This window comes from Callorhinchus milii, unplaced genomic scaffold (assembly GCF_018977255.1).
Source record: "Callorhinchus milii isolate IMCB2004 unplaced genomic scaffold, IMCB_Cmil_1.0 Scaffold26, whole genome shotgun sequence".
NCBI classification, from domain to species: Eukaryota; Metazoa; Chordata; class Chondrichthyes; order Chimaeriformes; family Callorhinchidae; genus Callorhinchus; species Callorhinchus milii.
Genome location: NW_024704767.1, coordinates 3,496,142 through 3,640,320, shown reverse-complemented (window position 1 = coordinate 3,640,320; position 144,179 = coordinate 3,496,142). Strand labels below are relative to the sequence as shown.

At 38.0% G+C, this 144,179-nt stretch overlaps 1 protein-coding gene and 2 long non-coding RNA genes across 8 annotated transcripts; 1 reads left to right on the top strand and 2 right to left on the bottom strand.

The window, feature by feature from the left end:
- Positions 1–53,674: 53,674 nt before the first annotated feature.
- On the bottom strand, positions 53,675–76,632 carry LOC103187384. The gene is made up of 2 exons (XR_488892.2): positions 76,502–76,632; positions 53,675–54,118 (listed from the first exon to the last, which is right to left on the bottom strand). It is a non-coding gene; the product is annotated as an uncharacterized LOC103187384 (long non-coding RNA).
- Positions 76,633–83,056: 6,424 nt separating this feature from the next.
- Positions 83,057–94,735, bottom strand: LOC103187361 (COUP transcription factor 2). Of its 6 annotated transcripts, none has more exons than XM_042344043.1 (4): positions 94,633–94,650; positions 88,727–88,812; positions 87,247–87,795; positions 83,057–85,810 (listed from the first exon to the last, which is right to left on the bottom strand). In XM_042344043.1, exons 2-4 carry the CDS (start codon positions 88,737–88,739, stop codon positions 85,536–85,538), a joined length of 837 nt encoding a protein of 278 aa, XP_042199977.1. In that variant the 5' UTR covers positions 88,740–88,812; positions 94,633–94,650; the 3' UTR covers positions 83,057–85,535. The 6 variants fall into 6 exon arrangements, with proteins under 6 accessions (XP_042199977.1, XP_042199976.1, XP_007905031.1 ...); XM_042344042.1 differs by lacking the exon at positions 94,633–94,650 and adding an exon at positions 88,895–88,956; XM_007906840.2 differs by lacking the exon at positions 88,727–88,812 and having other exon boundaries at positions 87,247–87,774; positions 94,633–94,735.
- Positions 93,764–105,910, top strand: LOC121850851. Its single transcript, XR_006085791.1, has 4 exons — positions 93,764–93,820; positions 102,991–103,334; positions 104,276–104,420; positions 105,069–105,910. It is a non-coding gene; the product is annotated as an uncharacterized LOC121850851 (long non-coding RNA).
- The last annotated feature ends 38,269 nt before the right edge of the window (positions 105,911–144,179 follow it).

Genomic DNA, 144,179 nt, shown 5'->3' with positions numbered 1-144,179 from the left:
TTTTTATAGCATTCATGATGATAATTATACCTATTATAATTTGTGAAGTTATTATGTGTGCAGCATGGATGGTGTGGTGCTATGCTGCAATATGCTGTATTAATACTTAAAACAGGTACGTTTCGTTCAGCAAAACAAAGACATAAAACAATATCTGAATTCTTAGGAGGAAAAGGCATTTTAAAAAATTATGCTTACTGATTATAAAGAAGTCAATAGATTATACTTCTGTGCATTTCTTGCTATGATTGGATATCTTGAAGTTCTATAACTCCTGCAGTAATATGTTTAGTATGTATTCACTTCACGTACACATTTGCATATTCTAGGGTGATCCTTTAATCGTCGGTAAAATTACCAACCTTGGCAGCCGATGCAAGTTTTTTTGGGTGGCCAGTAAATTAGTCAACTCTCAGAGAATTAACCCTCTGATTTCCCCCTTAGAACCATCCTAGCACATCAGAGCTCAGTGCATTTGTTGTTTCTGCCTTACATTGTCCCATAATAAATAGGATCAGATCAATACAGGTTACAGGTCATTGGATCTTAAGCAATCAAATGATCATTCGAGAATAAAAATCTCAATTGACATCTTGAGCAAATTTCACAGATTTATTTTCTTCAAAAGGAGTGCTCCATTCTTTTGGTGTTGGTGGGTTCTGTGCAACCTTTACATTGGCACAGGTTACAGGTTGCTTTCATATCTGACACAAACCTTTCTGACATCAGGTCACAGGGCACTACATTTGCAGCTTAATTGGTGCAGTAACAGTAACAACCGGGTGTGTTATTCATTTGGCTTATCCTTTTGGGAAGTTAAGAGGAAAAAATGAAGCACAAGCATAAGAAATAAAGATAATATTTTTAGAACTAACCTAAGGTAATACCGATTTAGCTATCTTTCAGTAAATCATATTGATTTTGGGAAGGGAATCACAAAAGCTCTACAAGCATGTATCAGACCCAACAAATTCTGGACAATCTACATGTGTCAATCAAATAAATTGTAGGTATGTGGAATTTCTCAGCACATATTGGTAAAAGTATGTCAATGGGGAATGGATGCCACAGGATAGATGAACAATTATTGTACACTCTGTAATACACTTAGTATTGGCAGTGAGATCTGGGAGATCAACACAGCAGATATTAATGTTTGCATTATTTTTAATACATAATACCAATCTTCTATGATGTGTGTGTATGTATGTGTGTGTGTGTGCATATGTTATCTATAAGCCCTTTTAGTCCTGGAAGGTTTAGACACAGTCTTATCGCTGTGGTTCTCACAAACAAGAGTAAGTGAGTGCCTTTGATATAAGATAATGTCTCCATTGATTAGGTTCCTGTAATATTGTTGAAGTGACAGCATCCGGCAAATAACTAGCAGTCTTAAGAGCTCTCTCAGGGTAAAATTGACATCCAGCCTTCCATCATGGTTCTCTTTGACATGCTATATTCTCTTTTCTTCATCCCTTTATTTCATCTTTTATTTTGTGGAGTCCTGTAGCTCAGTGGTTAGAGCATTCGCTTTGCAAGTGAGAGACCTGAGTTCAATTCCAGGCAGGGCGAAACCTTGGGCAAGTTTCCTTACTCCACACAGAGCCTAATAATAATCCCTCCAAAACAAAAACAATAACAAAATTGGTCATTTTCAATCTCCGACTGCTTGTGGGACATTGCTGTGCGCAATTGGCTGCCGCGTTCGCCCACAAATATACAGTCAATTCATTTTATAGTGTGTTCTGTGAAGCGCTTTGGGACGTCCTCCTGACGTGAAAAGCGCTATATCAAATGCAAGGATTATTATTATTATTATCCTTACTTCTGAAAGGTAAATAGTTCCTATTATTCCTTTTTGTTTCATTGTTCATTTGCTGCAGCCAAAAAAAACATGCAACGTGTGCCACTGCGAGACAAATTGTTTCCTTATACCTGAGAGAGAGCTGTTTGATACTCTTAGGGAGTATAGGTGTACAGGTAAAGTTAATGTGTTACAGCCTTATAAAATTGTAGTCGTTAAAAGCTGTTTGAGGAATGTATATTAATAAGTAGACAGCTCGAGGGGAGGATTTTTAAGTGTTTCTGTGAAAAAAAATCAATCTGGACGGAGCATATTTTGATCTATTCAGATGTATCCGGTTTTAAACCATAGGCTGTTTGACTTGAAGCTGCATTAGCAACATGAAAGAAGTTTCGAGTCACCCTCACTTGACAATACTTAACCTTGATTTAGGAATGTTCCCTTTGATATTTTTTTGGACCATAGTACTTGAGCAATCCATACATGAATAACACCTTTTAGCCACTCACACAAGCTTAAGGGGAAGCCTGGGAATCTGTATCCCCTGTTGTACAATATACTCAGACTAAGTCAGTGTCCGAGAGACTTAAGTGCCATTTTGTGAAGATAAACGAGATATTCTTCCTGACACCTGTTATATTATGAGTGCTACATTTACAGCAGTGTCTTATGATTAATGGTTATGGGTCTCAAATGCTACTTTTGCAACGATTTCCATTTTCCCTTGGAAGATCCGCATTGGTTTCTGTATTCTCTTTCATACTTCCACCCTTATTGTTTCTCCTTCGTCTCCTGTGACAAGTCACAGCAGGTTTTTTCTCTTCCTTCTTGACACTAACTCCCAGTATGTCTTTGCTATTTCCCAGGACTGTTCTAGTGTTATTCTTGATGTTATCTCCCAGACCTCTGATTCCATTATTCCCTATGCTGCCTCAGTACTTATCCCTCGCCTTCTGCCACTTTGAATTCCTCTATACCAGTCTGTGCCAGCCCTGCTCATTTGGCTTGTATTTTTCACTTTTCTTATGCAAATGAAAATGTCAACGATATGTTTCCAAAACTGATGTCTTCCGGCTACAGAGCATCTAAACCTAGAATGAAGTATTGTACCAACATTGACTTTAAAAGCAGTTACATGGGGATGTCATTTCATAGTCCCTCTGTGTCTTAATATATCCAAAGTCTTTCAAAACCAAGTAACCATGAAATCAGTGATATTGTAAGACTGTTTCTTTTTGCAAATATAAGGAAAGGGCCAATCAGAATTAAACCACATGTACCACTGAGTAAATAGAATACAAGTCAAAACAGTTACTGGGTTACTCTAAATGACTTCCCATTTGGTCATGAACACATATATTGAGTGAAGATCAAGGTTTGTGCCAGTTCCTTGCCACTCATGACTTTGTTTAAGTTCCAGACTCACCAGCAGATTCTTGAATGGTAAACTGTTTAAACTTTTGTGCGGTTCAAGTGCTGGACCACAAACAAACAGTGTTACATTTCATTTCAATTCTTTTCAACTTCTATCTACTAACTAAAGTGAGGAATAAAGTGTATTCCTGTACAGGGAGTTAATTTGCAGGAAGTGCTAACTATGTGTAAATACATGAGTAAAGAGAGTATTGCAGGTGCTTGGAATTAACAAGCAATAATTTTTGAATATTTAATTTAATTTTAAATGACATAATTAAGGGTATCTGTAAATTCATTATTATATACATTTTACACATGGGTGTACACGTAGTCTGCACAACATAAATATTAGATCTGATTGGTATTGCAGAATGGCAGGTAGTTACATACAATTTACAGTCTCAGCTGGGTCATCACGGAAAATTATGAACAGATTATGAGAAAGCCAACCATCAACAGTGCCTTGGGTTAGTGCAAACCTCAGAGTCAATTCAACTGCAGGTAGACACCCACTTGCCTCTTCTCTTTCCCCACCTCAGGCATATTGTCTTTAAGACATTATACCCAGCAACCTCAAAAGCATGAAGAGTTGAATGAACTATTGGGGTAAAAACCCAAAACTTCTTCATCCCATATTCATTGTTTCAATTTAGCCGTTGTGTTAATTTAAGGCATTGAAGCAACTGCACATAGCTGACAGTAGGTTGGACGGTGCCAAAAAAAGTCTTATTGTTCAGTTGTCTGGTCCCAAAGTAAAGAAATAAATATTGTGAATTGTAAGATTCCGGGAAGTTTTATCTTTTGAGATGTGTTGAGTGATTAACAATTACTATGCTTGCCAATTTCTGTAAAATAAACTTCAGAGGAACAACATTGGCAACCAATATGGAATAAAGTAATTTACACATTTTGTTGTTTTTCCAACATCATTGTTAAGGGAATCGTTCCAACACATATGAATTACCACTTAATGGTTTGTGCCTCATGTTATATGGTTGAGAGTTGAGCCATTCTGGCTTGTGAAGAACCGTGCTGCTTATTACTGGTCCAGTTAGTTTGGCCTGCTGAGTTTAGGACATCTCTGTCTTCAATCACTGCACACCTGCATGCTTCCTCAAATATGGTTCAGCACCGAATAAATCTGCATACCTTTACCTCCTTTAGGAGAATTGTCCTTAGTTGAGAATTGTTATTGTCCTGGAAAGGATGGAGGGTTGAGTGGAGCTACAAGGATTTCAAACCATTATATTTTCTCCCAAATTCAACAAACTAACAATGCAGGAATCTCTGAGAATGGGGAAATAACTTTCCCCAGCAAGTGCATTCCACAGACAAATACAAAAAAAACAACTGTAACAGTAAGTGACCTATCAATTGACCTATGGATTTCATTGAAGCTGAAGTTCTCTTTAAATCATAATTATGAGTCTGCCTATGAGTATCAGCATCGGGTTATGCCCCATGTATTCATAACAACCAGTGTCCAGTGGGAGACAGAAGTTACCCCACTGCATTAATCTGCACAGAAAAACTTCCATTTGCTAAATGTTGCCTTTCTATTAAGCATTGCTACACTGACTAGCACAAGACTATAAGAAGGCCTGGGTAGCATTGCCCCAGCCAGTTTAAACTGCAGACTGTATGTAGATTCTTTGCACTGGTTTGCATAATTAAAATGCAGTCTGCATCACATAGAATTACATAGAATGTTACAACACAGAAAACAGGCCATTCAACTCCATTATTCTGAGTCTCCATCCCTCTTAATCCCCTCTCCTATACCCATTTATTCCCTTCTGCCTCATGTATGCAGCAAGTTTCGTATTAATTACTTTTTGAAGCTTTTCACTTCAACCACAGCGTCTGGCGGAGTGTTCCACGTTCTCACCACCTTCTGCAAAAAGTAGTTCCTTCTAAATTCCCTTTAAGATCCCATCAAAGTGATGTTTTTAAACTATCTCAAGGAGAAATGAATCCATCCTTTAACCATGGTCATTCACACATAGCTGTGCACAAATTGGCTGTTGCAATGGGCCCAGAATAAACAGTCTCTACATTTTAGAATAAATGATGTAAAGCACTTGGAGATATAAAAGGCGTTATATCAAATAGAAGGATTATTGTTATTATACGCTTTTTAATTGGCACAAACATCAGCGACAATATTTAAGGATGCCTGGAAGAAGGAGCCTCTCTGTCTTACTAGTAAGCTTCAATTAAACCCTCTATATATTTATTGCAAAGAATAATGAGCACTGAGAGCCCAGGTACGTGTGAGACCAAATAAAATGCAAGGCCATTAACAAAACCAATCAAGAATATATTAGTAAAGCTGGTCAATGATTGTTTCAGTGATGAATCAGCCAGTAAATATTGGTCAGGAAAAAATTGATCAGAAAATGTAATGATCTCTGCAGGTTTAGTATAACCCCTAAGGAGCTTAGTTTGCACTAAGCAAGAGTTCGAACTCATGGATCCTGTGCACTGAGGTTTCTTGTTATTTCCACTGACACAGAATGTTAGTGTTCCACCGGGTTGAGCAAGAGAGGAGGAAGTGAGCACAAACACGACAACAAAAGAACAATAAATCCCACCTCAGCCGAAATCATTAATTATAAAGCTTTTGATATTAGTGCTGACCTTCCACTGCACACGTCTTGTGCTGGGAGGATTCTGCCAAAGAAAATCTGGACTTCCTGAAGGGGTGTCATTTTCACTAAAGAAAAATCAAGCAGAGTCGATGGGGGGGAGGGAGTGGAAAGTAGGAGTCATCAAAGGACAGGAAGAGCAACACTTGTCTTTCTCAAGTGCTGATTCATAAAATCAACAGGCGTTTGTTTTAATAACTGGAGGTTCAGACTTTGCTTTGCATGAAACTCTCCTCCAGATATCTGTGCACATTCTCACATTAATTTTCTATTTAAACTTTGCTTCCGATAGCAATCTCCCCCCAAAACTCACTTTGACTCCCAGGCACTGTATTTACCAGAATAGTGAATCAAAGAATGTCAATTTCATTGGAGCAAATCATTCTGGAAATTTTAGACTGATACAAATGGATGCTTGAGAGCTTGCGATTGTCAGTGAAATGTATTGTATTGAGATTGAAACGTGAATACACATGCTAGGTTTTTATTTTTTGTCGTTTGTTTGATTTTTTTTCCCCCCTTTTCTATTGTGACCTAATTTAAGGTGGTGTTGATTTTATCTTTACAGTGCTATATTCTTAAAGTCTGACAAACTGGTCAAAAGATTAGCAAAATTCAAGCTGAAATCAACTACATAGCAATCACATTGCCATATGTATTATAGCTGATTCTCCAAAACAATGCTGGGGGAATGCCATGTTGTCAGAGGTGTCATCCTTCAGATGAGATATTAAACCAAGGTCCTATTAAAGATCCTATTGGCACGATTAGAAAAGAAATGGGAGGTTTTCTGGTATCCTAGCCAACATTTTTTATCCCCCAGATAAAATAAAGGCACATGCTTCATGGCTGTTTGTTAGCCATTGTTTTGTGCAAATTTGCTGCTTATTTGCCAACAAATTCAGATACTACACTTCTCAAAAAAAAACTTTGAGACTTTCTATTGTAATGTCAAAATACAAGGATAATTATATTGCATTATGATATTATTACTAGCGTGAAATGTGCAATGTTTCACAACACATTTCTTGTGATAGTTATAAAAAATGGCAAATGTCACTGTGTTGTTCCTGTTCCTCCATATTTTACTAAGAACACCAACCCTAGCTTTGTGTCTTGTTATCAAGCCAAATGACCAAGCCAGATTTTTTTTCGCAACTTGTTGAAACAGCAGTGAGAGATGGTTGGACAAACAGATTCTCTTCCAGAGACCGAAGAAAACTGACTGCCGGGGTAACTGCTTTGTAATCCAAAAACATTAAACTAAAATCGATTAAACACAAAGGTGAAAATCAATCAGATTTCCACAACTTCTCACACTGTTCAGACTGGTTAATGTATATGAAATCATTGCATCTTATGTGTTGATTTTTCCAATCAATTTTTTTTAATATGTATTTTGGTCTTGGAAGGTTTATTTTTCCTTCTAAAGATGGCCGGGGCCTTGGGACCAATTTAGCTCCAGCTAACCTCAGCCAAAAAACACAAAGTGCAGTAAAGTATAAACACACAACCCTGTCCCTGACCCTCTGCTGTGTGTGTGCTGAGGTAGTGTTGTTGGTTTATCTGGGAGAAAATAGACCAGGCTTTTTTTAAAGTGAAATGGGATTACTGCTATTGTCTGCCATACAATGCTGAGGGGAATTAGCAATAGTTGTAGGCACTTAGTGAGGCTCTCAGGCAGAAGCTTATCCCAGATTTTGGACAATAAACATTTGAATATCAACAGTGTTTTGCAACTCCAACGCAAATGTATAAACTTCTTGCCTTTTAAACCAAAATCCCTTCAAATGGTTAGTACACCTCTACACAAACAATCCAGCATTCTTTTAGAAACTACAGAACCCAATACATCCAATGTTGTCGTATTGTTTGCTGCAGCAAAATAATGACAAGTTTTAAATCCTAAAACACCAAAAGAAAGACTTTAAAAGTTCCTGCGAAAGAACTGTGAACTGGCAACTGGCACAAATACATCACTTTCACTCCTGAACTTAACGCTTCAGATGAGGGTTAGTTTTTACTTGGAGTTAGACAGTTTTACCTTCATCTCGCCAAAGCTATGTAGCGGTGCACTACAGGCCTCAACCATTTACCCAAATTGAAACATAACCTTCATGTCCAATGTTTGGGTTATGCTAAAGAAACACTCATTGAATTTGATACAATGATCCAGGAGATGAAGTTATCTGTACTGGTGAATGGGATGGTGTCAGTGGGAGGGGAGAAACTGGGACAGAAAGAATGCTTTTTTCTGAAATCCTGAAGGTCACAGTCCAGCTGCTCCGTGAGGCAAAAGGGGACATCGCTGCACTGGACAGGCAGAAGAAAGAAAGCCAGCACTGTAAAAAGGGAGCATCTAGCTCATTCCACAGACCTCACCAGCAGCTATAGTACTTTAGTCATTTCAAAGCGTCACTAAAATACGGAATGGTACAAATGTGAGCATAAGAACTCCTTCAAAATGTCCTGAAAAGATTGAGAAATAAGATGCCTCCAAGCCACAAAGTGTCAAAGGTAGGAAAAAAAACAAGGATCGCCCTCCTGCTAATTGTTTATTTCAAAGGCGTTAGGCTTTCTTGTGATTTTGCAAAAAAAAATGTACTGAAGCTGAATACAATACATTATCATTTTTTTTTACCAGCAACTGAGTCATCCTTTAATGTTGTAGTCACCTCCCAGAGCTGAACTGGGGATGTGTGCAGCAGAGCACTCTGCCAACAGTATCACTGATTCCCTTCAATTGATAACGGCATCTCTCCTGATTTGACAGGCATCAGACACAAGGGCTTCAGACACACTGAGGGTTTAATATATTTTTTCATGTCAGTGCCTGTTTACATAGAGCAGGTCAACAAAAGGACTGCTCCTATCTCACAGAATATGTGATTAATGTTTGAACTGAGCCTGACAATATATTCCTTGGATGTCAGGGAAATGCTCCTCAAACTGATATTTAATCTGTCTCAAACTGCTGAGTCTTTTGTTTATTATTATTTTTAAAGTACTTTGATCAGATGATGTTGGCTGAAAATAAAGGCTATTGTGACACTTTTTAAGAGAAAACTTTTTTTTCCCCCTCGATACTTAAATGCAAAAAATCTAAATCCTCTTTCTTCAACTTCTTCAGACGCGTGCATACTGTTGTGCTACTTCAAGTCTTTTGGGTTGGTAATAGCTTTGTGATTATTATAAAACATTGTGACTTTTATATTTATTTTTAATAAAGCACTAAGTATTATCATGCCTGGTTACAGCGAAAACAACTGACTGACCTGCTGAGTGTTCCCAGCGACTTCTATATTCAGATATCTATTGCTTTTATCTGAACGAATCAATAGATTATTATAAATACAGAAATGGAAACAAAACGTCAAATTTACAAAATGAATGATTTCTATCTCCAGAAGAGCAAATTTAAGTACTATTTTAAACAAATCAGTGTTGGCATTTTGAGTCAATTTATATAAATAATTATCAGCATAAAGTGGCTTAATTTGTTAGAACAATAGTAAGGCTATGAAAGTACTGAAAATTAAACATTATACTGTCTCTTGAAAGAGTATGTTTAAATAATATTTTGAATTGCTGTTTAAATGTTACCTTTCTTTCACTTTTAAGTTTTATCTGAGCTAAGACGAATGTCAGTTTTATGCATAGAAATAATGAACTTATTTGCATATCACCTCATTAGTGTATTTGTACCAAATACCACTATTTGTGGTAGTTATTCAAACATGTAAAATGAATGAAATATTTGAAATGTATTTACTATTAATAAGAAAAATTACAAAATTGTGCTATCAGGGAATCATACAAACAGACTCCACTCTTCTATATAAAGTGAAATAAGTTGTAACCAGAAAATTGCCATTTGAAAGAGGTCAAATAAAACAAAGTAATACTTTACTTCCAACATAAGTAATTATAAAGACATCGACTAAATTGCATAAACATATTTCATTTGAATTGTTATTTAAAATATTCATGATTACCAAATCTCAGGTAACAAGGCTTGTGCTAATAGGAATGTATTATAATTATTATAAATGATAAATAAATCTTTGATCACTGCTTCCCTCTGAACACTATAGAAATATGTTTGGCTTTATTTTTAAAGGAAACAAATTGTAATATACTACAGAAATACTACAAATATGTGATTTTATCATCAAATAGAAACTCCTACTATATATTTAATAAATAAATGGCACTGAGTACATCATATAATATTTTGTGTAAAAAAAGTTAAACGTGTTCATTGGCTTCAATAGTTAATGCCATTTAATAAATGGCCGTGTTCAATTGGTGAAAATGTGAAAAATAATCAATTGCACAAACCTGATAATTCTACTTTGAACCACAGAATTTTGACACAAGATCAAATAAAAGTAATCATCATTTGCCTAAAGTGCAAATGAACCAACTGTCAGGTTTCTGCTTTGCCCACTTTTTTATACATTCAAGGAAATGAAGAAAATCTATTGTAGAATAAATGGTGAACGTGCATTGATAACTCAATAACATATTCCATCAGGACCCATTATTATTTAAACAATGTTTGCAGGTCTTTTTGAAAGGTCTTCTTTTGCATTCTAATGATAGCTATTGATACAGTTGTTTATATTAGGATTACCATAGTTATTGATTAATAGCGGCTTTTTAATCAAAAAACATTTATTGCAAAGATTTCAAACTCTGATCGGTGCAATTTCTGCTTATTATTTTCCATTGTTTAAAATACGGTAGCAGTCAACTATAGTTACCTTATTAACCATCAAAGAAGTATTTTCTTGACAGTTGTCATACAAGTTCTTAATTAGTTCAATACCTATGTTTCTATACAATGCAGAGGCAACAGTAATATTATAAAATAATTTATTAATAATGATATAGAAATATTATGTTTTAAATTTGCTTGTATGCTTTACTGTATAAAAATGCCCATCTGTAGTGATGGTAATGATGTACCCATGAGATGTGATCATGTTTCCACTCTATTCATTATATCTTGACAAGAGGGACATTGGCTGATTTGCACATATGCAGCAGCCTTGCTTTTTATATCCAGCCTTCTAATGACATGATAATTTAATATGAATTAAACTGTGGCTGCGAAATGATGTAAAAACATTACGACAACTAAACAAGATGAAATAAGTAACAATTGTGCTGCAAAATACCAACACACTATAAATTAATATGAAAGTAATGGGTCTCCAAAAAGCACAAATTTCTGCTTCATGTAGTACTTTTAAACTAAATTTTCCATGTGTTGATTCAATTATGTGGATACAGTACATAAATATTAAAGTTATAATAGGTTTTCATTTCAGAATTATTTCCAGTTTATTAATACAGTAACTGAATATGGGCAGGCATTAGATATATTACATGTGCATTTTAATAAAGTATAGCAATTCTATTTGTAAAAACATGCCTAGAAATCATTAGTTTCAATTTTGCAAAGGCATTCATATGCTTGGTAAAATCTTAACTTTTATGCACAGCATCTATATTGCTTCAAAAGTCTGTTTCAAAGAAAGGGTCATCCTTTCATTTGAAGCATATTGTTGTGAATGATTTAATCTAAGAAAAATTATAATTAAAACTATTTTATTATTCTCAGTATGAAACACAATTAAATACAGAAAAACACTTGTAATTTTGCATAATTTTACATTATCTTAGATCATATGAAGAGGTCAAAAGTTTCACACCATTCAGAGAATTCAGTAGCAATTATCAGGACTCTTTATTCTCATCTCTTCATAAGGTTCAGTGTAACTTGGTTCACTTTTATTCATACAGTTAGGTTCCAAAATACCTCCCTAATTGCAAATAACTCAGGATATTAAATATCCTAAATCATGAGTAGGTCTCCTTTAAGAATATCTTCACCAAATGAATACTCGAGTTGAACAAAGTTTCAGACGTACTGAAAATTTAAATCTCTTAAGAAATAATTAAACAAAATCAGCAGGTCTTTGGTCCACATCAGAGTTGTATTGCTCAATTCCCATCCAACAATGAATGGATACTCAGTACAAACTCAGCAACATTTGATAGTTATGAAGCCTTTACAAAAAAATGCTGCATTTTACATCGAAACAGCCAATATTTAAAATCAGTTTTATTCAACAAAAGTGCACTGTGTGCAATATCACCGCTCAATATGATCAATTGAGCAGCACCCTTTGTCACCAAAGCTTTTTTTTATGTAAAATGATTTTTGGGGTGTGGGCTGGGGAGGAATTAAATCCTCCAGCTCTGTTGAGGTTACAATGGACAGTGTTTATTAGTTTTCCCATAAATTAAACAATTAAAACTGTTATTTTTTTCCTCAGAATGGCATCATAATACAAATTATTCTATCAAAATTATTGAAAAACATCGTAGAACAGATTGCACAGAACAGAGTTTACATTTTTGATTAATACAATGTAACTAAAAGCAGCAAACCCTTTTTTACATCAATATTATAGAAACAACTTGCTTATCATTATTTTCTACACATCAATTCTAAAACAGTGATTAATGTGTGAATAAATCTAACATTAAACATTAACTATGCAGAATCTTTGATGTCATGTCACTGAAAGATTGTTTCAGCCAACTATCATTGAAGCATTTTATCAAGACTTCATCCAGTCCAATAGAGAGAGATTTTAAACTCTTTATGTAACATGTACAAAGAGGCAGTAAAACCATCATCAAAGAAAAGAAAATGGAATAATTTTGACAACTGCATTCTGAAATGATATTAAACTGAAATTAGGTGGTGTTTTGAAAGAAAATTGAATGCAAAATATGTAAGCCATTTACAGCTACTTTGGTGATTTCTGCGCTTGTTGCATTTGGCAGGGCTCAAGATAAAAGGGTTAAAATATAGTGATTGTAAATGGATTTGGTTTCAAGGCAAGGAGGAAAACAAATCCTTCTTCAGGTTCGCTCTTTGACTTGTGCTGTAGAGTATATACAAATGGGAATGAATTAATACATTTCCAAAGTGCAGAAGAAAAGAAATCTAATTGCTTTTCCCAAGGATTTTATAGATTTTAGTATTCAAAATTATGGAACTGAAGAAAATGCTAGTCAAAAATATTTATTTTAAAAATAATTCCCATGTTCAACAGATGAATTTGATAAACTGCAGCAAGACATGTTTTGAGGACACTTGTTTCTTGAACTGAAAGAGTTAATCATGCCAATAATCAAAACTTGCAGAAACTATAAGAGAGAAATTTCTCTTGGGTCTACATTTATTCTACATTTGTTCACACACCATTTTATTCCATGCAGAATTTGAAAAAATTGTTGAAATTCATTTTAACTTTGTTGGTTTCCTATCCTTTCTTGAAATAACTTCCACAAAACCGGCTTCAAAATGCAGAATTTGTTTAAGTGTTTAAAGTGTTTTCTTCAAGAATTTGAAGAATTTGCCAAATTCTGGAACCTCTGAACTGCCACATAGAGTGCACGTAGTGCCAGGTGACATTTCTTTCACTCCGAAATATTTCATTAATATTTCCAGTTTCTGGAATTGTAGTAATTGCGATTTAATTTTGCAAGGACGATGATTTCCCCCTCACCCCCGATGACCGTATATATATTTTTCTACCAGAAACAATAGCGTTTACAGACAAATTACGTGATGTCAGTTTGCCTGCACTGTGTCTGCCTTCTTCTGAGGCAATTGCATTGAGTTGTGGAGAGCAGTAAGCGGATAGAAGCTGAAGTCGAATATGATCTGATGAGCGGGTTAAGCTGCGTATCTCTCTTGCCTGACAAAATTAAAAGCCTTGCTGCAATTTTTGTCCTAATCACATACGTGATGCCATAATTGGTGATTGCCTTTTAAAAAAAATCTACAGCTGCTGTTCAGAGTTCTGTGTCTGTCAGTGAGCAGCAGGCCATTTTATTTGATTTTTTTGAAAGGGAGTTCATGTTGGACAGCTGCATTCTGTTCCCTTCAACCCCTGTCACAAATGTTCTGCATAAATGTAAGTGATATGATGACTGGACATGGTGTCTCTTATAATCATCGGTAATGATTATCTGGTTTTTGTGTAATGTGACACATGTGCAGTGAATGAGGCACAGACAACATCTGGCATGGACTCAGCAATCTGAGGGTTGGACTCATTTGAATATGCATAGGGATTTGTTATTCTGCCTGCCTAATGCCAGCTTGCCAGAGCCACAGCGCAGCCCTGTTTGCTAAAAGCAAATATGAAACAGGTTCACAAAGCTCCCATAAAGCTTCTTAAGCATTTTACCCGTCATTCCTTGCCTTAATGCCAAACATATTGCTTATTTTCTGTTTCTACGCTCAAAGTAATGTCTTTCATTGACCAATCGTCACCACAGACACCATGCCCTCTGACATTTGCCAAGCTGTTGCTCTGACCAGTAGAAGCAGACAGCAGGGTGTCCCCACTATCTGCTCTTCCAATGTCCAATGTGTTAGCTACCTACAGCAACTTTCCTTCGCAGTAGAAAGTTAACAGATGTTATTTTTTAATTCTGTTGCGCAATGATGTAAAGGCTACTTTAATCTTACTTATTACATTATCCATTGGATTTATAATAATTGGAACAAACCTCTGACCTTAAGGTGTTACAGTCATATATACCACAGGTCATATGGTATGCCCTTAGCATTACTACTGGCTAAGCTTGTCACTAGGCCCAGGTGGCTTTGCTGACTATAATGTGGCTTGGGTACAAAACTAAGCAGCTCTGAAAATACAAGGCTTAAAAAATAAGGCATATGTGCCAGTGACTTGTATATGTTATGAGGGGATGAAGGGGAGGGTGGTTAAGGGACGGAAGGGATAAAAGGTAAGTCAAATGTGAGGAAGGAGAAAGAGAAAGGAATACATTTCAGACAGAGTTAAGGAATAAGATAAAATAGTCCATGCGACGTGTATGATTTATTTATTTATTTTGGGCTGCTGCCGTGAACAATGTTGATCTGGTCTGACCTAAATTAAACTGAGATGGTGGAAAACTTCTAGAAAAGCAAGTTTACTCCAATTATGATCTAATGAATGTGAAGTTCAATTGATCTGTATCCCCTTATTTATTTGCCCCACATTTGTGACAAGAGATTTCTTATTGGTAACATCGTCGGAGTCACAGAATAAAACTGTTTGTTTGTATCTTAAAATTAAATGAAGGATTGGCGATGGGAAAAAGAGGAAGAAAACAGCTTTTAGCAATAAAAGCGAAACAAGGAGCAGAGGTAATCGGAAGGGAATAAAAATCAAAATTAAAACTGACACAGTGCATGGACAGATCCCTTTACTTTAAACTGTCAGTGACACCAACGCACAAATGTCACTCTGTGTAAGTGTAATGAGGTTTTCTGTGTTCTAGCACTGGAGTGCAGACATCACACCATTATACTGTTAGTGATTGGATTATTAGCAGGAGAGATGGGTATTGTCATATATATAATATATATAAAATATGTTTTAAATTCTTTGAAGGAAAATGGAAATTTCAGACCATTCATCGTTTACTGTTTGTGTGGCGGGTGGGGAGGGGTGGGGGAAAGGAGTGTGTCTCTGATTTGGTGAAGCTCAAGAGGGTTGCCTTATACATTAGCCCAATTCAGTGACTCTGCGATAGGGATGGAGGTGGTTGTCTCCAAAGCCTAGTGGCTTTTGCACTTGGTGCTCACTCATTGTGGCTGAATTGAACGGAATGCTGTACAACAACAACTTGCACTTATATAGCGCCCTCCACGCAGGGTAGCGTCTCAGAGCGCTTAACAGTGGCGGAGTCTGACTCCGAGCTGGGGGAGAGAGATGGGGGGTGAAGTGGCCGTAAGCATGGTCAAAGAGGAAGGTCTTCAGGCGCGAGTTCATCATTGCTGCACATCATCCTGACACTCAATCCTGTTATCCAACAGGAACCCACTCAAAATTTGCTAGGTAGGCAAAGATAAGAGGACTAGTCTGGCATAAGCAGTTGAGAAAGCACAGTACATTCGTCTGTGTTTCTGATAATTACTATCATTTTTAGTACCATGTTTGTGATTGTTCAGAGACACAGCCTCAAAAAAAGATATCTTTCATGCCTCGGTTCATAATTACTTGTTTAGTCAAAAAAAATCCTGCATTTACGTTGTATGGTATTTATACCTTTGCTTGTGAATTGACACAATTTTGGCAACTATTTGGCACCCAATGTGCAGCACAGCTGTGGATTAAGACGAGACAAGACAAATCATGCTGGACTGCTCCTCGGCCTGCTTCTTGGTGACGCTGAAAGCAGAAGGTGGAAATGCTTCCGTTCTCCAGCCTTGTGTCTGACCAAATATCAAATGCTAGCACATTTCTGATTAATTTGCGATTTCTCAACTGCTGGAAAGCAAACTGAAAACCTTGTCTTAGCTGCTTAAGCCAGACTAGTCCTCTTATCTTTGCCTACCTAGCAAGTTTTGAGCGGATTCCTGCTGGATAACAGAAGGATTGAGTATAAGGATGATGTGTAGTATTGATGATCATACCTTCAGGTAGATAATAAATAAGCTGCTGGTATAAGTGCCTTGTACCTACTATAAATCATCAGAACATCAACCAGCATTAACTGCACAAGCATAAAAGGTTGAGAGATTTTACTCTATTCTTTGTACCTGAGATTTATATAGCACAACAAGGAGAAATATTGTCCATCTGTATACAATATGCTATAAATTTAGCAAATTGTTTGTGTTTGTCATCTTAATGGATCCTCAATTTAAGCTGCAGAATTTTGTTGTTCACAGCTTCCTCACCATCTAATGTCTATGAAACGTGATATTCTGCAACACTAGAATGTGGAGTTTTTTTTGTATTGCAGTATTGTACAATAGAACAAAGGCTGTCCCTTTATTAATAGCATTCATTAGAAAAACTGAGATTCTCACTGTTGTATTTTAATCCTTCAGGCTTTCCTGACAAGATATTTCTTCTAGTAGTGAACAAGGGGTACACTTGTTTGTTGGAACTTGGAGTCTATAGAAAACGCACACAAACTGACTGTTATTTGCATTTCCAATCCAATCATCATCATCATCAAACGGTAAAGACTGGGGTCATCAGATAACTGGTAGACAGAGCGTTTTCTATCTTCGGAGACAACTCGGTTGTGGTAAAGAAGGAGTGCCATATTCAGGAGTCCCTACAAAGAAATGAGTTCCCATTTCATTTGATTCGTAGAATTATTCACATTTATCGAAACAAAGCTGCCACCCCCAAAACACACAAAAAATGTTTCAAGATACAGTCCTTTCCTTTCACACGGAGCGTTTCCTTTAAACCTATTAGACTTAAAGTAACACAAGATTAGTCTTCAATCCACCTGATTTTACTGGTGTCCCAAATTATATTCTGCTTTCCGTAAGACCAGAAAAAGAAGAAACTATCAACTGTAATTAAGGAGAACACAGAGAAACTTAAAAAAAGACACTAAAGCTGGAGTTAAATTAAGAGACATGTCTGATGAGGTTGCCAGCTGGAAGTGCATATAGGTCATGGGGACTGTGGGCTATTAACGGCTTCGTCAGGATTTAAGCTTGACCCTGCCTATGGGTCAAGTTAGGCCATGATGCTATTTTAGATTGAGGTTCGGGTGGACCACACAGCTTATCGGTACTGAATTCTTGTTTTCAATATGACTGATTTAAGTACAGTTTTTGGTTAACTAAACACATCTGTAGAAAGATTATTGTTCCAGCTAGTTTTTCTGGTTTCTTCCTTGATTCATTAATGCAACAGCTAAATATACTAGATAGGGGCACTGGTTCAATGCCGCATGTAGACTTCACCGATATAGAATTGCCAGACTGCAGTTGTACTCTGAGTTCCTGATTACTCTTACACCAGCACACATTCTAAGCAAGGAAGAGCTTTGTGCGTGCACACCTAAGCCCATGTCCAATGCATCAGTATGGATGCCAAATACTAGTTCATCTATAAAGTTGTTAAAGATCTGGGAGTGGGGCCAACTCTCTAATAGAGTTAAAACCTTTGGTGCTCAGCAGGAATGATTAAAATACAACAGTTAGAATCCCAGTTTTTCTAATGAATGCTGGAATAAAGGAACCAGTCTTTGTCCTATTGTTCTGTACAATATTGTGGTTCTTACAGAGAAATCCACATTCTAATGCTACAGAATATCAGATGTTTCATAAATGAAGGGAAGAGAAATAGTGGATTTTCAAACATGAAGCATTCCCCATTCTCAAAAGATATGTCATGGCTGCACATTGGAGGGAAATAATAATAATCCTTATATTTGATATATAGCCTTATCCACTGTCAAGACATCTTTAAGTGTTGCACATGATTTATTGTAAAATGTAGTGACTGTATATTTTGTAGGCGAACGCCACAGTCAATTTGTACACAGCAATTTCCCACAAAAAAGCCGTGAATAATTAGACTTATCATGTAGGGGGGGGTGACCAGGACACTGTAAAAAACTCCCTTCTCATTTTAAATAGTGCCATGAAATCTTTACATTCACCTGAGCAGGCAGATGGGACCGCACTTTAATGTTGATCTGAAGGAGGGCAGCTCAAACAATGGACCGCACCCACAGCACTGCACCGGAGTGCTAGAGTAGACCATAAGCTCAAAGTCCTGGCATGGGGCTTGAAGCTGCAACCTTGTAACTCAAGGGTGAGAGTGCTATAGGCAAACACCATGAAGTCTGCTTCTGAAACCAACATGAAAGCGAAGAGATCAAGGCAAGAGATTTGAAACAATATGATAAAATTATGTTTATTTGCCAATTTCAGTTTTACTAATGAGCTCTAACGACTATCAAAAGAAAACTTATATTTAAGTCCTGGGGCTTCTATAAATACAGTTAAGAGCTTACCAAACATGTAACGATAGTGAAGCTTTTAGTGGCATTTGGAATGCAAAGTTTTTTTGGTGGGAATATTTGTTCTGAGATCAATTATTCAAAAAGTTCTTGATAAGAGTTATTCATAGATAGCGACTGAGGATCTTTTATCTTGCCTTATATACTGCACATCTTTAGCCGGTAGCACACTCTGAAAATAATATTGCCGGAGGATACAGAAGATTAATTTACTGATTAATATTAATTTCACCAATGAGGCATTTTCTCCAGCACATTTAAAGGATAGTGAGTTCTCTGCTGGTGTAATGTCTTTACTGGCCTTGCTTCACTGAGGTATTTATTTGCTGTTACCAAGTGTGTTGGGTTTGCTAATGGTGCAGAGACAAAAAGGATTTGGATTTTTTTCCTGTTTAGGCACATGCATTGCATGCCAGAACGCAAAAGGTGCAGGTCTGATTAAGCATATTTTAGTGTCTGCCTTCTGGAATGTTGCAAATACTTATGCCAGAATCTTAATATTGACAGCAGGAAAGTGGTGACTGGATGTCCAGCCCAATGATTCATACTCATCATACGCTTCAGGTTGCACTCTAGTTTGTTGTACTTTTCATAACCTAGTCTGGAAAGCAGTCCTAAAATTGTTTCACATAGGTTTTATCGCTACCATATAAAATAGGCTGGCAAGCGTACAGTACAGCCATCTAAATAATCCAGCCCAGGATTTAACGTAACAAGTGTTACAGCTTTGTGTGATCCTGGGGCATTGTCCAGTGCAGTGTCTTTCAGTGAAGACTCTCTAAAAATGCTGTAGCTAAACTGACACTTTTGAGACAATTCAAGTTCATATCCATAAATACCACTTAGCACAGAAATACAGTCATTGGTTCAGGAAAGGTTGGCTAAAGAGATGTAAAAATTTGACATGCGGAAATAGACAAGAGTAAATTATTCAGCCATTATATTTTAACATTTTGCAAAGCAGAAGAAAATCGTCTGTATTATGATGCCCGAAAAAATTACAGTATGTCAACAGTGATTAAATGCACTTAAACTAATGCTTTTAACCCTTTTCTTTCACTGGGAGACTTCTGTCAAAAAAAAGGCATTTACTTCAATTGAAGCTTTTCCTGGGCAAGGGACGATGTTAACAGTGCTAGGAATGGATAAAAACTGAGAGAAACTGGCTGAATAATAAGCCAGTTTAATGCCAAATATATCAAATCACAATCAATTTTTTGTCCAAAAAATTACTTTAAAGCATGGGATTAAAGTTGAGAATGCCATTATTGAGGAATATTTCACATCAGAATTAGAGTGGGGCACTCACCCTGCTTGCATGTTCAGTTCATCGTTTCTTAATCTTTTCATTGGAAGATTAATCAACAGTGCAAAAGTGAAGGATAATTAAAGTGTTCGGATTGCTTGAAATCTTCTTACAAAGTTAGAGGCCTCTTCCAGATATGTAGATACACAGAGCTCACGAGATCACAAGAGAGGTTCAGTTGAAGAAGACCCTTTGCTCCATTTGATCTCATTCTTTCTGAATACCAACCCGACCATCTTCGCGTCCTACGGATGAGATGTCAAACCAAGGTCCCGTCTGCCTGTCCTGGTTGACATTAAAAACCCCATTGCACTATTTGAAAAGGGAAGGGGGTTTATTCCGGTGTTTTGGCTATCAAATCTGCTAATTAAAGTAAATTAATTACTCACTTCTTGATTGTAGTCCACAAATTGGATGCCATATTCGCCCCTCAAAATATTTGCCCCTGGTGCAATATCAAAAGCAATAATTATTTTTATTCAAGCAACAAGCTGTTTCTTAAACAAGTCCAACGATGTGACTTCAAACAACCTCATGGTAACCAATTCCATAAATTCTGGATATTCGGAGGTTTACTGTACTCTTAAGCATTGGATTTCCGCCTTTGTCAGTAAACTTGGCTAACCAAATGAAAAAAGTCTCTTATAAGTCAAGTAAAAACTTTCGGTAATGTAGTATGTTTTGCACCATGTGAGAAAATAACATTACATAGGATATACTACTTTTTAAATCTGTAGTTTGTTGGTATCAATATAATGTGGATCATACAAAAATAATTCAGTGGAGAGAACATTCCTTGTCTTTGAAGTTAAGGTTTGCGATATCTGCAGTAATCCCTCTCATCGATTTGATGTTTTAACTCTGCTCATTAATATAAGTGAATTTTCAACTTTGCTGTGAGAGAGTCAGGCTAGTGATGGGTGATGCAGATGCGGAGGCAATTGAAAGAGTGAGTGCTACCCTATCTATCTATCTATCTATCTATCTATCTATCTATCTATCTATCTATCTATCTATCTATCTATCTATCTATCTATCTATCTATCTATCTATCTATCTATCTATCTATCTATCTATCTATCTATCTATCTATCTATCTGTCTATCTGTCTATCTGTCTGTCTGTCTGTCTGTCTGTCTGTGTATGTGTGTGTGTCTCTCTCTCTCTCTCTCCTCTCACTCAACTTTGAGTTATTGATTTCTGACATCATGGGAGGTTGAGGGGGGAAAGGAAACAGAGCACTGGTTTGTGCTTGGATCAAAAGGAGCCTGAATGAAGAGAAGCACGAGTTAGAAAGTCTGACCTCCACTGGGTTTACATCCAAGAGCCTTTGGTTGGTGATTTGAAAGGAATATTATGCACAGGAACAAACTGGAACGGTTTCAATTGTAGAACATTATCTGTCTTCGACCTGAATCCCTCAGCAAGTGAAACGATCATGGAACTAACTTTCCTGTCTTTGCTAATTTTAGCTAAAATTTTAGATGTGCGTAAATAGGGCAAAACAATGGACCAACGAACAAATTATCTCTATTCAGCATTACCTTTAGCTATTAGGAAATCAGAGCAGAAATATTGGAAAGACAAACTGAGAAAGCTTCACACAAAATAAAGTATAACAGTTAGAAATATTGATATTCTATACATTTCTATAGGTGATGAAATCTATCTTGCAATATTATATTGAGTCTTACTGATTACAGAGGTTTGATCCTTTATCTGTCTGCAGAGCCTGCAGATTTCATTCAAAGGGTTAGGGTGAGTTTGCTATTAGTGTGAGTTTGCTTCAGTGAGCCTCTATGGTGATGGAAATTGCCACCTATTCCTATTTGTGATCATTGTCAAGTTACTCCTTCTGGAAGTGTGCATTGGTGGACATGAATGAAGACAGGACTCTGATATAATACTACTCACAGCTGAATAGCTCAGAGACACTGGTCGTTGCTTTGGTGCAATCCCGATGAGCCATTAGCAACTTTATTTTGTGTTGCAGCATGAGTCGCCAATTTCACGAGAGAGGCGAGGAGAGAAATGTGTGTGGGGAAAACAAAGGTTGCAACAACATAATGATGGCACATTGTAACCTTGTTTGACAGTCTACTAAGAAATATTATCTCTATTCCCAGATTCAGTGTCGTCCAAAGTCATTAAGTCTATTGTACTGGATGAGGAAGACCTACTTCATGACAGAGGATATCTTCAGCAATATTGCTGGATAATGACTGAAGAAAAACAGTTCTTTGGATTAAGACTGTAAAAGAAACAGAGGAGACGACAGTACTTAAACCTCAATGTTTAATCCACACAAGAATAATAGCTGCTAGAGTTGCACTTAAACATGCTATATTAAATCTTAAATGCCTCTACAGAATACCAGCAGAGAAGCTTTCTACTCCAATCCTCTTTTCTCTGGAACTCTTTTCAAGACAATGTCATTGTCTGTTCCTTGAAAACCGAAGTTCAGATGCAGACTTAACCATCACCTGCTGAAACAGGGCTGTTGGAGCATGCATTAGGCAATGGGAAGTCTCTGGGCTTGCCCTTGTCACCCCAGCATAAATTCTCCAGGCCTTTTTGTACTCTCAGAAACCACCAGAGTCAATTTCATAAGAAGCCTGTCCTCATTAGAGTTGCCCCCAGTTGCACCCTGTTGTCATGCCACCTAATATACAAAAACAAAAAATAACAGTGGTGGCAGCCTCATGGAAGAGAAATGGTGGCCCTGGGGACTGAAGCAGCAAGGAAATTGTAGCACTGACCTTCTGAAGAACAACATAACATATCAGCATATAAATAAAGAAGCAATTCAGGCAAGCAGTAAAGAGAAGCAAGAACTTGCTAGAAAATGAAGGGACTGGAACAGGAAAACATAGTTGCAAGAAATTAATTTAGGGATTGCATGTGCCAGCATGGTTCTGGGTGTGATCTTGTCACAACCCAATGAAATATTCTTCATTTCTCGCCACGATGCAATAACACCGATGTTTGCGTACCTTGTACGAACAGAGAATGGATATATTACTGAATCCATTATTTTGTATGGTGTAGTTAGAATTATGCACGTAATGAGTGTCGTTTAGGTCTATCACAGAGTTATTTTCATTGTACAGAGTGGTGTAGTGTGCACAGAACCATAGAATCTTTATCACTATACTGTTGATGACAGTGTCAGTTGGTGATCACTGTTCATTGAAAAGGGTCCAGTGAATGAGTATCTCTGTGTAAAGTTACTAAAAGTGTGCATGTGTATGTGTTTGGTGCGGGCGGGGGTGGTCTGTTGGTTTTATTTCCCTTTGTTGGGGAATGTAAAAGTTTGTTGTGGATATTTCTTTTGGAGTAGATCAGCAATCTACTGATACTGAAATAAAGATATTTCTTTTGGAGTAGATCAGCAATCATCAGTTGTTTATATTTTACTGATGCTGGGGAATATTTCGGCTTAGTCCTGTTATGATTGCAAATGAGAGGAGGAGGATTTCTTTTCCCCTAAATTACAAGCAATTCAAAAGAATGAAGTTCTGGTTGATTTACTACCTGATATATGTGGGAAAAGAGTGTATTCTTCATAAATGAGAGAACACACATCACATGCTTGGGTCATTTATACACTGTGAGACATAATAATAATCCTTACATTTGATACAGCAACTTTCACCGGAGGACATCTCAAAGCACCTTATAGGATAAACTGTAAAGTAGAGTGACTGTGTATTTTGTGGGCAAACACAGCTGCTAATTTGTGCATCGCAATACCCCACATATAACCATGAATTGAATGACCAATTTTATTTGGGAGATCATTGGCCAGGAAACTGGGAGAAACTCTCTTCTCTTTGTGACAAATGCAGGAAGGTCGTAGAAACAGAAGTCTTCAAGTCTTTTCTGGCTTCATTATATTGACACAAGTATAGTAGTAGCACATTTCTTATATTAGCACAAATACTCTTAAATAAAAATTGATGGTACACTGTCAACTAAAATAAAAAGATTTATGAACTAATATTCACCTGCGTAGGTTACTAAACCGAAAAATATACTTCCATAGCAACAGTACAGGAGGTACGTTCGATAGGGTTATCTTTCATTTAGTGTTCATTAAGGCAAATTATTCATAATGTAAAAATAAATACAGTCAAATAAGAAAGGAGCAATAGCAAAGATTCAAATATTCACTTTTTGCCAAGATCTGTTTTTTAAAAAAGTTTGGAAAGTATTATGATGGTATATTATGATGAACTGGTAGGAAACGTTAAGAAATATGGCTTCTTTCTGCTGAGGACAATGGACTGAAAATATCATTGCTACTTTCATAATTTTAGAGTTACAGCCTGAGAAATCCACATGAAAATGTGTCAGTGTGCGCAAAGTGAAAGCTCCTTCACTGTCTCACACATCATTTAACCCTTAAAATGCTGCGGACATGTTTGCACATCTGGCGCTGACGGACATCAGGATCCAAAGATGTGTTCACAGATCTTTGGCTCCCACCTCCTCTTTTATAAGGGAAAATTGCATCCCAGTCATTGATGTGACCCTGTCATTGATCAATTTTCTGCCTGCTCATTGGCAGAAAATCCAGCCTGTCAGTTAATGCAAATAAAAATCATTTTCAAACTGTCGCTTTCACCTTACCACATAGACAGATGGGTGGTTTGTAAGCAAGGTAATGAACAGATTTCAAAGTTAGAAATTATTCAAAAAGTAGTGGTTGAAATACGCACAAAGGAAATAAAATGGGTGGAATATAGCTTAGCGATTCAATTAAAAAAGGACAGAGGTAGAAAGGGGAAGGAGAGAGACTGGAAAGCCAAATGAGCATGGCATAGCCTTCAAAGGCAACTTCGGATTTACAATGTGTTATTGTTATTCAAATTGAGCTTTTGTGTTTATTTTATTGGGTTAAAATTAATATTATAGTAGTAAAGCAATCCAAATGTTTGAGTAGCTTCATTACTGTAACATTGTTGTTTCTTTTCAGCATTGCAGTTCAGTAGCTGAAAATGTACAAAACTGGCCGGCCCTGAGAGATGGACGTCTCTACAGATTTCTTAGGAGTCTGTGGGTTAAGGATACATAAAAGTTAATGAGAAAGGCACTGAAGATTGTAATCTGTGGGTCTGGTGCAGCAATATAAGCAATTTAATTTGCTTGGGTGATCATATGTGCTGATACCTGTATAGGCATATTAATGTAATTTGTGCATTAACGACAAGAATATTTGGTGCTATTTATTAGCACAAAAATAATCCCGTAATCAAAATTATAATTGGATTTTGCAAAAGAAATAAAATGATTATGGAAATTATTTAACTTTTAGAAATGCTTTCCACAAAAAAAAATTGGGTTTAGTCACAGAATCAAAGGAGTTCGAGACATGAAATGTAAAGACAGAAGCCACCTGATCCTAATGAGTCTTGTTAGTGGTAATAACCTATACAAATTTTATTAATTATAGGCGCCTATACATTATCTAGTCCATTTAGTAATAAGGCAATTAAAAACAATGCCATTCCCTACAGTTGTCTCAAACCAGAAGTGATCAAAGAGCTCAGAGAAGGAAAGAGGAAAGTCTCTCATCATGGGATGGGTCTTTTGCCTTGGGCTATGCTGCCTCATTAAAGACAGAAAGACGCTGTTGATCGCCAATTAACCTGATTTGTTGGAACTCTGATAGAGACCTCAGATGAAGCCAATTTTCCTCCCTAAATGAATGACAACATTTATTGACAAAAATGCAGCGTTCACTTAAAAGGAACATAAAGGAATCAGTGAATTACATGTATGTTTAGGAGAATTCACAACTAAAGCGTAAACAGTCTTTGATAAATGAATACGAGTACTACAAGGGTTTAATTAATGTGGATATCTGCTATGCAATTGTGAAGTACAAGGAAAGATATAATAATCTCATTTGTAAAAGTAATATGAAAACTTTTTCGTTCCTGCGGTTTTGTTCCTCCGCTCCCTCCTCGAGCCCTTCCAGTTTGGTTTCTGCCCTAATCATAGCATAGAGATGGCACTTGTCAAGGTCACAAATGACGTCCTCTCCCTCTGTGACCAGGGCTGCCTCTGCCTCCTTGTCCTCCTGGACCTCTCCATCGTATTCAACACGGTAGACCATACAATCCTCATCCACCACATCTCCTCTCTTATCCATATAATGCCTTTCAGACATAGGGATTTATATTTCCTTACTCAGGTATCATGGTGGATTTTCACTTTCTCTCTCTTTTGGGTAGAGTTTGAGATATTTTGAAAGACTCTCAAGCATTTATAGATTTCTTGACATCTTTTGCCATTACCCCCATTATGGTTGCTTCTCAGAAGCAAACATGCTAGGATTGACTTTCAGTGATCTCAAAGTGCCATAAATTTCTGGTTACAGTATACCTTTCTTGTAGAGCAGTGACCTTTAACATTAACCACCCTGTAAATTTTTAGACTGAATGGTGCTGGCAGTTTCTCTTTCGTTTGATAAACCAATAGCAAATCACTTTATTTCCCGTTGAATGACTTTACCCCTGAATTGGGGATCTGGATGTTATTGTGGGAGGTTGAAAAGTTTTGAGCAGCTTGATTCATTCATTTTTGAAGTGATAGGGGTTCTGCTGGAGATTTAACTGTCATGTAATGAGATGTTACTTGTCAGTTTCACAAGAATTTCTAGAGTTCTTCTTTCCAAGGCTTTCCTTTGATTGGTAGAAATAACTTTCTCTCCTGTTTCCATAAAGCTCTCTACATCAGTATTTGCTTTGAGCCAACTTGGTGTGTTTTCTTCATCTGAAACTAAAGTTATCAATACTTTTTAACAGTTCATTGCTGTAGAAAGTTAGATCTTCCAGAGCATCTTAAGGAACATAAATGCTGAGAATGCTTGGTTCAACTATGGTACTGTGGATTACCTGCACATGTTGACATGGTTTTGACAAGCTGTCCTACAGAGAATCAAGAGTATTCATCAGTTGTAATGAGAAGATAATCTCTAGATGGATAAGGTCTATGCCGTTGATGCTTATCATTTGCCATTGTCCTTCTGGCAACTATGACATATGTGGATGTTGAAAGTTATTGTCAGGAAGTGCAGCTTGGCATGCATTGCAGGCAGTAATCTGCTTTTCAAATGTTTGTTTGCTGCTGAAGTTGTGACATATGTTTCCCTGTTAGTTGATGGTTTGTATCATTCTTGCTTGGATGCTGTCTGATATCTCAGCAATGACTGCTTTCCCTTTTCAATCACATGGAACCTTGCGTATGCTATTTTTGCTTTGGATCCAACTGCAGCACTGCTTTGTCCCTTAATTAGGAGACATGCACTTTATCCATGTGGAGAAATCTTAACATTCATTTCTCATCTCATATGTGTTCTTTCAGTCTGTTGTACACATTCTGATTGAGTAGGTTTACACTTGCACCAGAGTTTCTCATTACTTTCAAAGGGGATTGTTCAGCATGGTTACTTGAACCATCAGTTGTTTGGGACAGGTTACTCAGCATGTGGCATAAACATATTCACCATCTGTGCTGCATGAATTGAGATCTGTATGGCTTGATTGATTAGTATTGTTCTCTGGCTGCACCTTATTCACTCCATGCTGTTGTGTGTGTCTTCTCATGAAGACTTGGGCTGTGTTCTTTGCTGTGCATCATCTAGTTGAGCAACACAATCTTGTAAAGTATTTTTGTTACATGCATATTTACAGTACAGTTGTCCTCTGGTAAAACAACATGCTTATTCCCCTGTGCATTTCCTACATGAATGTAATATTTATTTCTCATTTGTTGTTCCTGTTTGTCGCCTCCATTGGCGCTCAGTTTGTTATTTATGTTTTTTTTACAGGTGCTGTGTAATATTTATGCTGTGTTTGTTCTCCGCCAATATGCTTGGAATTTAGATGGTTTTGATGTTTGGCTTACATCTAGCGAATTTTTCAGAAAGAGGTACACCTCACAATACATTATGATTCTAATGGCTTTATCTACATCTGAGAATTCATGTGCGATCACTGGTTCTCAATGTTATAGATGATCTAGCTTTATCTATCTATCTTGCTTAAACATACAGTTTCATACACTATATAATAGTTTTTCTTTGGCATAAATTAATCCTGAGTTCTTTCAAAGCTTTATCTCAGTTTTACGCATCTGACTTGTTTCTGGTGGTATCTGACAAATATGACCAGTCCATTTGCAAGCCCAGGGTAAGAGCATAGCTGGCTTTATGGTGAGGTGAGGTCCAAATGCAATTGATGGTCAATGATTATCAATAATAAATTAGTGGGGTCTAAATAAGTGGAATCTGCTTCTTTTCATTTGTGCCTGAAGAAGAATTTCTGGGCCAATTAAGAGAGAACAGGATTGATTATATGTTATAAAAAATTCGCAGAGATTCTCTCAGATAAGAAACAGCTCGTCTACTGTATTTTACTAATCCGCTCTATAATATTCATTAGAAATCAATGTCTGTAAGTTGCATTAGATACTTTGAAAACTGAAAAAAGGCCTTTTTTCCTAACAGGATTAAGGTATATCTGCTTTTTTTTTGTACTGAAGTTGAAATGACTTTACGTCATCTATAGAGTCAAATTGGAGAAATCGTAAAAGTTCTTGTGCTGCCCTCTCCCTGATTATTTTAGTTTTATTTATTTCGACAATACTGATGAGAAAGTTTCTGGAATTGTTCTTTCAGTTGCTGATTTTTTTTTTGGGTCGCTCTCAGGATGTTGATGGCCTTCATAATCCTCATTATAATGCAGTGAATGCAGAACACAGGGAACGCTTCTCTTTAAAGCAGCTCTTTTTTTGTGCATGACGTTCATTATACCATTCCCTTCACTTAATGTAGCTAACTTTTACCTGCATATGATTACCTCTGGGCTTTGATCATTTAGCTGATGACACCTATTGCAGAAGATCAAATGGCTGTGTGAAAAAGCTCAGTGCAGGGTGTGTCAGCAAAGTGGGTGGAATCAGTGGGACTATTGCACAGAGGAACGATGTGAAGTGGATGGATTCAACCGTTGCAAATCATGCATTGTTCAAGGCAAAATTCTGCCTCACCTGTTATTGCCTCCTGGAAATCAATCACAGACTGTCATTGTGCAATCTTCAAACAATTTTCAATCATGGAAAATATTAAGCGGGAAGAGCATTGAACACTGAGAACATTAGTCATTGAAAAATATAATTAGCTGCAAAAGTTTGAAGCTGATGGCTACAGCTTTGTTGCAAATTTTGTTTTCCTAAATGATAGCATGTGGAACGAGCACATTGTAAAATCCAAAGTGCATCTTAATCCACATTCAGATACAGGGCAAACGACCCTCCTTTCGTTTTGCTTCAAAACCAGCGCATTTTAGTGGGGATTTGTCTAAGTCTAATTAAACGAGCAATTAACAACAAGTTTAATAGGCTGTTTCTACTCAGACTAATAAACCTTTTTAGCCACTTATTTTCAGATCTATGCATTTTAATTTTCTTTTGCTAAACATTTCTGAATGATAACAAACTATTGTATGTACCCTGATGAAGATTATCATTCTAATGTGTCACTACCTTTAGCATAGGTCGCATGTTGGAATGCACTGCATGTAGGTTTTGGTCATCGAGGTTGCCCTTTTGGAATATTGCAAGTGTCATTGCAGTTAGTTCCGGAACTTAAGTCAGAGCTAGAACTTATAATAATAATAATAATCCTTGCATTTGATATAGCGCTTTTCACGTTGGGAGGATGTCCCAAAGTGCTTCACAGAACACACTGTAAAGTGAATTGACTGTATATTTGTGGGCGAACGCGGCAGCCAATTGCACAATCTTTAATGCATTTGTCAGAATAGAGTGAGCACAGTGTTTACTATAATACCTTGATTTTTTTTTGCCACAGCTTCCTTCTTTATAAACATGAGCCCAGAACAGTAGACACTGTAAAGTTTTGGAGAATATTCAACCAGTTCCATTAAAAATACTTATCTATGGAAGGAACAACAGGATTATAGCAATTCAGAAGGTAGCAATGCTACCTTCGCTGGGCTGGTAAACATGAACCTGAAATAAGGGATAATCCACATACTCACAGCAGGCAAGTTGAAACATCATGTTTTCTGTAGATTTAAATTAATGGGTGCAAAGCTCTATTGCTTAAAAGACTGCACTGATTACAAGCACGTATTGCATCCAACTGTGAGGTGCATAAAATCGGACGGATCCAAAATGGAATGACATATATTGTGGATCAACACTCCTTAAGGAATATTTCAGGGACATTTTACAGAGCTAGAGTAGTTTGTACAACTTTATAGGCGATCAAAACTTAAAAGCAACTCGCAAAATATTTTAAAAAGCTTAATTGTATTAAGGTGAGAGAACACAATAATTTTGTCTACTGAAGTTATTTCTTTACAAGAATGTGCTGGTAATTTATCACAGTGAGCATGCCAACACTTTAGGGCTAATACTATACTGACACTTCTTTGGCTTAAATTAGGTTACACCCATGCTTGGACAGTTTATCCAAATTTCTAAGGGGAAAAATTATAGTTCCCTTAATGACCTGGGAATGAACCATGTTGGCAGGATATCTCACAAAAGTTTTATTATGTGAGTTTTTAATAAAAGAAAAAGCATAATAGTGGTCACAAATCATCCCACATGTAGGTGAGCCCCTTAAAACTATTCCAGCATATTTTAATTTATAAGATAAGAAGAAAATATTCGAGAAGCTCAGACTAATGCAATCTAGGCCTAGCCTTAGATTGATATCCAATTCATGCTTGTAACTTTGAGGCCAGTATTTCTGGTTCCAAATCCAATTCCCATTCTGGTAGATGTGTTCAGGTATTTCTAAGTGATTTTAAAACCAGTCTGAACGGCCCGCACCTCCACATCAATGTCACATCTGGTTGTTGCTGGTAGTGTTCTGGATGTAGTTTATCCATTAACCACTTAACTCATAGATTGATTGTCATAAAATCATTCAGAGAGAAGCTGAGAGTTCAAAGTAATTTCAGGAGTGTGGGAGAATAACGGTATTGCTTTCTTTTTAAGCATGTCTTGCAGTCCAGCTTGCTTCACTGCAAATATGGATGTTGCTTGGATATATCCAGACATATTATTGAGTGCCAGGCTACATCTGGTTCCAGTGCCATCTGGATTTTGTGATTGGGAGGTGGCACAAGTCTTTGGCTGTACTACTAGGATCAAAGTATAGATTCTTTGACCTTTTTGAATCACGGTTTTACACAATATAAAGAATCTGTCTCCGATCTTCTTCTTTAAATTTGTGACTTTATTTTATCCCCAAATTTGGAGCTCAATCTTAGAATAATTTTCCATTATGCAGAATCACTCGTGCCCTCAGAAGAATTTCAGTCTCAATTTTTAAATAAAAAAACTACAGGACTGATTATACTTTATTACAAAATACGCAGAGAATTTTCTCAGATTAGAAATTGCTAGTGTACTGCATTTTGCTAATATCCTCTATAATATTCAACATTAGAATTCAACGACAAAAGTTATGTCAGTTACTTTGAAAACTGAAAAAAGACCTTTTTTTCCTCCTAAAAGGATTAAGGTAAACGAAAGGTGCCACAATGACTCACAACATTTGAAGTTGTGTTCATGAAACCTGATAATCCACCCAAGCCACATTTTGAAAACCTAGCAACTGAAGCAATTTGGATCAATTAGGATCCTTTGTTTCTACAGTGACACCCAGTGAAAACTATCCGAGCATACTTAATGAAAGAGATATTGCACTGACCTAGGAGCCATCTGCTGAATCTGCCCGGTTGGAGGACTTCCTTTGAAGATGGCCACTCATCTGTGTGAGAGCACAGCGCTTCTCTGAAACTGGTGAATACCTCCAGCATTGTTGTCTCTCATTGGTCTCCGGCTGAGTTGAAGCAGTCCTCACTGTATTTTTATATTTAGTTTTAAAGGGGTCCATAGTCAGGGTTAGAGTATCCCCAATGCTTCAACTAAGACAGGGAACTCCAAGTTGTGCAAACTTTGAACAAACATTTGTCAGCTTTCCTTTGTGGTATCTGGTGTACTGGAACTGCTCTCTTGTTCTGTCCTCTTGTTCTGCTGCCCTGGCATATCTGAAAGTGTTGTTCTTGCTTTATTTCTCAATCCCATTTAAAATTTTATGAAATCTATAAGGTCCCCTCTGAGACATTGCTTTTCAAAGTTGAAGTGCCCAAGCTTGAATGTTGTTCAAAGCGCATTCTTCTAATATTGGGGATCAATCTCATTGCTCTGCTCTGCACTACCTCAAGGGCCTTCCTCGACAGTTCCTTATGTTGCGTCAATCAGAATTGTATGCAGTACTCAAGGTGCGGTCTAACCAATGCACTCTACAACTTGAGAATAGAAAGTTTCAATCATTCTGGATTCCATCACGTGCCATGCCGGATCATTGTTCTCTCCAATTAGCTGGTTCTCAACTCCTCCACAAATTTAGACCACTCACAGATGTGTTCTTCACAGTTTTACTGGACAGACATAGCAGGTGAGAATTGTCCCGGGCAAAAAAACACCTGCATTACTATCATCTGATGGTATTTCCATATTATCAACCTGTTAATGCCTATCAGCAAGTTCTAAAACCAGGAAATTAAGGACTCCTGAGCATTGGTTGCAACATAAAAGCTATCACCACAGCCTTGAATCGAACAGAGCTACTAACATAGATGAATTGCTGATGAGATCTTATTCTTGGACGTGTGCAAAATACTCACATGCCTGTTTTACTATTTTGCAATTATTTGTATTCATGGCATGCAAATGTTAGAAAATGATTGCTGTCAACATTTGAGAGACTGACTTAGCTTCTGTAGTAGTAAATCTTCCTCCTTCTTAAACTGATCTCTGGAGTAGCAGAGCTTCCACCAGAACTGAAATCTAAAAATGTTATTGAACTTGGTTCCTATTGTTCCCCATTTAATTAGCAATTGCAGGAATCATCTGGAATTCTTATGTATGTTTAGGTTAAAAGCTTCAGAATTTGTTACTCTTAAATAAATTATTTAAGGAGACAAAAAACCTTTAACAGTTGGTATTTCTGTCAATGAAAAATGCCACTGAAGAAAAGCTACAGATAAAGAAATACTAAAACAGTTTGTTTAATGATCCTGTGGAGAAAAGCCTTTGGCAATGACGAAAATCTTAAACTGTTTAATCTCTGTTAGATGTTTCTGTATCTGCTGGCAATACTAGCTTCAGAGCAGACTCATTGTATGAAATCTTGATATTAATAGCAGTGCTTCATAATACTAACCAGTAGGTTTATATGCAGTGCATATGTTGATGATTTGTCATGGTGTATCTTCACTGCACCAATATTCCATGTACTGTATAAGAACATTGACTGCATTGACTGCTCTTGGTGAGATTTTTACTGCTCCTGGTTGACATACTGTAAAATATTGGAGTAGTGCCTGTAGCTCATGTAAATGTTTTAACCTGCCACAGACACTTTAGCTTCCATAGTCACACAGGCATAGGAGAAGTTGCATTTTTATAGCACCTTACCACATAAAAATGTCTCAAAGCACATAGAGAATTACGGTCGGTGCAGTGACTGCTTTTGTAGGCAGACATGGCAGTTATTTACATCTACAAACAGCAACGAGGTGACTGAACAATTGATCCGGTGGATTGTAGGCCAGGACAATGAGAGTAACTCCCTTTTCCAATGTATCGCAGGATCTTTACAGTTCACCTGAACAAATGAAACCTCCCTCAGTTCATCATCTTATTTGAAGGACACAACGCTGTCAATGCGGCACTCCCCCAGTTCTGCACTAAGAGTCAGCCAAGAATGAACTCAAGTCCCGACGTGTGGCATGAACCCACAGCTTTCTGATGCAAAGCCAAAAGAGTCAAGCTGGCACTTAGAGAGCGAGTGCATTTTCCAATATGGTTGTTTTCAGCAGTTGATGAGAATTTAAAAAGAATCAACAGCTTTAAAATGAGATAATCAAAGGTCCATTGTAAGGTATAAAGCTCCAGAGTGTGTCTGCTTCAGAGGGACATAGACTGTTTGCAACAGTGTGCAGCCACATCAACTTTCCAACAGACATACTCGCGGATTATAATAAATGATAATGTTAGTGCTAAAAATGCAAATTTGGTGACATCATCCCTGTGAGATCAATAGTAAAGTCCTCCAGATAATAAAATTACATCAATCAATTCAGCTTGCGCAGATATTAATTTTGGTGAAAAAATAATCAAGCTCTATTTTAATTATTCTTTACAATTATGTGTGTAATTTCTTGAAAGCATTTTATCTTGGAATTATGGCAAACAAAGTCCAGTTTGTGTAATGGTTAATGATTCAATAGAAATTCTGGCAAGCCTTCATCACTCACAATTTTTTAAAAGGCTGCACTGTAACAACAGAGAACCATTCAGAACAATTCACCTAAAACTGAAATGTATTTTGTCGGTGCTGGAGTTTTTTTTGTCACAGAAAGTGAGTATTGTGTGAGTGGCAATGTCTGATAAAACCAGTGGAAAGCTTCTGCATAAATTATGTGAAAGGATTTATCAGAGAAAAAAAATGAAAGCTCTCCCAGAGATGAGAGGTTGAAGGGTCCATTGAAAATCAGAGAGATTACCAGCTCATCACATTATTTGTGGGTTATCAGAAGACAGTGGTAATGAAAGTGAAAGCTATCTTCTGATCAATAAGAGTTTGACTGTGTTTGGAGTTCATTTTCCCCTGCCGAGAGAGACTGCAAGGAACTATTGATCATTTTATCAATCCATAACTGGTCTCAGCCCTCCCTCGTGGACAAGGAGGAAAAATAACATAATAACCAGTAACACTTGATCTTTTATTTTGTTGTGAGAATGTGGTCTGATGAAACTCAATGCCAAAGGTGGAGTCCTGAATTTAAAGGTGGGGGTTTGACTGTTTGGCCTTCTCTGAAGTGCTTTTGTAGTCAGGGTTAGAATCTCTTCATCAGGATCTCTATAGTGGTGTTAGCGGATAACGCCATTATTAATTGTGCCTGCTTGTAGGATGTCAGCTGGCAACGGAGATTGAGACAGATGAGGTGTTAGGAGTCAGTGACTCAAGCTGGCTAGTGCAGGCTTCTAACCTCCCATCACTTAACAGTGCAGGTGCACTATTTCACATCCATCAGCATTTAATGTTTTAAGATTTAATCAGTGGTGCTTGAAGGAAAACACAGCATTAGAATAGCCTGATCTGTAAATCAAAATTGAGGGTTTTCATAAATTTTTCTGACTGGAAATGGAACATTTAGAGAACACTGCTTTTACGTAACCCATGTATATTTATTACCGAATAGTAAAACTGCCAATTTAAAAAAATACTGAACCATATAGTAAAACTCTAGTTTTAATCTACCTCTTCATAATTATGTATTTATTCAGCACTCTTTCCTTTCATCCTATTCATCAATTTGAATCATTTCCATTTATATATTGAATCATTTTGTGTTCTTTATTATTTTACTTTCCTTTCCTCTTGTCCTTTGAATTAATGTTGAGTTTTCAACTCCCAGAGTAAGTTGGGAATATTGTTCCATAAATCTAGAAAAGCCTGAAAAAGGCAAACACAAAAAAACCTTAAAAGTGGAAGAAGAATGATACATTATTTCTGTCCATAAAGGAAATATTTCAACACATATTATTATTAATAATAATAATAATCCTTGCATTTGATAATAATGCCTTAACACGTCCTTGAGTCGAATCAAAGTGATTCACAGAATATATTGTAAAATGAATTGTTGACAATTCCTGCTTTATCCTGGAAGTCAAACTTTGTTCAGTTGCCGTTGGTGCTTCACTATAGTCAGGCTGAAGGGTTTTAGAAAGAGCAGTATAGAAGTTGCAAATTGATGTTTTGAAATGGTGTTTAAAGGCTGAAGACGGACCTGTCTCTTATCACTGTGCATGTATGTTCTCACCCCGAAGCCTTTGATGATTATGATTTGTATCTACATTGGCTCAAGGGGGGTCATAAGATCTCCTTGTACAAGACAATGTTTTACACTTCACACCAATTGTTTGAAATATCCATCCGGCACATATTAAACAGAGAGGAAGAGTTCCGTCAATTGTTGGACCCTTTAAAATAAACTGGAAGCAAATCAGCAATCGTACATATGTCTTAGTGATGGTGTCCCTCTGGGTGTAGCTTCTTACCATACAATATGTCTGTAAAAAGTGAGTTATTTGAGAATGTTGATACTTCCAATCCTGAAAGAGTCAGTAAGAATAAAACCTATTCCTTTTTACTGAATAGATTGTAAGTGATGTGAAAAAAGGAATACTCTCTTTCCCGGCCTGGGTGTATGTTCTGAGAACAACTATCATGCCCACAATAAACAATTTGGTTTCAATGATTTCCTTGTAGCATTTCCTAGTTTATTACAGGCTTTACTTAAGCTTGGTAGTAAAAATAACATAGGTGCGTCCAAACATTCAAAATAAAAAGAATGGTTGGATGAATCAACCCAAAACTAATAACTACTTTATATCTTATCAAATGGGACCTTTTTTTATTGTATACTAACTGGCTGGAATTCAAATGGATTCTGCTAGGAAATATGGAATTGTATTTTCTAATATGGTCTAAATAGGCTCTGAAAGGGATAGATTAGGTAATCTGAAACATCACTCAGATTTTTGGTCCCTTCAATTTATTTCATTTCCACGTCATTGAAAAATGGTCAATTCAGGCCATTTCCATCATTTCTAACATTGCGAGGCAGGACCCCTGTAGGAAAGCAAAGATCAACCACATGCACTGAAGAAACAATATGGATACCCATTGGGCACAACTCCCCATGGTCTGTAGGGCAGATGTAGAAAAGGGCTTTATTATCGTCTACTATCTTCAACCAATGGAAATATTTATGGTCAAGTACTTATAAAGACCACAGTGAGCTCCATAGATTATGAATAATTCAAGTGTGCTATCTTCCAGTTTGAATATGCTGCACATTCCACAGAATTCTTGATTTAATATGGTCAGTAAAATGTTAACTAATGCCATGCTCAATAAACAGGCACTCCTTATGGTCAACTAGCATTGTGATGTCTCGGTTAAGGGTTAATTGGTGTAATTAGTGGCTTTCTTGAGATAAGCACACAATCAAGTTAGCTTTCAATAATGTTCCACAATCTTCCTTGTCTAGTTGTTTGGTCATTTTGGTTGCTTTTATTGATCAACATAGAGAACATTGAAATAAAAATTTGCCTTTTTATATGGGAGTAAAGTGTAGTGTATATGATGTGATAATTATGCCACGTTTTGACCTCCAATGCTAAAACCTGTATTGCAATACATATTTTTGCAAGTAGTGTGTTTAGAGGGTAGAATAACACAGGAGATATTATAAAACTATGACATAAATCAGTGTGTTGTTTTTTTNGAAGATTTTGAATAAATGGTTACAATTTCAATCCAAGCTCAGTATCCGTTCCATAAATATTTAACACGCTGTAGCTGAAAACATGTTTTTTATTCCAAATGCAACAATATCTCAAAACTGTAAAGCAAAATTAATTTCTCCCCATAATTGGTGTTGACATTATACCTAAATCAATGAGTAATGATACCCAAATTAAAGGAGTTTTGTCATTAGTACCCATTACAAAATTAAAAGTTAAAATATTATGATTCACTTTAACATTCCTTTATTCTATGAATTTATTGCACATGTTTTGTTTGAACAGAATGCTGATAACATGGCTGATACTCTGCCTGAACCTTGGGAGCAAACTGAATTAACGCACACAGTCAAGATGACATTTTCATTGAAGCACCCTGAATAATGGCAGCATCTATATTGATATATCAGGTGCCACACAATGTCAAATTCCTCCAGGATGTCATTGCCACCACTACCACTGAAGATGTCATAAAAGCTTACTGCTGAAACAAATGTACTCCACAAACTAACAAATGACTGAAGTATTGTATTAAAGTTAATAATAATTCTGTTAACTCTTTGAATGGGGCACAGATGGTCAATAAATCTCTCTGAGAGGCTGTAAGTTTATAAAGCTTGCTTTTACTCCATTTGGATATAAAGTATGATGAAAAATATTTTGAATGTTGCTCTTTATAACAACGACAACATTTATGTAGCATCCTTCACTCGGGGTAGTGTTCCAAAACACTTAGCAGTGGCGGAGACTGACCCTAAGCCGGGCGAAGGGGGCAGGTGACCGTAAGCATGGTCAAAGAGGAAGGTCTTCAGCCATGAACTGAAATTGAGCAAGGAGGAGGCGAGGCAGAGTGATCAAGATAGAGAGATCCAAAGTTTGTGGCTTAGTGGCTGAAAACATAGCCGCTGATGGTGAAGCGGAAGGGGATGAGGGACAAGCAGGAGAAGAGCCAAGTGCAGGCAGTGGGTAGTGGAGTAGGGTGTAAGCAGTTCAGAGAGGTAGGGTGGTGTCAGGGCATGAAGAGCTTTGTAGACAAGTACCTTGAAGTTGGTCCGTTTTATGATAGGGATCCAGTGAAGCCTGGGGAGGACTGGTGTAATACGGATACAAAATTTAGAGCAGGTGAGTACATGGGAAGTGGAATTTTGAATGAGTTGCATTTTGTGGATAGTGGAGCTGGGAAGGGCATTGGAATAATCAAGGCAGGAGGTGACAAACGCATCAGTGAGGGTTTTGGCCGCATTGTGTATGAGATGCAGTCAGTGGGGTGCAATGTGATGGAGGTGGAGGAAAGCAGTCCTGGTCAGGGAACTGGACATGGAGTAGGAAGGACAGCTGGAGATGAAACCTGATGCCAATATTATACCTATCTTACATAGAGATAGGTTGAGGAGGTCAGAGTCACAGGAGAGAAGACGTTGACAGTAGCCAAGGATGATAGCTTCCATCTTGTTGACATGCAGCTGCAGGAAGTTTGTGTTCATCCAGACCTTGATGTCTGACAAACAAGCTGACAGAACATCAGTATAGAATCAAGTTCTCGTCAAATCACACCAGCTGACATGACTTTCAGCCCCATTAATTTATTATAGATATCCCCCGTCAGTTCAGTAAATCCAAATTATTCTCCGCTAGACATAATCATGTTTCTTATTTGAAGTTCTGCATTTTTTTATTTCAATGATATTAACTGCATCTGAAATCTGACAACAAATGTGAAAATTTCAACTCACAAAAAACTCATGCGCAGACATTCACATATAGGAATACATGAGTGAAAAATTTCTTAGGAAAAAGGATGGAACTTGGCAAATGAAAACGAAAAATCTTGAATGATGTAAATTTAAAATAAAAACACCTTTGACATACAAAAAATGACTAATTTGTTTTTATTTCCGACATAAAATAGTAAAAGTTTGACAGTTTTAATTTACCCAGATAATAAGGTTGTAAACAATATTTCATATAGAATTACACAGAATGGTACAAAATGGAAATAAGCCTTTCAGAACAACCAGTCAGTGCCGGTGTTTATATTTCACACAAACCCCTAAACCTCCTTTCCCCCTCTCCTATACTGCTCTGTTTCCTTCTTTCTCATGTATGCATCATAATTTACTCTTAATTCTTTCGACCGCAGCTTCTGGCAGTAAGTTTCACATTTTCACCCCCTTCTGCATGAAGAAGTTCCTATCTTATTAAATCTACTATTAGCTACCTTTCATTTATGACACCCTATATTTATTTTGTTTGATGTCAGACTTTAACTATTCTATACAGGAAAATAAAACAAATTAGTCAGAAAAATAGCTAATATTAAAATATTACTTTTTTTAGAAATGCATTTTAAACAGTGCAAATGATTACAATTCAACACTATTATGCAAACTGAATGTATTTCTGAATCATAAATTATGCATGCTTTTTCTCTCTCTCAGAGCAATTTTCTCCCATTCTCTCCTCTATTGAAGGCATTAACTCCTTACCAGGTATCATTCTAACAGGACCCATTGCCCTCCTGTGGCTCACCCAAATGGCCATTCTTCATGTGTGAGCCTTGACAACAAATGTTGGCAGCTTTTTAGACCATGGCAGGGAGCACAGTTCAACTTGATCTCCTTTCCTCACCTGGCATTCGCACACACACTTCCAACAGAAGTCACTGGGTCACAGTCAGGAGCTTGCACCTCTCCAAACTCAGGGGGTCTGAGCTCAATTGCAAATCACCTGCCGCCTCAGTGGACGAGATCGGCTGAATAAGTGCAGACTAGCAAGAAGCTCAAACAATGGGATTTTCCCAATGTGCATAATTCAGCTTGCACAAGATGCATTTGAATCATTATGCAATTCTAATTTTTATACGTTTACCAAACATTTTGTTGACTGTACCTTAGAGTTCAATGTAAGATGTTTGGTCCTTCAGATGGAATGTTAGTCCATGATCCAACCTGTCTGTTTTAGGTGGACAATGAAGAGGATTCCTCATAACTGGTGTTATAAAACTCTGAGTGCTTTCTTTTGTATAGAATTGAATTGTGAAGACAAGATTACTGGCAAGATTCACCATATGTGCATATGGATTGAAATAAATTTTCATTTAATTTAGTAGAATACAGTGCCCTTAACATGCTAAATGTTATTTATTTATTATCCTAAAACAATAAGCAAACCTTTGAAAACAAATATTAGCACAACATAAATTGCTTTGCATGTGACTTTGAAAGGGCTCTTCCACAGTCATATCTGAAAGTTCATGGCATTTATTTTTTTTAAAAAAAGAACCTGTAGAACCCAGCTTAATTTCTTTGTATGTCTCCACATTTATGTTATCCTTCCTTGGCTCCATTGCCTGAGGCTCATTCAATGGTCTTACTGGTTTACTGACAAATCTGGCCTCATGCTACATTTTCTTTTAGAAATGTGCCTTCCTATATCTTAACTAAACTTTGTCTTTGAGGAAGATTTTACTGTCTTCCTGTTGGCAATCAGTAGGAATGAAACTCAATGATTTGGATGCTTTTAGCCACTTTAATTAATCTGCAATGGCAGTTGCTGGTATCGTAGCCGGGGACTTTTCAAGACTGAGTTACATTTTGGAAGCTGCAGATCAGTTCCTATTAGAAATCCTACTATCCAGATGCTCGTATTGCAGATGTAACTGTTTCAATCAGACACGGATGAACAAATGGTAAGGACACTCAACAGTTTTATCAAGTAATTTCACATTGAATTTAAACAACATGTAAGAGGTACAGTATATGCTTGGACCGCTTGCTGTCATTATATTCAGTGAAAAGATGGCACAGGTGATTAGTTTTAATACTGTGTTATTCCTCACAATTGCCAAAGCAGAGATTCTACTCATAAAAGTGAAAGATTCAACTTCTCCATGTATGAGATTAAAATCCTGCAATCTACACTTGCACTCGTCAAGGCTCCACAATTAATCTATATGCTTTTAAAGTGCCCAGAAAACTTTTACTTAAAAAGATCAGTATTTTCAATCGCTTTTCCATCTTGTCATACCTTGCTCCTTAGTCTCTCTTCCACTTCTTGCAAAAGACAATGATACCTTAATTTAACACCAGTAGCTTTGTTTCTTTCTAACTGCCTGTGATAGCTACAATTTATATTGCCCTAATTCATAATGTAAAATGGTGAACACACCAGTAGCCAACAAAGACTTTATTAGCAGGTTACACCTGTCTAAAACTGGTTAAAGTCCTAATTATCCTTATTTTGTCAGTTCTTCCTCCAATAAATTATTATCAACTTTATCAGTAGATAATCACTAAATTTATCAATATTTTTGGCCCCTTTGAGTGTGCCACATCTATGCCTGCTGTCTTTGTTCACCTTGGTATGACTTGCACCCTATCTACCGTGAGTCATGTGCAAATATTGTACATGTCACAACGACCTCTCTGAGCCGTGTGTACTTACCCTGATAGGAACGGTTTCTCAGTGGACCTCCTGGAGCCTTTCAAAAATTTGTCATAAACAAAACCTGAAACTCAAACATCAAATCTGTGTGTGAATTGCAGTACCCAGATTGCTGTACATGGCTTTATCACTCATAGAACGTGTTAAAGTGAGTGCTGGGTATACCAGAGGTGCATTGCTTACTGATAGCAACTGACCTGTAATGGACAAAGTGCCTTCCGTAAGAATGGTTATTGATTACTCTGAACTAAAGTGAATCGGCCATTGTATTTTCTATAAATAAGTTTCTTATATGCTAGTTTTCATGTTTTTTTTCTTACCCAGCCTTAAAATGTATTCCATTAATACCGTCCATTGCTAAACAGGTTTCTGTGTAAGTCCAAAGTAACTGGTTAGAACCGCAATACATTTGGAGAGAGCTCAGGTGTGCAATTCTCTTTACATTTAACAGAGTTGTAAGATAGTCATACATTCGGCCACAAAATACACACAATCACATCACTTTACAATACAGCCTGTGAAGTGCTTTGAGATGTCTCGACGATGTGATAAAGTGTTATATCAAATGTAAGGATTATATTGAGACATGGCCACATGTTGAAACCCTGTAGTAAGTAGCCCACTTAATTTCTGTAGCAATAGCTATATTCTTCAGGTAATCATTTTTGCTTGCTCCATGTAGTTAGAAAGAAGCTATATTTTTGTATCATTGACTACTATATTATTTGTTATCTAGGCACAATATAAAGTATTGCTGGAGTCCAGCAGAAAAGAGCATCTGTTGTCCTCTGATTTTTTTTCTTCTCTTTTATAACTAATGTGGCCACTCTACAGCTTGACAGAATCAGGTTTGATAGACTCATGTACCAGATGTCTAAATATGTAACAAAGATAATAGTCATGAGAACAGATGCGGAGAATGTTAAATATTTTTACTCATGGTTTGTAACACAAACCATTCTTTTAAGTCTTCCATTTTTAAAAGTCTAACCCACTTCAGGTCACTCTATTTATTATTATTATTATTATTATTAGAGCAGCTTTAAGATGTAATGGTTTCTTCTGTCGTTACAGTTAGTATAAAACAGAAATCTGAATGGAATGAAATTCAACTATATTTAACTGGTATTATTTATATAAAACCATAAAATTGTACGCTGCATTTATTCCTCTCCTTACTGAATGAAGTCACGACATTAACCTGATTTATGCTCCCATTCCAGATCTACATCCGAAATGACACTGGATATATTATTTTAACCTTCAGAGATTGCCTTTATTTCGTTTAATATTTATTCCAATGTCTATATGCTTTGCTGCACATTTGAAGTACAGAGAATTTTAGTTGTGCATTCCCTTGTGATGAAAACATAACTGCAGAATTGAAATACAGGTTGATTTACCATGGTGCCAATGTACATTATTTGTCTGGATTTACAAATGGTAAAGATGCTTCCCCATTTTTTAAAAAAAAACTCAATGCATCAGCACTGTCCGTGATGGCGGTTGAAAAATAATTTGATTATGCAAAATGAAAGGAAATTGTACAATTGCACAATGGATGTGGAATAATAGCGTTATCCGTTCATTGCAGCCTTCTCGCAGACTTTCCTGGCCTGAGCGTAGTACTACTGGAAGAAAATGGAAATCGTATAATTTAGAAGGAAGGTTCTTTTCCACGCTGAGCCGATGGGACAAGCATTGAATTTGATATGATGAAGTCAAAGCTGATGATCCAATGTTATCTTAACAACAGGTAGTGTCCAGGCAAATACAGGTTACCAATCAACAGTCCCCTGAGCCTTCGTGTGGGACTCCAGATGCTGAAGGAGTATTGTGACACATTTACGTTGGAAATGTACTTAATAATAGTTCAATCAGCGAATCTATGAGCAGCAGACAATAGTGCTTTGCATCCGTCTTTACATTCACGATTATGCGAAGATGCTTTATCTTATCAGCCGACGTTTAATTCTCTGCAAAAAAATAGAAATATAATTATGATGCTTTCAATGCATTGTGGAAACTAACAGAGGGGGGGAGGGGGGGAAGCAATTGAAATATACAAATCTGAGAAGGCTTTCCAATGACTTCCTTTTGTCCTATTATCACTGAGTCTCATAACAATGTTCAATATATTACACCGGTTTAACGAATCGTATTATTTTATATCGCTCAGTTCATGAACGTATGTAAAACGAATGTATATCTCTTACTGAGTACTTTAACTACAGGCATCGCATTTTGCCATCTTCAGAACTGAGCAGCGAAGTAGTTTCAGTAATAACAGCAGTTTAACAGCACCTGCTCTGAAATTGAAATATGTGAAAAGCTGCCCATTGTCCAAATCTCCTTTCCTTCCTCGTCGTTTCTCTTCCAGAAGTTATTTAATTTCCATTACACTGATCCATTTATCGACACTTGGCGTTTCTAAATTGCAGATCATTGCTTGGGCTGTTTATAAATTGATAACACTGACCTGAAATTGACAGGTAGATAGTTAGAAAGCGGATAAACTAACGATTGTTCTCTTTCAAGTTATTGTTCCAATCCATGCGGTTTAGGAACAACTTCGAGTTTAGGACACACTGGTTAATGTGACCTGGGATTAACTTCCAAAACCCTTGCTGAGTTAAATTATGGGACAAACTATCAGGGAGGAATCAATCGATGTGCATTCCAGGGGACAGCTGTAATGTGTCTGCCTTTGCCAGCATCAACACACTGCCCCTGACCACAGTCCTCCCAGCAGGTTAAATAAATATGATAGCAGAGTGGAGAGAAAGGACAGAAAGACAGCTTCGGTTCCATGATCTATGTTTTGAAGTGCTCTGATGAGGTCTACCTGTAAATGAGACCTTAAAGGACTCTCATGGGACTCGTTGAGCATATGTAATGGCAGGGCCAGAGGGGTGGTGGGGGGGGGGGGGGGGGGTGGAGAGAGAGAGGGTGGGGAGGTGGCTTATTTGGCTAGACACTGGGACATTTGTCATGGGTGACCCGTGAACTTTCTTTCCTGAACTAAACTATACTGAAGTGCTTGGAATAATGCAATGAAGTGAGAAAGACAAGAGCACAGACCATCTTGCCCCAGGGCCGCCACATGTTCAGTATGTATTACTGTCAGCTGTACATGTGCTGCTTTCAGAAACCGAGACATTTCAAATTCCATTAATATTTACACCATCTATTGAATTTCCCATTAAAATAAATACTCACGGAATATATATATATACATATATATATACGCTGCATATATTAAATATTCATCTTATTATACACATTATCAAAATTGCCGTTTGGAAATTTGTCTCACCGCAAATTCCAGTTGCATTTGCAAAGTAATATTCCTGCTGATTTCTTTTTACGGACTTTGGGGGAAAATTGAGTGGGACCTTTTCCAGACTTTGGTCCGCACATAGTCTACAACGCTGGAATGAATCATAATGGTTCTTTTTAACTCATGCAACCTGTACAGTACAATTTTCACACTCCACTTACCCCGAGCCTAACACTTGATTTTAACTCTCCAGTTCTGATCGTGGACGCAGAAAGCGAGTTATTTCCATCACAGGATTTCACGCGGTTAAAACTGAATGACTTTCACAGTAAAATTGCAAACTGGAACCAGCTTTCTTTTAAAAAAAAGCCACACAAACATTTTAATGGAAATCTATTGTCCAAAACAAAATGATGTAGAATATTGTGCAGATTGAATAATTCAACAAGATTTAGCTTGCAGCTCTCAAAACATAGATTTTAGTCAATTATGTAAACTTTTTCGTCCTTTCTATGATGCAAAGTCCATTATAAGTCGCTCATTGTACGTTTGTTATTAACGACAACTCTAAACTGTTACTTTTCAGCACAAATATTATGAGGCAAACAGTGTTATAGTCATTCAAGGGTTAACCTCTGACATAACATTCCACTAATTCTAGGTCTGAAATCAATGTGTGTGTATATTATATATATATATATATTCAAGAATAGTTTCTTTTTGACTGTTTGGTTATTACCCCGTAAACATTTCAAAGTTTAAGGTACATTTGTGTCAAAAAGGTGTCAAAACTAACTTAATGATCCGAATTCCAGGTTACAGGGTTTACAATCCAATGTAAATCTAGGAAATATGACTGTATTGATCTAATGTTTAAATGTTTCATTTTATTAAAGTTCGATCATTCTGTGAACAGGAATATGAAATCATTTGATATGAAAATATGTTTACTGGGAGAGATGTTGTCCGCCTATTTGACACAATTGGAACTTAAAGGACATGTTTTTTCATAAAATATTATTTCCGAACATTTTAGTTGAATTTTATTACGGGCATAAAATAGCTCTTCCAATAGTTTTCCTCGATTTTTCATTAAAGTACAATAATCCAGGAGTATTTATATGTGATTTGAGAAAGCGTTTAACACCATCATAAAACACTGCAGGTCTTACACAAAAATGTTCATCCACGTACTCCATGCAATCTAAATGATGTGAGATAAACATGATTTAAGTCTCCTCTTTCGATTAACACCGGGTATTCAAAAGGATAAATAAAAATCGTTAAAATATCCCCTACGTGCTCGATTTCTTATTTCATCTTTAATAAATTGAAGTAAGTGATCTGCCACATGCATAAATATTCTGAAAGTATTCACGATTACATATTTCTCCGAATTATTGAGTTTAATTCAAAATATTTTATATATAAGGCTTTTAGACTTGTACATGCATTTTTTGTGTAATAACTAATCAATCATTTATTTCTGGTATTATTGTTAAATAGCGTTAATTTGATTGTAAAATAATATCAATGTATTACTAAATCTACATGTTTGGCTACTTTCTGAATTTTAGTTTTTGAATTATTTTCCTTCTTTAATATCAATCATGCATCAATATGTATCGTCAGGTATAATAATACACAATATCTGAACGGATTAAACATATTTAAAACATCTATTTGTCTTATTAAAGGCACTCTCCTTCCTTTTCTCTCTTTTGCGTCTAGATATTTCAGAAGAAAATTGAAGTGATATGATCTAACGATTCCTCAAATTCCTCTCCTCTTCCTTTGGTGCTAGCAGATTGTTTAGTTACGTTAATGTGCCTTAATAGTCCTTTTAGAGATGTAAAGAGAAGCACTTTAGTATTTTGGACCGATCTTCTGAGAGGCTGCAGAGAAAAAATGACAGCTCCAGAGACTGGATTGATGACATTTTGGATGGTGAGCTTTTTCACTCCCCTGCTCTTCACAATGCTGAATGTGTCATGCTTTGTCACATCTTGTGTGTTTTTACTGAACATTTGAATAAAAGCTTCTGCCAGGTATTCCTGACACAGTGGGTGGAATTCGCTGCCATCCACAAAGAGTTAGAGTTCTATTTGCATAAGGTCGGAGCAGAGCTTCTGATGGAAGTTCAACAGCATCCCTGTCTCTTAGCAACAATATGCACTTTTGGTCCTTGTATTAAATTGACGGGTCCCTTTTTATTTCTTTCACATGGCGCTACACAATGAAATGTCACCCTCAAACCTGTGTCTGTCACTAGTAGGTCAACTTTTTTCTTCCTTTAAGTCCAATTAGAAGATGAGGCTATTCACTGAGCCCCCAAAATGGTTCATTTTATTTGTTAATTAATATTAATAACATCTCCAGTATTAATGGACGGTCCTGCATAAACATTTTCGAGATAAGGACCAAATTACTGGCACCTGCACAACAATGAATTTTGGAGACAGTAATAGGCTGCTGAGATTGGGGAGCAGGGTTCGGTCATATTCTCCCACCCATTTATGTGAGATAGGGTTGAGCGCTGCATCTAGGACTGAATGTGCTGAGAAAATTAGTGACAACCTCTGTATGTCGATGGGAATTTCTGACATAATACAGCTGCTGAGAACCGATGTTAATGGAGGGTCAAATTTGGACAATAGTATCCATCACTTGCCTCATAGCTCTCTCCTGTCACTGCAGCCACTTTTGACTGCTCTATCAACCAGATTTGGGTTTACTCAATTACTGGTCAGGATCTTTCTCTCTGTTGGGCGCCTACTTGCTAATTTTTTGTCTTCTCCTATCGATAAGATAATTAAACCGTCCCTTGTTATTTGCTAATAAGACTAAACAGTTTGTCGCACTCGCATACTCCGGAGCAAATAAAATGCTGATAGCACCGTGTTAGTAACCCCGAGAAGCAAAGAGTCCGATAATTCATCCACCTGTCCAACAAGTAGCTGATATATTGTACCACCCAACCCGTTTCTTTACAAAAAAACATGTTGGATCACATGTACTCCCGACATTAAATTAGGATGGATTCCTTGTGGAAATAGCAATGGACTGTACTTGGCAATGTCGATTATACTGTGAGTGCAAATTTATAAAGTGTAACGCTGTAAATGGCCAAATAGACAGATAGATACACACACTCAAATAATCCCAGGAATTAGCTATATAGGTGCGCGTTCTGTGATACTTAAACTATTTTGGTACAGAAAGTTGTCTGTGCGAAAATTAGGAAGCAGTATTTATCTCTATACGCTTTATTGGCGAGTTCAGGCATTTTAGTAATGATAAAAAACAGGTAATATTAGGAATGCGTTTTAACCGTATTTAGAGAAATATGAATTGTGACATTTGTCGGCAAATATAAAACAACATAATTTTCAACAAATACTTTAGATGAGAATCGTGAAGGCAAAATGTTCCAATTACTGCTTAACCATGTTGTTGTTGTTATTATATACAATTACTGCTTTCACAGATACCAGTGCTTTACTCAACTATGCTGAATTCGACCGCTTTAACCCCTGTGGTTAGAAACTACATTACCACTAAAGAGAAAGAGATAAAATAAAATTAGATTATCGAAGCACTGATGCACTTGAGCAAAGTCATTTTATTTCGTATCATCTGTGCAATACTCAGAGGTTGAATTATCACGTATCCGTGTTACACCTGTTAGGTGATGTACACACAAAAAAAGCTCATTGTTCCATCAAACACAGCTCTTCATTCCTGAAAGGGTTAGATGCCTGTTGCTCCAGTTTTACTCAGTCATAATCCACCAGCTATCTCCTGTCCCTCACATCCATTTGTGACTTTTTTTCTCTCTATCCTCCCATCTAATTTATTGATGTTTTCTGTGACAAATGACCCGTTTCTCATGCAAACTTTCACTCGAACCCTGGCACTTTCTGTCTCTGAGCGTTTGCTCGCAATAGCCCGCAGATACTGCGCCCACTTGTAATATGTATCAAGATAAATATACCGGAAATTTGGCTTCTTTGAAAACAGCAGGGTTAAAAGTCAAATGGGCTGTTTAATAATTCACATGCCATATTTCTTCCATTTTGTCAAGTTTGCTAAAGAAGATGGAAGCGCCTTGATGGGGCGGCAGTGGAGTTTGTCAATTTCTCAAGCCGACTTTGGTTGCATGGATTGCCTTTAAAGGGCATATCATTCTAATGACTAGTTTAAATTCATCTCTCTTTGATCCGCTAGTAGGGTCAGAAATGGGCTTTTGATTCATTCTCTGTACAGAAGTCGTTAGCTAGGCTATTCGAGAATTGCGTCAACAATTCGGCTTCAAAGGCATATTCGGATAAACATAACAATTAACTATCAAAGCTATTAATGTTCCAGAATAGATTCTGCTTTTGTTACCGTGTGAGGTAAATAAAAAAAAAGCGTAGTTCGTTCTGCTGCTTTTCCATATGGTAAATGAAAAAAAANCGTTTCAAATGCTTCAGAAGAATTTGAGTAGGCACATACAATTTGTGCATTTCCCCTTAATGTTTCAAAGGTGCAATTTCTGATCTAATTTCCTCCGAATGACTTTAATAACTTCAGTGAATGCAGAATCGGGATAACAATAAAACACTTCAGCCTCGAAATGTTTTCATTATCCCCTTGGGTTTGTGTCGGAAACATCCCATTCATTACATACGACTTTTATTATTAATCATCACAAGAAAGGGGGAAAGTTGGGTGTTTCTGTTCTGCATTGGGGTGTGTATTGGGTTTTCAATTGACCTTGCAATGGTAAAATAAGTACTAGAGTAAGTTAAGTGCTTAGATTTAAAAGGACAATTGGCTAATTCAACTTTTATCCTCGAGAACTTCCCTTGGGGCTTCCTGCAAAATTTTTAGCCTCTTTACTACGAACAAGTCGTCTCAATAAATCTCAGCCAGAATAAACATCGTCATCAATCAGCTTGGACTTGTTTCTTTTACACATCAGAAAAACAACAGTGCAATAAGTAGTCAATTTACCAAGAACTTTTCTTTCAATTCTTTAGTAAACGTGACCTGTTAAAACTTTGACACAACGCAAAAACCATGAAGTTAGAACACATGTACAACTGTATAAATTAAGTTCGTTAAACAGGCTTTCGGAGTGTGAGGGTCGAATAGGTTACCTGCGCTGTAGTCTTTTACGGTTCAATAGTAATACGCCCTACGTTTGACACTGCGCCTTTCACGTCAGGGGGACGTCTCAAAGCGCTTCTACTGATTTTACTACAAAATGTTGCGATTCTGCGCCTCTGTAGGTCAACCATCGCAAAGGAGTTTCGTGTTTGACACCAAAGTAACGTAAGAAAAATTGCAACAATTGAATTTGTTCCATTTTATGTTGTTTATTCAAATATTATATTTGACCTGGTTATTTATTAAATGTAACATTTTAGATCCATATTGCCTTATGGTGTTGGCTCCAGACGTAAAACTTAGATTTAATTCAATGTAGTATGGCACGTGTTCTGAAACATACAGGAATAGTACAATTTGTATCTGTTAATGGAATAGTAGCACATGAATAATAATTATAAACCATAGTAAAAGCTGAATATTACTAAATAGGGGAAACGTGTATAATAAATGGTGAGTCCCAATTCATTACTTGTCTGAAAAACTGTTAATGCAGCCAACAATTCCTGAAAATTAACTATTTTAAGCGAGTGGAGAAGAAACTTGTTGAACAACAAGGAATTCTGGAAACAACAAAGGGCGGAGATTGCATTATGGTAAGGTACCACAGCTCGTAAAAACAAGTTGTATTCTTCCAATTACTCACCCCTCCTCACCCCCTTCATGCTGTAATAGTAGTCTGAACAAATAGGCACAGTAGCGTTGAACTTCACATTTAACTCATTTTTATTATTGCAACTTATTTTAGTAACTCAGCAGGTGCTCCAATTAACAACAATAATGGCACCCCTGAACCATTAGTAAACATAACATCTAATGCAGAAGAAGTCGAGCGTTTTGTTACCCAAGAGAATTATCACCTTCGCGTTGACTGAGTAAACTTTTACTTCTCCAGCCACAAACTCAGAAGAACAGTATTACGATTTGCAGATCAAATATTAAAGTGCCCACTCAGAGGACTATTTTCATTCACCCATTTGTGCATTGTCCACCCTTCAGTCAAGCAAGTTGTAATTCAATTTGTATTTGCAATTGACCACCCCCCCCCCACCCCCCACCCCCAGAGAAATATTATAAGAATATAGGAAGAAGTATGAAACCCTATGTTATGAACCAACATCGAGTGTGCACAATGCATTACCAATTTAAAGCACAGCATCACTTAATTTCACTTCTTTTTTCTAAAAAAAATAAATGCTAGGCTTGAATCACACACTCGAACAGCAATAAAATAGCCCATAAGCCATTTTCTGTGGATTCTGCTCCTGACTTGGAGACAGATTAAAAACAAGGATAAAATAAATCTCCTGAGAATGGTATTCTACTTAACAACCCCCAGAATTCCTGTTTGTTGTAAGTTTTTTTTAAAAATCTATAGATGTACAGTATTGCATAATCCTCGCGGTTGTTAAATTATTTGCATTTCCTTTTCCCTTCTCTTTTTCTCCTATCACACCCGCAGGATTACACTTGATGCATAGTCTGCAGTTTGCCGCTTTTCAGGAAATGTAATTTACAGAAATGAATATAATCTGTCCATTTTAAATAAATCATTTTTTTNAAAAGAATAAACAGGGAGGATACGTATTAACTTCACAATTTAAATCATTATTTCTGCCCTGATGAAAATGTACAGTTAGAAAGAACATGGAACAACAGACAATGATATGCTATTCACCACATAAAATGTATCCCTTACTTGTCTCTCCATTATACAAAGAAAGGCTGATTGAAGACATACGACAATTTAAACATCATATTTGATTGTATTGAATGTTCAGTCTTTGAAGTATTCTCCTCTGCAGCTCACTATCACATATAAAAGTGCTTTGCCGTCTCATTTTGACGGGTTTTAGTTCGGAAGCAAATCATCTTAGCAGTTTGACGAAAGTATATGAAAACGAAGCGTCAGTCAAGCTCAAGCTTTTGCCTGTCATACGCTAAAAATAATATCCATATTAATTACAGGATTAACTGAAAGTAATCAGTTTGTCTAACATTGACCACTGACAAGAAACTTAAGAGAAGTAAACTAGGACACTTGAATTGCTTTGCCCAACTGAACATTCTGTGCAATATATATCTATCTATACAGGATAACACATATATGAATTTCACTCCAACACCAGATGATTTGGATTAAGGAGCAATGAGGGTGAATCATATGGATTCCTCTTGCCAAGACTGCCTTTTGATTTTGAAACCATGCCAGTTTGTGGCAAGGTGCTATCCCCTGGCCCATGCCATCAGATGCTTGTGTCTTATCTGAACAGCTATGGGACTCAGTTTACACCTGCGAGGTTCACTAATGTGAAATGCGCTGGAGAGGTATATTTAATGGCAGCCTGAGTTTGAGTGTGAGAGTCTCTTCCGTGACCACCCCACCCGCCACCCCCAACCCCCCCCCCCCCCCCCCCCCCACACCCACCCCCCTCAGCAGCATCCAGGATCACATCCAATTTGTATTTTTTTTATCAGCTACCTTGGAGATGTGCAGCGCTGAGTGACAGAGATGGAGAGGGGCAAAAAGTTGAACGTATTTTTTTTCCTTATCAAACTCCTTTCAAAAAGAAAGTCTGTCTCTTACCAATCTCTCCCCACCCCACCACCCACCCCAGCCCCCCTCCCACCACCACCACCACCCCCACCTCCCCCCAAAAAGTACACATCACGGTTTACTTGATAATGGTAAAGTATGACAAATACACAGGGTGGTACATATTCGGTTTAAACAGATCGAGGCAAGGGGATGCTCAGGAAATGGATAAAATGAAGAGGAATCACGCCAGGTGAGAGGAAAATGTCAGAAAAGAGTGAATGTCAAAATAGATGGGAGGAGGAGGAGGCAGACGAACCACAGGGGTACGGAGGTGAAGTTAGAGCGAGAAAGCAAAGCTATCTCCCATAATCAGTACTCATTAATTTGTTTTGAGGATATCGTATTAGTCATGGAGCGTGCTTCGAGTGTGTGAGCTGATTAGAGCAAGGCAGTATTTAGCGAGGGTTTCTAGATGGGAAAAAAAACTGCATGATGGAGTGGAGAAAAGCTGATTACATCAAGGAATTCTGTTTACCTATCATTTTAGGGAATCAGAAGGCTTTGGGCTGTTCCCCAACCAGCCAGGCCCTGTGATTCCCCTTTGCTATATATATTTTTTTGTCTGTGGGTGCTTCCTGACTCTCAATAGCCTGTCATAACCTGTAATAGAATGCTCCTTGACAGGAGTTAAACTCTATCGACCATCAGATTCATTTCCAACTGACAGACCAGAGAGAGAGAGAGAGAGAGAGAGAGAGAGAAATTCACATATTTTACATGCCCAGGGCTTTATTTTTAAATCAAAATGGGATATAAATAAAGCAGTGACGTATACAACAAAGAAACACTGGCAGAGCATTAGAGGCAGAGGTTCAAGTTGTGTGTATTGATCACTTTTACAACGTTCCTACAAGAAGCTAACGCATTAGCATTAGATTTGTGCTGTTTCCTCTGATGTCCTTTTTCTGTTGGTAGACGAGGCATCTCACTCGTGTATTTTCTTCTTGCAGATATCAAAGGTCTTCTGGTCAAGCCGATGGGAGGTCATTCTAATAATACCCAAGGTCACTTCTGGGAGCCAGTGAGTCTCACGGTCATTTTTCATTTGCTTGCAGCATTAAATGACAGTTGCAAGGGACTGGAAGTTGCAGGCAATGGACATGTGATGTCATCAGCACATGCCACTGGATTATAGGACAAGCAAGGGACAGGTCTGTGGGTTAAAAGGGAAAAAACACACAATCAAAAAGAGATATATGATGGCACCGAACGCATCGTTTGCAGATTGTCTGCGGTTGTGTACAGGTCTAGAAGACAAGAAGGTGTTTATTTTGGTTCGAGTCAAGTCTTTGTTTGGCGTTGCTCCAGAATTTCTAACTCTTGGCTATTGGTACCATGGTTAAAAGTCAACAGAGTTCAGTGGTTAGGTCTCAAGGGAAAAACAAACGCCGGGAGTGTTGCCTGAGCATTTATCTAATAAAGAGTTTCAGCAGACATCCTGCAGAACATCCCTGGGACTCCCTATTCCTTCCTGTCTTGCCCAAGCCGAAAAAGACAATGCGAGACTTCAGGCTTCATTGCCCTCTTCAATGTTTGATTTACATTTCGACTGTAATTAAACTGTTGAAAACAAAAATGCAGACAAATTCCAGCTGAACTTAGATCTGCTTCTCCCCTGCCTTCGTGGCCCTTCATTAGATACTTTCTTCCTAGAGCACGAGGTCAGGGAGTATAAATATAAATTGCATTTTGCATTACTTCTAGATGAGTGAAGCTGTCAAAGCAATAATACTAGCTTTCAGTCCCACTTTCTGCCACTTCTTTCCCATTTTTCGGCCAGCAGGTCATGCACAAATTAAAACTGACAGCCCAGCCGGCATGTCCAACAGACTTATATTGTTATAGTTCTCTGTCGTGGCACAGATCTCAGATCACAGCCTCAGCCTGTCTCCATGTCCCCAGTGCCTGCTGGAGATACTGCCAGCCTTAAGGAAGCGCTGAAGCAAAGAACCCAAACGTGCTTGAGCATGTGGCCATTAACGGTGATATGGAGAGCGAAAAGTTTTGTTGGACTAATAAGCGTAGCCCACTGGACGCCTTGTATTTCTAAACTACCTTAGGATCAATCAACCTACTGTCTAGTCCTACCCTGTCGAAATGGAATATTACTTCAAAAAGTGCCCTTTGAAAAATGTTACTGTAAGAAGATGGCATTGACACCCAGCATGCTTTCCATTTCACAACTTGTTCAATTTCACTTAACTCTTTTTTTAAAAAAAAGATGCCTACATAATCTTATTTTGGTCTGCAAATCTTTCTTCACCCCAGCTTCTTTGAAATGCTGCAATAGTATGATCCTAGAATTGTATTTACCATATATCAATTCCTATCAGGACAGAGTGAATGGGCCAACGAACATAACCTGTCTGCTTAATACAAAAGAAAGTCTCTTAAAGTTACAACTATTGGTATTTACGTGAGTTAACATGAAGGAAGATGCAACTTCCTTGATTTACTGCGTCTGCTCTTGACGTCAACGTTGTCACCCAATGCATTTCCAATTATATTATAAGGACATTAAGAGGGAACCTGGCTGATGGGGAACAATTTGCCTTTCGCTCCATTTCTGACCTGTTACTGACATAGTTGACCGATGTTCTTCCAAGTAACCTTAAGGACAACAGCAATTGAAAATGTAGTTGAATCTATCATTAAAGATTGCCTAAAAAGAATCTTTCACTGGCACGTTTATATATATATATCATTATTATTGTTATATTATAAATATCTTTGACTTTCTGTTTCATTCGTGTATGTATATTGTACTTTAAAAAAGACTCCTCGCACTTCTCAATGCCTCCTGTCATTCTAAATAGACATATACGCCAGATAAGTATATATTCCATACACTTTCTTTTGAAATGATTTATAGCCACCCTTTCCAAAGTTAGGATTTTACTGCAGAAGTATAATTATGGCAATCAGTGGGTAAACGTGCCCGAATATGAAATAATAGGACGTTGGATGACGAATTGATAAATTGTGCTTAGAATTAGCAAGCGTTGGAGGAAAAAGGTTGCCACAACATAACCGTTGAGAGGTGGATAATATCGCCACTATGTTTTAAAAGTATGACAAGTTTGCACACGACATAGTCACGGCGAAACATATAGTGTGAAAAAGTACATGTTTTAATTGAATGAGAGGTGAGTACTTCTAAAATGTCAGTCATCCTCTTGTCATATTTTTGCACACATTATCTTCCAGTTTCACATATCTGTTCAATGCCACAGTGCTCTCTATAACTGATTTTCAGATGTAAACGCTAATTGTTTCGGAGGAAAAGCACTGTTAAATTTGCAGTAATAACTCAGAATACATTAAAACAATTGTTTGTTTCCAAGTATGGTATTTACCTCAGCTTCATTATGGTACATATACGTGTGATCTATCGCTTTGTACTTGTAGTGAAAACAAGAAATATCCAACATTTAAAAGTGTACGTCCCTAATTATAATAAAAAGGTCTTCATCAAAATTATTTTATAAGTCCGTACAGGAATAGAGATAACGTTATAAATGTAACAGTTCTAAGCATAACGAGGTAGTATTACTGGTGATATGAATATCACTTCAACAGTATCAATAATTATGATTAGCTTTGATGCTGCTCTGTCCTGTTATTTCTATTGCAACATTTGTTTGGCTTGGAGTGCTCAACATATCACTGGAGAATACTCATGTATGATTTACTGAGCTTCAGGAGCTGAATTGGAGTTAAGAGTTACATTTCAAAATCAACCGAAAAACCTTGGGTTACGACGATAACGCCCAGCTCCAGTTACGGGGGTGAGTAACTAATGCTTGCAAGGGTTTCCTGTGATGGCATAACCACTCCAACTGTTTCAAGAAAAATGTTAACTCCTTTCATACATTAAAACTCGAAAATGTGTCAAAGGCAATTATAATGCTTTGTAACGGTTTGAAATGAGGCGTCATGGTGAGGTTATCACTTTCAGTAGAGCAGGCTGTTTATTTAGTTGCACTGGTGACGCCTTAAGATGTACTCCAACCTGAAGCTGGACTCGACATAGTACATCAGAGTTGGCTAACGTTTTTGGCAGCACAGAGTGAGGGAGGGAACCAACCGCGCAAACAATCACTCCAATAATGTAAACATGGATCATTAGATGTTTAGGCAAATGTTGTAAGTGACTTCCGCTCATGAAACTCTGGTTTCCTCTCAATATAAGCGTTTAGGCTGCCTCTTCAGGTCTTGGCAAATATAACTCCCGCAATCCAAAAACTTCAGAAGAACTCTACGTAAGATAAACAAATTTGATAAGTGACTGATGGCCTTTTTGTATCCTGCTGTGTGTCCGTAAAAAAACAATGTGTCGTCCAACACCGATAAGTTCCCTCAATGATGCATTCAGGTTTTGTTCGTTTTCACCAAAGCTGATGAATGGGTTTGGCTCAAGTGAATGGTTCATTTAAAATTAATGGTACAAAACAACTTTATACCCAGAAGTACATCATTATAACCTCGACGTTTTGATTACAAGAAACTGTAAACTCTTCTTATTTCCATCGAAGGAAATATATTTCTTTCATGAAACTTGTCATTCACGCAAAGGTGGGTCTGCATTAATTGCATAACGACATTGAAGTTTGTGGCACAGGAAAACCAGAGGAAATGGCTCTGGATAATCAACGGCAAGAGGTGCAGGAGGACCTACTGTTGAAACTCATGGGCGTTTATACAGCTGTGAAGTTGAAGCTTTAGCAAATGCACCAGTATAACATTTCCGGTTTAAAGACATTTAACTATATGGTTACAAAATAATAATGATCCTTGCATTTGGTACAACGCCTTTCACGTCGGGAGGACGTCCCAAAGGGCATCACCTGATTTACTATGGAGTGACAGTGTATTTGTGGGCGAAAGTATCATTGCAGAGGCACTTGCTTCTGGGTTGAATATCGTTCTGAGAAGTTACCTCAAACTCTTTGAAATTAAGAATTGAAGTTTTATTATGATGTCATGTTTTCGAATTAAAATATATTTTTTATTTTATCTATTTTGATATTCAGCGATTTGTTCTCTGCTCATTCTCTTCCTTTAATTTCCAGTGTGTGTGTGTGTGGGGGGGGGGGGGGGGGGGGGGTGGGGGGGGGGAGGGGGGGGGGGGTGGAGGGTCCTAGTAATTTAACTAAACTACGGTAAATATTGTAAAAAAAAATTAGAATTGAACCTTGTTTATGTGTGACAGTAAATGATGCAATAATCCACAGACTACATTGACATCTCACGCAAAAGTCTCGAACTGGTGAATGTTCATTACCCGAAATTTAGGCTGTTGATTTGCATAAATAGTCGCTGGTGCAATTACACCTATCGTCAGTTGAAACTTTCATCAAGAAATTATTGTTCATAACAATAGTGCAAAAGTAGTTAAACTCACGTCTGCCTGTTGCTCATATAATTAGAAACAGTTATTCCGGAATCACCTCTAATTCGATACAGTTGCACATAAGTCTGTGATGATTTTATTATTTGCCCCCCCCCCACCCACCCCCACACCCCCCATTTATATGGCCCTATCGTGCGTGAAGGGCGCAATATAAATGCAACTGGTTTTGTTGTTGTTGTTGTTGATTGTTGTTGCCTTTCACCCCCACCCCTCTCCCCTCATGCAAATTCACTAAATGTCATCACATCATCATGCGGTGTACAAAACAAGGAATGGAAGTCTTTAAGTGAAATTTCTCTTGCAAAAAAAAAAGCACACTGAGCCGAAACCTAAACTATAAACCAAAGCGATGACCTAACCAAAGGTCCAGAGGTAATCAGATTATCTCATGTCAGGGAAAGCATTTGGGGCTGAACCGCTACTGGTGAAGAGTTCTGCTTTCTTTCTTCAGGTGGTCTTTCCTGGAGAGGGAGGAGACAGGCGGACATTCATTGCACCTAACCCAGCCCTGAATGCAAATGAAAAAGAAATTGAGAGCAGATTTGATGGTCTGTCACTAATTCAGAGTGGAATATTAAGTTTCATTGATATATTTGATCACAGGTGTCGTTGCAGTAAATGCATTCGATTTGAAAATGTTTGCATAATCTTGTTTATTTAGCAAATAAAAACCCAGTGCATGATATCTTTACGTGCAAATAGCATTTTGAAACTCACAACTTCACGTTAATTGACGAAGTCCCCTCCCCTCCCCTCCACCCCAATCTTATTAAGTCATGTGTATCCTCCAGACGTATTTGAGTAAAATGTGTTAAACCAAATCAGACAAAGTAGTCAAGGTACATATTAATTTCTTCATTCAAACAGGTTCTTTTAACATCTCTGCTGGGTTGGTGTGAATTTTGATTTCCATTTATATTGCTGAAGGCGAAAAATATGTTTCAGATGTATTCACATCACTTTTCTTTTCCTTCCATCGTCCTTCATTTGCCGCTTTCTTTATGCTATACGTTTTATTGCAACTTTGTATTCTTTCACCTCCTTTCTTTAAAAGAATTGGCACTTGTACATCCTATTCTCTCTATCACCGTTCGCTCTATTTCTAATTATCTTTCTTTCAACATTTTGCATTAAACATTAACCCTATGAGCTCTGAAGTATTTCTATTTAGCTCCTATATGAAAGCTGCTGTCCATCACGCGTTGTCTTTTAACGCAGGTTTCTTGAAGCTGATTGCCCACTAGACCAATTGTAATACAACTGAAATAGGGACATATGGAACGTGCCTGGACCACAATTAAACATGAAGAATTATTTTTAGATATACTGTATGCCGAAATATGGTGCACAAGTGCTACTAGTTCAGTAGTTGTATTGCAATATTGAAAGTTGTATTCTTATTTTTTTTAACAAATGGAATATCAGCAAAATGCGACAATAGTAAATTCGTAAACCAAGTGTCTTCGTGGTTGGATTATTTGGTTTAACACATTAACGAAAATCAATATAAACGCAGAGTTCGATGCGTGATCCCCTGGGAAATACCAAGTTTATTGCTGTTGGAACAAATTCAAAAGCATCAGAATTATTCGCGTAAAGGATATTAATTAACAGCTCTGATATTTGTGTGATATGAAGGCCGTTTCAGAACTACAAACTTTTTTTTAGTGGCGGGCACCCTTTAAGAATATGGTTGAGTTTATAGGTAAAGGGAAAACTTATCTAATTCACCTGAAAATGGAATGTCAGTCCCCTTGGACCAATTCAGAGGTAATTCAATGGCACTAATCTGAGTACATAAGTACAAATAAAAGGCTATCTTTCAAAAGATGCACCACGTCTTCACTGGAGAACATTTAACATTGAACAGCTGGTACCCATGACAACGATGATATATATATATATATATATCCTTATGATATAAGTGCCGAAACACCTATGCTATTGTGTTATCAAAGTGTTAACCATACGAATAGTTCAATAGAAAATGAAAAGGGTTAAAGTATCAAACTGACCATTGTGAATAAAACTGCTGCGTGGAACCACACATTGTGCTTAATAATAGAAAACAATTTCCATGCGAAGTGAATTCAAGTGAACAAATATAATCGAGCTCATATTGAATGAATACGCCTGTTTACTTCATATTCAGATTTTGGATTAGCCACATATTTATAAAAGTAAACAGACTATCTGATGTTACTTTTTTTTCTGTAAACACATTTTTTGGCACTCCATAAGTACTCTTTTGTGCAAGGAGTTTCATTGAAATATAAAGTGCACCTGATAGGAATGATTTGCTGTGTAAATGGGTCTGTGTCGACTATCCTACACTGTCAAACACGTGCTGTGGAAATGCTTTCCTTGCTGAATGTGGAATCTCTTGCTGATTAATAGCGAACCGCTAAAGGCAGCCAGGCGTGAGACTATTAGAAAAAAATTAAACAGCTTGTGGTAGAGGTTTGCCACAGACAACAGAACTACGATACCGGGCAATAATTTAATGGTAATGTCAACTACAAAAACTGGTCATCAATCAAAGCTGGGCTTTATCTCTCTCTCCCTTCTAACTTACCTTACTCAGGTTTTCTCGTTCACTTCTCTGCCAATTCACTCTCTTCCTTCCGTTTCTGTTTATTATTCTATTTGTCATGTGTGTTGTTTTCTTTTTGTTCTTTATTATCTTGCACATTCTGATGTATTTTTCCCCCTTCAGTCATTTTAATTGCTCAATTCTTTGGTAGTGTTTCGCTCTCTTTTCCTTGGTCACATTAAAAGTATTACTTATTTCTTACATTCCTATCTCATGTTGATACCCTTGGGTGTACGTCTGCCTCTAACTTCTAATTTTCTTGCCTTTTTTTCCTTCAATATTTCATTTCACATTTTTACTTGCCTTTTTTTTCCCTCCGCACCCTCTTAAATCTCTATTTTCCGCTTTGCAGTTATTTTTCTAACAAACTTACTATCTTCCTCACTGACATTTCACGAGCATCAACAGGCCGCAGTGTGGGCCACGAGGTATATTGATTAACAAACAAATGCAACAAATACGTCGACCAAAATAAGGATTTGTATTTGACTCCACGCTCCTGAAATTCCATACTTCAAATGCATCAGTATCAAAATCGCACAGAAAGTCACCAACCGGGAATGTTGCGGGCAAAACAAACTTTTCCAACTTATTTAACTTTTGATTTAGTGCTAATTTAGAAACCAAAGATCAATTCTCTTTCACCACCACCCCCAAAAAATAATACCATCCATGTATTTGGCGACGAAGCTATCAAATGTACTGTATATTGCAGAACGTGTACAATTTCACATGACTGCAAACAAGAATCAAATCATTTTCATCTCATATATAATGATTTGGAAAACTGTTTTTTTTATTATTCCGGAAATATATGCAGTAAGAGAAATACATACAAAGAGAAAAATCGTATTCAGCGTGCAGAATATCTTTCTTTTGTGTAAATAATATCGAGTCCTTTAAATGTAAAGTCTGTCCCCTTTCCAGACAAACATTGCTAACGATTAGCATTATTGAAGCTTGACCTTGATACAGTTTGGTCTTGAGCTGATGTCTGCAAACGCATAATCAAGACAAATTCTGGAGATTTACAATGATCTGCACCCACATAACGTAAAGAAAGGACCATCAACTTTAATATTGTTGCCGAACACACAGGCTTACTGCAGTACCAAACTTTTGATTAAATTCCCTAAGTTGGCATCGTTGGTTTCTGTGCGTATATATATTTTGACAAAGTCATTCCGAAAAGGGCACCAGTGTAAACTCGTAAGTAAATGTATTTCCAAAACACTGTTACTGGCCATTGACTTCTTTCAATCATCATTTGGAGTTTTGAATTATGACTGCGTTCTACATCTAATGCTTTCGACAACACATCTTCGACCTGTATGCAAGTGGGAATTACTAAAACGAAAACGAAAGAGAGCACAAAAATGACGCGATGCGTCTCGAATGCAACACGTGTTCGGTTGGAGAGGGGAGGAGAGGAGGGACTGTTGTGTGCAGGAAAACTTTGCTTCGCCTTTTATTTTCGACTGCCATTTAACATGACTCCCAATTTCCGCTAACTCGAGCTTTGATTGAAGAAAGGCAACAAGCCGGGGAGCAATATCTATTTTTTCTCTCATAGAGTCCCGACATCCCAAACGATCAGAGATGTGTGCGCCAATAGAGCTTCCAAATTCACTCACCCTGTGCATCAAAATGCAGCCAGTTACAGAACTCATTTTTTTTTTGATTATGAATCCGTTGATCTTGTTTTGAAATGCGAATCAGTAACCCCATAAGCCTTCAAACGTGTGAAATTTGAAAGATCTCAAGAAGCAATCTCCGGCTGCCTGACCCCTGACAGCCTCTCTTCTCTCTCTCTCTCTTTCTTTCCTTCTCTCTTCCTCCTGCAAGTATTTCAGTCGCTACAATATCTTTCAAATTTGCGTTCATACTGAACAGGCAGAATACTGATTCTGTGTGGGCCAAATCTTTGGCGGATGGAGAACTGCGGAGTTTACTGAGAGCCACACAGACGTTAAACGCTTAAGCAGTGTTGCATTGCAACGATCCAATCGAGAATAAAGGAAAATAAAAAGTACCCATCGATGTTATTTGTGACTTACTTCCTTCCATTTCAATCACATTCGGCTAAATCTAACCAGGTTGGAATTTATTGATGTTAGCGAGGTTTGCAGCATTGGCTGAAAGTTTTTTGTCCCCATTCCAACCCAACAGCAAATAGTGTTGCGAGACTGTTCACCTGCTGGCGATCACACGTTGTGGGAAATCAATCTAATTCGATTATTTAAGACGGAAAAAAACCAAATTCCTTCGAAAATAAAAGCCTGCATTATTTATTAATGCACTTCTCCTTCGGCTAAAAAAAAAGTTTTGCAAACTTATTCTTTTCAGCTGTAAACTTCCCGATGATACTTAAGACACCTGTTTCAGAGTTTAATTCTGACTGAAATCCCAAACTTGTTTACCGATTTTTTTCCTTCCTAAATTCGTATCAATAAATCTTGCACTCAACTTATCTAACCACGCAATCCCCTTCCTGGTGTGTGTGTGTGTGTGTGTGTGTGGTGGGGGTGGGGGTGGGGGGGGGGGAGACGACAATGAAACAGTAGAATAGAAAATCGACTGCAATCATACTAAAAGCATTTTTTTACATTTTATATAATTGATGCGTTAACTTATTTTTTAAATATTATTGTAAAAGTAATAATAATGCATTGTTTTAATTCTGGATTTAACTCTTTACCTCCCCCCCCCCACCCCTCCTTCACACACACACACCACACGCACAATGGAAATAATTGCTTGTTTCTCTATATGTATCTGATATGTAACTGTATTTTCACTTTTACAGTTGCATGTTTTTCAAGTCCTATAATTCTTCAAGTGTTATTCAGATCAATGTCTTTATTTGATTCAAGTCGAAGTATGTTTGTGGTTATTTTTGTAAGGCAAAAATATATATTTCAAATCAGTGCAAGAACTTGCCCCCCCCCCCCCCCCCTTTCCGTTATGTTTCTAATGTTTGGCTGTCACTATCAAAAAGTGCCGGTGTGAGATGACCAATTGCGAGGAATAATAATTAAAAGAGCGAATAAGAAGCTATTATATTCCATACAGTACAGAGCATCTGTAAAATATATCCCCAAAGCATAAACTTCACTACATTAATTTCGCTGCAGTTTTTAACTTTTTCGGATCTAGTTGGTGGTTTACTACACTTGTGATTCCAACCGCCCCCCCCCCCCCCCCCCCCCCCCCCCCCCCACCCCCCCCACCACACACACATTTTTTGGACTGTAGACTATGTCATTAGATCGAATGGCAAGTCTTTATGGAAAGTGTTTTGCATAATTACATGCCATAGCCAGAATACTAACCCCGAAATGTTATGGGTCAGAAAACTTTAACAATTACCACATTATTGTCCAAGAAACGAAGTACGCCACTGTCGGCTTCAGGGGGGAAAGTAGATTTAGCTAAATCTAAGAATGTGAAACCGAATTTTTCTCAGAACCCAAAGAAGAGAGATTATTTCAATCTGACAACTTGTTTACTTATAGCTACTGAGTTCAGCGAACTTCAGGGTTCTGTGAGACATCTCTGATTAAGAACTTCTTCGTGATCCAATGTAGAAATCCATCAAAGAAATAATCAGAAAGACTCCCTTTTCAAATCTGATTTTTTTTTTACAAAATCGTCACCTTTAGGCCGCAGTAATTAAGATATTCTTATTTGGGGAGACAGTTTCTCTGGTAACTGAATAATGTTGTCTCTTTGATGTCAAAACTTTTGACAGTTATCGCACCAGCGTTGGACAATTTAGCACAAGCGCCCGCTTTTAAAATTCTTTGGAAATTATAGTAAGTGTGATTTCTATCGCAAAGTGATCCAAATCTCAATAAGCACAGATCTTTGATATCAATCACTTATTGATCGGTAGGTAGTTTGTGTGTGTGTGTGTGTGTGTGTGTGTGTGTGTGTGTGTCTGCGCTGTAACATTATGAACTGCATTCGTTGTTTGAATTTCAGACAATAATCCTATTTTTTTCCAATCCCGCGTTTTTCCCCAACAGGTTTTATCTGCGGAAGTTACAACTGAATATTGGGGAGTCGGCGCTGATGGGCAATTTAATCAGTAATGTATATTAGATCATCTATAAATTATAAATTATGCATATAATCTTCATTTGGGTTGACAATATAGTGATATAAACAATTTATATTAAAATTGCTCTCGTGTGCTACACTTTTTTTTCAATGCAACATTTCTATGTGTGGTTGGAATGTTCAAGTAACTTTGAATTACGGAAATTTCAGGATCGTATTTGCAAAGTTGAAAACAACACAAAACACACTTTGTCACTTGTAAAACCGCACAGCATGAAACGTTTTCTGTTTTTAAACCTCATCTGATAGTTATTAAACTTAATTGATGCTCCATTGAAATCACTGCGCAATTTTGGAAAAGCATATTATTGGATTTGTTACATTCTCCATGTTTTGTCTCAATTTATGTAGAAGTAAAACATTTCCATAACAAAATAACAAAGCTCACTCTCAAGAAATTGGTTGCATAACAATGCAGTACACCATTACTGTAACTCCACCAAATGATGCATTATATTATTATTATTAGTGTAAGTAAGATATGTATCTCTAACTAAATAATACTGTAGTGCCACGGCTTATACTTGTAATTTTCAGCTCCAAAAACCTCTCTCTTTTCTTTTGGGGGGGGGGGGGGGGGGGGGGACTCAAATCTTAAGTGTAAGTGTATCCTTCGCATCGCCACGTTTTAAAACGTCCCCCCTGCGAGTGTCATATGTCGATCTGTTGCTACCTGTAGCAGCAAAGTCTGCAGGTGGTTAATAAGACAACACGTTTAAGCTGATGACATTGTGAATTCAGCGAAAAGCTTAAGACTCAAATTTAGTTAAATTCAGCACATCATTTCCAAGTTGACAACTATTCTAACGAACTGACTTATAGAATACAACTGAATAGAATGTAATTCAATGGCATATATTTCGGACTTTTATTTTAAAAAGTGTTCATTAAATAACAGCAATTATATAAATAATATAACAGAAATATAAATGCACGGTAAGTTGTTTAACGTTGCAAGGCGATGTGATTTCCAGACTGGAGAGATGATTTGGTTGAATCAGTTATTTTCATCTTTGGGTGAATTTTTGTTTCACATTTTTATCTCGAGCTAATTCGGACATAACTGAATGTTTAACAGGCAGTACTTTAATAAACTACAACAAGACAAATTCGAAACGAGCGTCTCAAAAGATGCTTTAGATTGTGAAAGAAACCGTTAAAAAAATACTTTTTTTTAGTAATCCACCAGAGTGGTTGTGGAAGGATTTAAAAAATAAGTTGTTAGCGAAATCAGCGCAGGCATCTGTGTAACGCAATATTGAAACAAGTGCAACTTGTCTAACGGTATACTCAACAGGTGCCTTCAGTAAGTCGCTCTGTGGGAGCACCTTTGGAGGATGTCAGGAGCAAGCATACAACACACGTTTAATCTTTAACTTTGTGTTAAACGACGATTTTTTTATTTTTGCAGGCAACTGCATTCTTCCACAGAGAGAAAAAAATATATATATATGTTTATCCGTCTTAATGGAATCATTAAAACGTATACGTTCCGCATTTTAACGTGTCAGACTGCAAAACGTCAGTTGACAATAATATATTGTGTCGTCTAATTTGATGGCGATCACTTTTGCGGGTTATTCAGCTTTATCCCAGAATACTATATACGGAGCACTGAAGTAATAAGTTTAGATATAAGTTTGAAGACAACTCATTATTCCGCATTAAGTGAGTTGACGCATGAATTCAAAGAGATCAGAGCAATTCATTAAACTGCTCAAAGGATCTAACATACCATATCACAATAATATTTACCGTACTAAATATTCCGGCTAATATATTATATTTGCATTAAGCATTAAAACACGAAATCAATTAACCATTAAACAAAGTTTATGGGGGGTGGGGGACATTATCGCACAGTCTAAATAACTTTATTCCTTTCATTATCAGCGTGGAAATGTTTCCTCGTGCTGTCATCGGACAGACATTACGCTAGGAAACATTATTTGTGAAGTGCGAGATATTATTATGGGATGGACTAGTTCAAAATAACTTTTAAAAAACGTACAAATGTACCTTAAAGAATTAGCTTGTGTCGTGCGTTTTCTTCCAATGAAAGTAACACCAAACGTCTATCAATGATTTTACTCCCTTATTAAGTAGTGCATCCTTGGACACGAGAACAACTTGATCACAAATGTAACTACATAAAGTTTAGAACAATTCAATGTGGATATTAAAACCGTTTATTTTTTTCAATGAAACAATATTCTAAATGCATAAGGAAACAGTTGTCCTCGATGTAATTTCCTGAAATGAAGTGCCTAAATGTTTGAATTGTTTTGACATTCATTGGATTGTAAAGTACCTTTTTTATATATATAAAAAAAACGCCTGGCAGTGTTCGTATACAATACGATTTTAATGCGTGCTTCAGTGTGGAACAAAACTGAAAGTAATAAAAAAACATTTGTTTGTTTGGTTTGGATATTCATGCATTTATTTAGTGCCACATTATAAAAATATAGGAAATGATAAAATGCGGATATATAAAACCAGCTTCGATACAAAAAAGGTATGCTCAGAAAACAATCCTTAAAAGGAGCAGATGTACATTGATTCATTTGCTGCTAATTTATCATAACTGCAGCTTATTTTACCACATGGTGGATATGATGGTTTTGGGGGAAATAAAAAACGTTTTTTTTAGATGTTACCATTCAATTGTTCACAATAGCAAATAGTGCGTTGTGCAAAAAGATGTGAAATTGTCGCTTTTACAGTGCTACTGTTCTTTTTCGTGTTTTTTAAACTAATATATAATTTTGATGATCAAAGAACAAACCACGCTGTGATATCCAATTGCACCCCAAAACTGTTCATTTGACTTTCATAAAAATATAAAAGCGATTTGCCACGAATTAGCTGTGCACTTCACTTCTGATTTTCTTTCCAAATTTCTCGAATATTCTTTATATTATTCCAATGTGGAAATATCTGAACGTATATTAATCGTGAATATACCCAATGCTTAATGTCTGATATCCGTTGACCGTGACGTTAAGGGACTGTTTGGGTTAGTGGACACTCATATAGCAGCTCTTTTCAGTTACAATGTATAATTTTCTTAAATTCCGGGTAGAAAACATTTCAACCGATTGTCTTTTGCTATTTTCCTTTGAGCGCCCTGGACTCGAAATTGCCCTACGACTTTATTTATTACATTTAAGAGATTTTAATGCCAAAATGTCACTTTTAATTTCACAAAACCAACATTTCCGACATATAACAATAAACTAAACAGGTACACCGAGCAATATATTGTCTTATGTTTCTTTACTGGTAATTTTTACCTGCTCTAGTTATTATTATTTTCCTCGATTTTAATTTATAATGCGAAATAACTCTTGAAATAAAAAAAGGAAAGCAAGTACATTAAATTTGCGAAGTGCTGCTTGCTATTCAGCAAGGACGTGGAAAGGACTGTACATTTTAATTATATGTTGCTATCGATTTAGTTTTAAATGTGAAGCTCGCTGCTTTTCGCAGCAAACAATGTTATTTTGCAATTGAATATTACTTTCGGCAAATATCATCCAGACAAAGAGCTGAGCTTTACAGCCCACATTTTTTTTGTTCGGCGACCAGCGCCTCCTAGTACCTGCTTGGGTATTAACTGTAATAGATTTGCCCAGCGATTCCCTCAGTATATAATACAAATTAAGACAAACTAAATGCTAGAGAATCTCTAATTTTAAACGAAAAACGCAAAGTGCGATTTGCTCCGTTGCTGTGTTGAAATCCCCCTATCATTTCGATGTAAAGTACATATCGAAATGTGACTGTAAAGTAAAGCAAAGCGACGATTTGTGTGGTAACGAAATCAACAAGGCAACGATGAAGTTCACAACAATGACAACCACTTCTCCCAGCTCGAAAGTTATATAGATAACCCAGTGCTTTAAGTATGCACGTTGATGAGTTTTGAAAAACAAATTGAATAAAAACTATCAATAAAGGCGAAAATGTATCCCTAATAAACGCTCGTCGGTGTTTGAGAACACATATTCCACAGACATTTTAAACTCCAACTTAACGTATTGCAAGTATTTTAACAACATAATTGCATCCCTACAGTTAACAGTTACAGGTACCAATTATTTTACTGAAACTGGTAGTCTCCTAACTTTCACCTTCATTACTTTTTTTCCCATCCTGCCTGGTATACCGTATGTGCAAATGTTCTACAAACAAAATAAACACGGCAAAGAATATCGTTTCGAAGCAGAACGTTAATCGCAAGGTAAATAATTATAGTCCTACGAATGGATGTATCATGAGAAAGTATATTTCAGTCACATTTAGTTTAACTTTGGCAATCAAAGACATTTCGGGGTAGATCAATTGGAACCCTATTTTCGTACCTACCAATTTTATACTTTAATTTAGATGTTATAAAACGCACTGTGGCTGTCAAGGTGAGGTAATTTGATTCTCTTAAAAGAGGGACAGTGTAGAAGCATTCATTATAAATAAAGGAAGGGCATTTGTGTTATATACGGCAGCAGTTTTTAACCCACGGGAACTATTTAGACGGGAGTAAAGTTAAAATTATTATTTGAAAAGTACCATTCACAGGCGAGCAAACTGCAACCACACGAAACTTTGGATTCGCAAAACAGAATCATCAACATTTAGAAGTCACCCCCCACGACATACTGTTCTCTCGCTGAATCTTTTTTTTTCCCGTTTGCACGCCCAGCACAACATTTGTGATTCTCTTATTTGCAAAACACGTTCATTGAAATTATATCATCTGAACTTTGTTGCTACCGAATAGGCAAACGGTATTTGAATGAAAAGTATACATGTTGCAGCATTATTTTATAGCTCCCCACCCCCCCCCCCCCCCCCACCCCTCCACACCCACCCCCACCACCACTACCCCTTAAAAAACAAGCCCCAACAAATTCAGCTTATTTTGTGTTTGATTTTATTGCACCATCTTGAAAGTACAGCTGGAATATCACATATATTAGCGCCACCCCGCTGTCATACCTCGCATGTGCACTCCAAAAGCAGGGAGCTGATCAAACACACTCTCAAACGTGACACACACATCGTTACCCTCTGTAACTTTTCATCAAATTATTCAACCTTTTATTAGACACCAACGGCAGCATCTTTTCGACGCGCTGATCCCGAATGAGCAACATTGGAAATATTTCTTCACTCCGCGGTGTAGTAGTTTAATTGTTAATGTCAAAGCTGCGTGGTTTTAATTAATACCATTAACAAGCCAAATTAAACGATATAAAAGTGACGATTTTCACGTGTTTTTTTTTTAAAAAAATGCATCTCCCCCAATATGTAATTTCTATTGAGCAAACGTATCCCACTCAATCCTCAGTACAGGGGTTGAAAGATTTTAGGTCTAAAAAGATAATTGATAGGAATCCCACCATTTACATCTTCAGAAGTGATTATTCTCGTGTTTGGCGCTTCCTATTGCTACTTTTATACTCAGGGTGAATTCTACTGTTGTTAAACTTCCTGCCACAAGATGCAAAGCAAGACTAAGGAGTTTGTATTACAACTGTGTCATAGTGTTACACCGATGCAAAACATGTAGCCAGAGGGGGCTGCTAATGATTACAGTATAAAACCCGGCTCCAGCAGAACAGGCAGCCTAGAAACTGGCCATTATTAATTCAGTGGTCAGGCACTTATCCAACTCTCCCTGGACTATAAAACAAGAAACACACAGCACTCCAACATAAAGATTTTTTTAAAAAATATGATGCTTTATGTCTCAACGCTAATTATAAACTTTTTGTATCCTTTTCAACCCCGGTTCCACTCTTTATACAGCTGATTTCCTCTCCGGCACCACGCTACAAGACGATTAGCAGCAAATTATCCCAACGTTTTTGCTATTACATTACAAATTTATTTTATGTGACGCGCCGTCAGAGCTTTCCAGCCGCCTTTCACTGGATGAGTAATTGTGGAGATCCAGATGGAATAGATTTTCTACATTTGACAAGACATTTGTCATTTTTAAAATACCAGATACAAAATATAACTCAGGCCTTTTTTGTGCATCAAGTTACCTAACAATTCAGATGATACCTAATACAGCAGAATCAAGCGATTCCAAGCGAGCTGTTACTTTTTTTTGACAAATGCAAGAAAAGGAGGTGGAACTAAATTCACTTATTAAAGTTAAAGACTGAAAGTATGTCACAGAACGTTAGCGGTACAAGTTCTAATTCATCACACCATCTAATTTTATTTCTCATGATTATTTTAAATAATTATATGCAGCATCTTCTGCAACTGAAGTACATGAACCCAGTCAAAACTTGCTTTTTTAACTTATTATTCCTATCCCCCCCCCCCTTTTTTTTTTTTACCTGGCCCCGAGGGAATGCCAATTTTGCTGCAGTGCTCTAGTCTAATGAGGAAACTATTACTACCGGTTTTATATTAGTTTCTGAATCTTATTGTACTTAGTAGATAGGGAAACAGCAATCGAACCTAAATTTGTGTCTTTGGCAAATGCTTTGTACTAATACTCTACAAATGTATGGGTGGCTTTAAGCAATAGGGTGCAAGTTATACTGAAGTCGATTATTTCAGCGGAACAATTCAATATTATATATCATCCAAATAACCCAATGCTGCTTCGACAAACTGATAACGCGTAAGAAGTCGTTTCATTCATTTTTATAATGGACCAGGTCATTCACAGTTTTTTGATGATACAGTACCTCGTCAGATTCGAAGAGTGCAGCGTTTAAAACTTTAAAATTACACTTTGCTGACATTTTGGCGTTTGATTAAATATTCCAGATCAATGAAATGTCGTCTGCAGCTCATATGCTTCTGTTATTGTCACTGGCACGTCGTGCCTTAGGTAGTTATGGAAATGGCTCTCAAAACACATGTGCTACTTTATTAATAAACGTATTAATAACATAGGAAACAATATCAAATATTATTCATGTATTTCAGTGGAAGTCCCTATTTAGCGACTGCTTCTTTCTCGCATTCAAATGAATGCATTCGGGTTTTGATAATTCTTGCTTTGTGTTTGATTCTCCCGATATTGTAATAAATGCAGTTGTTCACAGTCACGTGCTAACCGGGACTCCAGCCTCAGATCTGATTTAATCTACTCACTCAGAGCTGCTTTAATCGTCGGATCTTCTGGGGGTGGGGGGGTGGGGGGAAGGGGGGTTGGGGGGTTGGGGAGAAATGGCCTTATTTAAATAAAACAAAGCAATGAGAGGTGTGTGTGTGTTGAGTGTCAGCTTCAAAAAGCGAAAGGAGAGTAGTCAATCCACAGAGCGATCTTCCATGTATATATATATATATATATAGTTTAACAATATGCAATTTCCCAAGAAAAACTATAATAAATGCAGTATCTTAGATCAATATTTTCTGGGATATTAAATATATCTACACTATCATTGATTATTGTTGCAACTATATAGGTCAGCCTTCGAAGCTAGCCTTGAAGCACATTCAATCCCTGAAAGCAAAGACTGATTCTGACTGCAGATATATATTTTTTCGAAAATATAATAGCCGTTAAGTGGAAGGATTTTATGATTTGTTTTTTTTTAAAAAATCACAGGAAATATATATATATATATACTGTATATACGCTCAGTTTTAAAAGGTCGATGACGATTCTTTTGTTATGGCTGCGTGTAAGTGATTGCTATAAGCGTGCAACTGAAGGATGTTTCAAATGCATGCTAGAATAATTTTGATATGTACAATAAACAGTCCCAGTTATCCATGTCTATAGCATGGCGGCATTTGATAAGCTGCCACGAAGCAGCCATTTTTAATCGCTTTGAAGTCCTGACTGCGTGAAGTATTGATACAATAAAATGAGCTGCCCAACAATTGAATCGGATTTTTTTATTGCTAAATAATTACTCCGAATAAACACCAAATTGCATTGTGCTCCAGCCTCACAACCAACCCGATACATGAGCACTGGGCGAACAACCTCCACGATTAATTATATTAATACTGTATTTAAATATTGCGTTGGAGCCTAAAATCCACCTCGCTTCTTAAACCCAAAGGGTTATGCTGCAAACTGCAATCGTTTCACGTGTGTTCGTTTGCTCTCGTGCGATACTTATTTAGAAATGATGGTAAAAAAAAATGCAATAAGTATCAGTTAAGTGTAGCAAATTAAGTGGATACTTCATTGTAACGTAACCCTGTTCTTATAATTCAAGGGAAAGGGAGATATCATTTCAGTCTCATTTAGCTGTTGTATTTAACGTACAATTTTCAATTAGTAAGCACATGTATGTAACTTATTTCAGTGTGATTCTTCCACCGTGAAAATAACAGACACACTTCCGCACTTGCAGCTCTTGTCAGTCTTTAAGCTAAATATTCTACATATGTTGGCATCCTTTTGATATTTTGTCTGTACGATCTCCTGCGAAGGCCTCGGTGCGACATTTGTTTTAGCAGATTATATGTGTTACAGGAAAGAAAAAAAACAGATGTGGTTGAAGAATATCTCATCTGTGTATCAAAAAAAATGTGTGACTCACTGGCTTGAAATAAATTATTGCTGGTCACCGATTTAATAAGCACATTTGAGGAGATGCTATAAGGATCAGACATTTGAAGATTAACTAATTGTAATATTGCCATATGACGCTTTATTCTGTCTCCCTGAATAATAGATTTTCTACTGAATCTCTTGTTGAGTTTCCTTGCACTTTGATTCTGAGCATATAGGATAAATGCAACACTTTTATATTAAACTGAATTTACTAGATTGGACAAACGAATCGTATTACTCATCCATTTCGCTTACTCAAAGCTGATTCGTGTATTTTTTTAATAATGGATATTGTTGCAGCAATAAGTAAATCAGTCTAAATATATATATGTATATATATATGTGTGTGTGTGTGTGTACCGGAGTGTGTGCTCTAATGCAACCAACTGTCCTTTGTAAATGTAAATTTATACAAGAAATACAGTAATGTGTCCAGTCACTAAATACGATTTTATGTCATGTTTGTTACAACCGTTTCCAGGTTGCATTTGCTCGCTGTTCAAGTGGATTTGAAACAATTTGTGTTTCTGACATGCTAAAATCCCCATTTCGCAAGTGAATGTATTGTGCGCCATTCGGATGGCGAAAATATGCCAAGTGTTTGTTTAAAAATCGAGCTCGTCAGATTGTATTAGAAGAGAAGAGAACGGGAACCCAAGTATTTAGCAGACCTCGCAATGTTCTTATTTCTTGAATATTTTTTTGCGTGTTGTACGTTATAGTATTAGGACAGTAAATTGCCAGTGACCCTGAACTATAGCTGGGTCTGCTTGCAAAGATTTGCTCCCGAATTCCAGACAAAGGTTTCATACACACAAATACAACCTATTTAAGAACGAGTCAAAATACTCAGCAGATTGAATTCCTCATATAAGGTCTCATAGGGGTTGCAAGTCCCATTTAAATTTAATTTCTATAGAAAGTTTGCTTCTCACAAACGTTCTTTATATGAATATCGTCAAAGTAAATAAAATATCTCTTGCTCTTTCCTGGTTTATATTGAAATATTTACTGAATTCACCCCAATCGAAAGTGGTTTTTTTTATTTGTTAAACTTGAAGCGAAAAAAGGAAACATGTGGGAATTTCTTTTTAAAATCTTCAGAGTGACAGAATTCAGAGAAGGGTGGAAATAAGAGGAAACAATAGATGGCCATTGGAATGGGGGAACTTTGGAAATCTATGTTACTGTTTTCCAATAGAAAAGTGTCAGAATGCGCCAGAGGGCTTAAAGGCTTAACGCTAGCAGTAAGTTCATCATCAGAGCGTGCTATTCTTTCAGGCTTTTTAACCATCCTTTGAGACGATTCAAACCACTCTCTCTCTGGCCTGATCCCAAAAGAAAAAACCAAAGCATCAGAGGTCGAAGTTTAACAGTATTCTCTTGACTTCCAGGTGTTCAACATGCCACATTCAAGCATCAGTATTATTACACTGCACCTAGATTCATATATCGTATGAATTGTATATACTGTATTTGTATAAATCGTATATAATTGCATTGCAACATTGCCTTGATGAAGATGTATGCTGTGCAAAAGCTTTATTTAACTGCCTACGTGAACATACATATGTTTAACTTTGTATGTACTGTACCACTCACTGTAATGGACAGTTGAGCAAAAGTACTGTATATACACTAGCGTTGCATATTGTGCTGGGATAAGAAGTCCACTCATGCAATAATTTCCTATCTGAAGCTTAGTAAAGAAACCACAAACAAAAGGACAGTTTATGTTATTAAGGTGTCCGCCTCCTCTACTCAATAGGAGAATTACCATTTCGCAATAATAGTCTCGCAGTAAACATAGTGGGTGCAAAATTATCTGTACGCGAGGAGTATTAACCAAATCAATCAATGTTGACAAATTAGAAATATTTGAAGGAACCGCGTTAATTTACAACTTTGTTATTAGTTAAAAATCACCAGCATTGTAGTGGCAATTAATAACACTCTGACTGGGACATTCAAAGACAAATTAGCACTCGCTGCACCGGTAGCGATAAGTACAGCTGTCCCTACAATGATGGCGAATGATAGAAAAGACTCTTTTTGGAAGGAGGGGGGGGGGTGAGGGAGAGGACGGCAGACTGGGGGAATACTTCAAGAAAAGGGATAATGTTCGCAGATAAGAGGATAAGAAAAGGAAGATGTAAAAAGGGGGGGGGTGGGGGGTATTGGGGGGGGGGGGGGGGCTTTGGGGGTAAAATCGTAACCACGCGACCTACCGAATGCTGCACACTTCATCTAAAAAGCCTCATTTACTGGTTGTACAACATAACACACCAAACGCCACAGAACGGACGGATAGTCACTTCCAGTAACTTCATCGCAAGCTTAGACGGAAAATAAAAATAAAACCAGAACGACTCACTTACAAATATAACACACATAAATCACAGAACGTAAATGGCCAGTATAACAGTCACTGTTTAATGGAGCCCTGATATTTCCTCTCTGGGTCTGAGACCCTTTAATTTTAAACTTTCTGTCTCTCGCCACTCATCCCTTGTCGCGCATGCACAGCATTTACAGACCCACCCCCCTTTTCCATCCGAATTACTTATAGTTCGGAATAAACTTCTGTTATTATATTGTTTTTTCGTGTGTGTCGCTGTTTTCCTCATTTACAAACATCCTTTCGAATTACCATTTTATTTATTTATTTTTCAGCTCTGACTCTCACTCTCACTCACTCTCACTCTCACTCTCTCTCATCCCATTTTCTACCCACTTGGCTCAAATCACAGCAGGTTCTAACTACTTGAAATTCACCAAAATAATGACCGTTTCAGAACGATAAATCATTCGGCTCTCTGTAAACCTTGAAGGAGCTTTTAGAAAATAGCTTGCTTACTGTGTGTGCAGAGCTCCGTTTCCATCCCGATCGCTTCCACGATGCCTCCTGTGGCAGTCAGCTCCGCATTTTATATTGAAATCTCTCTTTTTTTTTAAAGTTACACACATATATATATTTCTCTCTCTCTCTCTCTCTCTCGGTTGCAACTTTTTCCCACTTTTAATTTTTTTTTGCTGCTGTTGAGCGCACACTTTGGGTTTTTTTTTAGCTAAAGTCGTAGCGTACCGCACAAAAGGACCCACGGAATGAGATTTATGGGTTTCCAAATGAAAAGATTCATTCGACATAAGAGGTTAACACAAAGTTCGTATGACCGTGACTAGCATTGGCAAAAAGCAGCGCCGACTCAGCACAAAGGCAGTTCAAAGGAACCTTTAAAAACACACGCAGACACACACACACACACACAGACAGACAGACAGACACACACACACACAGAGATACACACACAGATACACACACACAGACACACACCACACACACACCATACACGCACCATCCTAAACTGTGATTTTCATATTCCGCCTACAGTTCCAAACCCAGGTTCTTCTTTTGTTAGTCGTTGAAGTTTCCCCCACACCCAACCCCCCCCCCCAGCCCCCCACCCCCACCCCCCCCCCCCGCAATCTGAACTTTGCCACTCTGGTGTCGACCAACCAAGCTCTTTTGCGCGGGGGGAGGCAATAGGAGACCGGGGAGGTAGTTGGGAGTGAGAGAGGGTGCGAGTGAGTGAGTGAGGGAGTGAGAAGAGGGGCAAAATACGGGCATGAAATAAACAAGGAGAAAGAACAAAAAAAAACGTAGAAAAGAAGATGGAGCCATCAATGAATAGAGGGATAGGAGGAAACAAGATAAGAGAAAGAAAAAATGAAGCGCAAGGGGGAGAGTGACTGGGTGCGTCAGCATGTTCAGGTTGCTATTAGGAATAAAACAGAATAATAAGGAAAGCCATGCGAATAAGTCTCATGTTTTGTGATGGGGTGGGGGGGGGGGGGGGGGGCAAGCTTTTAAAATAAGCATACAGCAGATGCATCTGCGTTAGTTGTCAATCTGTAGAGTCGTGCAATGGGAATGCTAATGAGAGAAAATTAACCCGTCCTTTCGTTACATTGGACAGGATCGATGGCTGACCCAGGGGCTAGCTGGACGTCTTATTTATGCTGCATGGCAATGATATAATCAGCCTCATCTTTAGCACTCCAATCCTCACAAACCAACAAACTTTTGTTGAGCAATTCCTTTCGAACATGAGCGCCAGTCGCTGCATCAATTGGAAGCGGGTTGAGTCATATAGGTTGTTTGAAAAGTCCTCTGAAATCCGCTTGTGTGTGTGTGTGTGTGTGTCCCAACACCGAACGTGTATTTAATGATTAATCCAGTGGCGTGTTTCTTTCTCTGAAATGTCATATCTCTGAAACGACTGGAACTTGGTTGCATGACTTGTTCCCTTATATTTGGTGATTGACGAGGATTTTTATTTCATTTGTTCAGCTAAAAGTTACCAGATGATGACGGTCGTTTAGAATTGAAACTGCCTAAAGTTACAATACTGACATGGATTCGTAATGCACCCGAGGTAGTGCACTTGCCTGTATGTTGACACCGGTTCCTGTAAAAAAAACTATTGCTGGTGTTTAACAGCAATCAATCCACAATAGAGTGATCCGCCGCGAGGAATGCGAGGGGAGGGGGTGGGGGGGGGGGGGGGGGGGTGGTGGTGGAGAGCGAGAGAAAAAAACACTGATTTTAATAATAAATATTGTTGTTTAAATTCATGTTTGCGTGAGATGTAGCGAATTGAATCAATTGATAACTCAAAAGATTTGCATTCCTGCTTCGGTGCCTGTATTGCACAGGTATGACTGTGCCTCATTCAGACTCTGACACATCTTGTTGAGCAAAACTTCAATGTTTGTGATTATTTGGACTCAAAGACTTGGAACAGTGAGGTGCCATTATAAAAGTGAGACGAAAAGTTATCTATTTCCGTAGATCTTCGTTGTCTGCCTTTCAGGCTCAAATACCAGCGTCGTTTTCGATTTGCATATTCCTAAACATTTGACAAATTCAGTGGTGAGAACGGTGCTGGAATGTTTGTTTTTCACCTTATCTGTTGTGCCTTGTGAGGTTTGACGTCATGTGTACGACTTTCGAGAAGATCTTGGCATTATATGTATATATATATACATATCACAAGTGGGTAGTGCAGTATATTGTGTTTAATGTTATTATATAGGTGAACAAAACTGAGAAACACAGCTTCTGTATTAAGGTTTTGTTCTTTTATATTTCACCCTCCCCAACCCCACCACTGAATTCCTCCTGTTCTCTGGTAGTTTAACTTTTGGTTGAAACACCAAGTAGATCCTTAAGTGACAATTCTGTGAATAACGGGTAGATGGCACAATTTTCTAACATTTAAGAGAGCACACGCTGAGCAGTAAGTCCATTTAGACGCACTTTCTTTGTGTGCACAGAGATAACTGACAGACAAGAGGAACATAGACATCTCAATGAAGCTTGTAAAACTTTTTTCACAAAGGGATTCACAAATCACATGTTTATGAAGGGAAAAAAGGGGGGAAAGTAAAGATTACAGATAGAGGAAATATGTTAAATTGATTCCCATCCGAAATGTCAAATCTAACTGAAAATAAATAAGCAGAGTATAATCTTGGGTATAGAGGAATATATTGCGTAGAAATAGCTGGCTGTACTAAAGGCAAATCCCTGATGGTAAATCCATCATTAACGTTTGTTTCCTGTAAGGCAGCAGTTACAGTAAATTTATCTCGTTTTTGTAGCGCTTTAATAGACATTTATTAAATGCGTTTTAGAGAGAGCGTGGGGCGCCTGATTACATAAAGTTAGAGATGAAACATTATGGCACATGCTCGTAATAATCTGGATAGCATGCTTACGAAAAATGCAGAGCCGCAACAAGGTTTAAATAAACTCCCAACAAATGGGAATGACACGCAAAATAGCATTTCAGATTTGACACCATCCAGTCTCTGCCCTCCCTTAGATTTCTAATGTCATGGGATCCCATGAAAAAAAATTGATCACACATAGATAGTTTAATTAAGTTCGCCCAGTGCATTTCGCTGTGGCATGTTGCATTTCTCAATAAAATATCCTCCTGGAAACGATCTGTCCAGAAAGCAAAATGTATGTGTCTGCGCGCGTGTGTGTTTTAACCACTAAAATCGGAACCAGTGTGTTGTTGACAAGACAAGTATGTGATCTTCTCATAAAAGGTAAACTTATCTGGACACTGCATCTCTTGAGGAGGGAGAGGGGGCGAAAAAAATATGTTAAATGCCCAAACCAAGCAAAGATTTGAGTCCATTTGGTGTAATTTTGATGTTCGCTGCAAACAAAAATGTGGGGTTTATGGAAAATTGCACTTTATTTCAAACCTAGTAATTTTTTTTCGGCGGCTACTGTTAAAATGCCAGCACTTTGCAAACACTTTGAACCTAACAGGTTTTGCAACTGTGTGTGAAACTTCATGATTACGCGACTCCTTTTATTGATTATCCTTCCAGTGTACAAGTGTAGGGTAAGTAGAAAAAATGCAACATCTTTCCAGTTGACAATTCCTATTTTTAAAACGTCGCTTGAGGAGTCCAGAGTGTTTTTTTTTTGCTGCTCGATGCGAGGCCATACTACGAAGGCGCTTGCTTTGGACTCTTAAACAAACCCTCCACAGCGCTCAAAACTTTTCTGCAGAAGAAAATAAATAAATGTGACATTCGGCTAAGCAAGGGCTCATTAGTTCGCTGTACACTCCTAATACAGGAACATAAGTGCAAATTATAGAGTTCAACCCCAACGCACGCTCTTGTCAAATGAAATCAACCCCATAGAACTATGATACACATTGCTGCAAAATCGCATCGCCAGTTCCTTGAAGATAGCAAGTGTCGTGACCATACTTTTGCGTTGATCTTTGCACGAGGTGTTAGCCCGGTTGGTTAATGTAAAGATAGATATATTTTTTTAAGATAAAACGAGACAAATCTCCTGTCCCTTTGTTTTCGAAAAGGCCACCAGCTTTGAACAGTCTGATTTGTGGACGATACGTTGGCGATGGCCGTAAAAAACACATTTATATTGAAATGACTGCTTTATAGAACATAAATACGATAAACTCTCCACACACTCCCCCCCCCCCCCCCCCCCCCTCCCCTCCAAACAGAACTCGAGTCCTGTTACAACCAACGCTCAATTTTAACGGCTTTAAAATTGCTGAGTAATTAGAATTAGTTGCGTTTCACCATTAATTAGGCAACAACACAGTGGGGAGGCTTTGAAATTCGAGTAAATGGGGAGGGGAGGGGGGTGGGGAGAGGAAGCAAGATTCATCTGAACCCAGTTTAAAGTAAATAAACGTTAGCGAGGACTTATGGCTGTGTGAGTGTATTTTGTGCCTCAACAAATTGTAAATATATTGCCCTTAAAAGTCGTGACTGTTGTTGTGTAACTCTTAAGAGACAAGTTTTGCAAATCAAAACTTTGTGCTAAATTATTGTGTTCACCGCTGCGCCTTGGCACGGGTTGGGTCGAACCAGTGCGAGACTGAACTTAACCCTTGACGGGGTTTGTGCTTCGGCCAGCCCAAAATAAAAAAAAATATGGAACCGGAGTGAGGTTACATACCTAGCAGGTTATACGTGAAGAAGAAAAAAAAAGAGTTATGTAAATCGACTATTAAAGGGACATCCATCTATGCAAATATACGCTGTTCCAGTGAAAGTAATACTGCGCGCTCCATAAAACACGACTGGATTGATGCGAGCGATTTGTTGTTTTGCCTTATGTAAATGTCACACTACAAAAGGGGATCGCGGTGAAAACGCCAGTGCCCCCTTTCCCCCCCTTTCCCCCCCGCCTATCCAACCCCCCCCCCCTTTACCCCCCACTTCTCTCTCCCCCCCCCCCCCCCCAAGATTTGCAAGGATATCTATATTAAAAAAAATCTGCCCGTCTCAGCAGAAAACAACTGCACTTCCAAAGCAATCGGCCCCGCGGTTTGTCTTTCCTCCTCTGGATTTGTTGTGTGTGTGTTTGGCGATTCCAAAATAATACGCACCACCACCAACCCCCCCCCCCACCCCCCACCCCGACACAACCCTCCCCCCCCCCACACGCCCCCCCCCCCCCCCCCCATACACACACGCACAGACACCCCACCACCACCCACCCGATTGCAAAAAAAATCCCCGCTGCTAATAGTTTGATTGGAGTCGGTTTCTGTACACACACGGGAGGGGGCTGCAAAATGTGTTTCCTATCACTACTCGCCTGGAGACGACAGAGTACTACATGCCGCCATGTTGGGTTGGTTGCAAACAGGACACCAAAGCCAGGCAGGGCGGCTGGAGGAATACTTTCACACGCTCCATCTCTCCCATTACAAACGCACCCCAAAACATTAACAGAGCACACACGCAAACACACGACACGCACACACGGAGAACCAGAAGACGCAAACTTTAGAGCACAGTGCAACGCCTCTGTTTTTTTTAAAAAGAAGCAGACTTGGGGTGGTGGTGGTGGGGGGGGGGGGGGGGGGGGGGGCGCAAAATGCATTGGGTTTCACGACAGTGCAAGTGCTGTAATATTGTCTTATATCCTTCTAATGGCTTTCACCCCCCCTCTCTCTCTCTCTCTCTCCTCTTCCCTCCCTCCTTTCCTCCTTTCCTCTCTCTCCCTCTCTTCCCTGCTCTTCTCGTTGTGTACAGATCGCCGAGCCGGGTTGGAAAACACGATCTGATATTTATTCCTGGATCGTCGAGGTTTTTTTTTGCGTGTGTGTGTGTGTGTGTGGGGTGGTGGGGTGGGGGGGGGGGGGGTTGGGGGTTAGAATTCAATGGTCATTAGTGGTTAAAGGCAAATTGCTTGGTTGCTCAGCGTGGCGAGGAGTGAAGTCAGTCACATTACAAGAGAGCAAAAAAAAGTGTGTGTGTGTGTGTGTATGGGGGAGTGGGGGTGTTGGGAGGAGTGGGGGGTATAGGAAGAGAGAGAGAGAGAGAGAGAGAGAGACGCCGAACCCTTTGCAAGCTTGCTGATCATGTTTGTCTGGTTTCTCTTAACCCCTACAGCACAGAAATGCGAATATAAGATCAGATCATAAAAAAAAAGCCGCAGGAAAAAAATGGACACTTCAGGGCGAGCGTCACCATATTTCAACGGCCTCAGATCTCGTCAGTTAAAGAACAAGCTTGTCGATTTCAATCCCTTTTGTCAGTTTCACCCGGGGTTAATTTTATTGTTCTAGTTCAGATAGAAAGGTGAAAACTTTTTTTTGTTGGTGGGGAGGGGGTGGGAGGGGGGGGGGGGCGTTATTATTTATCAACTAACCTTAACTAAATGTAGCACGTTTATATTTATATATATATATGCCTTCCATCTGCAGTAGGCAACTTCACTACAGATTCTCTTAATATGCATAGATAATATGCATAATAGTTGATTGTGATCAAGGCTTCACTTTATAAATATTTAAATTAAGAAAATAGGGAATAAAACAGGGAAAGCCTTTGATTCAAAGCCATAAATTATAATTTAATACCAAGAACAATTTACAACAAAAACGCTGTGTACAATAGCTAACACAAACAGGAGCCTGGCGTAGTAACTCCACACACATATTACTTGCAATAAAAAACATCTGAAAAGGCTCGATCTATAAGTTAGAACAGCGTAGCAATACCCTGAAGTAAAAAACGTGAGTCAGCTGCAAACGTGTTAATAATCACAATCATACATCATTTTCTGGTCCAGATCTGTCTCTCATAACAGGCAAAGATCACTGTTCCATCAACTGTACAAAATGATCCTTTTTGTGCAACCACAACATGATGTAGCATGTGGCTGGAGAGCCACAAAAAAGGCTTTTTTTTAAAAAAGACAAAAATGCAAGTTTACACATTGCAGATTGTAGGTAGCTGTATTACCATAAATGCATGGAACAAATGGCTTGGCCGATCCAAACCAGCTCTCTCTGTTTTTAATGATTTTTTTGTGTTTTGTTTTTAATACAAGGATATACGGGAGTACTGTAGGCAAATGTTCGCCCAAATGTATTTCCTCTATACAATCAAACATTTACATGTATGTAACAAATGTAAAATGTGTTAGCGACTTGTGGCCATGCTCTCACAGTCTAATCCCATATATAAAAAANTCAAATGGATTTATATTTATATACATAAAATCAGGCTCACTTTTTAGTGCTACACATCAAACGTCAGTCACTTCATCCTCAGCTTGAAGATCTTTCAATAACAAAAATTGGCAACCACATTTTTTTTCCAGACATACTCTTTGAATAAATCTCATTTAATATATTTTATTTACATTCAACACTGTTCCTAGTAGCAATTGCTTGTTTAAGTGTGTTCTGTGCGTGAACTTTAGCCACAATAAGCTTTTTTTTAAAAAAAATTCTGACCATTAAAACACGTACTGATCCATGCTTCCTAACACCTGTCTAATGTACATTGGTTGCACAGGCACTTAAGTTAGAACTAAATAAGGGTTGGTGATCAAAATCCCCTTGGTGGTTTGAATGAGAAAGGGGAGGGGGTTTCGGCGTGTCATATTGGGACTGCTTGACTGTATCGGTATAGGTGTCATTGTTAAACCCAAAAGACAAGGAGCAGCATGAGTCCACGGTTTATCCTTTCACTGAAAGAACATGTGGTTTGTCCACTACTACAGACAGTGGTAGTAAACTACACAGGTATATTGAGTAAATAAGACAAAGAATCCACGAATTGTAATGACTCCAGTAAACTGCAATGTTTGACCATTGTAATGAGATTTTTTTTTCCTTGGGTGAACATACAATTGTAACAGCAAAAAAGTTCCATATATCAAATAATATTATAATCTCCGAATACTTTCATTTTTTCTTGAATATAACACACAAGACTGACCAAACAATCCAATTATAACTCTTACAGTACAGAAATGTTGCACTTTAAAAAAAACCTTCAGCTTGTATACACGACTGTAAACTCTAGATACTTAATTAACCACATGTCAACTAGTAAGTGCCGACATAGAGTTCCATGCTTAATCCAAGAAAAGAAATTGTGGCATTGTTTTTTTTCCTTTAAAAGGGCAATGGATTGATAATTGTTACAGATGAATTGAAAATATACAAACAGGCGTTCTGAAGCCTCCTAGGACTCAATACTGCAACAGGAACTAAATGGAGCCACATTCAGATTACCAAAGTTTTCTTCAATTTAATGAAACAAAATTGTACTGTGTCTTGGACACATAAAAGATTTCTGGTTTCAGAAAGATATCCACAATGTATCCCCCCAAATGTCAATATTAACGAGTTTTCAACACTGGATTTTTAAATTACAAGTGTGTATCATTTAATATAGGTCTGCAGTCAATTCTGCCCAAACAAAACGTTTAATGTGTTAACACTATAAGTGCGTTTTCCAGCATTAGGTTTCAATCCTGTCAAATAACCCTTTTTTATCTAACATTTTAGTGAATTCAGTTTTAATTCTTGCAGAACATATTTACGTGATACACCGTATCTGATAAGAAGCAATGGTTATATCAAAATTATTAGTAGAGAATCACAGAGGAGACTGGTTTGGAACCAGGAAAAAATACAAAACAGCTATAGATACATAGACACAGGACAATTTATAATAATTTGGAAAATGTTACTTTTCTTTCCTCCTAATTTTGAAATTCTTGTTTAAATGCACTTATCCTTATATCGATATTTCTCAAAAGTTTACAAAATAAACCAAAATAAAAGACTAATTTCCCGTTGTTACAAAATGATAAGTAGCAAGTTGTTCTGAACGACACAGGAGAGTTTTTGAATGCGTTTTTAAGTTCATGTACAGTCATTGAAATCCACAGTTCTTTTTTGTCTTCCCTCTCTTCCTTTTTGTGTCACATAGGTAAACTTGTAACAGCCTTTTATTTCCTGCTTTACAGAAGGAATTTGCAACATAATGTCACTCGCCTTTTTTTTTCCTATTTATTGAATTGACATGTAAGGCCAGTTGAAGCTGCTCCCGGATAGTAACATATCACGGATCAGGGTTTCTATGGGGGTTTTACCTACCAAACGGACGAAGAATAATTGCTCGATGACAGAAGAAGATACGGTGCGAAGAGAAGGGAGACGGAGTAAAAGCTTCCCAAAGCGGGTCGGCTGATTTGGATACTGGCTGCGAACGTACTCTTCCAGAGCACATTGCGATTTCTCCTGCAAGCTCTCTACATGGGCCACATCAGACAAGCCACACGCATCTTCAGTGAGAAAGAGGCATAAAAGGAATGAGTGAAAAAAAAGAAATATATTAGAAAAAAAAGTGTGGGATTAAATAAATTACACCAATAGTTGCATAGGACCTTTAATTAGAGAGCATAGGTTATGACCTGACCTACCCGTTGCATTTTGCATTGCTGCAAACCCAGCCCAACAGACGCATATTATTACAGGCATCAAAGAAAACACAAAGCATAGATACAGCAACCATTCACAACCACGTTTTACGTTGGGACTTTGTGTGTGTGTGTGTGTGGAGGGGGGGTGGGGGGGGGGTGTTGTCAACTTAAATCATGTATGTGGGTTGTTGACAAGGAGTGTTTGCGTTTCTAAAAAATATTTTTTTCAGAAGCGTGTGACACAAAAGTGTTCACGAAACAGCGAGTTTGCATCGCTGCCTGCAAGGCCTCACATTTTACAAATAGCAATAAATTAACTGCTATGGTAATGTCATCGATTGCTCTTGGTTGAGTAGGATCAAGTAGACTGAACAAACAAAATAAACCGCATAACATTTAAAAGTGTTTCCAAGTCGGTTAGTAATTCAAGTATAAAAAAACAAGAAAAATACTACTTCATATATATATGTATATAAACTAGCATGTGATAACTTAAAGCAAACACACAAAACGCCATCTCCACTTACACCGAATCGACAGGATTTTTTCCCCCTAACTAAATGTTCACTTCTGATTTGATTAGTTTGGTTAAAAGACGTTTGGAAAAGCATGTTTTTTTATGTGTGAAGTAATAATATAAAAAAGGAAGTTTAGGTCACGACCCAAACACTGGACCTGGTCCAGAAAATCCTCTGGATACCCAAATCACCCTAACACAACAAGGAAAGGATTGTGAATCGCTTTCCCACATAAACTGAAATTTTCTGTTTCCTGATATCAATCCTTTGAAACCTTTATTCCAACCCAAGATGAGTGATTGCGCTGCTAATCTAACTTAAATAAAAAACATTTTTGCAATTTAGCACACCAGACGGTTGGCGTGAAGGAAGTGCAACAGTAGAATTAAAATAATGCTCCAATCTGTATTTTTAATTTAAAAAAAATATTGGGGGTTCCTATATTTTTGTGAACTGCATGCAGCGTGATTTTTAGCTTGTTTACACGCAATACTTTGTAACGTGCGTTAACTGCCTTGTTTGTTAAACCGACCACAAATGGTTAAATGCATAATTTCCCAAGCGTTTAATTTTTTTTAATAGATTGATTTTTGGGGGATAAAAGTGGAAGCTTTCCAGCGATTTATATATGAAATAGAGAGGAACTGCAGCTATAGAGTGAAGCACAGTGAGTGAGATCAGTGTTTGAGCATTTGACTGCCTGCCTGGTGCATTTTGATCTGATATCATGGCTGTCCTGATTACAGATTAGCCATATTTTTGGAGTCAATATTTGCCTACCTGAGGTGAAGAGCACGATGGCCTTTAAGCAGCTATACTCTGCCGAGTCGACGTGCAAAGCTTTGAGTTTCTCGACCTGCTCCTGGAAGATCCTTATGTGATCCATGAAGGCGACGACTCTGTCTGCTGACATCGGGGACGCGTGTAGCCCGGCGGCGGCCAAGAGAGGAGCCACATGGAGAGGCATGGAGCACTGCGCAGCGTTCAGAACAAATAACTCGCTCCAGGTCAGCCTCAGAAGGGCTACCTGATCTGTGATCTGCAAATCCGGGAAGAAAGGGATATTCCTCGCCCATTCCACGGCGCTGAAGAGCAGCCGAGCGGCCAGTTCACAAATGTTCTCAATGCCCATGATATTGTTTGGCTGCATGCATTGGCTGCCGTAGCGGGAGGTCGGATACGGCTCGGCCCGTAATAACAGGGAGATATATCCCGATAAATAGGAATGGCAGTTGAGTGGGTCCCCGTTTGTCAAAGCGAACTGCCCCGGAGTCGGTTGTGTAGGTGGCATTCTTCCCCTCTGGACAGCTGCAGTGCGAAAAGAACAGACTACAGATATTGACACCTGAATCTTACCACATTTTAATAACAGTTTATACACAATGCACAAACAGCTTCTTTTTTTTGGGGGGGGGGGGGGGGTGGGGTGGGGGGGAGACTGGCGTGAGCCGGCGAACGGGCGATCAGATTAATATATACACACATATATATATATATATATAAAAAATTAATTTCACGCCTGCTCACAGGTTTTTGTTTAACCACGAAAAAAAAGAGAACACCCCATACCCCACCCCACCCCCTCCCCACACACAAAAAAAACAGGCTGCATATTTTACATCTCGTCTCGCATTGGCACTTCTGCTTATCTTATTGCCACAAAACACGTAAAACTGGTTATTTTGCAATCGCTGGTTTATTTCCTTCTCTGGACTTTCACTAAACTGTTGGAACTTGCACGGGGCATTATTAGCACATTTCTGTCCCGTTCACGTTCAGTTTCACGTATAAACTTCAACCCACTTTCAAATTAGATTTCAATCAAAACACGCTTTCTACGGTTCATCTGCGACTTAGTATTTTCTCGTTCTCTCTCTCTCTCTCTCTCACACACACACACACAGACATAAATGGACAGACAAACACACGAACTGGAAGAGAAAAAAATATAACAAGACAGTACATCAAACTTAAAAACACACCCTCCTCGAACCACAAACAGCCCTACAAAACTCCAGACACAAAACAACGAGAGTCGATTTTCAGTGGCATGCAATCAAACACACATTTTTTTCGGAAAAAAAACTTTTTTTTTTAAACAGAATTAAGAGAGTGGTCATTTCGCTTGGGAGCTTTTTTGTTTCTTTTTTGGTGGGGTGTGGGAGTGGGGGTGGGTGGGTGGGTGGGGTGGGGTGGGGAGTGGGGAGGAAAGAGGGGGCGGGATGTCTCAAATATTTTCAAATAAATGAATTCTCAATACCTTCCCGTCTCATGCCGACTTTGAGGCATTTTTTCAGGCGACAGTACTGACACTGATTGCGGTGGTGCTGGTCTATGGGACAGTTCCTGTTGGCACGACATGTATACGTCAGGTTTCTGCGCACACTTCTCTTAAAGAAACTCTTGCAGCCTTCGCAGGTGAACTGACCGTAGTGTTTGCCGCTCGATTTGTCCCCGCACACTACACACTCGATGTGCTGCTGCTGTTTTTCCCCTTGTTGGTTCTGCTGGTTGGATTGGGCCGGAGTACCCGGGGGCCCGGGCTGGCCTGGGGTCTGCGGGGTAAGGGGGGCTCCAGAAGGCGGTTGAGGTCCTTGCTGAGGCTGGGGTGGTTGCGTGCCCTGTGGTCCGGCCACGTCGTCTTGCGGGTCTCGCCACGTACTAACTACCATTGCCATATCTCGGCAGAGTGTTATCGGGCAACGTTAAAAATGTCCTTTTTTTTTTTGGGTGGTGGTGGTGGTGGGGAGGGGGGGAGGTGGGGGTTTGGGTGGAAAATCAGCAGGACCGGTGGCAAGGAAAATGAAGGAAGAAGAGTCGATTAGCTTGTGATAACAACACACACACACACACACACACACACAGGGTGGGAGGGGGTGGTGGTGGGTGGTGGGTGGTGGGGGGGGGGGGGGTTGGGGAAGGGAGAGAAAAAAAGAGAGGAGACGCACACACACACACACACACACTCACACACACACACACACACACACACAAGATAAGAGAGTGTGTAGAGAGGCAGCAGTTCAAACCCGTTCAGCAGAGAAGTGGCGAGAGTCGGGGGGCCAGGACCAGGGCAACCCGCAGTCAGCCATTCAGGAAACCCATAAAAAAAAGGAGAAGGGGACGAAAGGTTAAAGATTGCGAAAAAAAAAGGATCGACTTCTTCAAGGCAGCGCACGATCCGGTGTAGAAGTGTTCGACCATCAACTGATCATAAATTCTTCGCCGTGGTGTTGGTTGTAGTAGTAGTGGTGGTGGTGGTGGTGGTGTTGCTGGTGGTGGTGGTGGTGGTGGAGGAACTGCACATACGAAGAGTCAACAACTCAGCAGCAAAAGGGGACTATACACACACACACACAGACACACACCACACACCACACACACACACCGCACACACACAAAAAAAGCAGTCGTCGACGGTCCCCCCAAAAAAGCTACTGAAACCTCTCTCGTGCGAGAGGGGGAGAAAAAGGAAGAGAGAGAGAGAGAGAGAGAGAGAGAGAGGGGGGGGGGGGGTGGGGGGAGAGAGAGAGAGAGAGAGAGAGAGAGAGGAGAGAGGAGGAGAGAGAAGGAGAGAAGGGAGGGAGAGAGATAGAGGGAGAGAATCAAACTGATCAAATATGCAAAGGGGGTTGGAAGTGAATCCGATTTGAACGAGCGGGGCTTGCGGAGTAATTTTTCTGAAAGGGGAAATCTGCGCGGATGGCTGTATATAGTGAACTTTGACACGACTATTGAAACTGACACGTTTCTATGGAGATGCCTTCCTTATATGGCGCTACACCCGAGTGACGGAGCCAAAGCGGCGGCTGCTGGCGACTGGCAATCAAAGGCGACTGGTCAGAGCTTTAGGTTCGAGGGGGCTGGGACATCCAGCCCGCCCCTTGCACCGCATTGGATAGGCACCTCACTTGCTATCCGGCCGCCCCTGGCCAGCAACACATTTACATTGCATCCACGCGCAGAAATCTTACTTCCAAAATAAGTTTTTTTTTATATATATATTTTTTATATTTTATATATTTTATATTTTATATATACAAAAAAAAAATTTTTTTTTCGAGAGATGATGATGATGATGGAGGAGGAGGAGGATGGGGAGGATGGGGAGGAGGAGGATGAGGGGATGTGGGGGAGTGGGATGGGGGTGAAGAGAGGGAGGTGGGTTGGGATGGTGGTGGGGTGGGGTGGGGAAGGGGGTGTGGGGGGGGTGGGGGTGTTTGGGGAGAGTAAAGGCTGTGCGCTTTTAAATGCAACTGCCAGAAATGAACAAGGAATGAATATTGCCAGAGTGCGTTTCATGAAATAATATTTTTAATAGCTCACGAAAACTCACACAGCACTGAAACAATAAGCAATAAAGATCGTTTGCGAACATTCGTTTGTATAGTTGGAGGTGGGGTGGAGATTCTTGATATAACAAGAGTTTGCTCGGCATTAATACAGACGCGATCAGACAGCGTTCAAATACATATTGCAAGTTCCTATAGTCACACACATATATCCTTGTAAATTCTCATAGTTTCATCAGTAAGAAAAAAAACTACCCATAAGAACTTAGATTTGACCAAAAAGTTGATCTTAAGGAGACATGACATTGACAGCAATTGCTTCGCATTCATATTACAGAGCATCTTAAAAGTTGTTCTTGGAAAAAATGTAATGAGCATTATCAGAGATTTTACTGAAGTGGCTCTCAATGAAAGTAATGGGAATAAATATTGGCATAAATCGGTTCTACCCGTTTTTGAGGCTATCTGTATTCAAATTTCAGGAGGAATACTGCAACTTTAAAAAATATCAGCGTTTGGAGCGTTTTATTCCATCTGATGAAACAGTATTTGCAAAAACATAAAGTGATTAATTTGCAATTCTTCAAGTGCAAACTGGGTTTGCAATATGCCGGGAGCTGGTTAGGTAGATACGTTGAAACATAGACATACAGACACAGATAGATACACATATACACACGCACATACATACACACACAGATGCATACATATGAATGGGTCATTTCGCATTAAAAGACTCAAAACTATGTCCAAGGGCGGCGATTCTTTAGAGCACAGCTGCCCCTATAAGACTTTTTTTTTCCTCCGGAATAATAGATTCGAATTCCCAATGTCTTCATTTTGGAAGAAAGACAACTCTATTTGTAACACATTATATTTAGTGGTCACTCGGGGTTGGCGGGTTAGTCTTATTGGCAGGACTACCAAATTAACAAAGAAATTGACATTTAAACAGACCAGAATTGACAAATACCATTATTTTCACGAGAAATACATGTAGCTTTAGGCACAGGTAAATAACATAGCTTTTGGAGGGGCTGGTATCTTACATTTAACAGAATGATGCAGACTGCGAAATTCTTGCAGTCATACTAAACAGATTGCACATTACTTGAAATTAGATGTAACTCAAATTGAAGGTTTTTTTAAGGTTCGGGAAAACTTAAACTAGAAAATGTGGCCGTTTGGGCTTGTAAACGCGTGTTTATTATTTTGAATCTGCAGACAGACACGCTTTGGAAGATTTTTTTTGGTAGGACATGAACAATTTGTACAATTCTTTTTTCCGAATCCAAAGGACATGTTGTTGTGAATGCACAGGCATTTGTGTTATTACATTTATGACTTGACGTTTTCCGAGTGTCGATCTTATTGAATGTTAAAAAAAACACACACATTAAATGTATCGTTCTCAGACTTAGGATTTTTTCATTAAACAGGTGTTTGCTTTAAGGTGCAGTAACAGCTAGTACACTTCGTGTACCGTTACTTAAAAGAAAATGGGATTTTCATTTCTGTTCTGTTGACTTTGTTTCACAAATCCACAAAGAAATCCACAATTTCTGTATGAATTCTGTTAGAAGTGTCCCTTACAGTCAAACCAGATGATAACATACACAGAATGTGGTTACTTGGGCTGAACATACACTGTTCGCCTTGATGTACATTTAACAATGTAACCACATATAAAACATGTTTACTTAATTCAGTATAAAATGGGGAAAATCCTAGTATAACTGTACTGGGGGGGAGTGCATTGACATTTACAAAACCTATGAAACATTATAAATGTAACACTTTAGCACACCGATCAGACGCCAATATTGTTATAACGAAAAGGGTTTATTACCAGATATTCAACAGATTAAAACGCAACATGCAGTTGATTATGAGAAACGTGGAGAGAATACTTTTACCGGTAATTAAGGCAACGTAGCTAATATAAATATATATATATATATATATATATATATAGCGATATCATTTATTCAATAACTATCCAAGAAGCACACACAAAAAAAGTTTGGGTTTCCTGTGAGGTTTGCTGTGAGAGTAGCAGAACTGAGTCGCCGCTATTTTATGACAATTGAACAAATTGCACTTTGTAATTACTTCAAAAGAAACTTTTGACCGCCTTATACGAATCATGTTGCCTTAAAAAAAACAGTTATTCGTAAATCATTTTTTATCAAGACGAAAAGTTACAGGACGAGATAAATTAATATTATATCAGCCTCCAACTGTAATAAAGCTTGAGAAATCCATTTACAACACGAGTTGGGTGCCACTTGCTCCCCAGTTTATTCTGTGATAACCAGCAAGGTCTATTGAATTTGAGTTCCCTGTGAATTTGCCCTGCTTTTTTTCACTACATTGCAACACAATGAATAGGGAAAGTGGTTCCCATTGTGTCCCAGTGATCTCAAAGTCATTGCAGTTTTTAAGCAGTGACTTGTGGTACTTTGATAACCGCCGGGAGCTGTCAGTGTAGGGGCTTCTGAAAAATTTACAGTGCTAAATCGCAGCATATGCTGGAGAATTTGTCAAAATCTTGTACAGTATCTGGCTGCCACCTAGCGTATGGAGTGTCACTGTAGAAACTCCAGACGAGAGAAAAGCCATTCAAAGGATCCCGGCGCCTCCTCGCTCACAACGCGTCCTTTATACCCTGAAAAAAAAACTTCTGCACCTTTAATCTGATTAATTCTTTAGGATTTTTCTCTAATTGACTCGGACGTTGCTGAGCTGGACTGCGTGATCTCCGTCGCTTTGTGTGTGTTTTTTTTTCCTCCTCCAGATCTGCCCGGATGCCAGTGTGTAGACTGGGTGGTTGGGCAATTGTCTTATTTCCCCAAACAAAACGATCCCCCCACACATTTTGCGTGTAGGGTTTTTTTTTCCCCAAAAAAATAACAAAGCGATTCTTCCGACGTTAAAACGGTACATGTATTTTGAAGTCGGCTACCCCCCCCCCCCGAACCCCCCCCCCCCCTACCCACCACCACCAGTCCCCTCCAAAAAAAAATAAACCATCAAATCGGTACCAGGATCTTTATAAAGTGGTGAGTACCCATTTCTGATGCTCCATTTAAAAAAAAACAAATCTGTTGATTGTGTACCAACTGGTTCTTGCGCGTTAATTCAAATAATGATTGTTTCCTTGTTTTTAAAATTAAAAATGAGCTCGACGTGGATATCGAGTGCAGTAAATCAAAGCACAGTTACACAGCAATTTAGGAATGAATTGGGAGGGGGTGGGGTGGGTGGGGGGGGGGGGGGGGGAGTGTGGGGGGCGAGGAAATCTAATTCATTGAAATACGAGGGTCGAGTCTTTGAAATTTTTTTTTCCACACACAGCGGGTCAATCGCTTCACACGGATTCTAAGCCCTTTGGCTTTATTTACAGTCAGTGAATTTGTATTAGTTTCGGCCGTTCTGTTGTATTATCCAGATATTACACATCTATGAGATAGTGTGTGTAAAAAAAAACCCATACGCGATTCGATTGAAATCACTGAGTAAGTACCATTGCATTTGGAATCGGTGCAGAAGTATCCCCCGGAACCGTTAATGGCTGTGCATAGAATGATCAAAATAACCACAACTAGAACCCCACAATGATATGAATGTGCTCCCAATGTTTTTTTTTAAAAAAAGAAAGAAAACAGCAACGCTAACTCTTCCAGCGGCTTTAGTTTATTCGCTCTCAACCAGAAACGTCTCCCAATTCAACCCCCGATTTGGTGACAGGAATAATATAGATTAATTAATATAAACACAGGTTCTTTTAAGAGCGATCGGGTTTTGACACAGAGAATAGCCTTATTTGCTCTCGAATAAGTAAAGAAAAAAATATATATTTATTTGAACATACCAAACACCAAGGGTCGCATTTGCCTTTGTTCAATGTCCGAAATTATTTGCATCGCGATGGGCTCGAGTCTCCTCTGGACACAGGAAGTTGTGAATCTTGGCGGAACTGAGTTGGAAAGTAGTGAGTGAGATGAATCTCTCTTTTTTTTTTCTGGCAGGTGAACTGAAGGAGGGAATAGTCTCCTCCTCACCTGATCTATTTGTCTATTGAAGAGAATCACTCATTTCATCGACCGTCATCTGTTTGCTCAACCGATAGTGTAAACTGATAAGAGCCTTTGGCCAGAGCCGAGAGGCGACAGAAATATTCAGAGACAAAAGAAAGCACTTTCGATTTGTAATTTAACTTTCGCCCAATCTTTCGGTTAACTTTATGGGGCTATCGATATCACAGAGCTGGTGAAACGTGCTCTGGAATGCGAGCCGCGCCTTTCTTTCATTGAAAATAAAGCAACGTCCAAATAAAGCAATGGCCTGACCGGTCGGTCTTTGCTTTGCTGTGGTCAGTTGCAGTAATGAATTGGTAAAACTTCCCAATTTTTTTTTCCGGGGGGGTGGGGGGGGTGTGCGGGGGGGGTGGGGGGGGGGGGTGTGGGTGGCGGTGGAGGAACAAAAGCATACAACTTATTCTAAAATCTGATAGTCTTTCACATACCGCCTCTCTCGCCCATAAGAGGAAACTATGATGCATCTAAACAGTTAACAGGAACGACACAGCTGAAGTCTTATTAAACGGTACTCGTATAAAAAGTAACTGATTAGCAGTTGGGATAACTTTTTGTCAAAGTTAATTTGTTTCTATTTTATTGCTTCTGTAAAGTTAGTTCAAGCTCAGGGTTCAAAGGTGACCAATTCCCCTAACGCTAAACCCAGAAAAGCCTCGCAACAGAGAAAACAAATTCAATATTTCTTCGAGGTTCTGAGATGAAGTGTTGATGTAACGTGGTTTGCATCCAATGAAAAAAAAATATCTGTTTCCGCAATTTCGAAAGGGTATCCTTAGCGAGTGGAGAATCCCTTAGCCTCAAGTCTTTGTCTTGGCAAGGTTGAGAGGGGATTGTGTGTGAATCGTGTGAAAAGGACGGCTAGGGTCGCTTCAGATCGATTTTTATTTGTCCCCTCTGTCTTTTCGGATCAGCGCTCTTCAATGGACACATAGGCGCTCTTTCAAGAGAAAAATCTTGTGCAACATTTCTGGCCTGATTGCAGCCAAATAGTACTCACCGTTCGGATTCTAGGGGTAGAAATCTACCGCAATTAAATCATTAAATACATGTGCACTTCCAAATCTTGCCAGTATTAGCCGCTCCATCACATTTCCATACTGCCATTTCCAATGACACAATAGATATAAGAACCTAAACAAGACATTCAGACGTCTCTTCTGACATTATATTATATATATATATATATATATGTGTTTATTAAAGACATTGCCCGTTCAATTTGATTCCCCTATTTGTACGCATTGAACTGTATCTACGAGTTGAATATTCAAACAAGTTTACATTTAGATGTGTTTTGACATAAATTATGACCTACAAAAAACGCTATTTTCAGATTGTTAATAGCATGGATATTGGGCACTTTCTATGCGTTTAATGTTAGCAAACTAGACCAAGATAAATATATTGCGTGCCACATAATATCGCCCTATTTAACTAGGTGCCGACATGGTTAAATTGCAAAGAGACTAAATAATGAGCGAAGACATTTCTCAGCAAAATCATATTTGTTCATTTAGAAAACTGTAGGGTTTCAGTGTTTTTTTTAATTTAAATGTCTCATTTAGAAAATTTTATATAAGTTAGCGCTGACAAAGTTGAATTTGTTCATAACATATACAATCCATTTTTTTGGACTGAAGTAAATTTAATTAAATGTAACATCCTTGTCACAGGCCGTAACAATAAAAAAAAACAATTTAATTGCGGTGCTTTGTATTTAGGATTAAAATTCAAGTTAACAGGCGACCCTCGTCAAATAATAGTAGTTGTCACTATTCTTATGCACCTGTGTGTTTCAATAGTGAACCATTATTTAATTTGATCAAATAATACAGAAAATATAGGTTTAAAAGCCCAAATGTAGAATGATTACATTACTGGAGATAGATAAACACGGCAGAATACAATGAGGATTATCTCATAGATATCCATTCATACATATATAACATGCATAGTCTTTTGAATGATTGGTATTGCCGAAATGCCGGTTAGTGTTAATACATACATTAGATAAAGCTATTCATAGGTTTGTACAGTGTATCCTTGATAAGATTCACTTGGTTTTATCAGTGAAAAAGTTGATAATGACAATAATGTGACCTTATCATGGATCAAGTAGCATTACAATGATGGTTAGGCGCAATTACGGTTGAAGCTAAAAGGAAATTGATCTTAACAGTACCAAACGACACATTGCGAAAAGGGCTTGAAAGGCACAGCACAGAAAGAGAGACAGTAAGTTTCCTGTAGACAATAGCACGCCGTCTATTGGGTTCTGTATCGATTGAGAGGAAAGCTGAAGATGTCACCACACTAAATATTTACTGATCACACACAAATAACACGGGGCGTAACGATTTTTTTTCTTCTAGTGAGCACAGAGCATTGGGGGTAAATCACTGTGTGTAAAGAGAGAGCCATAGGTTGGAGTGGCGTGTTTCAGATGTGGGGATAACAGGATAAAAAGAGGTGCGAAAATCGATAGACACTGATTAGAAGGCGATTTCTGACAGAGGGAATGCTGCAAACGCATTGCTGAAGCTGAGTGGGGAGCTGTAATATATAATTATGGAAAAGCTTGGGAAATCTAGGAAGAAAATGAAGCACAAGTCTTTTGCAGCACCGGTGAACATAATTACAAAATATGTGATACTTAACCTATGTGCTGAAACAGAAAGGCCAGAGAAAGATACGGAAACGTGATCAGAGCTGTATATGTGCACACGGATACTTACACACACACACACAAACACACACATACATTCTTATACATATTCAAAGGTAAATACGAGATAGTCACAATATTGATGTAAGTAGAGATACTTGGAAAAATTGCAGGGATGCCGATCTCAGAGCCTGCACGTTAACATTTAAAACAAATTAAGCCTCGTCTATATTTAGCTCTAAAGGAAAAGAAAGGCAAACTGCATCCCGTGGTACCTAGAAAAGTCTAATTAGCCATTTGCAGAGTGTCATCTCCTGTTTTGCACTCCCAGGAGATAAACGGAGAGTTGCAGGTGAGAGGATGCCGTGTGGGAGTAAGAAAGAGAGAGAGAGAGAAAACGCATTTTCACCCACACCTTCTCAAAGCCCAACCAAAAAAAACACATCTGCACTCCAAACCCAAGATGGGGCGACTCTGACCTCGGGTCTCAGGTTCCTGCCCTGATTAACCCGTACCGGCCCAAGATATAGCAAAGGTTAACCAGGCTAATGAACATACCAACTCTGATAGAGTTAGAGGCCTGGACAGAAAGATTCACTGAAGACGCAAAATCTATTTAGAACAAACGACTATTGCAATCTGACGTTTCGTTGTCTGCAGAATAGTTTTCAGCAACATTTTGAAAGTCTCTCTCTCTCTCTCTCTAAATATATATATACACATAAAACCCAGTTTTAAGATGACTAATGGGTTAGATGGCAATGCTTTTGTTCCATCATTTACAACGTTAATGAAACGCTAGCTGGACTATTGCTCAAGCATATCAATAGTCGACCCTTACGGCTTATTTCTGATGATTTTTTTGGTATTGCAAAAAAAGTTTTGATTTCAGACTGGGCTATTTTGTTTAGAACTTTATGCATGCGAATATCCCATGTTATGTTCTTATGGATTAAATTAAGGCAATGTTCTGTGCATACTGTTACACTCACCTTACCCCCCCCCCCCCCCCACCACCACCAGCACAACACACACACACAGTCGGAAAACCCAAACAAACCAGTGCGCTAATAGTTTTCATTAAAAAAGGGCCATTTCAGGTGTTTTACATCAAGCTTGTCATGCACTTTATATGAGGAATGTCAAAAAGTAGTAGGTAAAAAGTGATCGATATCGATAAACAGAAACGGACACCAGAAACAAACAATAAACCCAACCTGCCCAAAGGGTTGTCGGAAAGATGATTTGCAGTGGACGAGGGAAGGGAACGGGGGTGGAAGTTTGGTTTATAGAGCAGCAATGGTGTAGTGGGAATGGGATTAGAGTAAAGTTTTTGGAGAGCGGGCCACCTAATGTAATAAAATGCATTAAGGCTAATTGTACGAAACAAGCCAAAAATATAAGTTTTTGCAGCTTGGAGTATCCATTGCCAGTTTTATTTTAAGTGTATAGATAATAATGAGGCCCAGGTTTTTGGTGTAAAAACCTAATACGAGGGTTTCTTGATTTCTTTAGCTTTATAGTTTCTCGAAAACTGCTGTAGACACGATTTGTGTTACTGATGTAAACCAATTTGTCACTGTCCGCTTTAATTATTGGGGAAACGCCAGGGCTGATGCAGCCCTTTCTTTAAATGCATTGCTAAAGGTTTTATTCCCGTTTTTTTTAAGACACAGGAGAATTTCCCCATCTTCTTACGTTTTCCTGTCATTTCTCAGCTGAAACCTGTCCAAAACAAAGTTTGCCTCTCGTACCTCCGCCCTGAATCAATCTCGGGTTTCAATAGGTGTGGCATGAAATTATTAGTTTCCTGATTTCACAGCGAAATGGCTATAAAACGGAATCCGAAACAGCCTTCGCATCACTCGGGTTTCTCGGTTTGCTGGTCAAGCGATGGAAGAGTTGTTCCTCTTTGCATCTTTTGTTACTAATCCTAACTCATGTTTTTTTGATATGTGCATCGCGTTGTCTTTGATAATGTGTGCTTCGCTGCTTGCTTGCTTGCTTGCTTAGTTGTGTGACTTAACTCTTTGTTTTCTCTGAACCCAATAGCAATAGAAACGGTACCCACTGACTTACCTATTGCAATTCTCTTTCAATAATCATTGGTGGTTATTGGAAGTGTAAGAGTGTTACCGCAACACCTTGTCGCTTATTTAAAGTATCATAATTAGCCGTTTTTTAATCCACCTGCTATCTGTCACTTCTCACTCAGTCTCATCATCAGTTGCAAGACAATTTTCAATGTCATTGATCACCGACTTGCGCGGTGCTTTAACTTTGCGGTGTTTTTATTGTCTTACGTTTCTCCCACAAACATTTTGTTGTTCATTTAAAGGTGCAGGTTAGACTCGCATCCCCCCACCCCCCCTATCTGTCTGTGTGCCCCCAGGGCCAATCTGAGAACACGCAGCCAGTAGATTGCTTTCAGAGGCTGGCTCTGAGATGATGGATTGCCATGTCAATTTAACCGGCGAAGGATTAATTTGTTTCAATGATTTCTCTTTAGGCAGAACGCCAGCACTTTTCTATCTATTCCTTTCCCTTCCCTCTCCTCTTTACAAACAAGTGGATGTAGTTTCTAAGGGTGATAATGGTGAGAGATAAGTTAAGACTCTGCAGTGGCATGACATTGCAGTGGACAATGAGTTTCTATTCCCTCAGAATTACTGGCAGATATATCTGATCAAAACTTTACAATCGACTATGATCTTCACTTAGGTTTGCGAGTGCGTGGCCATGTTTCATTCATCACAACATTCTCGGAGACATTAATTTCCGACTCTATTTAGAAGCATCAAATACGAAAGATGCCATTCAAAAAGTTGTGCACACAGATTTGTCTGTGACAGTCCAAAAGCTTAGCTGAACTCTTCATAAAATGTTTTGCAAAATATTTCCGGGTGCATTGACATATTTAACCCCAGAGTATCCCGTATACAGAGCAAATTGTCACCAAGCCTGAAATTTGTTCATAACTACTTGCCCTGCTCACGTACTTGTCTGGCGTTTTGCAACTCTTGCTGCCCCCCACCCACCCCCCCTCCCTTCCCCGTCCCAACCTAACTTGCTTTATGTAATTCCACTGTGCATCATTGCCAGCGTGTTATTTCCTCAGCAAAATACTATTGCTTGTAAGCCTGTTTTTTTTTTTGCTTCATGGTTTCAGCAAATACATTTTCATTGTGATTGCTCTGAAACGTCCAAAACCGCTGGTCTGTAATAACAGTAGTAAGAATGCAGGGACTCACTTGTGCTGATATGATCCTAAAGAGCCTCAGCACCACAAGCGCCGCTACATTTAACTATTTGGAGGCTTGTCTTGGCAGATAACATATGAATGTGCTCATCAACTCGAATTTATTAGGTTTAATATCACACGTTACATATATATATATATATTGCAACTATACAGACATAATAGCCATGTCCTGTCTTTTTCTCCCTCACTTCTAGATGACAATTTAGATGTTAGCGGATCACATGGCGCAAATAGCTGTAGACTCCCATCGAAAACTTAGCAAAGAAGATTAATAGGACTGGTCAGAGCTATTAAAGCACAGCTTTGCAGTAAATTTATGCTCCAGGAAGATAAATTGCTGATCAACATTTTAGTTATCAGACATCTCCAGTACTTGGATGCTAGACTTAATTAGTATTTTTTTCTCTTTCTCTACTAAAAGTAGGAATCACGTTGTGCACGAAATCAGCCCAATAATAAATAAAACATGTGAAAGGTGTTTAAAATATATCTTATTTTTCTTTTCTGTCGGACACATGCCTTACATTTCTGTCGGCTCGATAAACAGTCTGCTCGTTTCCTACCTTGTTTGATTTGAAATATTATGCCTAACCTTTAATTCTGGACGATCGTTGATTTATGATCAATAGCAGATGACAAAATATGTGCGCAACATAAATACCTCCCTTCTGTGATGGAAATAGCTGTGAGGAAAAAGTAGAGCATATCGTTCATATCAAAAGTTTAGGGGCCACAGTCGAAGCCGGCGGTAAGATCTGTAAATAGAGTAAGAACTTTAAACGTATGATGGAAGAATGAACGCTCTCACAAAAAAAGTAACCCCATCTTTTCAAACCCCCTTCAATGACTGCCCTTTATTAAGGGTACCTGATTCGGTATTTTGTAATTAACATTTGATGTGGTGAAACACATTCCATGTACTTTTGAGCACTATTGGTAGGCAAGGAAAGATTATCAGGGACATATAAATGTTCTTTTTGAGACGTTAAAGTGGGAAGGATAGTTTATACCACACTGGCATCAGTCAGCAATGAATTTGTGGAGTAGAAAAAAAATACCCTTTAAAACATTTTACGAAGAGTTTTATGCTGAGCTTTTGGACTGTCACCACAGACAATGCATTTGATTTGAAAACCTGCAAAAAAAAAACACAGCAGCTCGGATTGTATGGATCTCCATCGCTGAATTAAAAAAAACTCCACGGCTGTTCATTAAGCAACAGAATGAGCTGGAGAAACAACGGGTGAAGTTTAACTTCAGATGCATTTCATTTTCATTTCCAGAACATTTTCTGCGTCTTTTGTGCATATCGTTTGCAGCTCTGCACAGGTGGAAGAGTTCACGCCTCTTTTATTTGCAACGGTGATTGAGATCAATAATTCTGCATAAAGCGTCCATAAAGCTTGGATTCTTAATATTAATTTCAATTCTTAAACTGACACAAATAATAGTGAGCAGCACAGATAGGTTACATAACAGTCTTCGTAATCATTCTTTTTTTAATTGATCGAGAATGCTTCATTACCATCACCCTCTCAAAACAGGTTTATTCAGGAATTAGAAGCATTCCTTTTAAATGTACAATTTTCTAAAAAAAAATTACAACAACGTTTGTGAGGTCAAGTCATCACCAAAGCAGAAAAAAACAAGCCTGACAGAAATGGACAAGGTTTTAGGTTTAAGGATATTAGATATGAGACAACACAACGTCTTTTGCAGCTCAGACAGCTTCTCTATGCCTCAAACTATTCCACCTTTATATAACACATAAATTATTATCAGAAGCACTTACAATAATTTTCTTCAACTGAAATAAAATATTTCCAAAACCAATGAGGTTCACAATTTAACCATTCACATATTTGGAACGGCATTTCATTCCCTTCGCTTAATAGTGAGGTTGGGATTTTCAAGGCAATACACAACAATATTTATTGGTCCTGAAATCAGTCACATTTTCACACAAACAGGTGTACCACATTAAATCCAAACCTGGGTCCTTTAACCTACCCAGAAGGGTAAAACTAAAATCACACCTGAGAGGAAACTGTCCATCTTTTTTTTTGTGTGGAGCTCTTAAAGTAAATAAAATATCAAGTTCTCTTCATAGATATATCCCGTAACAAAGTGGGAAATTGCCGAATGACCCGTTTTAACATGAAGATTGTTTTTTCAAAGTAATCTGATCCCTTTATTCTTTTTCAGATTCATGTTGCCTGAAGATGATTGAACATGGCAAACTGCACAAAGTCTGATTAAAGTATCAACCATACTTCCTTAAGCGTGAAACACGCATTTAAAATGTCTAATCACATCCAATGCTTGCAATGGTAATTCCAGGGAAGGTGGCAACTATTTACACTACTTCTTATATTTGACTTTCATGTCCATTCTCATATCGGGTGACCAAGCTAACTACATTTGGATTCAGTATTAAATTGGTCAAATCCCGTGAACAAGTCCCAATGTGTTACAAAAGCTCAAAACTTTAGCGGTTAACACACGTGTGAAATTTTCTATCCATTCTTATGGAATTATCTCAGCACAAGGTGAGTGAAATGTCAGTCCGTCACTGGAGGCAGGCGATCTAATATATTCTGCTCTGAAATTGTAAAACTATACTTAGGAAATTCACTCAGGGAATTGCGCAATTAATCTATACCCAACCCAATCCTTTGTTTTACTTTTTTATAACATATGAGATAAATTTGCATTGTAACCCATAACTGTTCCAGCCAACCTGAACTGTGGGTACTGCATTTAAATTGTGTGTTAACATTTGTACCTATATATACGTAAAGCCTGAACCACAGATCAAAGGAAGGAATGTGTAACACTATCGTTCCCATTTTTCAAGGGTTGTACAATATAGCTGAAGTATACACACAAGTTATGCAGAAGTAAAGTGTGAAGCACTATTTAGGCTTCAATGATAAGGATGACATCAAAAGTTGTGTGGAGCTTTGAGTGAACTGCACAAGTGACTCTTCGTGAACTATGAATACACACTTTTTATTCAGCAAATTTGGCTTTTTTAAAAAAAGGGTAATAATATGCAGTTAATCTTATTACAAGGAAGCTATTGTTTTACTATATAACAGTTATTTGTAACATTACAAAAATGAACAGGAGAGAATATAGCATTAAATAATTTGGCGTACAATTATAATAATTATATATATAATAATAATTATAAAAATAATAAATTGGTCATTTTCAATCTACGACTGTTTGTGGGACACTGCTGTGCACAATTGGCTGCCGCGTTCACCCACAAATATACAGTCAATTCACTTTACAGTACATTCTGTGAAGCGCTTTGAGACGTATAGAAGACGTGAAAAGTGCTATATCAAATGCAAGGATTATTATTAGTAGTATTATAATACACAATGAGACTAATAGGATGGGCTGAGATGCTCTCTGCATGTTTGCTGATCAAAATATGATATTGCTTTCACTTAAAGTTGCACAACTTTGTGCTTTGCAGTTCTTAGCACCATTGAAGAACAGTCCACCAGCAATCAATATGCTCTTCAAGAGTGTTTCTCCCAGATTTCTATTGGGAAGAAATCTAAGCGAAAGAGATATCAGTTGCTGTTTCACTGCAAAACATCCTCATCGTGGTACAATTGGTAATTGGAATTATAGTTTTAAGTACAGATCATATCTGCTGAGATTTCTTTTAGCATTTCAAAAGCTTTTGATGAACCCATCTGACTTGGCTCTTCGGTATATACTAACAAAAATGATTTATCTTGAGTTGTTTGAAAATACACAGGAGTAATAATACAAATCAATTTGAGCCAGCTTGTGCCTACGTGCATAGATCAGTCAAGATCGGTTTAAATCATCAGTGAATTCAGTGTGAATTTCAACACAACCTGTATACATAACTTGGCATATTTCAGAATGTAAATAGATGTCGTCACAAATGGAGAAAGGAACAGTAAATATCAAAGAAAATGTTTGGGCTTTTAAACACAAACCATATTTTGAATGTTCAGCATTGATTTGAATCCAGCTGGGTCTGCCTGTTCATTTTACCAGATGCTCAGTATGTATTTCTGGGGCTTCTCATTATCCCCAGTTTGCTTAACATATGGTCTTTGATGGCATTCATCTATTTTTCTGTACTCTCTATACATCTTGGAATCATCAAATGATATGTCGCAAGCACATTAATTTTCATATATACTTTTCAGCTTCATCCCAATTTCCCCTTAATTCACACGAAGAGACAATTACATCAGATATCTAATTTTTAACTTTTCTGGAGGCAGATTTTGGCAAAAGGAGGCTCTTGGCAACTGGCAGGCGCTCAGCATCCAAGGGGAGTTCCAGAGGATCAACCTGAGATACATCTGGATACCTGCAGGATTCACAATTTACAAATCCTTTTGTGAAATAGACCCCTCACCCTTTTGGAATCAAGTGCCCAGTCAATCTCGGAGATTAAACTATCGTTAAAAATCAACCATAAAAATAAAAGCAGAACACTGACATATTAGTGGCAATTTTTTAAAAAAAGTTAAAGAATAATAGAACAGTTGAATGATGTTCAATATTTTAACCATGATTATGCCCACCCTGTCATGATTAAAACAATTGCAGATGCAGTTAAGAGTCAAATTCATACCAAGATATCTTGTCTTTGAATTCAGAAGGTGATACTGTATTTAGTTTAATGGATATAAAAAAACAAATTGTTTCCAATTTACAGGTAGTGAGAATAGTTGAAGTTTCAATCACTTATGATGTGAATGCTGAATTAAAAGACCAGTGTAACAAAATGATAATTGTACGATTGACAACAAACAGCATTTTCTATATTCTCTTATTTTTAATATCTTAATAACATAGATAAGACATTTAACAACAAATCATGAAGCACAGGCTTAGTGCACCTCAATCAGTTTAAAGACAGAAATAAAATGAACCACACTCAACCAGCAACTTGTAGCATGGGTTGTTAACATCATATTTATTATAATTAACATTTTACAATTAAGATGACTAACTGCACCTGGTTAACCCTCGCAACACTCCAATTTTGCTTGAGCTACAAGTTAACACTGAATGTTATATTCCGTATCCAAATGATTAAATACTCACAAAGAGAAAATATACAAGAACCATTATGTACAATATTTTTAAATATAGACAAATAATTGACTAAGTTAAACAGTTATGCTTTTGAGCAATTACATTACCATATGCAATTGTCTATATATAGCTGGGACACAGTATTTCAAAAGCAATGCAAATCTAAAGGCTTTGTTTGGCAAATGTTCCAGACAATTTGAGTTCTAACACAAACAAACTAATTTGATTGTTTAAGGATATTAGTTGCTGGCTTATTTAAACCTCCTGCAGTTCTTTCACATTATGAGCACTGAATTCCTTTACAGCTTACATGTTTCAAGCTATGTTGGATAGATATTGTATTGTGAAACTGCAATCAAAATATTTAGTTAACAAAGACTTAGCAGCATGGTAACAAGTTTCCAATACAGTACTTTGTTATTTTCAGAATGGTCACGTTTGCAAAGCTAAAAGCAAAGGAATTAAGCAGGATGTGGAGTTGTTTAAAACACTGTTGCAGATGCAGACTCATAACAGGATAAAAAAAAAGTTTAATAAACATGATTAATGGTTTCATCGTGATTGTTCCAGAAAATTAGATGATACACCATTAGATTAGAAGTTGTATCATTATTACACAAAGATAAATATCACCAAACATTTACTTTATGACTCTGCCCCATTCAAGTAGAAGTCCCATTCTCCCCTCCCCTTTTGCTAGATTGTTACAAATTAAAATTAATACACTTTTTGTTGTGTATAAAGTGTTGTATCATTATCTCACTACAGCAATAGCATTATTTGCATACTTTGCACTATAACAATTGAAGATACATAAATGTTTAGAAGTGGGAACCCACAATTTGAGTTCTTACAAAATTTCTTATGTAATGGCAATTTATCTCTAAGATTCTAATGGATAGATTTGGATAATATGTTTTAAGCCACAACTAAATTGTCTATGGTTTCCATAATTGTTAAGTCTATATTTTATTGCTCAATGTACAATCACAAAACAATATTAGCTACAGAAATGTACCATTTGGTTTAAATTAAGCATGCTTATTTATTGTAAAAAGGGTTAATATTATGTGTTATTTCCAGGGCGTCTATTTGTTTAGTAATCAGCCATTTTAAGTTTTTGATTCACTTGAGTTCCAGCGTGAAACATTAATGCAAGTTGCAAGAAATATAAATATCTCACAAAGTATAAAAAATTGATTCAGTTTATAAATGGATCTTAGTTGAAGCAGCATCATTATAATGAGGACCATAGGGACACAGAAAAGATGGTAATGGTGACAGTTGATGTAGGATTTCTACCTGCTCTAAGAGCAGTCAAGTTTTTGAAAAGTTATAGATAGCAATCAATGTTACAGCGTATTAAAGTAACTGCATGAAACTCTCAGTATTTATTCTACTAGCAATATGAATATGCAAAGCATATTCTTATGTCCTTGACAATTTATTTGAGATCCATAAATGATTAAATTAGATATGCTATAGATTTTGTTACGCACTAAATTTACTGGAAATTATTTAAGACTTCATTTTAACATTACATGTCATTGAATGTGTGCCAGAGCTGTTAATTTAGTGGGAAATTGCTATTGAGAAAAATCACACATATATGTATATATGTTACTATTATTTTGTTTATTTCGAAACCAGTTTTAGATGAACAACTGTCTAAAAGACATTATAATACTGTTAAAACAGTTGATTGTGAAACACAAATAAATAAATTCAAACAGTGTGTGTGCTAATAGTCAATGTCAAACAGCATTTGGGATCAATTAAGCAAATGGAATGTAAAAGATCCTTGTTTACACATTCCTTCCCTTGATCTGTGGTCATAGTCACAAAACAGTCCAAGGTCTGAGACTGGTGAGGACATACACAAGCAAACTTCAGAACTCAGCAAATCAGCTCCAACTTTTGAAACAAAATTAAGAGAACTGTAAAAAATAAATGAACAATTACATTTTGACAGTATTTGAATTGAAACTAAAACTAGCCTTCGGGGGCATATTTTGGAGCTAGGGATGTATGCTGTATTATATATCTATACACAATATCTACAGATATATAATTGTCTTTTGACATAAAATTAATCCCACAAAGAAGGGATGAACATTTCTTTTTTCTTGGTTTCTAAAGTGAAATGATTTTACCCAAATTCAATGCAGTTCTTTGTCGGTGTAAGCCCATGTTCAAACCTGCTCTCAAATTTAACACAAATAGCATTAATTCTGTACTGTATTTAGCGGGTCCACAAGGACAGACAGTGTGGGAAATGGTGAAGTCAGGATAGTATGGCATGGGTTCTGTGGGAGGAGAGAGATCTGATACTTGACAGCTCTTAATTGCATGTGATTCATTCGATCCTATTCCTAGGTGTGCATGATACTATTATCAGCTGAAAAGAGACAACTTTTTTGTAAAACTGGAACACTGTCAGTCCTCAATTTACAATACAATAAAACAATAACCGAGCACAAAATACAAGAAAGTACAGATGGCTGAAACTTATATTTTCCTCTGTAAAAAGATATATTTCAGAGCACATAGAGATGAAATGATAGATTATTGTATTCAGATTTATACACACATGATGCTTGCTGTAAATGGAGTTAGTTTACTGAAGTTAACGTCATCTAGCAAGAAACATATTTCATTATTCGGGCACTTAATAGGTAACTCTTAAAACGTTTTGACTAAAAACTTGCAAATAGAATTGAAGATTTGTGAGCAGGTGTCACAAGTTAAGCAAGTGTAACTATAGCAGGTCTGTGTACATATAGTTGTGTCCAGTGTTACTTGATGATGCTTTGACTGATCTCTAACCGTTTGATCCACAACTGGATGGAAGGCAAAACATGGATGTTCTAAAAGACTAAGAATTTAATAGCCCACATACTTAGATTTGAAACTATCTGTGCTTATTGTGAAACTGTTCTTAATTGCACTGTTATTTTTTATGCTATTTTTGTGTTGCATTTTTGATTTTTTGGTTGATTTTTTGTTTTCTGACTTTTTTAAAAAAAATGCATAAAGTATAGGTCAGCTCACTGAGATTATCACTGTTGTTCACCATGGGATTTCTTGATTTAGAAAGGAGAGAACAAGGATCTTCTTGTGTGAAAGAAGGAGCCTGAGGAACAATTAATCACTACATGCAGGTTGTCTTATATATTATATGGTAATCCAACATGCTGATATAGTTCATTAACATTACTAAATGAATTTACTATGTGAATGCCATTCGATCAAAAATATACATTTAACAACATATAGTCCTCTAACACACACATACACACACACACATTCCAGACTGGCTTATTCTTCCAATGAGTGATTGCATGAATTTCATCAAATCAATCGCACTACAACTTAACCAGGGAGGGACCAAGGTATGTGAGTCACATGACTGCTATGATATGTCTGCTTGAAACAGGAGAAACACGTTTTATGTAAGTTCCTTGTGAAATAACATTTTATCTCAAAAGCACAAAATACATGAACCATCAAAAGAGTACAGTAATTGCTTTGTCAAGCTTGTTCCCTTATACAGATACTGCAGGGTTTACTCTAGCAAATAGCTATTGCAGTTGCAGGAAAACTCTTGTTCGCTCGTGTCAGGAACGGGGAAGGAAACTAACCTAATTCTTTGTGTGTATCTGTACCGAAAATGGGACAGACCCCAATGATATTGTTACACTTCCTCTGAGGGATAGTTTTGGTAGCACAGAGTTAGTTTTGCTCAGCTCAGTCATTACCATTTACATTGGCAGCATCTCTAGCACTGCATTATCACTGGGCTCATCTCTCCATTGTCAGATGTCACAAAAATGCTGCAGCATCATTAATAAGAAGATCAAAATATGGCAGATGGTTTGTATAGTCTGAGTTCTGCAAGCATTAATGCAATTTGATGGTGATGCACTCTGATAAAACATAACCAGCACATTCTTATGAATTTCTGATATAATCTGATGGCATCATAAACAATTGGTACCACATTAAGACAAAAAGAAATCAAAAAGAAATTGGTTCGGAAAGTGGAAGCAACATTGCTAAACAAGGATACTATTTTCGAGTGCAAGAGGCAGAACTCCAGCTCAATTGGTAACACTCAGGCCTTTAAATCAGAAGGTTGTGGATTTGTGATCCACGTTGGGAATTTGAACTCACAGTCTAGGTTGACACTATAATAGAAAATTCTAACTCAGCCTGTGCTACCAACACTATCCCTCAGATGAAGTGTAACAATATCATTGGGGTCTGTCCCATTTTCGGTACAGAAACACACAAAGAATTGGGTTAGTTTCCTTCCCCATTCCTGGCACTAGTGAACAAGAGTTTTCCTATTATATAATGTTGGAGGTGCCTTCCTTGAGACGAGGTGTTAAACCAAGGTCCCCGTCTGCCTGTTCAGTTGGTTGTTAAAGATGTCATGGCACTGTTCAAAACAAGAAGGAAGTTTCTCCTAGTGTCCTGATCAACAATCCACATAAAATTGGTTATTCCCCTCAAGGCTGCATGTTGGACAAAGTCTGGGATCCCCAAGCCTTGCCTCTTGTGAATCTAGGTCCAAGTTGGATTGCATGACTAGGGTATATCTCTCCAGGGAGAGTGTGCACTCCATTCCAGACAAACATAAAGTTCCATGCATACTCGTAACTCTCATTACCTTGATTTGGTATTCTTAAGCATGTCAATGGGTGTGCGAGTGAGTCAGAAACCCATCTGACCAAAAATAGCACCAGGATTGACACTGTGCGAGGGGGGGTGGGTGTCCCTGAATAGTGATCAAGAAAGAGTAGGGGCTCTTCATTTTCTCCTCCTCCTATTCTAGTGAGATTAAGGCAAGCATTGTTGCCACTTACTCACCAACAACCATAATTTCATTGAATAATTCAGAGCAAAACTGCAAAAGGGAACAGCGATATAAGAGGTCAACATTAATAAACAAAATATGTCAGTGCAATGTCAAACCACCTGTATGTAGAAGTGATTCTACCACATAATGTAACTGGAGCCAATTGCAATGAATGATCAGAACCTCTCCCACTCTCAGACATATGTGGTCTCACCCCAACTATTTTCTGGATTCCACACTGCTTTGCATAAGAATGTCCTTGTTGTTAACTCTGTTTAGCCTGGGGTGTACAGCAGAAACTCATTGAATGTGGTTTACTCTCTGCTCAATAAATTACACAATGATACATATGCATCTTGATAACATCTTGATATTATGCATATGGTGTGTTGAAATAAATGTCACTTTCAATGGTTACTAGATAAAATGTTCAGGAATGCCAATTCAGTAACTGGCTATGATTTACACATTACCCAGTACCTCCATGAAACACTTTCAGGCCAAGTCTGCAGAGCTACCTTTTATAAGAGTTTTGTTGTTAAATATACATGGTTTACACCAATACCTTTATATGCATTCAACATCATTTTGCAACTGATGCTGTGTTAAGGTCCAACATGAATCTACTAACTGATTTCCTGGCAATAACTGAGTTATGTGATGGGGTGACACTGTAGGCGGATTTAAATTATTGCTTATGTGCTATTGCTGCAACAGAAGGTAAGGGAAGTATCAAATACAATGACACTCAATGCAATTGCAGTTTTAACACTGAAACAACTTTAGTTGAATATTTTTCAAATCTCAGAACATTGCTGTTACATATAATGCAAGGATTATTATTATAAGAACATAAGAACATAAGAATTAGGAGCCATTCGGCCCCTCGATCCTGCCCCGTCATTCGATAAGATCATGGCTGATCTTCTGACTTAACTCTAATTACCTGTCCTATCCCCATATCCCCTAATCCCTCTATTTTTTAAAAAATCTATCAGTCTCAGCCTTATAGTTTTGATATTTTCTATTTTTATGAACTCTCTATTACATTGCAGGTGGAGACTCATACCTATAAACATAGGAATCCCAGGATATTCTAAAAAAATAGATCCTGCACACTATTAAAACATCTTGACTGGTGTCCTCAGTGTACCTTAGATATACAGGAATAACTCATTGCCTGGACACTTTAAGATGTTCAGATTTATTACTTAATTTTAAAGAGATTATATGATACAGATTTTTTTCAAAATGGTTTACAGTTATATTATGCAATGTAATTCCTTTTACATTTGTGCGAGGCAGGAAATATAATAGGAATGTCAAATATGAGAAACCTGATATAGCCCTATGTGAGGTAGTTAAAACTGGAAAGGACAGCTGATCATCGTCACGCCAGACTGTAACATCTCCGTTCCCATTCCCTCTGGCTCAAATCCCAATTCACTTTGCATCTACATAACCAAAGAGGTTACATTTAATTTTGCCTCATGCTCACTTCATTACGTACCTCACTTGAAAAGAGAAGGGAGTTTTTCCCGGTGTCCTGGGCAACAACCACCTGGATAAACTTGATCATTCACTTCATGGCTCCTTGAGAAACATTGGCTGTGCATTTATTGGCTGCTTTGTTCACCTATAACATAGTCAGTCACTACACTTTACAACAAAATCACTTGAGGAGCTTTGAGAAGTTTTGTTGATGATGATTAGGTGTTATATCAAATGCAAGGATTATTATTTTATTATTTATCAAACTGGGTATTTATCAATTCAGACCACTCTAGTGGTTTAATCCACGCCCCCATGAGAAGCCTGATGGTTGCTGTGGGTCGGGTATAAGGGGGCAGAGTGGGAGACACTCAACTGTCTTCTCCTAATGTTTGGTTAAAAATGAAAATCTGGGAAAAGTATAGCTTACAGTTTGCTGGTCTGTCCTTCTCACAACATGCTACTACGCAACCACAACAAAATGCACAGAGATAGTTTAACTAGCTTTATATTATGTGTTATGTTACTGTATCAACCTCATAAAACTGTAAATGAATTGCCCTCAATCATCAAGTCTTTGGTCTGAACTTTGTCTCAGTTGCTAGTTGGCATACATATTGACTCAATTGCCAGGACAGCAGGTGATATATCCAAAGGATAAGTGTGGTTACAGCATCTATTTTCATTGCAGCAGGTAACTGATCTAGGAGTGGGCCATACAGTAGTCACTTTTCATTAAAGTTCCTGCTCCATAAATAGTGTCCAAACCATTGAAAGGTTTCAAGGTTAAAACAACTTTGGCAACAACTCACACAACCTTGCATGGTGATTGCATTTCAACAAAATGCTTACCCAGATTGTAAGTCTTCACTTTCATACCTTATAGATTTATTTGTATTTAAGATAGACAAAATGATAGGCAAACATTTATTACCCTTTATATCTTCTACATCTTTTGTTCCTTTCTATTTTTCTTCCATTTATTGCTTGCTATTCTAACCTGTAAACGACCTCTTCAATTCCTACCAACAGGTATTGGTGTTCTAGAAGGAATGTGAGGTTTTCCGTTCTCTAAGGGTAGGAACTTGTGGCATAGTATATTAGTTTCAGCACTGTTGAGTAGAAATTCCACTTGGGTCGATATTTAATCTATTCACATAGTATTTCAGAGCATCCAGAATTAAATAATCTTTAATTTGGAAGCTGGTATTCGGAAAATAAACTTCAAAATTGAAAAAAATTCAACATTTTGCCAATTTCTGCACCTTCTGAAATGTTACCTTAATAAGGTGGCATTTTTACTTGTGTGTCTTAATGTGATGTGCTATGCTGTTAAGAATTGTTTTTTTTAGAGTACTTTCACCTACACATAGAAACAATTAGTACAATGAGTATAATCCTAACAGCAAACACAAACAATTGAGGCAAACAAAACATGCTTGAATAATGCATTCTCCTGCAATATGTAGCACAATGCATAATTTGAAATTTTCTCTCCAAAATCTGACAAAATAGAATGAACTGTGATACTCAAGATATTTCCTTGTGCTCCTACCAGATATGATTCCCCTGGCTTCACTCCTGTCATTGCTTGAGGTTTGTATAAATGTATCGGTAATTCTAACTAATGTTTAGTTAATTCATTGTTATTGTAAACATCTGGGAATCATCAGTACAGTTCGTCTTATCAGAGTGTGAGCTTTCTTTTATTGATTATAATGGAACTTCCTGATGGAGCCAGAGGAAAGATTTGTACAAAAGAGAATTTTATAGTAACTGAGTTTAAATAATGAGGTTGTATAATATATTTCCTATCCTTATATTGGCAGTCAGACAATAGGGTTGGATCTTATCATACGAGTCAAAACTTTGAGGAATGCAGAAATACTTCCATATCAGAAAAAACATACCACAATTATACTGATTAACGTATTTCAAAACAACCATAAAATGAAGCTGTATTTAGTGATATTCCTTTTGTCTCCTTTGTAATTAATTGGTCAGTACTTTACTGCTAGAGGTCTGGATTGCAGTACAATATTGGCATAAATGGGAGAGAAAAGGCTTGATATTTAAGAAGAAAACTCTTCTCCATCTGTAACATATGCATGTGATAGGAAACTTTTAAAGCATGTGATAAAGTGTGTTATCATTGTCAACACTCAAATGTCCCTGTTCTGCTCCTGTTGGTCTTTTTTGCTGATAGAGAAGTGTGTAAAAAATGTAAAGTGAAAAATGTCTTGATAAATATTATCTTTGTACAAACAAAACATGCTTGCCACAATGAAAGTATGATATATTACCCAAGGGTATCAGATTAGCTTTGACATTTATGAATGTACTTTCTTGATGAGCAGGTTGATGGCAAAGGGAGGAGCTCATATTTTCTAATTCAATGTCAGAAGTAATTTTGTAATGTGATAGGATGTGCATTGGCCACATGACATAACCAGCAAATCAAAGAGATGTTTAACACTGAAAGGCAGTGTTTGCTGGGTACAGTTCTGCGTCCAGTTTCTGTATAATGTCTCGATTTATTCCCTCAATACTGAATCAAAAATATTGCTTCCTCATACATATAGTATCTTTCACTGTAATAATAAAATCTAGCACTCACTAACAGTAATACACACTGCAGTTTATTGTGATAACAAATCTGAATGACACATAACATCTTTTTTGGTACAATTTTTTTAAAAAAATGAATGAGTCCTGAAACTCAAAACATATTATGTGATAAAATACATCCTCAGTCTGGTTTCAATTTCACATGTCCCCATGAGGACACTGAGAGATTTGTGTATCGTTTTACTCAACCATGCTTTGACTGTCATAGACCACAACTGTTCAAATGCAAAGTAAAAAGAAATTCTACAGCACTATAATAATAATAATCCTTGCATTTGATATAACGCCTTACCACATCGTCAAGACATCTCAAAGCACTTCACAGAATATAATATAAAGTCAATTGATCGTATATTACTACTCAAGAAAAACAATTTGTTATACTGTATACTGTACTAAGCAGGGCCCATATCAGAAGCATTCCTGCAAGTGATGAGAACAGAGTTATACTTATGCTGCCCACTCGCACTGCTCTTGAGTTGGAAAGCTAACAGATCCTCCACACACGAGTACTTAAAACGCACACACGCACAGCGCCCTGCTCACCAGCCTTAGCTGCCAGCATCATGGTTCAATGACAGAAGATAGCTGACGGGATAATCAGCTTGTTTCTATTGTTTGAGATTTCAAAGCGGTACAGCAGGCAGCCCAAATTCCACTGAAACTTTCAGGAATAAAACATTGACTGCATTTTCATTGCAGGCAGAGTGTAGCACTGGTTGAAGCAGAGTCCATGATAGCTTTTAAAAGGGAATTGGACACACATTTGAAAAGTAAGAATGTCATGGGGAACAGAACTAAGTAGATTAGTGTTAGCACACGCACAATGGGCTGAATAGCCTCATTATGTAAAATTCTAGCATATTTTTCCAGTTTGATTTAATATTTATGCCGAAAAATCGATTTTGGTGAGATCAGTAACATCAACATTTGGTATTAGTGTGCCATGAAAGAACTTGCCACCATTAGTGTACAATGTAGTCATAAATGCATTTAATATGATAAAAACTGATCAATTATTTTATTGCCTTGTTACACTCTATCAGATTTCAGGCCTCAGAGTCCTGAGATATAGCACTGTTGCTATGTGCAGCCCTATCATCGGCAGTTTTGCTGCCTCTTTGAAGCAGCGATACCAACTTCAAGTAAGTTTCCAGAGACCCAGGCTGCCATCAGTTTTCTGTCTGCAGGCAAGCTGCACGCAAACCAGCCTCTACAGGTCAATTGTCCAGTTGCCCAATCACTTGTCTGTACAGACAGACCTGTGCTGAATAGTGGAGAATGTCCTACGGCATGAAAACAAAGCCACAAATGGAAATTAAACCAGCTGTCCAAGGGCATGCAGAAGCTTGCACAGGTGAAATTGTGGTTTGCTCTGTGGGTTCCGTGGAATCTTCCCCACAGTGTAGGTAAGGAAAAGCCACAGCACCAGGACCCCGAGATATCTCTGAACCACTTCTGCTAGAAACTAGTTGTAAGAGATTCAGCACATATTTGAGATAGAGGTAGAACTCCAATTTGCATTGATCTGCAGGCAATTTACAAAGTCGCTCCTCCCCTCCTTCAAGGCCTGTCTCAAAAGGCAACTCTTTGTCCGCATTTTTGGTCATCTTTCCCCTCCTGACTCTCCGGTGGTCCCATCTCCAGCTCAGGTGGCCAGACAGCATTGTCAAGCGCTTTGAAATCTCCTCCCAATGCGAAGGGCTAATATATATGTAAATTGTATTGTATCATAATGCTGCTTTTGGCCTACAAATTTAAGAAACCACTACTGCAAGTTGCCAAGCAACAACAGCATGCACCCTATTACACCAAAGCTGCATGGCTCTTTCACTGTGGATTCAGCTGCAAGCCTCAGCAGTTTGAGATCTGTGTCTTGCTCTGGCAACCACTGTTCCCGCTTCATCAGGAGCAACACAGCAATCAATAATAGTTATCCGAACCACCATCTTCTCTTCAGTCGTGAGTGATGCGACAAGAGACAAAATGAAATTGTTTGCAATGTTTCAGTGTGATTGACGCTTCCTGATTGTAATGTTCTTGGAACTGACTGAATGTATTGCTGCTCAGAAGAGTAGTGGCATGGCAGGGCAAGCAGTAAGCGGGTTAGGAGTCACTCCAACTCACTCATTTCACTAGAGCAAGTTCTCTACCAGATCGCTGAATAGCGACCAATGTTGTGTCAGACATTCGGACTGTGGGGTAAAGCACCACCATTAATTTTGCTTCCTGCAAATCATGGAGTACTATTAATGATTTTGGTGATGGACTCAACTAAACAGCTGCCGTTCCACATTAGATATTTAAAAAACAGGAAATAGAAAATGTGAGGCAGTCCAACAGCAGTTTTCTTTTTTTTAATCTATTTGGATTTGGAGTCGACTTGAAAGTCTATCCAACAATGCTTATTTGTGCGTTGGAGACTCAGTTCACAGCTGTCAATACTGCTTGCTTAAACCCGTTTGCAATTCAGTGACTACTGTATTGAATGAAGACTCAATTGTTTAATTATTTGCTCAATAATTTGCTAATTTCTCTGATCAATAATTCCTTCTGTTAGATCGTCCACTGCATTCCTCTTATTCTTTTCTCTATGCATTTCTCTACAATTTCTATGTTTCCCACAAGCAATTCCCTCTTACACTTTGTCTCTGCTCTTGCCTCACCCCCTAATACCTATGCCCTTACATGTATTTGGATGCATCTAGTGAGAGTAACTTGTGGGCAATATTTACTTTTGTCTGGACAAATCGAATGAATGGGAATGTATACATTCGGCAGGATCGTCCTAGCCCATTGACATGACATGGGCTACCTGATCAATTTAACAAATTCCAACAAATTTTAATTAGTTCAGTTGTTACCATCTTGAGTTGAAATAGTAATTAGCAATGTCAACTCTCTCTGAGTCAGAGTACAAGATAAGATCTTATGCTTGCAACATTTCTCCATGGTTCCTCTGATGCATAGTAAGTTGAATAAGAAAACAGTCCCCTGGAATTCCATCATTGCTTTGCAAATCAGCTAGCTGTAACTGCAGAATTTTCTCCCAGCTCTGGAAGCTTTACCTGAGCATAATTTTGCAGCAAATTTGAGTGATGATATGTCACGTACCAGCGTTAAAGAATTTTCAGTGCCAATTCAACAAGCTAATGGTCCTGTCCTTTACACTGGGGCCCACGGGTCCAGAGAAAATGTACATAAAAGAAAAAAAACACGTGGGGCCCATGTCCCTTCTCTTGATGGTCAAGAGAGTTGGAACCTTTTTTGACAACAGCCCCAAGCAAGACATTGATTGGGGTTGTGGCTGTCAACAGAACATTAGTAAGTAACACTAAAGTAAACCTTGACTTGAGCTGCCTGGATTTCCAATGCTACATACAATGAAACAATCCAGCCGCAGTTTACCTTCAGCAAGCCAACAACCTTGAATTTCCATTCTGTTGCCTTCATGATTGGTGACAGACATTAGAATTGCAATGTTGCCTGTTCCTGAGAAAACATCAGACTGAAGTTTCCAATTATACAGTCAATTGGTAAAGTTTGCGTCATTATATAAACAATTCCAATACATTTGCTTGAATTTACAAAAGTTTTTTTTTTAAATTTGCCTACACTGTGGGTAAGTAATTTTGTATTTGAAGACGGCATTGCGAATATCTAACTTTGTAATTAACTTTGAATTGCAGTGGATATCTAGTTAATTTGCTGTCAGAATGTTTGGTCCAATTTAAGTTACCACAGCACAAAGTAAATGTGAAATAAATGCACATGTGCAAAGTACCCTACATAAGATAGATGCTTTGAGCTAACTTCAGTGTTAATGCAACTAAAACCTGGAATTAAGTTGCACGCATGAGGAAGAAAGGAATAGAGGGGTATAGGAAAATGGATTTGGATGGGTGGGGGCTCACCTGAAGTATAAACATCTACATTGGGCCGAATAATCGATTTCCGTACTGTTACAGTCTATGTAATTTTATGCTACTGTGGTAATCTTACAATTACACATTATACAGTAAATCGGTTTGTGAGAGTTTTTACTGGAGATATAACCGTTGTTAATTAGCATCTGAGTTATTCTCTACAAGGATTCCACAAATACCATCTCCTATAAATAGGATGCAACACTCTTCCTCGTTAAATTTGAGGTTCAAAGAATAAGAATATTAAAAATGTGTTTTCTGTACCGGAAAGGTGAAAAAAGGTGAATAAACACCTTGCACTTTATTATAGCATCAGTGTACATATCCAGGAAACAACAAGAAGGCCATTTCATCAAACTAATTGTCTTAAAGTAGAGAAAGAACTTTATCTATTAGTCTATTATGGAGCTTTTCTTAATCACAAATAGGGCTCTGTTTCCCTAGGGGCAGTGTATTCTAATTTACAATTGAACCACAGACCAAAGTAATCAATCTTTCCCAGCACTTTTAGACTGTAATTGCTGTGACATAACAAAAAGTCAGTCGGGCAGAGTCAGGGAATGAGGTGGAGATATTTACCAGGAATTAGCCTAGGGTGTGAGTAGCCATGCTCCAATGGTATGAATATGCAATGAGGACTCATTAGTAGCAGAGTGATGTTGTGACGAATGGTGTCCCCAGACCGATATGGCCTAAACATGAATTTTATAATGAGTCATATTTCACTGCATGTCAACATGTTCTTCACTTTCTTCCCTCTCACCTCTAACCATCTCTGCTTTATTAACACCCTGTGAACTCATCTCTCTCTTTGTTACTGTAAATTACTCTCTCAGGTACTATTTTTTTACGAATTCTCTTTACCTTTATACAAAAAAAAGCCGACTCCTTGAATTTTACAGAAGTAGCAACCTGAGAGGAATATCAATTCTTCAGAATATTTTTCAAGTTTTTCCTCTTTTATCCCCCCAAAAATCTGGGTGTCACATTTAGACTGATGGGATCTATTTCTTCGATTTATGATGCTGGTCTTTCCAGTTGATACAGTAAGTGACAATGGCATCGATATTACATTTGAAAATTAAAAACTTTTTGAAAACCCTTGTTAACACACAGAGACAATTAAATGTGCTCCATTCACATTACATCTGAAGATCAATTTTATTGCTTGAAAATGACTTCCAATGAATCCCACAAAAAGACAGCTGCCAAAAAATTGGAGTCGTTTTTCAAATATTACAATTGCTTTCCGTGTAAGAGCCCTTAAATATCTACTTTGAGCTGCATTAGAGAAGGGTTTATATGTGTTCAGTTGAAGATGTTTTTTTTCAAATCTTCTAATGGAACTGGAAAGAGAGATGTGATTTTAATGCATTATTTTTTTCCTGCCGAAAAGCGTTACATTAAACTACTATCACATCTGTACACCACTAGGTTAATTCCAAAATATTCTTAAATGACTAGTCTTAAAAGCATTTGAAGTGCATATTAGGAAGCACATTTAACTAAAGTGTATACAATTTTTCTGAGGACATTTTACTCTTGATGTCTACATAAGGAACCCTCTGTAGTGCAATTCTCATCAAGCAGCTGTCAGGTGAGTGCACAATGTAACTTAAAGAGCAAATCATTTAAAGTTACATCTCATGCACAAACAAGCATCTGCAACACTATTTCTACACTACATGAAACGTTTCTTGATATTGTACATTTACCTGTGTTTTTTTTAAATGTAGGAGGTCCATATGGTTTAGTTCTAATGATCCGGTGTGACTACCTTTGTGCCTGAAACTGGGAAGAATAGCAACCAGAAGATCTTACTCGCATGGTTTGGATTTTGAACCAGGATTACTCACTAACTTTTTATTGGCAGCTATATTCTTGTGTGGTGACTTACTGAAGGCTGGTCAGCTCCGCCCCTTGCAGCCAGAACCAGTTTCCATGACAGCTTGAGGTACAAGGAACAATGCAGAGACATACTTCCCACCTGTCAGTGCACTTGACCCCAGACAACCACAGAGGGTGTGCGTATTGTCGACGAGCAACATTAAGAATGAAGCAAAGTAAATGAGGGCAAGTGCAAGTTGGTAAAGTTACTAAAACTTACAGCTGCTAGGAAATTAAAACCAGCAGATGAAGAGTTAGGATCAGTATCCAGAGGTAATGGCTTGAAAGAGATATTTATTTCTCCATTTTCTAAACTTTTCTATAATTTTCTAGCTCACGGTCCAGGCTGACAATCCAATGCAGTACTGGGGGATTGTTGTATTGTCAGAGCTGCTGTTCTTTGGGTGAGACATGAAACCGAGATCCTGCCTGTTTGTTCAGGCGGACATTAAAGCAGCTGAATGAATGGCTTATATCTTCTATATCAACAGTGTTTGCCTGCTCTACAATGGCATTCACTCCCATATGATAACCATGTGATCCATGTACTCATGGCAGATTTTTTGTGATCCGTACCTCAGATTCCTGATTCAAATGTAATTTTATTTAGTCCCAATCGTGGAGTCCTGTAGCTTAGTGGTTAGACCACTCGCCTTGCAAGTGAGACACCTGGGTTCAATTCCAGGCATGGCAAAACAATGGGCAAGTTTCCTTACTCCACACGCCTAATAATAATCTCTCCAAAACAAAACAATAATAAATTAGTCATTTTCAAACCATGACTGTTTGTGGGACTGTGCTGTGCCCAATTGGCTGTTGCGTTTTGCCCACAATATACAGTCAATTCACTTTACAGTATATTCTGTGAAGCGCTTTGTGATGTCTAGAAGATGTGAAAAGAGCTATATAAAATGCAAGGATTATTATTATTATTAATTTATTCCTTATTTTGTTAGTATATGTTCAGCCAAACCTAGTGTACACAAATCTGATTCTAAGCAATTTATTTTGCTCTTTTAGGACCTATGACTTATTGGTTTGTTAACAACACTTTCAAGCTAATATTTCACAGAGTGAACAGACAATACATAGTTTTTTAATTGGCTTGGCTTGTGGTAGAGACATCAGTCTCAATTACATTTTATTGCATATAAAAATAATGGTCATTTTTGAGGTTGATGAACTCTATATCGCAGGACTGATTCTCAGAAATGTTGCTGTGTTAACATGCAGTATAACCCAGACTGAAGATTGCTGATAAATCTTTGCAGTGTAGTTTACAAGTAATGCATGTTAATACTGTACTGAGAGCCAGTTGGAACATTTAACCCTTCAGGCCTGAGAAACATTTTGGTAGTGGTCAAATACATCCACCTCAATGTCTGTCAGTGAAATTCACAGCTGTAGAGGTTAATCTTATTTACTGAGGTCACTCAATGTTTAAGTAATGCCATTCGTTCTCTAAGGGGAAAAAAAGCTGGCATAGATATCCTGGTGTCTGTTAGCACTTCTGAGCCCTGAGCTGGACTGCTGTTATGATGCTGATTCTGCCTCTAATACAGAACAGGAATAGAAATCTCAAAGTCACCTGGCAAGATAAGAGAAGACAGAGGAGCACTGTACACCTAATGCCAGATTCCTCTGTATCCCCTGTGTCATGGGTCATCCATGTTAAGAATGTGTGCGTCCAATCATCTGCTGACTGTTGTCGTGGCAATCCACAAGCACAATCAGACATGAAATCATTTGGTGTTGCACTGAATGAACAATGACCTTTTAGAGCACTGGTAACTATACGATAAAGTTATGTATTTATCAACGAAAACATGGTGGTATTAGCCAACATACCAATTACAGGGCAATTCCTTCCATTAGGTTCACGAACAATGGATGTCCGTGATTCCATCTTAATGATGATATATTCACACAGCATTGCGGGAGACTTTCCAAAGATGAATGTCATCAGAAATCCAGATAAAGCTTGGAAAATAATCATCTGTTGTTTAGTTTGTGGGTTTTTTACCGAAAACCTTATTAGTTAACCCATTTACTATCTCTTGTAGATAATATAAAATAGTGTAATTATAGATCATCCACTTCAGTTCACTTATTATGTGTGAATGAACATTCTTTATAGCATCTTAGTTCCATATAGTACGCCATACTTGAAATTAGCATATCAAAAATTGGCAGCAAATCAGGAGCGAGAACTAGTTCTCTTTGAAATGTTACCACAAGACGACCTTTATATCCAGCTAGAGTTTATAATGTCTTAAACTATCAGGATTTATCAGAACACCTATTGTATAGGTAGAATTTACCATCTGTATTCACAACCCTTTCTCCTATAATCTTCTGTTTACACATTTGGACAATAAAACATAACTGCACTAAAAACTACATCATGAGATGTGAGACTGTAGTCTACTCTCTTTTGGCACCTATGTGTTCAAATTAAGTTCCACTGAATTGAATAGATCTTTGTTCATCTTCAAATTTTGCTGACTTATTTCAATGATAGTCTTGACTGTTTCATGAATGGCAATTCACTTATATTCTGGGAAGCACTTTGAGACATTCAGTGTCCAATCTCAAACCTTCAATTTGGTGCTGTACCACCTACCATATATACTTCACCTGTACTGAACACTGAATTAATATTTACAAAGCTTCATAGAATGTTAGCAGAGAAACTTCATTAGATAATCAGAAATGTGTATTCCTCTATACAGCATAATTAGTAAAGATAAAATGATACAGGGGGCCTGATAAATACAGCAGTATTTCTTCCAGATTTAAGCTCCCAGGAGCATCTACTGGTTCACTGCCAGTATTTTCATAGGAGGTTCTGTAGTCATATTGGCACATGTCCATCAAATCATTCTTACATTTTTTCTTTTGTTTGTATTAAATGCCAACATTAAAATTAAGAATCAGCTCAGCGAAATGCACAATGAGATGCTAGTGCTAAAAATAATCTGTCTGTTAACAAATCTGAAACAGGAATACTTAGTGATAATGTCCTGGATGCTGCTGGTGACAAAGTTCTTTATACTGCTGTGCACTTTATTTTAGGAAAGGATCAGTAGCTTAAAGAGTTAAGGTTGCATTATTATGTTTGCCAACCTACACTGGCTGCTTTTCAAAACAATTATTAATTGCTCATTGACATCCATGTGGCTCATCATTTTCAAATAAATGACGTGCTCTGAGTCCTGGGAGAAAATAAACAATGGAAAACTGCAGCTTTTACAAGCGCTTGTGCTGTCAACAAAGTTTATAAAGTCGCAGATTGCTTGAAACACTGCAGGGAGATGGAATTCCGCACTGTGGTTTTAAACGATTTATTTTAACCCAATATTTGATCAGTGCAGGCTAATCAATTGAAATTCTGTTGCACAAATACATTTTCAAACACCAACTTGCCCAGGATTTTATTTTAACCTACATTCAGGCCTGCACTGCAAGTTGAGAACATTTTAATTAAAGCAGGTTGTGTGAAGGACACTCAAGCTCTCCTAATACCCCCACGGCTATGTTCCACTTATTCGGTGACCTGAGGCAAACTGTATGGAAAGGTGAGGCTGCTTATGTGAACATGTCATGTGGCCTCTTCATTTTTCAACATAACAAGCAAAATGGTTGTCTGAAGTTGAACTGCAGAAAAGTTAAACTGACTGAGAGAACTTTAAATTCCCGTTGTGTCATGTACTTCAAAGTCATACAATTGAAAGTAAATTATAGGGGTGAAATTAGTGGCACTTCACAACTGATTGAAAAGCATCACATTGAACATTTTCTGACATGTTGCTAATTTCACTTGTGAATTTTATTGCCAAATCTGAATTTAAAGATTTCTCGTCCAGTGCTGTTTCTTTTCCTGTTACTAATAATCAACAATGATGGTTTATAGAGCATGATATTCAATACATCATTGATGTTGGAGATTATGCCGGCAAGTGGTGGTGGGGGGGGGGGGGGGGGAGGGAGGGAGGGAAGCAGAAGGAAAGGGAGGGGTTAAGGGGTTAAAATTTCAAGTGTGACCTGAAGATTTGGATTTTAGCAACTGTAAAGACTTATTTTCGTTGCTTCTTATGTTTAAAATTCTCACGGAAAACTTTTTTTCACCCGAAGAAATTATCCAGTTGAATCGGGCTTCTTCAACGACATGAAAGAGGCAGTTTCTCAAAATTCTGCACCTAAGAAGGAAAGAGCAGGAAGTATTTTGAGACAGGTCTGACCGGATCCTAGAGAGTTTATCACCAGCCATTTATGAAGCTGGAGAGGGAAACTGTAAGGTGAGAACGTTTTAATTAAGGCAGCTTGTGTGAAGGACACCATACTCAAGATCTCCCATTGCCCCACGGCTACTTTCTACTTATTCAGTATCCTCAGGCAAAATATATGAAAGAGGATGGAAGCAAAGCTGAGTGCTGAACGGGTGGGAGTGAAGATGTGAAACATTTGGAGGTAAATACATCACGTTTCCTGTCACCTCATTATTTTACCGTTAACTTAAGTTATGGACAAAATTCGGTAAATGTTACAAAAGCGCTAAATGTTGTTAGTGCATGACGGGAGATGGTATCTAATTAGCGAATGATTAACATCAGCATGGGATTGCAGTGTGCCACTGTCAGGTACTGGGCAGCACCCGGAGCAAAGTGAAATAATGATATGGCTCAAACCTTGCAGCAGTACTCTGCTGTTGCTTTGGTGACAATTGGACAAGCATGGAAGAAACGTAGGCCTGATGTTACCATTGTCTTCTTCATTTGTTTTCAAAACTCAAACAAATGAGTCAAAGTTATAAGCAGGAGATTGGCAATTGGGCTTTACACAGCATCTGATAAACTTCACACCCAAAGATTCTCTGTTACAGGAGGAAACAATGTTTCATTGATTCATCAGCTAGAAGTGTTAACAAAAGTGGAATTTCCCATAAACTCCTACAGTTGTTGACAGTGGCATTCCATTCCATTTATGCTTGCGTGGTACATCCAGTGCATGTACAGACATGATTTTCAATGAATAGTTCTGTGAAATGAGCTTCGACACAGCCAGCGAGATGAATCACATAGGAGTTAATTAGCACATTTTGATGGCAGTAGTTGAGCATGAGATAGAACGAATTGGAAGCATCACGTCACTTTAAATGCAGCTACTGCAGCGAGCATGATAAGCTGTTTATGAGGTAAGCAATTCTGGACTTCTAAAAGCAAAAGAGAAAGATTCTTTGTGTGAGCTGTCTGGGTGTTATATATAGATCACTCACAACTGAAGCTACAGGGCATTGTCATCTTGTATTGTAAGAACCACCACCTCAGGCTACTCCCTGAGATAGAAGCCGACGTGGCAACCGTTACAACCATTGGGTCACTGGTTGCAAAGAAAGTCCTACAGAGGAGGATTACAGGGTTTAAGCTTTGTCTCTCAGTTATGTCAGCAGCTGTTTAATAAAATGGTTTGTAAGCTAAACGCTCTTGGTATATTAACTAATAAAAGGCAGGAGCTCTTTCTGCTGGATATATGGCCCACGCTTTCCCTACTGATCGAACAGAAATAATGCAACCCCCAAGTGCTTCAACAACATTGACAATTTGTGTTTATATAGCGCCTTTCACATCAGCTGGACATCTCAAAGCACTTCACACAACTCACTGAGAACCTGAGCTGGGCGAGTGGGGGCTGAGTAGGGGGCGGGGGGTGGCATGACTGAAGAGAATAGACTTAAACAAGTCAAATCTAAAAAAGAATTAAATTCCTTTACCTAAACTTATCAAGATACTCTTGCACTCATTTTTTAAAAAATCTCTTGTGATCTTCTCTGAACATATTAAAGTTATTTCAGAGTGCTTGCTGGAGAACTAGTGTAGCAAATTGAGGCAAGGTCTCATTTGTGTTGCAAAACCAGAAGAAACAGATACCTGATGGATTGTTCAGGAGATATCATCTAGGATCCTGGGGTTATTCCCACTTTACCCCTTGCTCATGTAGACACCCGTAAGAGCACATGGGTATACACCCACAAACACACATACATGCATGCACACTTTTATAATTGTCTTACAATCCTTGTCCATCAAGATAGGTGGACAAGACCTAGAATCAATGTTTGATAGCACTTTGAGACATCACCTGAGAATGAAAGACACTATATAAAATAAATTCAATTGAGAAGTTCTGATGAAGAAGGGCCCTCAGCCCATTTAATCTCATTCTTCCAAAATACTCATCCTCTTGTCCCTATATCACAGCGTCACTTATTTTTATATGAGTCCCATGCCCATGCCACAAATACCCTTCCAAGTAACCTGTTCCAGTCAGTAATTATCTTGGAGTAAAGAAATACTTCCTGGTGTCTGTTCTCAAATTGCGCTTTACAACCCTAAACCTGTGCCCACTTCTCCTGCTGTCTTGGCATAACTGAAAGTGGACAGAGTTTCCAACAGTGCAGAAAATCCTGACATTAGCAAGTATTACCAGCAAATAACACTTTCAGGTGGGGCTGGAAACCATAACTGATTTAGAATTGGGAGGATCTCTTGTCATATATTGACCTGGGAAGGGGGCCATCATTTAAAAAACAATCAACATGGCTATTTGCCAGGGCACTACAAGGAAATGACAATAGTTGGTCAGAGTTTCTCCAAAAGTGGTGTGTTGGTACAATTTCCTGCAATGTGTTGGGTCACTAATGTTGCTGGGAAAATCCATCAAGTTGACGCCTGTCATTAATTTTTGCTCTCAATTAACACACTGAGTCCTTCTCACCCCAAAACAAACCGTTTTTCTTTGTGATTTGAAAAATTTCCATTCTGCAGATGTACTCATGAACTTAACCGTACTTTTTTTGGTAAGCTGAAATTGCATTTCATACACATTTCCTAGCTGCCCTTCTATATCCAATGACTTTGAATTCAAGAAGATATTTAAGGCAGATGTGATTTCTGAGGAATTTGCTCTTGCTTCCTGATTTTCAGAACTTCCTGCATCCACAAACATTGACCTGGTAGCAAGATATTCACATGGTTAATAGCCACTCAGTGCATCATGTATTCATGAAGGTGCAGTTGGTCAGAGGTCAATGCAAACTCTTTGAGAATAGCAGAACTCCTTGAGAATTGCAAAATAACCTGCAACTGGAAATGTCACAAAGTTAGGACCTACAGTTTTCCAGATGGGACTTTGTTTTTTTTTGTTGCTGAGACCATAAAATGGATCTTTTCATTTGTTGTACACGTTTGTCCCTGGAGACCACATGCAAGGTAACTACTCAGTTAGAAAGGCAACACAAGATCAGATTCAAGTTAATGCGGTTCAGAGGGCTCTAAAGGTTAAATAGAGGTTTGTGCAGGGAAAGGGTTAAGTGCACAGAGGGAAAGGTATGTCATTTATCTTAAATCAGATTTTGTCATGATCTGATGAAGCATACAACAGAGATTGCCACAATTCTGCATGTATTCTGCATTTGATGGGATTTTACATTTCTGGTCAGAATGCAAGGAATGTATACCTCATGATGCCAAATATTAACTCTTTAAAAGCTGGGATTTTTCTTTGCAGTTTCAAAAGCTTACATCCCCTCATACCTAGCGTTATTTTCTTTTGAGGGTGAACAATCTAAAGCACGTTTCTGTTTGTTACACTTAACTAGAAATTATGATCAGAAGAAAGGAGTCTTCGTAGAGCATGAGAACATTTTTAAATAAAAAAGCTTTAACCAGCCCGATTCCATTCAGTTTGCTTCTTTCTCAGAGCCATTTGTGGGAACTGCCATTTTTATTCTCTCTTCACCTCCTTCCCTAATTTCCGTCTTTCTTTCCTACTTTTATTTCTTTTGGCAAGGAAAGCTGCAGGTGGTTGGGTTAGATCTATATCATAATGTCTTGAATACCAAATTACTTTGGAACACAGAGTAAACAAACTGCTGCCAAGTTTGTCCTGTGCAGTATAGTGTTACTGCACATTTACTGCTGATTGCACAATGTTACAACTGCCAGTAATTTAACACTTACGATAATTACTGTTCCTCCACTTTGTTCAGGTAATATTGAACACAGCTTTAGTGAAATATTGAATGTTGGGTAAAACACCATTTATTAAGGGAAGGATTTCCTTTCAGTGTATCAGACTGAAAGTTGGGTTTAATGCCTCCCAGTGACTTTAAGGTTGGTTGTTTCAGGATATCACAGATTGGTTTAAATATAAAACTTACAAATGTAAAACTGATTCAACAACAACACAGACCATGCTTCAATCATAGAGGAATTTGAAGTCATACAACTATCTTTGTAGTGTATTGTACTAGTGAACTTTCTTAAAGGGACAGTACCCACATTTAGATTGGGGATCTAGTATGCTAATGGTGTTTCTTACTCAGGACTGCTGAAGTAAATTATGATGTATTGCAGGAACGCCAATGTGATGCAATCTATGGTTTGAAGTGAAGTTCCTACTGATCTGGATGACATATGTCATATTACCAGAAGGAACTGACACTCAGATTCCTTATAATAATCCTTACATTTGATATATATAGCCCTTTTCACGTCTTCTAGACATCTCAAAGCGCTTCACAGAATATACTGTAAAGTGAATTGACTGTATATTTGTGGCCGAAACTCTGCAGCCATTTGCGGACAGAAGTGTCCCACAAACAGTCATGAATTGAAGTGACCAATTTATTATTGTTTTTTTTCTTGAGGGATTGTTATCAGGCGTGTGGAATAAGGAAACTTGCCCAAGGTCTCACCCTGCCAGGAATCAAACCCAGGTCTCTCGCTTGCAAGGCGAGTGCTCTAACCATTGAGCTACAGGACTGCATCACTTATTAACCAATCCCACTAGAAATGGCCTCAAACTAGACTGAAGTTTTTATGAAAATACCCTAAAAGCAGTTCTTATGGTTGCCTTTTACAAGATGAGCCAACTCTATATACATAATGTAAGGATATCATAACATAGGAGATAAAATAGATGCATATGTATCAAAACTGAAACTTAAATCAGATACAGGAAAAACGTGTGACATGTTTTATGTATTTTACTTTTAATATGAAATGCTAACTGGTTACTGTTCCTTAAGGGAAGAAATCTGAACTTTGAAGGCTTTGAAATGAGGTGGCACAAAAGGAGAAGTTTGCAAAGTGAAAGTTACTATCATTGGAAAAGGAATAGGGAGATACATACAATCCAGAGTTTTTAAATGAAAATACAATGAAATTATGTAAAGAAGCTAGTAGGTTAAACTACAAGAGCCAAAGTTATTGATATTATTTGAACAGAATTCAAGGCTGTCCTCTTTTATTATATAAAATTGGAACTAATAAAATACTGTCATTTCTCTGTGAAATTTTATTTTGCAATTTTGAGTTTAGGAGCTATTTTCTGCTTTTTACTGCCTGAGTGCTAAAAACCACACTCGTTAACAAAGGTTAAGTGGCTCATTAGTGGTCATTAAGATGGTAAATTAACATAATTTCATCTAACTTACAATTGAAAGCTAAGTTACTACCAGTGATAAATTACTTTGGAAAAAATGCACACATAACTCTTACAGATCAGTGGTAAATATTGTTGTTTGCATATCTTTATCAATCATACATGACTTGCTGGCCTTACAGTTTGATACCCGTCTGTGTGAGTAATTATAGAACCTTCTTGTAATATGTAAATGAAATAAATTATTTTTGGATATGATACGTTTGGTATAACATTACAAATACCAGTACAAAGTCGAATATAGGCAGCTAGGTAAGATGACTTATATGTGTGGCTGACCAAGAATCTGCAGTGCGTATTTCAAAACTAACTTTTTCTAAGTAATGCTTATCATATGTCACATATTATATGAGGAAGGGCAATTCAGAATTTGAATATAATAATCATGATATTTGATACAGTGCCTCATCACGTCATTAACATGTCTCAAAGCACTTTACAGGATTTATTGTAAAGTGTAGTAACTGTGCATTTGTAGGCATCTACAACATCAACAATGTCTAAAGTGACGAACAATAGTCATATGCAACTGAACATTTTTCATTTCATTCGTCTTTGGAAAATGATCATTGCTTAAGCCTTTAACAACTGAAGTGTATGTTTGCACAACAGTAAATACAAATGTGTACTCGAAATATACTCTTGCTGATTCAGATACTATTGTGAATAAAGAATTGTTTGATAATTATATCTCTCTGTAACATTACACTACTCACCATTAGATATTAATGTCGCCTGATTTGCGTTGTTTCTTACTGGGATTCCTTGTTAAGAATTCCCTTCGACTCATGGGAATGGCACTTACACAGCAATCATGTGGAGTTTAGCTCCCACAACTCAGCGTGATAAGCGATCTGCTTAAGGGGCTCGCCATTTGCGTGACTCAGATTCCTTTTTGAGCCATACTATAAAGAAATACCACAAAATACACCCTATGAAGTGCTCGCAAATCAGAGTCCTTTGTTGTCAGATTGCTTGAATATTTGGCTTAAAACCTCTGGAATTATAGTTCAGCTAATTTTACACTTGCTACTCACCCTGCAGCTGAAAAGAGATCTCAATCCAACACATTGTATAGCCAGAGAGATATAGATAGGGTTACAAGAATGAATGGTATAATATCTTGTTCTCATACTGCAGGACTCTCATTGTGCATAATCCGTCCTCAAGGTGCCTCTCTAACATATGGACTAACTTTGGTCTTTTAAACAATATTACAGGTGGCCAGTCTGATAGTGTTTCCTAGTCCCAGCTGGCTAAATTGATCATTTTGATTCGTCTGATCTTTGATCATTGAAATAAACATGGATACAAAGTCTTATCATTATTGCTGCTTTCAGAAACATCTGCATGTCCAAACCCATGGATAAATCAAATCATTCGGCGCTGAATTCCCTCAAACAAACTCCTGCAACGAGGTTTCTCCATCAATAGACACCAAACTGTACTTTTTGCTGGAATGAATGGTTAAAATTCACAGCAAGTCAAATGACCACCTTCACTGGAATTGTTTCTTTTACATCTCAATTTGTTTCAGGGATTCGCTGTTCACCTCAGCTGGAGGTGTGACTCATTAGCGCTGCTATACTCCCACAGCACTTCAGCTTTACAGCAGGCATTTGATAATGCTATGAGGGATCACTGGGTCAGGTTAGGTACAGTCAAACACTAATGGTCCCGCTTTGGAATATACCAACAGTGGAGTTTCAATCACAGTAAAAGCTGAGTTTTGAAAGATTAGAAAGATACATTCAAAACTAATACTGATACACTGTGATAACGTATCTATTGTTACATTAATGCAACTAAGCAAGTCTATCCATTGACATAACTAAACAAGTGGAACATTCGTTAAAAAAACTACTGTGATTTTAAACACAGTGACACCCAACTCTGACTCATGGACAATTTGTAATCATCTTTCAAACAGACTTTATATTTCAAAGTCGGAAGGAAGCTGTAAGGTATCTATCAAGTACCAGGAGAGAGGCATTTTAACAACATAACAGGAAGCCCAGAAAGCGAGAGTAACACAGGAACTGATATCCAAGGAACAGAACACTCCAGGAGTGTAAGGGGACTGTCTTCATTCAAACCTGGCCGTGGTTTTGGTGGAGTTGTGGGGAAGATTCAGAGAAGTTGACTATGAATGTATCATTGGTATTATAACAGTGCCTGCCAGTGAAGTAATGATGTGCTTCAATGTCACTTTATGCCACTTTGTCACTCACTTTGTCTTCATAAATAAGTGTAAATTTTTTTTGTCAAATTCTTTATCATGAAGACTGAGCCCTTCTGAAGACATAGCTATCCTCTATTATAATATCAGAGCACTGAATATATTCCTAAAAGAAAGATATTGCTCTAAAATTATATTGACCATACCAAGTAATAAGCAACACCATATGAAAAATACATTTGTTTTAAAATCCTCACTAATATTGAACCTATTAAACTCTGGATATAATGTTGTTCTTGCCTGTAATCTCTGCTTCATTATTATTCACTTTTTTTTTTACAGAGACAAGTTGCTGACACATTTTACACAAACACGTAGCTCATTCCTTAGTGCGTTGTGCGATATGGCAACTGCATAATGTGGTTCTGGAAGCATAGGTAGCCATCTCTTTGTAACCAGCTTGTGACATGCGGTATTGTTCCCTGATGTGGCATATGACTTGCCTGCTGGAGATAGATTCAATTGTGTTTATGCCACGGGCAGATCTGCAGGCAGGAGCAGGGAAAGTCTCTGGAAAGGCCAAGGCTACAAGAGTCAAGATCACCGAACAACACGCTCGGATATGTAGGCATAAATAATTCCATCCTTTACACTGCACTTGCCATGTTGGGGTCCGAATGTCAGTTAAACAGAACTCAAAAATATTAATATGCGGTGAATTGGGATTGTACTGTGTGGGATTTGTTGTTTGCCAACAAATATTCTTTGCTGCATTTCACTGAGTAAATTGATCTGTAAGTTCCTTTGTTCGACTTTTATTATCATTTCTCCCACTCTCTCTGTGATTACATTTTAAAAATATCTCCCGAATTGTCCTGCTCTGGACAATTGAAATTGAAACTGCTGTCTTGAAATGTTACCTTCAGTCAACATAAAAAGAGAGGGTTTGCGGTAGGGCTGGGATGGGGTGAAAGAGAAGAACCTGAAAGGGCAAAAGACGGTGCGAAAGAGAAGAATAAATTGGTCACTTCAATCCATAACTGTTTGAGGGACACTGCTGTGCGCATTTGTCTGCCTTGTTTCGCCCACAAATTATATAGTCAATTCATCTTACAGTACATTTTGTGAAGCACTTTGAGACATCTTGAAGATGTGATAAGCTGCTATATCAAATGCAAGGATGATTATAAAATAATTATAAAATAAAATAATAATCCTTGCATTTGATATAGCGCTTTTCACATCTTCCAGACGTCTCAAAGCGCTTCACAGAATATGTTGTAATATATTGTAAAGTAAATTGACTGCATATTTGTGGGTGAAACGCAGCAGCCAATTGCGCACAGCAGTGTCCCACAAATAGTCATGGATTGAAAATGACAATTTATTATTGTTTTGTTTATTATTAGGCATGTGGAGTAAGGAAACTTGCCCAAGGTTTCACCCTGCCGGGAATTGAACCCAGGTGTCTCGCTTGTAAATTATATTATTATATAACTTTCAGACCTGGGATATCTGAATGCCTGCCTTTAATTTTTTTTGGATTTCTTTCACTTTTTCTCAATGATATGGTAAGGGGCAGCTGCTTTGGCCCCATTTCCTGTGGCAAGGACATTTACCAGTCTCTGTTGTCAATTTGCCTGAGGAAGAATTCTCCTGTGTTGGAGTTTCTACTGGCAGACAGACAGGCCTTGACAGAATATCACTGGGAGGCAGCAGGGCAGCAGAAGAGCATAAAGAGCCTGAGCTGATGATCCCTCTTGAGCAGCAGAGCTCAGAAATTGTCAGGAGAGGTTTGACAGGCAACATTTGTGCAGCCAGCTGGGGAATCAGACGCCAAGGTGGAATGGCAGATCTACACCAGTGCAGAGACACACAGGGACAGTTTGCCCACCTTCTTGCCTAAAATCTCCAGATGGGTACAAATCCTGTCAAGCCTTCGTTGCTCAGAAGCTCCGGGAAATTCTGTGCAACGGGATCATTATGCGGAGGTTCCTGATGGTAAAGGGGACTTATTCCTGGGGGAGGAGGAGAGGTAAAGCTAGAGAGGCGGGACAACTGAAAGACAGGAACATTGACCCTCCTTATCTGATTCTGAAGCTGGAACTTGTTCTGTTGCTGGAGGCAAAAATGCGCACGCATACGCATCGACTATTGGCAGAGGAATTTCTCTCATTAGAGCCTGAGATGGCGTGGAGCATCAGCTGTACCTGCCAGTGAGGTTGTGGGATGAGGGTTATGAATATGAGCCCTGTGGTGACATAGACTCCACCTTCTGTGAACATAGTAAAGAACTGTAAAATATTAATAGACATTGGTGTGGCTTCATTAGATGTAGAAACCTTATGTGCCCTGAGTGGAATTTGGAAATATTCTGAAGTGAAAACAAGTTTCTTAAAGAGATACCATCAGGGTCACCGAAGAGTGAGGACCCTTGCACAACCTTTTAATCCCATTGAAACATATGCAAGCGATGATACATTTGTGGCACAATTATTCCTTTCACTGTAATTTGTATAAGCAAATAAAGCAATTGGCAGACACCCAAAAGCCTTGCTGAACATTTTTTCATATTGACATTGCCCCTTTAACACATTAAATCCTAGCTGCATAGTAGTAGCACTTTGTGTCTGAACAACTTTATACCTATACAGTTATTACTGTGTCATTGTATGTAACACTGATTGTTAAATATTAAAGACACTTACAGGGATTTTCCATTGCATGTGCGGTATGGGCTTACTATCTCTGCAGATATATAATTGATTCAGATTCATTCCAGGAACCTTCCAAAATTGACTGCAGCTATTTGCCTCAGCCCAGTCAACCTTGAGATAGCCAAAGTCTCCCATTATTACTGCAAACCTCTTTAGGTTGGCTGCAAATCTAGTCCTCTATTTACCAATATTTGGTGGTCTGTATTGTACAATACGGCATCAGATTCCTTGTTACTTATCACCTCAACCCAGTCCGAACCTTAATGCTCGGTTAATGAGGTCACCCCTCCTTTGTTTCCTTCTCAATCTGCCTTGAACATTCTGTAGTCAGGGATATTTTGTTCCCACTCGTGCCCCCACCTAAAGCCAAGTTTCTGTCAAAACTATAACATTATATCTTTCTAATTTAATCAGTGTTTCCAGTTTCTTGATTTTGTTCCCAAATCTTTGAACATTTGTATATAACCACTTCAACTCTGACTCATTTATCCCCTTAGACCATCTACCTTTCTAATTTTTTATTTTTTCCCTATTTTAAATTCTTCCGCATTCCTCTTCCTATTTTGGCTGCCTTCTCTGTGCTTTGTTTTTTCTTCCCATCTCTTCACTGGTTTAAGTCCTTCCCCATTGCTCTCCCCACCCTCTGTTTGGGAACACTGGTACCAGTCCAGTTCAAGTGAAGGTCATCCCTACTGTGAGCTTTCTCTTGCTCCAGCACTCATTCTAGTGTCCCAGACTGAAATGCTCCCCACTACACCATCTCAAACCAGGCGTTAAAAGTATTATTTTTTCTGAACTAACTTGAGCATAGCACTCAGAGTAATGCTCAAGCTGGCCTCCATTTTACCCTTTTCTATAACACTGGTTCCTACATGAACCATGATTTCTGGTCCTTACCCCCCGCCGTTTCCAAAAGCACCCTCTTTGCTGTGTCCCTTACTCAGCTGCTGGAGGCAACAAGCAACGAAGAAGCTCCTGTCACAGCTGCAATTAGAATTCCCCACTACTTCCACATCCCTCCTCTGTTGACTGTCCTTAATCTTTTCCCCATCAAGTACCACTTGGCTCAATTCTGTAGTATCACTCGTATTCCCCACCAGAACAAAACACCTTTGGCAATTACAGATTTTCAAGTGATCCGTGCACTCATTCCTGTCAAGCGATCGACAGAGCGCTTTTATGGGGGTAATAATCCTTTAAGGAAAAGTAAATCCACAACTGTTTGTGGGACACTGCTGTGCCCAATTGGCTGCCGCGTTCGTCTGCAAAATGTACAGTCAATTCACTTTACAGTATATTCTGTGAAGCGTTTTGAGACGTCTCGAAGTTGTGATAATGCATTATATCAAATGCAAGGATTATTATTCTCGCTCCCCAATGTGCCACCTCTCCGTCCTCCGCCTCATTCTTCCTCTCTCTCTCTGTTTGGTGACCACCTCTTGGAATGCTTGTATCCAGGAAACCTTTTTCCTTTTGCAATAACTGTGTGGCCCCAGCTGTTCCTTAATCTCAGTAGCTTTGAGCTGGAATGAGACCAGCCTGCACACTTCCTGCACGTGTATTTGTCCCACAGACACAGGGCATCCGGGGATCTCCCGTATTGCACAGGTTCTGCACAGTACAGGCCTCATCTGTTTTGTTATACTAACTGAACTGGAAGTTATTTTGTAGCAACAAATAAAACATGGAAAACAGTTTCTTCCATGCCAATCATAGCCTCTTATTGAGGAACTCAGTATTGTAAAATATGTTTCTAAAATTAGAGCCGGAAATCCCTGGGCTCAATACTTGCTGTGTATAAGTATGTGTGTGTTTATATATCCAACAATTTTACATTAATATAATGTCTTTCATGTTGAGAGTACATCTCAAAGCACTTCACAGAGCTGACTGGGAACCCAAGCCGGGAGTAGGGGAAGCTGGGGGTGGATGGGAAAGGTGACCAAAAGATCCAAAGTGAGCGTTAAAGATGGGGCAGGAGATTGAGGGGGTGAGGTAGAAGGACTCAGTCCAGATGCAGTTCCAGAACCGGCGGGAGAGGGTTATGCAAATAGCCCGCCCTCCCCTAATCCCCTCTTAATTTATGCCTCATTCCTCTACAATCCCCAAATGTTCAGTTGAAGAGTAACGTCAGGCTTAGAAACAAGGCCTCTTTTAAGTTTTGCTACTTTTCTTTCCTTCGCTTCCCATGTCATTGTATCTCCTGCAGGAGTACTTGCCTGCCTGTTTGACCTGGGAGGAGGGATTGATTTGTTTTGGCAATTTCCTCCCTAGATCTGCTTCCTCTCAGTAGGATCTGGGCTATGCCTTTTGTTGTTGTACCAAACACAGAGCTTTACTCTTTTCAAAGCATTGAGGAAGTCCACCCCAGTGTGCTTGAGCACTCCTCGCTGGCCTCTTTCTTTTTTATCCACTGTTTTTCCTTCTTTAGCATTGCAGGGAAGCCATGCAGCACTTTTTAAACCTCTTCCCCGTTTCCCTCATTAACTTACAAAACAGTGATATTTTATGCTAGACAAGGTGCAGGACATTAGTGAGAACAGAACATTTTGCTCTCTGGGTACCTGGCGCCAGAATCAAATGTTCCCAAATTACTCCTGCAGCAGCTCAGTTGATAAAAGTCACTGCCCAGTGTGAAATTACGACAATAACAAAAACTGGCATTTATATGGCGCCTTCTGAGCCATATGGACCAGAAAGATCTCAAATTTGAGCTGAGTTAACTGATCTCAGCTGCCGCAATTGACTTCAATGCCTTGTCAAGGGGGAAGGGGGCAAATTCAGCCAAGTTTCTCAGTCTAGATAATCGCTAACCAGTAAACCCTGTTGGAAAGCGCACCTATGTAAATATTACTTTAGGCAGGATTAAGCTCCCAAGTAACATTTTAACTGAAATGTCAGAATGCCTGTTTTTATACCTTGCACTAACTATCCTTCTGCTCTGCTCAGAGCAATAGTGTTAACTCTTGCTAAAATGCCACCCAATCTTTAATTATTACACAGCTGCCATTGGAGTATCATGATTGGTTCATGCTGTGGCATTGCTACAATTTGTAGCCAGACGGAAACAAAATAGGGGTGAAATGGGTCACAGAGTCAGTTTGGCTTGTTGCCAATTGGGGTTCTGCCGTTGCTAGACAAAAATATAGAGGTAACAGGGTTCAATTTTATTCTAATCGTAGTGTTGTATGGGGCATAGTTGTGGATGGGCACTCCTTGGAGTGGCACCTGAACATATGCTGGGAATCTACTTCACATCTGGCACATTAGGAGCAATACAATTGATCTCAGTGCCCTGGCAAGAGAGAGACACGTTGGGTGGGGTGGGGGGCGGGGGTGGAGAAGGGGAGAGAAAATCAATGTATCACATTACTGGACAGAAATTGAATGTATAATAGTTGCAAATTGCATGAATTTTATAATTAGACGGATTCATCTTTGTGCCTCTTAAATGGGAAAACAATGAAACACACAAATCATGCGTGACATTGTGACACATAATGGACAGGATGTGTAGAAGTGTTGGAACTAGCTGAAAAGGGTTAAGCAAGTGTTGTGCTGCATTAAGTGCATCTTGGTTGTAACCCAAAGGAGATCACTGACATGCCTTGAACTGACTGCAGGGGAGAAACAGGGAGTCTTAGTTCTCAACCAGAAAACTGGGGACCCACACATTTCTTCCAAAGCCATCTTCATTAGTGTACGCTACAACAGAACCTTGATCCTCTGCTCTGCCTTCTGATCCTTTATCTCATAGCTGACAAGTAGAAGGGGGGAGGCTAGGGACGCAATTGTGACAAGAAAGAGATACTATTCCTGCTTCCTGTTTGATTCACAGCAGTAAAGGGGTTTTATTTTCCACCGCAGGAGAGGAGGCAGGAACGGGGAAGTCAGTATTACTTATGGTGCGACAAGTCCTGCCAATGTGCTTCAGTGGAAATATTGGCATCATGTGGGTTTCATTCAACCCTCTGTTCTGAGAAACTCACTTCTTGTTTTGTAAGTTATGAAAGGTCTTTAGTCCTCAATGGGCAGGAGTCCAGGAAAACATTTCTGCTGTTTACTGAATTGTTCGAAACAGCGTGCCTATTGCCAATAGCAAAGGAATGGCTCCTCAGCTTACTGCCATTCATCTCCAATCCTTCAATGATATCATGCCAGTAGCATCTTATAAGCATCTCATTGCTTTTTGAGGTACACAGGCGTAGAAATGTGGTGAAAAATGCAATGTTTCATATCAGATTTGATGTGATAATTAGCACATTGAATCTGTTATGAATCTGTTTTCCACTACATGCATAACCGATACACTTCCCTTACAATAACAGCAATACTTGAATTACATACATAATGATTTAGAGGGAAATGATTATAATATGCTTATGATGTGGTATTTTTTGCTTTTGCACTCTATTTGCGAAAGAATCGGAGGCTGAAAAACACCCCACATCTGCTTAAAGGTGCTTTCTCATTGTTGATGTAAACTCACTGAATCAATCCTAACAATGAGATAAATCTGCTTCTGCTTTAAAGGCGAGAACAATTCTGAGACAGCAGTAAAACAAAATCATTGTGGGATCCAAGTCCACATCTACATCCATTTAGTTTCACATAGAATGTTTGATGTATCCACTTTGCCATCCTTAAACAGGGAGATAGAAGTGTGGTTTACAGGAACATGTACAGCAGTTGAAGCAGTACGTGATGCACTCACATGCCCAGCTTGATGCATGTATGAATGTGTTAAAGAGAAATGATACCCGTGGAGATGCCCTGTGGAGAGCCAGCAGTCTAAGTGGGTCATCTGCACTTGGTTCTCCAACACTGTTTCACATACTGAGTCTAAATGATGGCACCAGGACTCAATGTAAACAAGAGTTAACACAATAACCTTAATCGTTTGACTAGTTACTTTCCAAAAAGAATGCTACCGAATCTCAGAATATACAGCTGAGCGACGGGCAGGCTCTCATCAATGTCAATAAAGAATCAAAAAGGTAATAGTATAATAATAATAATCTTTACATTTGATATTGTGCCTTTCATGTCAGGAGATGTCATAAAGCACTTCACAGGCTATAATCTAAAGTGTAATGACTGTATTTTCTAGGTAAATGCACCAGCTAATTTGGGCACAAACAGCCATGGAGCAAATGATCAATTTTATTGAAGGGATTGTTGGCTTGGACAACAATGTTTCCTTTTAATACTTACTATCAAATATCCAATAACTTTTTAAATGTCAGTTGCTATCAACAACTGTGTACCGTGGGAATTATAAGATTGCTTTTTGGCTTTTCTGAATAATTTACATTTTCGTTTTAAGCGCTTGCAGACAGTGTGTGGAATGCAATTAAATACATTTGTTCTTTGAAACCAAATAAAATTCTTTGACACTTCAGAAAATAACAGACAAGTTCCAATAGAAACCCACGGCAACCTTGCTCACACAAAGATACAGGTTGTATAATTTTTTTTATGTAGAACTATAAACTGGTTGGGAAGAAACACCCTGTGTCTTTAATAATACTGGTGTGAAGCAAGTGAGTTTCTATAATGCACGTTTTATCATCCCTTCTAGATTTAACTGAAAACCAATTAACAAATCCAGAATCGTTCGCTGGTGGATGGGGAGTAAAGTGAATACCGATGTTTGCGTATTAATGTACAAACATTTTAAAATGCCGCACCCATAAAAAAAGAAAGAACAATACAATCACAAAATAAAAAGGGAATTAAAATAATTTCCATCGAAAATGTACCGATGGGAAAACTCAGCCAGTGTTTCATTAACTCTCGGCTCACCCAGAATCTAGCAATATGTTTCTCAGAGTCAAAGATTTTATGAACCTGTTTGCCCTGCCCTTTGTACAGAAGCTGACAACCGTGAACTTCCTGTATGACTTGTTCATAAAATATTGGACAGTAATTCATATCAAGTGGGCTGGTGAACAAAGCGCAGATAGCAGCAAGGATAAAGTGATAACACATCTCTCAAACAGATGCCCTTTTTATGGCTAGAAGGAGATGCTTAAAGTTGCAGGTGGCTGGGCTTACATCACGCCTGTGGAGAGTTGTAAGAACTCCCTCAGAGGTCTACTTTTATTCTGCATTTAATCACCCAAGGTTACATGAAATAGCTTCAGTGCAACAACAGTGTGATGGGAACCAGAATATGAAAAGGGGGAAGAGAGAGATAGCCATTAGGTTTTCACTTTGTGACTTTATATTAACATATTAAACTCCAGCCAACAGATGCACACGCCCTTTTTAACAGCTGAGATAACTGCCTCCAGTTGTTAGTTACAATTGGTAATAAAATTGTAAGAACATAACTGGACTGCTGACGTATTCCCTTTGACCCATCTGGTACCATATATTTGAAAACAGTAAGGGTCAAAGATATTCTGCCTTTCAACTATCTGAAGGAGTCACATACCAGGAAAGTGCTTGAACTCTTCACTGACTGAGCTGACATGCCAATAGAAGCTGGAATTTGAAGGTAAGGCTCTTTCAGGTAAAGCGACATTTCACCTTCACAATTCTAAAAAGGAGATTTAGTAAAACAGGCAAAAATAAATGATTATTGCAGTACCAAACTATCATCACTACAGACGCTTCATTATATTGCTGTGAACGGAATATTTCCAAGCTTGTGGATTTGTATTAATTACTGGTATTATACAATACAGTATGTATAGCAGGTGGTCTATAAAACAACAACATGCAAGAAAGGTTTTCAGGCCGGACTTGAAAATGGGGAGAGAGGGGGCAAGGAGGAAGGATTGAGGGAGAGTGGACTTGAAATAAAAGGGAATAGACTTGAAATAATTGCAGACTTAGTTGCTGTCCTCTGATAATTCTTGTTATGGTTATTTCCTGTGCGTTTTTAGCTACGAAACCTGCCTTCGCACTGGCTTCATCAGCTGATACGCAAAAGGGTGAGGTGGCTGAGCTTTGCTCCACACCATCCGATAGGAACCATGAGTTTGTTCTCTGTGGAGGGGTCTCTTCCTCTGGGGATGAAAGGTTCCATCTTAAAACAAAACTGCCCAAGATCTGAAAAAGGTCATCCTAAGGGATAGCGGGAAGTCAAATGTCAGCTACAGCAGGGACATGAACACAAGACCTTAGAATGGGGAATCCAATATTTTACGATCTTGAATGACCAGATTTCCCTATAATTAGATGATTTTAATGGTTTGTTAAATGATCAAGCAGAGGAGACCCCATTATCTGCTATTTCATTAAAGCAGAAGGTTGGGTTCAACGTTCAGGTCAAGATGCTAAGGTTAGCATCTAGGAAACTCTAGGAAATGTTAACCATGCATAAAACGCGTAATGCAATAGGATCGCCTGAAATAAAATCAAATGGAAATAAAAACCGGGAAAGGGGGTGGGGGGCGCTATAGTTTGATCTTCAATGGACTAGACTTTGTAAGGAAAAATCTAAAACTTTCTGCTGGTGTGAAGTAGAAAGCATGAAACTGGGTTCAAAGCGATTAAACCAGTTTGGATCTGAATCTACGGATTTTGTTAGCCCTACTAATCACAACTAAAACACAAATATAAACAATACAACAGCTGGATCTACTTAGCTTTTATTCAATGTTGTGCACAGCAGCACATTGCAAATTCAGACATTTAAAGATAAGCGAACCTGGTTTCTGTTCTGTATGTGAAAAGGGAAGCATGAGAAATATAGCTTTGTCAAAGTCATAAAAAGAAAATATGTATTTTGCTAAACTCCCTTACTTATTGTGGCTTATGTAACGAACACACACAGGAACTATGTTTTGATCTTCAAGCCAAGAATGAAAGATGATCATAGCTTTAATTGATAAAAAGAACTATTTCAATGCACTAACATGTTCTTTTAGTTAAACAGATGCTTGTGTCTTTATGGGACAGCTTCATTTAAGTAGCCAATCATTTCTGAATTGATATCAAATCCAAATTATCTAAACTCCAAACTAAAATCAGGTCTTCAAAATTAGTTATATTTAAGATGCACAATGGCACTATAAGAAACTTTTGGATTTACAAACCTCAAATTCCTACCAGCCAAGAAATCAATCAGTTTGGCTCTTAAAGTTAGAGGAAGTAAAAATTCTTCCATAGTTTTTCCACTTAACAACACTCACACCTTTGATCAGGAAGCCATGAGTTCAACCTCCACACCAATCTACCCTGGAAGTCCAGTGCAACACCGGGGGAGTGCTCTATTGTTGAAAATACAATAGAACTCCATTATAATGAGTCCATGAATCCAAACATTGTGTTATAATGGGATACAAAGCAAAATGGCTGCCACAACATTACTTCCTGCATGCTGCCAGCATCCCACACTAAAAAATAGATGACTTTTGGGTAGTTCAGTCAATGGGATGTCACTTTCTGCACTCTGCATATGCAACCTATGCCCACTCACTTCCTGGACATATAAGCAAATTTGCCTTACAAATGGGTGCCTTACAATATAGCTCTACAGTATGGTCCAAAAGCCATTATATTTAGATCTAATTCTCTGTTAATAAATGGTCAAGATCCCTTGGCACTATTTCAAAGAGAAGATCACTGAATCCTAGGCGATACTCTCCCTTATCACAATTCACCAAAACATTATGAATGCGGTTAATCATTTCATTGCTTTCGTGGGATGCAATGTTATTGGCATAGATTAGCCCATGTTATAAACATTACACTTCAAAGTAATTCTTCGTATGAAGCATTTTGAGACACTTTGACGTGCCAAGCCACTATATAAACTGATTGTACATTAATAAACTTATTTTGAGTTCTAAAAATACTACATCATATCATAATGATTTGTGTCTTGAAATACTTTTATAAGAAACTATACCTAACAAACACTTTTTAAATAAAAAACAATCACAGCCTTTTCTGATCTCTAAGTAAAAGATGGGCATCTTGATCATTTGCTTCACGGCTGTTTGCGGTACATTGCTCGGTGCAAATTGGCTGCCACATTTGCCTGCAAATTACAATCATTGTACTTTAGAATATCCTGCAAAGCACTTTGAGACGTCCTCCTGACTTGCAAGATGCTATATTAAATCTAAGGATTATTATCA

Excerpts from the sequence above, each read along its gene's own strand:
- LOC103187361 (XM_007906817.2), bottom strand. The coding sequence starts at position 89,144 with ATGGCAATGGTAGTTAGTACGTGGCGAGACCCGCAAGACGACGTGGCC. Across the intron at positions 87,796-88,726 it reads AGTCGGCATGAGACGGGAAG|TCTGTTCTTTTCGCACTGCA; the intron begins GTATTGAGAATT and ends CAATATCTGTAG. Across the intron at positions 85,811-87,246 it reads CATCGTGCTCTTCACCTCAG|ATGCGTGTGGCTTGTCTGAT; the intron begins GTAGGCAAATAT and ends TTCTCACTGAAG.